The sequence below is a fragment of the Pinus tabuliformis genome, chromosome X (genome assembly GCF_031772625.1).
Source record: "Pinus tabuliformis cultivar Carrire ecotype Pingquan chromosome X, CPIR1, whole genome shotgun sequence".
NCBI classification, from domain to species: domain Eukaryota; kingdom Viridiplantae; phylum Streptophyta; class Pinopsida; order Pinales; family Pinaceae; genus Pinus; species Pinus tabuliformis.
In genome coordinates this window covers 1,356,058,334-1,356,202,512 of record NC_142308.1, presented here as the reverse complement: position 1 = coordinate 1,356,202,512, position 144,179 = coordinate 1,356,058,334, and the positions used below count along the sequence as shown (strand labels likewise).

At 38.2% G+C, this 144,179-nt stretch overlaps 1 pseudogene; it reads left to right on the top strand.

Moving 5' to 3' along the window:
• The first annotated feature begins 40,313 nt into the window (after positions 1–40,313).
• LOC149145120 (ABC transporter G family member 35-like) lies at positions 40,314–131,089 on the top strand (annotated as a pseudogene).
• Positions 131,090–144,179: the final 13,090 nt, after the last annotated feature.

Sequence of the window (144,179 nt, the reverse complement as noted above, 5' to 3'; positions counted from 1 at the left end):
TCATGGATCAACTGATGGTAGTGGTTTCATTTCAGTTTCCCTCATGTCATATACCTGCTGACTTGTTCAAACATCTTTTCAGTCATTCATAGTCATTCCAGTTCATTTCATTTTTAACCAGTCCTAGGGTTTAGTTTCATTAGGTCTTAGGGTTTGTCATCATGGTCATTCAGAATAAATAAAGTGGTCAGCAGACACATGAGGAGGTTAATAACGATCAGAAAAGTCAAAAATTGTTAATTTGTAAGCTTAATGAAGTTCTAACCTCAAAACTTGTTTTGAGGTAAAATAGAGCATTGGTATTTTTCATGTAATTTGATGTAATTTTATGGTTTCTATATGTAATAAATGATCACATGCTGCTCCTGGTCACCTGATGACATTGCCAAGCACCTGCCACTGCAAAAATCAAGTCATCTTGAGCACCAATCTACCTGTAAAAGCAAAAGAGAACAAACCTTAATTTCCTCTCCCACTGAGCTAGGGTTGGCTATGGGATCAGAGATATCTAAGTAGAGGAGGCATAAGGGATATCAGAAGGTATGAGGCCATTTCATATCATCAAACATCAGATCTCCACCATTTGTCGAGAAGTCATTCCAAGGAACAAGCCATTCATCACACATAAGGGACGATTTTTCTTCAAACTATGTTTCTGAGCAAGAAAAGATGAATTTGGAAAAGTGAGAGAGGTTTTTTTCCCTCAGTGACCCAAGAAGAAAAGACTCTTTCAGTTTTTACAAAGCTATCATGGTTTTACAGAAATGTCAAAAATACATTTGCCTTAGGAGAGTTAATGCACCTCTGGAGTGACCTTGGGAAAATCAAGATTTCTCCTAGCCTGGTTGGCCAAATGACTTGTTGGATGAGTAAAATGATAACTAGACACAAATAGCTTTCCAATGAGCTATCATGAGCTCAATTTGGAGTTGAGAAAGAGCTTTAAAATCTGACTGCAACATCACTCTACATTTAGGTAGCCTCATTTTGCACATTTTTACCAGTCTTGGGAGATTGGAATTTTGATAGGGAAAATGACCTCCAAATTGGAAAATTCAAGCTGTTCTGGAAAGTAGACTCGATAAGCTTTCCAACGAACTATTACAAGCCCAATTTGGACACTAGGAAGGTATTCAAAATGGGTCTACAAAAGGGTGTTACGCACGTGTCAGCTGGCACTATGCATGAAATTGGCGTTGTGCACCTGTTGGGTTCTACCAGTGTAAAATTACACTGGCATTGCACACCTGTTGAAAACACCTCAAAATTGCTATAAAACACCTCCAAAGCTATTTAATGCTCGTGCCAAGTAATTTTACCATTCCTCCTTGCTAAGAAAGAAGTGTGCTTGATTTCTTCAGTGTGTTTGGCATCATTTCATAGAAAACCTTATTGGCATTGAAAATTTCTCTCACAAACCCTAAATAAGCTGAAACTGGCTTTCATAAGCCACCAAAGGTCATTTGTTTCTCTTCTCCTTCATTCACACCTAGTTCACCAAGTCTTTTCACAATCCATCAGACATTAAGCCTTATTCCACTAAACCCTACTTTCTACATCAAACCCTAGCCCTAATACACTATTCACTAATCCTAATTCCTAATTCTTACATTCCTACTATCCCCATTCCTTGATCAAACTCTACACCATAATTCCCAAGCACTTTTCGCTCCCCTCATTCCCTCATTCCATAAGAATTCCAAACTCCCACTCCCTCAAGCATTCACACCCTCATCCTACACCTCACTTACCTTATATTTTTAAAATCTCTTCATACTCATCTTGTTATCACTACAAACCTTCATTTCACATCACCTATCACATCACCAAAAAAACCCATGGAGAGAGACTCAAACTATGAGAGGGAGGAGGAAACTTTTAGTGACACTTCTATAGAAGCACATGTGCCAAGAAAGCCACACAAAAGGGGAAAGATCATCTCGGAGGAACTTATCAGTCTCACAAAGTTGCTTGCTTGTCCTCGTGGAACAAGATTTGTAATGCAAGGATAAAGAGGCTAAAAGCCAAGCTAAGGAGAGCTTTGAGGAGCAAGAAAGAGCATGATAAACTAAAAATCTTGGCTGAATCATCATTGGCCCATCAAATCACCTAACAAGGATTATTCATGCCAAATTTCAAGAAATTTGGAGAAAAATTTGTCATTTTTGAATTTTTGAAATGGAAAAACAGGTTTTTCCAATAGGTGTGCAGCGCCATCGGCGCTCCGCTTTTGTTGGGGGCATCCATTTGCAAAACGGCTTATATATTTGGAATCAGAATGGAGAAATAAACAAGCTCAGAAATAGTGAGGAATTTTGGACAAGTTCTAGGTCTCCAAAAGGGCAAAAAACACCCAAAAAGTGCCCTCTCTACCACTTTTTTGCTACACAAGAAGCAGTCTTGTGAGAATCAATTTTTGGAGGGGCAAATGAAATCCAAATTCAGAAGTTCAAGTTTTTCTAGAAAGTAGACTCGTCAAGATTTCCAATGAGCTATCCTGCACCTAATTTGGACTCCAGGAAGGCTTCCAAAATTGGCCTAGAAAAAGTATTGCGCATTAAAATTTTAGCGTTGCGCATTAAATTGATTTTGCCAATTTTGCCTAATTTTCTAGATTTTTCCTAGTTTTCTTGGGAGATCATTTTTTCCTCATTTCTTGGTAAATGTAAGCATAGTAAATGATGAATTCAATGTAAATATGGATGAAAATCACTTCATAGGGTAGATACATCAAGTTCCAAGTGGCTTTGAGCTGTGATGAATTGGTTTCCTTGGTTTTAGAGGCAAGCTGTTCCACTGCCTATATTCCTATTCTTAGTTTAGATATGGTTGAAACCACCCCTCTTCTCATGGATTCGACCCTAATAGCTAGCATGAGTGGTTTCCTTGCCTATATTATGTAATTTATTAGTCATTTGTAAAGGTTGGACTTTGGCAGAAGTGTTGCACTCATTGAACATTTGCATTAGCAGTTTGGCAAGGAATAAAACCAGGTTTCACAGCTATTTTTGTGCGATTCTTGTGACAGTGATTTTATGTATTGTTTCTTCTTTGTAATGAGTTTTTTATGATGTTTTATATGTATCCACATCTCTCTTTCTCTTCTAAACTAAATTAATCAAGGTGAATAGACAGAATACACTAATTTAGAGTGCTTTGTCTTGGGAATGCATTTGGTTTTCAATGTTTTCAACTATTTGAAGAGGATTTATAGTTTCTTTATGCCCTCTTCAACTCCTCAAGTATCTTAATCTACCATCTCAATCCATTGCTAGTACATAAACCCTTGTCTACCTTGCCCCATAAGACGTGACCGTATCCCTGAGTTGATTTCCCGGACCCAATCTGCCTTCTCCAATTGATCCAGCAACCAAAACCTAAAATCAAACAAAATTCTCTGATCTACTATACCTAGCCTAAAATTAGCATTTGTTTTAGTCATCTCAAGCCCTAGTTGCCAATATCCTAATTGAGATTGACCAGGAGAGAACCCTCTCTCGACCGTGTAGGGCTAGCTACCAGGTTAAGTGTGGTTTGATGTTACCGTAGACCTGCCTTCCTTCAACCTGAGGTAGATGGAGACTTTAAATGACACTACTAAAAAATAAATAATTGCTTACCTTTTTTTTTCGTGGAATCAAATCGCTCCACCGTAGTTTTAGAATCCATGCCAAAGACATTGCACCTATTCCAGTGTGGCCCAAAAACCCGTCAGGAACCCTCACAAGCCATCGTAATGCATCTAGCACCCACAGAGGAATCATAATGGAGAAATACTGAGGTCACAGTAACAAGATTCATAAAGAACCTGGATTTTTTGGACAGAAGCCTGCCGGAGCAATGCACCAGGTCACCGTAGTAGAGCCAAGAGCCGAGCCGAATGAGGAACAAATGAACCTACCTCATCGTCGATAAATACATTATACCTCCCCACCAAACCTGAATGATGAAGGCCATAGAACTTAATAGATCCAACGACGAATGGAAAGCCAGGTGCAAAACCTCAAGACCTTTCCAGGAGACTATATTTAAGTGCATTAATGCCGCACAAAATGGCCAGCAAAGAGATGTACAGATATGGCTGGAGAGATCCTCGGGGTGCTCCCGCCTTAATGAGGAGGGCCTACCCGAGGGCAAAAGGCTCGAGATAATTTATTGCAGGTACAACATGGTGGTCTATGTGGAGTTCTAGCGAGGAGGCCAAGCGGAACCACAACCACTTCAAACATAACCATTATTATAAGTCATCAATAAAACGTTGCCATATCATTAATACTTCGTACAAGTTTAATATATGGAGTCTGAATTGTATAAGTTTAATATTGCGTATAAGTTTAATATATAAAAGAGTCTGGTTTGTATAAGGTTAATGTAGGTGTTGTTGGGAAAAGTATCCATTCGGAATGCCCCTATCCCACTCTAAGGTGTGATAGTGCCTTAGCAACAAATAAGGAAAACTATTTTCGTATTCTTCTTTATGAAATGTAAATGGAGAAGAAGGATGTAACTAACCGATGTCTTCCGCTAGCTTGTCGATCCAATCGCTCTCTCTTTTGTTCGCTTCCCGCTGCCTGCTCCTTCACTGGTCCAGCTTCACCAAGTTCCTGCAAGATCACAAGAGAGGAAAACTACACAAAAGATATAGATTTAAATTCATAACTAGTTTAGGATCAGATATAAACTAGATATGCAAATATAACAAAGCATCATTGATATACAAGCATATAGGAGAAACTCAAATAGTTTTGTTGATATGATAAGAAATTCCAAGAGGAGATACAACCAAGTGAGTCCCGATCCAGCATCTACCTCCCAGCAAAGGAATCCCTTCCTCTCCTCCAACAAAGCATAAATCACCCAATGTACTAATCTCAATCTCAAACCAACAACAATTCTCTGCAAAGTACAAAATTCCAGCCTCCTGGACCTCTGGGTGAGAGATCCATATATAGATGTAAGCAGAGATGATGAGTCAGCTTATGTTTTGACTTGTGGCTTCTCTCTGTCAGTTCTTGCTTCCACTTGGAGGTTGAGAGCCTCTTACTCATCACTAGTCAAATTCATTGAGGCAAGTGTCATTGGAGAAGATTTTGGAAGCTTCCAGTGTCTTTCCACCTCGTTGAATGAGCTTGCCATTTGTCATTTCCAGCTCAACGCACCCTGGTAGTGCATCCACCTGCGTTGCAACGCACCTAGCCAGTGTATTTGGGTGCTTTGCAACACAGGAAGCTAGTGGAGCCTCTGAATTGATCCTGATTTGACTAGTTTTGGGCAGTTTCTGGTGGAGAACTTCTGGGAGAAGCTGTCATTTGTTGACCTTGTTTCTTTAGGAGCTGGAACAACATCTTTAGGGACTTAGGATCCCTTGGTTTATGGACATTTCATGCTTATAGCTGTAAGGCACAAAAATGTCTATAACAGTTGCCCCCTAAAGTATGAGGTCGTTTATCGGGTGAAATGCTTTATTAGGAGGATCCGAAGTTCTTCCAATGCTGGGAGGAGATCTGTAATAAGATACAATACAATACATTATTTTTCATACTGTTTTCATGATCTAGCTGAGGCGGGCATTCCCATGCTCAGCTTTATAAATTCATTTTGATGTACATAGGACAGACAATCGTCTGATGGTAGACTGATGATCTTGATGAAATCATCATCCTTTTGGTAGGATGATTATCTGTGCTGTAATGTTGTACATTTCAATGTCTTTATTTTTCCTGAATATATATCGCAGCCCGGATGGATGAGACTAGATCCAGGGTCTTCAATCTCGTCCGATCTTCACTCTAAGTACAAGTCCATCCATGTGAGAAATGTTTTGAAGTCGAACATGGAAAGGCATCGCTTGATTACCAGTCGATGATGTAAACTGTTAACAAGCACGAGAGGAATCATCGATAATGATAATGACCCTCAAGGTACTGCAGTACAATTCACGTGGTGTGAATAAAGGACTTGGCGTCGAACACCACGCAAAATCTTTCGGTCAAAGGTCATTGATGTATACCTGTCGCCGGAAGTGAGAAACTTGCCATTGAGGCATGCAAGCTTCAAAGTACTGAAGGGGTGTTCCTAGATCAACTTCTTGGATAATGAGCTGATGTCGACAAGAAGCGATCCGTCAAGGGAGGGCCTTGATGTATCCCACATCAATGACACGGAACGGAGCAAATGATTTTGATGGAGGTGAAAACGATATGATGATATATGGTTCAGGGTGGCGGTCATGAATGAATGAAGTATAATGTATGGTAGCGGATAGGACACGGGTGACTCCTCTAAATGACTTCTCTTGAACATATCGGCGACACTTATGTGATGGATTGGTAGCATTTACCCCAAAGGTGGATGGTATGGCGATACCATGGTGATGTGACCGATGAATGAAACAACCCAACCCGACTCAGGCATGGAGTGGAAGTGTCATGTTCAAGAGCGACCTGCTACCAATAAAGGTTCTTTGAGTTTCTTCCCAATTTTTCCCCAGTCATTGCTGACCAGTACCTCTTTATTTTTGTCAAGCTTGAGGAGGATAACATATGCTTGTTCTATAATTTTCCCTTCGGGCAAACCCATCGCTATGTTTTAACGAGCCTAGCGATAGTGAAACTCGTTCTCGTCTAAAGACAAGTTTGTCGCTATTAATGTTTTTAACGAGTTTAACGACAAAGATAACTCAGTCCTTTTCATTTTTAGAGAGTCTGAAAAGGTACGTAAAGATAACTCCGGAAGTCCTTTTTCGTCATCTAATCCCTTAAGTCCGAAAAAGTATAAAACAATAGAGAAGGGATGAATTTTCGATAGTTTTAACAAGCCGAACAAAACAAGCACTCGATCTTTTTGTGCAATAATCCCTCAGGTCCAAAAAGATTAAAATCTAGAGGAGGGATAGCACTTCCGGTCGCTTTAACGAGCTAGAAGGCCAAAACTCGGCAATCTTTTCATATTTTACAAGTCAGCTGAAAAGAGCTTAAAGAAGACTCGTCTTTTGAGGAACGAGTGATAAGATGGGTAGCAGCTGATTCCAAGTAAGGGTTGGAATTTTCCAAGCACGGTAGTGTCACAAGGATGGCTAGTGAAATCACTCTTCGCAGCTGTTCCTTAAAATGGGTAAACAATCAAATGGAGGTGAATGATCGGCCAATGGAAAAGTGGAGGTGACGGTGCAAACACGACCAAGGCTTTAATGGCTGATAATGTTACATTCACGGTGGTTATTTACCGGAGGATAGTTCATTTTTTAACGAGCTTAAACGCGGATTGAAACACTTGCTCGGTCTTATGTTTATTTTTTAATGAGCATGAACTATGTGCTAAAACTGCTCGATTTTATGTTTATTTTTTAACGAGCATGAACTATGCGCTAAAACTGCTCAATTAATCCAGTCATATGATAAGAATTTCTCATTTAAGATTCCATTTTTTATGGAGCTTGCGCCTTACAAAGCTTTGCTCCGGAATCCTTTCTTTATGGAAGTTAGGAAACGGCTAACCCAAAAAAACAGATAAATAACCGCTCTTTGCTTGCACTCCAAAAGGTTTGCATGCCCCCAGGTATAAAGTACAATTTCAAGGTTACCCCTACTTCATTTCCGCCAAAACATTTGTTTTACCGAGAGAGGCCTACCTCTTTCAGGTTACCCAAAGATTATTCCATTAATCTTTCAAACAAAACACTTCTTCGGCGATGTCTACCGAGATAAACAAAGGTGAGCGACGATGCCCGCCAACCCACATAACTTTGACAAAAGAATCTTATTCTAGAACAACCCCTGTCTCAATCACGGACGGGGTACAGACTAGTCATATTCTCCCGCGGAAACCTACCCTATACCCAAAGTTTTCCTGCCGAAGCAGACCAGGACGCATGCCCCCTGGGTTCCAGTCATATCCCTCCGAATCACTCGCGCTCATCGGGAGGACGGACCGTGGCTTGAGACATTTCTTGCGTGAAGAGACCATTTAGGGATGGTATATGACTATTTGCGATGTGTGATCCGGGAAATGAAAGCTGGTCCACGAGCTTGACCACTCTTCCTTCGTGCGGAAAACACATTACTCTAAAGAGTGAGGAGACGATGGCTCCCATGCAATAAATATAGTCTCGTCCAAGGAGTAGATTATAATCCAAGGGTCCTTGAACGACCATCACGTTCATTTGAATGGTCTTCCCTTTCAATGTGATAGGCACATTGGGGAGGATCCCTAAAGGTCGACTGGTTCCTTTATCGAAGCCTGATAGATTTCTCATTTCAGGCAAAAGCAATGGCGAACCAAGCAATTTCCAAGCAATAGAGGAAAGGATACTCACAGATGCCCCCTCATCAATGATGGTGCCAGCCATGACCATTCTGTATATTTGAACGATAATTCGGAATGATATACTTGCTGGCAACCGGGGTCTGCCTAGTTGGTTCCAGTCGAAGGATACAACTAGGTTGCTTGGTGGTGGGACCGAGTAGACGACCGGGTATCGCTCTGACGAACTTCCTTCCTGCGATAAAGGAATGGGTGGATTGCCCCCGCGTTCGTCGGAGTCTGTGTTGATGAAGAGAATTTGGATGGTGTCATCCTTATCCTCTTCAGTGACTGTATCATTCGAAGACAAAACCTCTGAAGGCAAGACCGGGTCAACTGCCACCTCGACCTTTTGACTTTCGTCTGGTATGGATTCAGTTGGTTTATCTTCAATGATAGGTGGTTCAGCTGACCACTTGAGCGGGCCAGCTGGATTCTCAACTAATGAAGGACTTGGCAAGAGTTTTTTATATCCAGGAGGAAGTCGTAACGGTGAAACCGGACGATCTTCCAAGACTCTTTTAGCCTCGTCTAAGAAGGGACAACGGTGGAGGGCATGGTCGCCTTCACACAATCTACAGGGAGGTCTAGCTCTCCCTTTTTGTCCTGGAACTTCACTTTCTCTAGTTGACGGTGTGCTTTCAACATGGCTATCAGAGGTTGACGACACCGGATTGTGCAAACGGGGAGACCAGTCCCTTAGTATCCGAGGGATGCAAGGACAATCTCTGTGAAAGTGGTCTCCCTTGCAGATGACACATGGCGATTTAGGCCTGGTCAGTGCTGTGTGTGGATTTTCATCAGACGACACTTGTTTTCCCTTATTTGCCTTTGGCTCCTTCTTCTTTTTCTCTTTCTTCTTCTTTTCCTTCTTCTCCTTAGGAACTTGGTTTTTAGTTTTACCAGTTCCGTCACACGAAGAGGAAGGAAGAGAAGAAGAATTAGAGGAAGTAGAAGGTTGGTGGGAAATTCTGGACTCATCTAACTGCTGATTTGACTGTTCAGGAATGGTGGTGTTCTGAACGACATTGGTTGAGAAGAGCCAGACCGGCAGGCCAATTGTTAGTCCTGGAAGCGACAATGTGGCCATATGGGGCGCACCAACATCTCCCCAAGAGGAGAAGGGACTAGGATTTCCACCAAGGGGAATTCCTTGGTTGGTGGGCTCCATTTTCTCAACCTAAAGATCAACGCAGGAAAAAGGGGGTGATTATTCCATTTAAAATAAATTTTAACGATGCTTAGACACAACTTGCCTTTTCAAATTTAAAGAGTCGAGAAAAAGCAAAAGATGACTCTAGTCTCCTTCGATTTTTAATGAGCCTGAAGTGACAAGTGCTCAGATGGACCTTTTCCGTTAAGGAGTCTGAAAAGGAACGAAAGGGACTGCTCTGGAGTTCTAGGTAGAGGGTGTGCCAAACTTTTCGCAAAACTGCAGAATACTTTTTAAGGTACGGGCGGTCAATCTTCCCGAATGCTGTGTTCAGTGCATTGCGATCAGTAGGGCGGCCGACACGGCTTCCTATGGATAAAGGTTTTATGCCTATAGGGGTCTCCCAATATATACTCGACGGTACGTGGGAGCACAATCCGTACTCGCACTTATCGTCTCTCAGGAGGAATCACCCAACCATCAGTTAGGCGACCAGTGACCAGGTTTTACGACGCCGGAACACGTCTCTAGCCTAGACCTCTATGTTGTGCGTTAAGTTACAAAGCGTTGTTAAGTTCATTCAATTTATTTTAGGTTGATCTTTCTTAGAAGTTTGCCTTTTTGGATCACCACGAGATGTAGATACAATTCCTAAATGCAGTCTAAAGATGATAAGCAAGCTTTTATATCTTTTCAACAATGAAAATCCTCGCTACAAGGGGAAAAGAAAGACACGATCTTTTCTCAAAGAGCATAGAGCACACTGTAAATGCACTTTTTCCTAAATCAACATACAAACTGTCAAAATGCAAATGCACATATGCATGTATTTGTTTTCACTTTCTTAATATTGATGCCTAAAAAGAAAGCTGTTGTACAAATTTGAATTCGATTTCAAGTGAAAAAACACAAACAAGCTTCCTTTCGAAATCAAAAAGACGATTACGACACCTTATGATTTTGAAGTAAATACTTGTTTCAACACTAGAAATTCATAAATTCAAACCAAAAGACAAAAGTAAAAGCGTAATCAACTGTGAACAGCAAACAAACTCGCTCCTAAGATCAAAATGACACTTACGACAGGTCTAGATCTAAGGGCGACAATATGACTAGTTTACTTTTGTAATGGGAAACTGTAAATGATGTAACAAATACACAAAGAACAAATACAGTTTCTTTATACAACTGAGGTGGAATTGAGGCAAAGAAAAGGGGTTTCAGATAGGTACACACACTGATAATAGGCTGCAAAAATCAGAGATAAAACTGAGCAAAAGGAAGCAGGGAACCACAGCTGCACAAGGCAAAGGCTGATCAACGCACCCCTTGCACTGAGAAACTGAATTGCAGTGCAGGTAGCCCTCTCGGGACCTCCGTTGAAATGCAGAGTCTCTTCACAGAGCCTGTGCTAAAGCAGAAACGAGAACTGTCTCTGGGTTCTGGGTCACGGTTTGCAGTTTAATCTATGGTTTTTGGCCGGATAAAAGCTATCAATTAGGTACAATTAGAGGGATGATTTATAAGAGGACTAAGAGCTATCACAAAAGGCTGTTAGAACATTTGTGGATCAGCTGTTCAGATCATAAATAGGCCCAGTGAATGGACTAGAGTAGCAGATCTCTACTTTGCATTTGAAAATGGCAAATGCAGTTCGATTCGGCACTCCTGAGTTTGTGAGATGAACAATAATAGAAACACAAATAAACTAACAAGATACTTTCCCCAGTGGAGTCGCCAATTTGCTGTTGGGAAAAGTATCCATTCGGAATGCCCCTATCCCACTCTAAGGTGTGATAGTGCCTTAGCAACAAACAAGGAAAACTATTTTCGTATTCTTCTTTATGAAATGTAAATGGAGAAGAAGGATGTAACTAACCGATGTCTTCCGCTAGTTTGTCGATCCAATCGCTCTCTCTTTTGTTCGCTTCCCGCTGCCTGCTCCTTCACTGGTCCAGCTTCACTAAGTTCCTGCAAGATCACAAGAGAGGAAAACTACACAAAAGATATAGATTTACATTCATAACTAGTTTAGGATCAGATATAAACTAGATATGCAAATATAACAAAGCATCATTGATATACAAGCATACAGGAGAAACTCAAATAGTTTTATTGATATGATAAGAAAGTCCAAGAGGAGATACAACCAAGTGAGTCCCGATCTAGCATCTACCTCCCAGCAAAGGAATCCCTTCCTCTCCTCCAACAAAGCATAAATCACCCAATGTACTAATCTCAATCTCAAACCAACAGCAATTCTCTGCAAAGTACAAAATTCCAGCCTCCTGGACCTCTGGGTGAGAGATCCATATATAAATGTAAGCAGAGAGGATGAGTCAGCTTATGTTTTGACTTGTGGCTTCTCTCTGTCAGTTCTTGCTTCCACTTGGAGGTTGAGAGCCTCTTACTCATCACTAGTCGAATTCATTGAGGCAAGTGTCATTGGAGAAGATTCTGGAAGCTTCCAGTGTCTTTCCACCTCATTGAATGAGCTTGCCATTTGTCATTTCCTGCTCAACGCACCCTGGTAGTGCATCCACCTGCGTTGCAACGCACCTAGCCAGTGTATTTGGGTGCTTTGCAACGCAGGCAGCTAGTGGAGCCTCTGAATTGATCCTGATTTGACTAGTTTTGGGCAGTTTCTGGTGGAGAACTTCTGGGAGAAGCTGTCATTTGTTGACCTTGTTTCTTTAGGAGCTGGAACAACATCTTTAGGGACTTAGGATCCCTTGGTTTATGGACATTTCATGCTTATAGCTGTAAGGCACAAAAATGTCTATAACAGTAAGATAGAGTCTGGTCCATATTACAGTAATTCATGGTTGATGTACCAAGTAAAAAAAAAATTGTGAGTAAAGTTTGTTACAAATGGTATCAGAGCCCAGGCTCACATACTGAGACTTCTTGGTTATTTTAATAGTCAATTAAGTTATGATACTTTAATATTGATGAAAGAAAAATAAACTGAGTAATGGTTGAATATGAACACAGAGTGAGAGAGTGAGAGATTGAGGTCAGCACCAAGGGTAAGATGCGGAGGAGCCCTAGATCACCAAACCAGTCGGAAGTGCCTTATGTGGAGGCCAACCCAGAATTATGGGTACAACTAGGAGAAGAATCACGACAGGCTAATGCTGCCCTACTCGAAACAATACAACAATTAAGGGAAGAGATGATGAACCTAAGGATAGACAATGAACAGTTAAGGCATGAATAGGAGAAGATCCTTAAAAGTCTATCCGACCAACAAAATCAGCTGGGACTAGACCCCAATATAGAGAATAGGGAAAATACCCCAACTGCCCATAATGGGGAAGATAATGCAGAATCCGTAGAAGGCCATAAAGAGGAAGAAGAAGGGTGTTCAGATAATGTTTTTGATCAAAGCTAGACAAAAAGGAAGAAGACAAAATTACAAGGCGAGTTCAATAAAATCAAATCCTCGTTGTTTGAAGGAGAGTCGAAAGAAGCAACAGAAGCTTGGCTGATAGACATGGGAAAATATTTCCAGATTTATGAATATATTGATAAGCTTAAAGCACAGTTGGCAGTTTACCAATTATAGGGAAAGGCCACCCTCTGGTGGGAGGAAATTAAAACCGTAAGAAAGATTGATGAGGAACAAGTAACGTGGCAAGAATTCCAAAAACATTTTAAAGATAAATATCTAATAGAACGTTACTATGATGAAAAGGCAAAAGAGTTCCATGAGTTAAGGCTGGGAGCCTTGACCATGGATGAGTATGTTAAATGGTTTACTTCCCTACTGTGATACATCCCATATATGCAAGAGGAGAAAGCTAAGATTCAATGGTTTATTAGCAGTTTTCCCAACTTCATGAAGGAGAAACTAGAATTTGATTATCCTAGAACAATGGATGATGCAGTACGAAAAGCCTGCATCTGTTATCAACAGATGAAGTAGAAAAATGAAGGATCTAAAGGAGTTATCGATATGAAATTGAGAAAATTACCACCAAACAGGCAACAAAAAGTCATAAATTGGAGAAATAATTAGCAAAGGAATTTCAGAAAATTTGCAAAAAATCCACCTAGAGCTCAGACATACACCGAAAATAGGAAACCTGAAGGAGTTAGCAGAACTGCTACTGAACAACCACCAAAGCCTCCACTGCAATGTTGGGGATTTCAGGAAGTGAATTATTACAAAAACTTCCCACACAAAGCTCGAATTGAACAACTTTCAACCATGCAAGAAGCTTCTATGTTGGAGATATCGCAAGGAGCATGCCAGAATTAATGCTGCCTTGGACGATCATCAAGCAAAATACCAACCCAGCATGATCGAATGTGAAGGTATGATTGCTGATCGACCTATTTATATTTTGTTTGATCCCATTGCTAGCCTAAGCTACATTAGTCCTAAAGTGGTAGAAAATTGTCAGCTGCAAAGCAGTAAATTTAAGAAATCTTGGCTAGTTCAACTAGCCACCGGAAAAAAAAAGGAAGGTGTCTGCAAAAAAAAAAAAAAACTACCCTATAACAGTTTCAGGACAACCCATCCAGGTTGATCTGAATATCCTTCCCCTGGGTTTATATGATGTATTAATAGGAATGGATTGGCTGGAAGGTTGTTGGTCCCTGGTGGATTGCAAAGAAAAATCTGTAAGTTATCTTACCGAGTCAGGACAATGAAAATAAATTCAAGGAATCAAGAAAAATATCAAATTACGCCCTATTATGGCTAACCAACTCGGAATATGCATAAGGAAAGGCTACCAGATCTATGTTGTCTAGGTAGGGTACAACAATGATAGAAATAAGATGACCTCCTTAGAGAATATTCCTGTAATTTAGGATTTCATAGACGTATTCCCTGAATCCATTCTTGGGTTGCCACCAAGATGAGATATCAACTTTACCATTGAGCTAGTGCCTGGAGTAGCCCCTGTTTTGAAAGCCCCCTACTATATGAGCATTCCTGAGTTAATAGAACTTAAAATGTAGCTTCAGGAGCTTTTAGATAAAGGGTACATTCGCCCTAGTTTGTCCCCTTGGGGAGCCCCTGTGTTATTTGTTCGAAAAAAGGATGGGACCTTAAGATTGTGCATTGATTATCGTTAGCTAAATAAGCTGACCATCAAGAATAAGTACCCTTTACCTCGTATCGATGATTTATTTGATCAACTACAGGGAGCTAGTGTGTTCTCGAAAATCGATTTAAGGTCTGGTTACAACTAGATCAGAATAAAAGATGAAGTTATCTGCAAAACCACATTCCGAACTCGTTATGGACACTATGAGTTCGTGTTACTTCCTTTCGGCCTTACTGATGCTCCAGCCACTTTCATGAGTCTAATGCACGACATTTTCTAGCTATTTCTAGATAATTTTGTATTGATTTTTATCAATGATATACTAATCTATTCAAAAAATCAGGAGGAACATGAAAAACACTTGAGAATAGTATTGCAGATCTTACGAGATAACCAGATGTATGCAAATTTTAGCAAGTGCAATTTTTATGAAAATCAAGTCCAGTACCTAGGCCATGTTATATCAGCAAAAGGAATAACACTGGATCTAGAGAATATCAAAACTATTATGGAATGGACCACACCAAAAAATGTTTGCAACATAAGATCCTTCTTGGGCTTGGTAGGGTATTACCACTGATTTATTAAAGGCTTTTCAAAAATATCCTTTCCAATGATTAAACTTTAGAAAAAGGGGCGTGGATTTCACTGGACAATGGAATGGTAGCAAATATTTGAGTAGCTAAAACAATTTCTTGCAACCACTCCAGTGCTGAAAGTAGCAGATCTAGAAAAATCTTTTGTAGTATGCATGGATGCAAGTAAAGAGGGTGTAGGTGGAGTATTGACTCAAGAAGGAAAGGTCATTGCCTATGAGTCATGCAAACTGAAGGATTATGAACAATGCTACTCTACCTATGATCTAGAGTTGATTGCGGTATTGCATGCACTAAAAATATGGTGATACTAGCTTCTAGGGAAGAAATTTTTGTTATTAACTGACCACAATGGTCTAACCAATTTCTTTAATTAGTCTAGTTTAAATGCACGGCAGGCCAGATGGACTGCATTCTTGAGAAAATTTGACTTTGACATGAATCACCTCAAAGGAAAAGAAAACTAGGTAGCAGATGCTTTGAGCAGAAAAATACATTGCATCTATGAGGTACATTTCAGTCAAGCACAATCTAATCTACCAGAGGTTATTCGAGAGGCATCCCTCAAATATCCAGAATATGCATTCCTATGGAAACAAGCTTCGAAAGCTCAAGCAAAAGGGGAACAATGTGAGTATGCAATTACCCCCGACAAATTGTTAACATTCAGAAATAGATTTTATATTCCTAACCAAAACTCTGTGAAGCAGATGTTATTAGATGAGTTTCACAAGAAGCCTTACACCGCCCACCCAGGATACCAAAAATTGTTTTCGGCTATCAAGAAAAGTTATTTCTGGCCAGGTTTAAGAAAAGACGTGCCTGAGTATTTATCCAAATACTTAGGGTTCCAATTGGTGAAGGTGGAGCATTAACATCCCGTGGGTATGTTGCAACCATTACCCATTCCGTAATGGAAATGGGAGACAATCACTTTAGATTTTGTCACTGGATTACCTCGTAAAAAAAGGAAACGTGACTCAATCATGGTTGTGGTGGACAAGCTGAGCAAGACCACTCATTTCATTCTGGTAAAATCCACCTATAAAATGGTGGAGATTGCAGACATATTTATGAGAGAAATCTTCTGACTACACGGGATACCCCGAGTGGTGATCTCTGACAGAGATGTAAAATTTACATCCGCTTTCTGGAAAACTCTCTTTGCAGGGTTGGGTACACAAATCCATTTCAGCACTGCCTACCATCCTCAGACAGATGGTCAAACAAAGCGAGTGAATCAAGTCTTGGAAGACATGTTGAGAATTTTTGTAATGCAACAACCACAGAAATGGGAGGATTACCTCCACTTGGTAGAATTTTCCTACAATAATGGACATCATGAATCATTGGGTATGAGCCCTTTTGAAGTACTATATGGAAGAAAGTGTTGGGTACCTATGGACTGGAACAGTCCGGATAATAAATTAGCATTGGGCCCTGATATGTTAGTGGAAATGGAGGCCACCATTAAGAAGGTTCGCTAGAACTTAAAGGCGGCATAGGATAGGCAAAAGGTGTATGCATATAAGAAGAGGACTCATAAAGAATTCTAGATGGGGGATCATGTGTATTTGAAGGTTAAACCCCAGAAGAGCACTTTACAATGGAAAGGTTGTGCCAAGTTGGCACCATGGTACTGTGGACCCTTTCAGATTTTAGAATGGATTGGGCTCGTGGCATATAAGCTAGCACTTCCAGGCCACATCTGAGTCCACAATGTCTTTCATGTATCCTTATTAAAAAAATACATTTACGATCCTCGACATATTATTAACTGGGAAAGCATTTAGGTAATGATAAAATAGAAGCAATATGTTAAGAATTGTTGTTATAGGAATTTTTCTGACAGCAGATTATGAATGTGCAGGTAGAACCTGAGGGAGAATTTCTGGCAGAGCCTCTTCGTATCCTCAATCAGAGAGAAACCACCTTGTGGAGGTGAGCCATCATCCAAGTTAAAGTGTAGTGGAAGCACTTTGGCCCGAATGAGGCTACTTGGGAAGAAGAGGAAGCCATGCAAAAAGCTTATCCTGCACTATTTACATAGAGGAAGAACACTAGGGACAGTGTTCCTCTCAAGGGGAGGGAGCTGTAACATACAACGATACATCATAAATTGTTTTACCAAGTTTAATTATTACTGTTAATTTTATTTCTGTTTTTATCTGAATTATTAAAACTATTGGGCTGAAAAGCCAGAACAAATGTTGTTAATTATTAATTAAAAGATTATGGATTAGTTTGTTAAAAGACTAGAGAAATAGTTGAATTAACTTCTGAGAACAGTTACAACTATTCCTTCACCCTTTTCCTTTAAGAGGAAAAAGGGTAGAACCCTGGGGGGGTTGGAGGAACTGGACTGTGTTGAATTCTTCCTTGAGTTGGGCAAAAGAAAGCTAACCAGCGGGAAAGAAAACCGTGATAATAGTTTTGGGGTACAAGACTTGAGGCTGGATAGATTCCTGGCACCCAAGGTGCCCAATTGTTCATCACTATCGGAGGTGGAAGAGCTTGGAGGGGGAATCTGGACGTAATTTCCAGTTCCGAGGCTGGGTGGTGAGACCTTCCAAAAACAAAAGGTTACATGATATAATAATAAAAGAGACAAGTTTTATCACCATATCAATCATTATTAGTAGAAGGGATAGAATTTTAATGTTATAAAAAAAAAAGTACATTGATAGGCTAGCAAAAGTAATTAAAATTTATCGATTTCTGAATAGAGTAGGAAATACTATCTTGATTCTATACTAGCAGATATTTACTCATAATTTAAATATGCTAAGGTAGCGAATATACTAGCTCACTGTTATTTTTAGTAGACAGTTTAATGGTCAATTTATTAAGAACATGCTAAGCTACAATAGTAAACCAATATTCTTTTCCAGTCTGTAGCAAACTTTACTCACTTTTTTTTTTTTTACTTAGTACATTAACCATGAATTACTGGAATATGGACCGGACTTTATTCTACATTAACCTTATACAAACTAGACTCTTTTATATATTAAACTTATACACAATATTAAACTTATACAATCCGGACTCCTTCATATATTAAACTTATACAAAGTATTAATGATATGGCAACATTTGATTGATGATTGATTAAAGAATAATTTTGAAGCAGCTGTGGTTTCGCTTGGCGTCCTCATTGGAACTCCACATAGACTGCCATGCTATACTTGCAATAAATTATCTCGAGCCTTTCACCCTTGGGCAGGCCCCTCCTCATTAAGGCGGGAGCACCCCGAGGATCTCTCCATCCATATCTGTACATCTCCGTGTTGGCCATTTGGTGCAGTGTTAATGCACTTAACTATAGTCTCCTGGAAGGGTCTCGAGGTTTTGCACCTGGCTTTCCATCCGTCGTTGGATCTGTTAAGTTCTATGGCCTCGATCCTTCAGGTTTGGCGGGGAGGTATAATGTCTTTACCGGCGATGAGGGAGGTTCATTTATTCCTCATTCAACTTGACTTTGATATGGTGACCTAGTGCATTGCTCCGGAAGGCTTATGTCTGAAAACTCCAGGTGCTTTGCACCTCTTGTTACTGTGACCTCAGTATTTCTCCATTATGATTCCTCTGTGGGTGCTAGATGCACTGTGGTGGTTTGTGAGGGTGTCTGACGGGTTTTTGGGCCACACTGGAACAGGTGCAATGTCTTTGGCATGGATTCTAAAACCACGGTGGAGCGGGTTGATTCCGTGACAGAAAAAGGTAAGAAATGATTCATTTTTGAGTAGTGTCATTTAAAGTCTTTCTCCATTTTCATTTTTGCTGAGGTTGCCTGATGTATTTGTAGGTTCGATTGCCACTTTGAGGGATGTCTAGCTCCTGCTTAGGTAAACCATCTCGCCATTACAGTTTTCATATAGTAGTCTAGACTTTGCATGATTTCGGTCCTAATCATTGGATTTTCCTGTGTAGGTAAGCCCACTGTTGATCACTCTAAACCCTCATTTGACATGCAGTTTGTGGGATGTGTCCTTCTTATTAAACCATGCTTCATTCTTCATTTTCCCAGGTGGGTCTTGGATTCTAACTTGACTTGTGCCTTGAGCTCCTCGAGCAAGTATTTCCATGACAGAAATTTCAAGGATTGTTGTTAGTTAGGGTTTAAGGCTACGACCAAAAATTGGGTTTTTCGATAAAGAATGTATTAAATTATTTTTGGGACTGTTGGCCTTAGAAATGCCAACACAGTTTTGGAACTGGTTCAATATTTGTTTAAATTATTTCTGCGGAGATCAACCAGACATTTCTTGTATGAATTCAATATATTTATCTATATTTAGACTGATGTATAGAGTCTGTTGCCCTAACTCGACTTCAAATAACTTGGTTTATGAATTACAGTCTTATTTCGTATCAGTTTAAATAAAAAGATTTTAAGGTTTTTGTGTGCTTCTAGCTCGACTGTAATATCATGCTATGGCCTTCAATGCTGGTTTCTGGAACTCATGTTTTCCTTTTTGTATCGTTTCTATTTAAATGTAATCATCATTAATGATTCAGAGGTTTTAGGTTTTAACAACTCCTGGGTACTTGGTTCTTGATGAGTTCCTTCCAGAACTCGTTTGGGAACCGATAAACCCTTGGTTGTGGTTATAAGAAAAGACAACTGTAAGGTAATTATCGTTTATAATTTTTATGAATTTTCCTTTCGGTATATGTAAATAAAGATTACAAGAATGTAGTTTGAGAACTGATATATGTATTTTTTGGGGGTGTAATGTAGGTCTACCCTGCATAAACCCAGAATCTCGCCCCAATAGTGTAAATATAAATGTTTCTCCAAATCTCTGAAATTGAAGATTCCAATCTGGCAATTTCACAACCATCACAATGGTTCAACATAAGCGGAAGCTTGTCAAACATATGGTTCAATAACCACGAACCCAATATATATTGCGTCCAACTCCCAAAAGTTTAACAATTAACATTGGTCCCATTTAGTATGTGCGCCTTACTTTTTTTCTGAACTCGACATTGTTTATTCAACCCAACCTTTCTACAAATCATTTAAAATGACATTGGCCCACACACCATTACACGTTGATTGTTGTATTTAACCATGCAACATTCCTCATTCAGTCAACACAATAAGAAATATGCCACGGGTTTTTTTAATACAAATACGCTTACCTCATGAATGCCTCTGCAAATTCAAGTGCGCCTACTCCAACGCTCTCCCACTTCAATTGTCGTTATGCCGTGTACAGAATTTGATCAAAGTCAAATATCAACTCATTCGATACAACTATTGACTTAACCATGGTCGATTTCACCAACAATGCCAGAGTGTTTCAATTCTCCATTCGACCTTCGCAATTTACAGAACTCAGGCTTAAAAAACAAGTGTTGGGCCCACAGTTAAACGTTCAACTGCATTCAACGCTTTTGCCGAAGTCTTTCACCTTATTCAATGTTGTTAAACAATCTCTGCACATTCATACCAAACATGATTTCATATATGAACAAATTACGGCAATAGAACTGGTTCAACATAAAACGGCAGCCACCATGCGATTTATATTCAATTCCATCCAACAACGTTTTCCATCAATCAAATTCTGTTTCATTTTTCAATTGACAGGACATAAGATTAGATTCAATTATAAACTTCTGCGTACGTTCCAGAAGATGCAAAATGGCGAGTTAGACTTTTTCATAACTGACATCGCTCCAAGGAAATAGAGTTCCTCACGCTTCACCCAATTTGACATACCTTCAGTTCATCACCGCGGCATATAAAACATGAATCCAACAACTCATTCATAAGTCGACATTAAAATCAATTCTTTGCAGAAATACCATTAAATTTCATGCACTCCATACAACGATTCATTCATACCTCTACTTTAAGTAATCACGCTATGCGAATTGAATTCCATTCAACGTGTAGATTGATTTTAATTGAAATCGACCTTCCCTCCTCCTATGCTTTACACAAAAATTCAAGCATCTCATTCACATTCCATGCGCTGAGAACACAAACTCAACTACATTGACCAGTGTTGTAGATTGATTTCCAGCTGCTTCAAGTTATCGCTCCAATTTCACTGTAGTGTAAGAATTTACAAACACTATACACATGCATCTAATGTCAAATTCTAACTGAAGGTTGATCTCAATATTTGCTCCCCACTATCAACTATTCCAGCATCAATTATTCAGAATGATTTTCCATTACTCTGTGAAATTTGACTCATTTCATGGCATTAAACTCAAACAACGATTTCACCACCAGATTATATAAAATGTGCATTCTCAATTTAAACTTAGTTACAGAAAATATACACCACTCCAGAAATCGAACCATACAATTTTGAGAATACTTTTCACATTAATAATAAAAATACTTACAGACTTTGCCTTTGCCAGATATTCAACATTAACGGCCTTACAATTTCCCGGAGGCTTTCAAGCTTTGGCTGTCCAAGCTTCACTTTATCCTCTCTATTCTATCCTATCTACCCTCTTATTTGCCTTTGAGGCTCATAAATTTATACAAATTGAATTGAACCAATTTAGGTTCAAATCCCTTTAATCACTCAACAAAGTCCTCAATTATCTCAACACCCTTACAATCTAGATTTTATCCCTAAAATCTTGAAACTAAATCTAACTTAGGCTCCATCATTAATTCTTAATTATCTCAAGGCTAATTCCTCTCATGTTTTTAGTTGTTTGGAAACATTTACAAATCCTCTAAAAATCTCATAAATATTTACATAAAATTAATAATTTCTCAAAAACATGAGACCCCTTAGTTTTAATAAATACAAGGTATTTTTTCCGAGTCTATGCTCCTGCATCAGACTCCCAAGGTAGAAAATGATCATGATCTCCAGATCATGCGGTTTAATCTTTGTCCGCCTGGATCCCACACTTTATGCTGTCTTGCTCCTCTTGCTGCACTTTCACAATCTGTCTCTATTTTCATTTTGCTGCTACTTCTGCTACTTCTCTTCCTTGCAGATGTCTTCCTCTGAGACACTTTCAACATGATTCTTCTGATTAATTCAATTTCCTTGTCCAATAAATCTTCAAGCTGCTGATTTTTTGCTGCCTGTTGAGCTAAGATGGCTTGCTTAGTTCTTACTCCTATGCTTGTTTCCATTCTTACCTTCTCATTTCTTACTGCCACCCAATCATCCATGCCCTCTTGTCTTCTACAACGGAAAACTTCTTCTCTGCCTTCTCCTATCAACAACTTATTGGACTGATACATGTACTTATTTTTACTATCTTCATCACTCTGCATATGCAATTCCCAATTCTGAAATTGAGATTCTTTCTGCATTGAATTTTGATTGTTCAACATCCTTTCCAGCAGCATAACTTCCTCCTCCCATGGATTAGAAATTTCCATAGAATTCTTGTCTTCCTTCATTTGACTGCTCAACTGAGTCTGAAAAGGAACGAAAAATGGAGTCCACAAACCAAGGAGTTCCCCTTGGAGGAAATCCTAGTCCCTTCTCCTCTTGGGGAGATGTTATTGCACCCCATATGGCCACATTGCCTCTTCCAGGATTGACAATCTGCTTGCCCATATGGCTCTTCTCAACTTCTGTCGTTCAGAACACTGTGATTCCTGAACAATCAAGTTAGTAACTAAATGATACCAAAGTTACCCCCCAACCCTCTACTTCGTCCAATTCCTCCTCTCCTCCTTCCTCTTCGCTTGATGAAGCTGGTAAAGCCCAAAATCAAGTAACTGAGAAGAAGAAGGAGAAGAAGAAGAAAGAGAAGAAGAAGAAGGAGCCAAAGGCGAAAAGGGGCAACCAAGCATCGTCTAGCGAAAATCCACACACTGCACTAACCAGGCCTAAATCGCCATGTGTCATTTGCAAAGGAGACCACTATCATCGAGATTGTCCTTGCATCCCTCGGATCTTAAGGGACTGGTCTCCTCGTTTGCACAATCCGGTGTCATCAACCTCTGATGATCATGTTGAGCATACACCGTCAACTAGTGAAAGTGAAGCCCCTGGACAAAAAGGAAAATATAAATTTCCTTGTAAATTGTGTGAAGGTGATCACGCCATCCACCGTTGTCCCTTCTTAGACGAAGCTAAAAGAGTTTTGGATGACCATCCGGTTTCACCGTTACGGCTTCCTCCTGGATATAAGAAACTCTTGCCGAGTCCATCACTAGTTGAAAATTTGGCTGACACACCCTTGTGGTCGGCTGAAGCGTCTATCATTGAAGATAAACCATCTGAATCCACACCGGACGAAAGTCAAAAGGTCGAGGCGGCAGTTGACCCGGTCTTGCCTTCAAAAGGTCCATCTTTAGATGATACAGTCACTGAAGAGAACAAGAACGACACCGTTCAAATTCTCTTCGTAAACATAGACTCCGCTGAACATGGGCGTAGTCTACCCGTTCCTTTACCGCAGGAAGGAAGTTCGTCAGAGTTGTATCCGGTTGTCTATTCGGTCCCACCTCTAAGCAACCTGGTTGTTTCCTTTAACTGGAATCTACTAGGCAGACCCCATTTACCGGCTAGTGTACCATTTCGAATCATTGCTCAAATATATAGAATGGTCATGGCCAGTACCATCATAGATGAAGGGGCTTCTGTGAGTATCCTTTCCTCAACTGCTTGGAAAGAACTTGGTTCGCCATCGCTTTCGCCTGAGATGAGAAATCTAATAGGCTTTGACAAAGGAACCAGTCGACTATTAGGGATCCTTCTCGATGTGCTGATAACATTGAGAAGGAAAACTGTTCACATGAATGTAATGGTAGTCCAAGGACCCTTGGATTATAATCTACTCCTTGGACGAGACTATATTTATTGCATAGGAGTCGTCGTCTCCTCACTCTTTAGAGTAATGTGTTTTCTGCACGAAGGAAGAGTGGTCAAGCTCGTAGACCAGCTTTCATTCCCCGGTTCACACATAGCAAATAGTCATATACCAACCCTGAATGGTCTTTTCACGCAAGGAATGTCTCATCAATCCCCAGTCCATCCTCTTGATGAGCACGAGTGATTCGGAGGACATGACTGAAACCCAGGGGGCATGCACCCTGGTCTGCTTCGGCAGGAAAACCTTGGGTATAGTGTAGGTTTCCGCGGAGGATATATGACTAGTCTGACACACCCGTCCATTTAGGAAAATGGGATTAGGCTGGAATAAGATTCCCTCGTCAAAGTTATGTGAGTGGAGGCATCTGCGCCACTCACCTTTGTCTATTTCAGTAGACATCGCTGAGGAAGTGTTTTGTCTGTGACACAGATGGAACAATCTTTGGTAACCTAGAAATTTTTCGCTATACCTGGGGGCATGCAAACCTTTTGGCATGCAAGCGAAGAGCGACCATTTATTTTTTAAATTTGTAGGTCCTCTAACCCTTTAAACTCGTAGGATTGGTCGTTTCCTAACTTGCATAAAGAAAGGATGTGGAGCAAAGCTTTGTAAGGTGCAAGCTTCTGAAAAATGGCATCTTAGATGAGACATCCTTATTATACAACTGGATCGAGCAGTTTTAACGTGGAATTCAAGTTCGTTAAAAAATAAACATAAGCAATGAGCAAGTGTTTCCCCCAGTGTTTAAGCTGATTAAAAAATGAACCAATTCCTGGTAAATAACCGTCGTGAATGTATTACTTCAGCCTTTGAAGCCTTGGTCATGTTCTCATCATCACCTCCACTCTGTATTGGCTGATCATTCACCTCCACTTGATTGTTTACCCTTTTGAGGAATAGCTGCGAAGAATGATCCTGTTAGCCATCCTTGTGACACTGCCGTGATTGGGAAATTCCAAACCTTACTTGGAATCAGTTGCTACCTGAATCTATCACTCGTTCCTCAAAAAACGAGTCTCCTTTAAGCTCTTTTCAGCTGACTCGTAGAATATGAAAAGATTGCCGAGCCATTGGCCTCTCCAGCTCATTAAAGGGACCGGAAGTGCTATCCCTCCTTTAGATTTTAATCTTTTTGGACCTGAGGGATTATTACACAAAAAGATCGAGCGCTTGTTTTGCTCGACTCGTTAAAATTACCGAAAATTCATCCCTTTTGTATTATTTTATAATTTTTCGGACTTAAGGGATTAGATGACGAAAAAGGATTTTTGGAGTTTCCTTTACGTCGCTTTTTAGACTCTCTAAAATTGAAAAGGACCGGGTTATCTTTGTCGTTAAACTCGTTAAAACCGAATAGCGACAAACTTGTCCATAACAGACAAGAACAAGTTTCACTATCGCTAGGCTCGTTAAAACATAGCGATGGGTTTGCCCGAAGGGAAAATTCTAGAACAAGCATATGTTATCCTCCTCAAGCTTGACAAAAATAAAGAGGTACTGGTCAGCAATGACTGGGGAAAATTGGGAAGAAAACTTGAAGAAACTTTGTTGGTAGCAAGTCGCTCTTGAACATGACACTTTCACTCCGCATTTGAGTCGGGTTGGGTTGTTCCATTCACTGGACACATCAACATGGTTCCATCAGACCATCCACATTTGGGGTTAATGCTACCAATCCATCATGTCAGTGTCGCCGATATGTTCAAGAGAAGTCGCTCAGAGAATTCACCTGTCTCACCCACTGCAATACATTTACACTCCATTCTTTCATGACCGCCACCCTGAACCTTATATCACCAGATCGTTTTCACCTCTACTAAAATCATTTTCTCCATTCCATGTCATTGATGTGGGATTCACTAAGGCCCTCCTATGACAGATTGCATCTTGTCGACGTCAGCTCATTATCCAAGAAGTTGTTCTAGGAACAACCCTTTCAGTACTTTGAAGCTTGCATGCCTCAATGGCAAGTTTCTCACTTCGGGTGACAGGTTTACATCAATGGCCTTCGACCGAAAGATTTTGCGTGGTGTTCGACGCGAAGTCCCTTATTCACACCACGTGAATTGTACTGTAGTACCTTGAGGGTCATCATCATTATCAGTGATTCCTCTCGCGCCTGTTAACAGCTTAAATCATTGGCTGGTAATCAGGCGATGTCTTTCCATGTTCGACTCCAGAACATCTCTCACATGGATCGACTTGTACTTTGAGTGAAGATCGAACGAGATTGAAGACCCCAGATCTAGTTTGATTCTTCCTGGCTGCGATATATATTCAGGAAAATAAATACATCAAATGTACATCATTGCTACATAGATAATCATCCAATCTAAGGGATGATGGCTCTACCATAATCATCAGTCTACACTCAGACGATTGCCTGTCCTATGTACATGAAAATGAATTTATAAAGCTGAGCATGGGAATGCCCACCTCAGCTAGATCATGAAAATATTATGAAGATAGTGTATTATGTTGTATCTTATTACAGGTCGCCTTCTAGCTTGAAAAAACTTCGGATCCTCATGATAAAGCATTTCACCCGACATCAAAAGATTAACGACCTCATGCTTTAGGGGGCAACTGTTATAGACATTTTTGGGCACTGCAACCCCAATCATAAATGTCCATAAACTAAGGGCTCCTAAGTCCCTAAAGGTGTTGTTCCGACCCCTAAAAGAACAAGGTCAACTGATTACATCATCTCCCAGAAGTTCTCCATGAAAAACTACTCAGAACTGGTCAAAACTGGACCATTTCACCTTCTCCATAGTCAAAGTGCATTGCATCCGACCTGAGTACACACAGTAGGTGCGATGCATGTTGAAAAACCCTTCTATGGGGTGCGATGGGCGAGAGTGGACAAATGGCAGGGTCAATCTGCAAGGTGGAGAAGCATGGAATCTTCCAGAAACTTCTCCTGTGACACTTGCCTCTCTGCATTCGACCAGGGATGAGTAAGAGATCATCAATCTCCAAGTGGAATCAAGAACTATCAGAAAGAGGACACTATCAAATCTCAAAAGCTGACTCATTCCCCTTGCAATCATTTATATATGGATCCCTCATCCTAGAGATCCGGGGGCTGGAATTTTGTATTTTGTAAGGAAGTGCTGTTGGTTTCTTGGTGCAATATCATAGTGTTGGGTGATCTAAGCTTTTCATGAGGTGAAGAAGGGCTTTCTTGCTGAGAGGATGATGCTGGGTCAGAACAATTGGTTGTAATCCTCTTTGTTCTTTCTTGATTATCAATAAAGCTATTCAAGTTTTCCTCCACATTCTTGTATGATTGATGATTTATGCATTTGTGTGGTCAATATACATCTGGTCCTATATTGTTTATGATAATAGATCTACGTTCTTGGATAGTGTTATGCTGCTTTGATTCTACAAGTACTCTTTGAAGCTGGGTAGACAAGGAAGCGAGTGGGAAAGACCTACCAGAAGAGAGAGGAATCAAGCAAGGAACCAAGCGAAAGACAGAGGTTGGTCTCCTTATTCTTCTCTTATCTATTTCTCATAAAGGAAAACGAAAGTATTTTTTAGTTTGTTTGTTTCTGAGGTAGCTACCAACATGAGTGGGACTAGCAGCTCTGCATAGACACTAGTTTTCCGGATAACAATGGCTCACCTCCACAAGGTGATTTTTCTTCGATCGAGGATACGAAGAGGCTCTGCCAGAAATTCTCCCTCGGGTTCTACCTGCACATTCATAATCTGTTGTCAGAAAAATTCCTATAACAACAATTCTTAACATATTTCTTCTATTTTATCATTACTTGGATACTTTCCTAGTTAATAATATGTCGAGGATCGTAAATGTATTTTTTTAATAAGGATACATGAAAGACATTGTGGACTCGGATGTGGCCTGGAAGTGCTAGCTTATATGCCACGGGCCCAATCCGTTCTAAAATCTGAAAGGGTCCACAGTACTGTGGTGCCAACTTGGCACAACCTTTCCATTGTAAAGTGCTCTTTCAGGGTTTAACCTTCAAATACACATGATCCCCCATATGGAATTCTTTATGAGTCCTCTTCTTATCTGTGTACACCTTTTGCCTATCCTACACCGCCTTTAAGTTCTGGCGAACCTTCTTAACATTGGCCTCCAATTCTACTAATATATCAGGACCCAATGCTAATTTATTATCTGGGTTGTTCTAGTCCATATGTACCTGACACTTTCTTCCATATAGTACTTCGAAAGGGCTCATACCCAATGATTCATGATGTCCATTATTGTAGGAAAATTATACCAAGTGGAGGTAATCCTCCCATTTCTATGGTTTTTTCATTACAAACATTGTCAACATGTCTTCCAAGACTTGATTCACTCGCTCTGTCTGACCATCTGTCTGAGGATGTTAGGCAGTGCTGAAATGGATTTGTGTACCCAACCCTACAAAGAGAGTTTTCCAGAAAGCGGATGTAAATCTTACATCTCTGTCAGAGATCACCACTCGAGGTATGCTATGTAGTCGGAAGATTTCTCTCATAAATATGTCTATAATCTCCATTGTTTTATAGGTGGATTTTACTGAAATGAAATGAGATGTCTTGCTCAGCTTGTCCACCACAACCATGATTGAGTCATGTTTCCTTTTTGTACGAGGTAATCCACTGATAAAATCTAAAGTGATTGTCTCCCATTTCCATTCCAGAATGGGTAATGGTTGCAATAGACCTGCATGATGTTGATGCTTAACCTTCACCAATTGGCACTCCAAGCATTTGGATAAATACTCAGGCACATATTTTCTTAATCCTGGCCAGAAATAGCTTTTCTTGATAGTCGAAAATAGTTTTTTGGTATCTTGTGTGGGAGGCATAAGGCTTCTTGTGAAACTCATCTAATAACATATGCTTCATAGATTTTTGGTTAGGAATATAAATTCTATTTCTGATTGTTAAGAATTTGTCAGGGTTAATTGCACACTCACACTATTCCCCTTTTTCTTGAGCTTCCGAAGCTTGCTGCCATAGGAATGCATATTGTGGAGCTTTGAGGGATGCCTCTCAGATAACCTCTGATAGGTTAGATTGTGCTTGAATGAAATGTACCTCATAGATGCAATGTATTTCTCTGCTCAAAGCATATGGTACCCAGTTTTCTTTTCCTTTGACATGCTTCATGTCAAAGTAAAATTCTCTCAAGAATGCAGTCCATCTGGCCTGCCACGCATTTAAACTAAACTTATTAAAGAAATTGATCAGACTGTTGTGGTCAATTAATAACATAAATTTCTTCCCTAGAAGGTAGTGTCACCACATTTTTAATGCATGCACTACCGCGGTCAACTCCAGATCGTAGGCAGAGTAGCATTGTTCATAATCCTTCAGTTTGCGTGACTCATAGGCAATGACCTTTCCTTCCTGAGTTAATACTCCACCTACACCCTCTTTTCTTGCATCCGTGCATACTACAAAATATTTTTCCAGATCTGCTACTTTCAGCACCGGAGCAGTTGTAAGTAGTTGTTTTAGTTGCTCAAAACTTTGTTGGCATTTCGTTGTCCAGTGAAATGCATGCCCCCTTTTCTGAAGTGCAGTCATTGGAAAGACTATTTTTGAAAATCCTTTAATAAATTGGTAGTAATACCCTACCAAGCCCAAGAAGGAACTTATGTCAGCAACGTTTTTCGGTGTGGTTGATTCCATAATAGTTTTGATCTTCTTTGGATCCGCCACTATTCCTTCTGTTGATATAACATGACCTAGGTACTGGATTTGATTTTTATAAAAGTCACACTTGCTAAACTTTGCGTACAACTGGTTATCTTGCAAGATCTACAATACTGTTCTTAAGTGTTGTTCATGTTCCTCTTGATTTTTTGAATATATTAGTATATCATTGATAAAGGTCAGTATAAATTTATCTAGAAATGGATGGAAAATTATGTGCATTAGACTCATGAAAGTGGCTGGAGCATTAGTAAGGCCGAAAGGCAGTACCACGAACTCGTAATGTCCATAATGAGTTCAGAATGTGGTTTTGCAGATATCTTCATCTTTTATTCTGATCTGGTGGTAACCAGATCTTAAATCAATTTTTGAGAACACACTAGCTCCCTGCACTTGATAAAAAAAATCATCAATACGAGGTAAAGGGTACTTATTCTTGATGGTCAGCGTATTTAGATGACGATAATCAATGTAAAATCTTAAGGTCCCATCCTTTTTTCGAACAAATAACACAGGGGCTCCGCAAGGGGACACACTAGGGCGAATGTACCCTTTATCTAAAAGCTCCTGAAGTTGCATTTTAAGTTATGTTAAATCAGGAATATGCATATGGCAGGGGGATTTTGAAACAGGGGTTGCTCCAGTTACTAGCTCAATGGTAAAGATGATATCACATCTTGGTGGAAACCTAGGAATGGATTCAGGGAATACGTCTATGAAATCCTGAACTACATGAATATTCTCTAAGGAGGTCATCTTATTTCTGTCATTGCTATGATCTGGCAGCCTTTCCTTATGCATATTCCTAGTTTGTTAGCCGTAATAGAGTGTAATTTGATATTTTTCTTGATTCCTTGAATTTCTTTTCACTGTCCTAACTTGGTAAGATAACTTATAGGTTTTTCTTTGCAAACCACCAGGGACCAACGAACTTCCAGTTAGTCCATTCCTATTAATACATCATACAAACCTAGGGGAAGGATATTCAGATCAACCTGGATGGGCTATCCTGAAACTATTATAGGAAAGTTTTTTGTTTTTACAGACACCTTCCTTTTTGTTTCGGTGGCTAGTTGAACTAGCAAGGACTTCTTAAATTTAGAGCTTTGCAGCTGACATTTTTCCACCACTTTAGGAATAATGTAGCTTAGGCTAGCACCAGGATCAAACAAAACAGAAATAGGTTGATCAACAATCATACCTTCACATTCAATCATGGTGGGCTGGTATTCCACCTAATGATTCTCCAAGGCAACATTAATTCTCGACATGCTCCTTGCGATATCTCCTACCGTAGAAGCTTCTTGCATGTTCGAAAGTTGTTCAGTTCAAGATTTGTGCAGGTATTTTATGTAATAATGCGCTTCCCCACATCGCCAACATTGCAGTGGCAGATTTGGTGGCTATTCAGTAGTAGTTTTGCTAACTCCTTCAGGTTGTCTATACTCGGTGTATGTCTGAGCTATAGGTGGATTTCTTGCAAATTTTCCTAAAATCCTTTGCTGATTATTTCTGCCATTTATGAATTTCTGCTACCTGTTTCGTGGTAATTTTCTCATTTTATTGTTGATAGCTCCTTTAGATCCTTCATTTTTCTGCTTCATCTACTGATAATAGATGTCAGCTTTTCATACTGCATCATCCATTGTTCTAGGATAATCAAATTCTAGTTCCTCCTTCATGAAGTTGGCAAACTGCTAATAAATCGGTGGATCTTATCTTTCTCCTCTTGCATATATGGGATGTATTGCAGCAAGGAAGTAAACTATTTAACATACTCATCCATGGTCAAGGCTCCCAGCCTTAACTCATGGAACCCTTTTTCCTTTTCATCATAGTAACATTCTGTTAGATATTTATCTTTAAAATGTTTCTGGAATTCTTGCCATGTTACTTGTTCCTCATCAATCTTTCTTACGGTTTTAATTTCCTCCCACCAAAGGGTGGCCTTTCCCCATAATTGGTAAACTGCCAGCCGTGTTTTAACATTATCAGTATATTCATAAATATGGAAATATTTTCCCATGTCTATTAGCCAAGCTTCTGCTATTCCTTCCGACTCTCCTTCAAATAGCGAGGGTTTGATTTTCTTGAACTTGCCTTGTAATTCTGTCTTCTACCTTTTTGTCTTCCTTTAATTAGAAATGTTATCTAAATTCCCTTCTTCTTCTTCTTATGGCCTTCTGTGGATTCTGAATTATCTTCCCCATTATGGGTAGTTGGGGTCTTTTCCCTATTCTCTGTACTAGGTTCTAGTCCCCATTGATTTTGTTGGTCAGACAGACTTTTAAGGATCTTCTCCTGTTCCTGCCTTAACCATTCGTTGTTCGTCCTTAGGTTCATCATCTCTGCCCATAATTGTTGTACTGTTTCGAGCAAGGTAGCATTAGCCTGTCATGATTCTTCTCCCAATTGTACCCATAATTCTGGGTTGGCCTCCACATAAGGCACTTCCAGCTGGTTTGGCGATCTGGGGCTCCTCCACATCTTACCCTCGGTGCTGACCTCAATCTCTCACTCTCTCAATCTGTGTTCATATTCAACCATTACTCAGTTTATTTTTCTTTCATCAATATTAAAGTATCATAACTTAATTGATTGTTAAAATAACCCAGAAGTCTCAGTATGTGAGCTTGGGCTCTGTAATATGGACTAGACTCTATCCTACATTAACCTTATACAAACCAGACTCTTTTATATATTAAACTTATATAATTCAGACTCCTTCATATATTAAACTTATACGAAGTATTAATGATATGACAATGTTTGATTGATGACTGATTAAGGGCTAAGTTTGAAGCGGTTGTGGTTCCGCTTGGCCTCCTCGCTGGAACTCCACATAGACCACCATGTTGTACCTGCAATAAATTATCTCGAGCCTTTTGCCCTCAGGCAGGCCCCTCCTCATTAAGGCGGGAGCACCCTAAGGATCTCTCCAGCCATATCTGTACATCTCCGTGCTGGCCATTTGGTGCGGCATTAATGCACTTAACTCTAGTCTCCTATAAGGGTATCGAGGTTTTTCACCTCGCTTTCCATCCACCATTGGATTTGTTAAGTTATATGGCCTTGATCCTTTAGGTTTGGTGTGGAAGTATAATGTATTTACCAGTGATGAGGGAGGTTCATTCATTCATCATTTGTCTCGGCTCTCGGCTCTCCTACATTGACTTGGTGCATTGATCCGGGAGGCTTCTATTCGAAAACTCCAGGTGCTTTGTGACTCTTGCTACTATGACCTCAATATTTCTCCATTATTATACCTCTGTGGGTGCTAGATGTACTATGGTCATTTGTGAGGGTGCTTGATGGGTTTTTGGGCCACTCTAGAACAGGTGCAATGTCTTCACATGGATTCGAGTAGTGGCATTTAAATCTTTTCTCCATTTTTGTTTTTGCTGAGGCTGCCTGATGTATTTGCAGGTTTGATTTCCACTTCGAGGGATGTCCAGCTCCCGCTTAGGTAAACCATCTCGCCATTACGGTTTTCATATAGTAGTCTAGACTTTGCATGATTTTGGTCCTAATCATTGGCTTTTCCTGTGTAGGTAAGCCCACTGTTGATCGCTCTAAACCCTTGTTCAGCATGAAGTTTGTGGGATGCGGCCTTCTTATTAAACCGTGCTTCGTTCTTCATTTTCCCAGGTGGGTCTTGGATTCTAACTTAACTTGTGCCTTGAGCTCCTCGAGCCAGTATTTCCATGACAAAAATTTCAAGGATTTTTGTTAGTTAGGGTTTAAGGCTATGACCGAAACTGGGTTTTTTGATAAAGAATGTATTAAATTATTTTTGGGACTGTCGGCCTTAGAAATGCCAACACAGTTTTGGACTGGTTCAATATTTGTTTATGTTACTTCTGTGGAGATCAACCAGACATTTCTTGGTATGAATTCAGTATATTTATCTATATTTAGACCGATGTATGGAGTCTATTGCCCTAATTCGACTTTGGATAACTTGGTTTATGAATTACAGTCTTATTTCATATCAGTTTAAATAAAAAGATTTTAAGGGTTTTGTGTGCTTCTAGCTCGATTGTAATATCATGTTATGGCCTTCAATGCTAGTTTCCGGAACTCACTTTTTCCTTTTTGTATTGTTTCTATTTAAACGTAATCATCATTAATGATTCAGAGGTTTCGGGTTTTAGCAACTCCTAGGTATTTGGTTCTTGGTGAGTTCCTTCCGGAACTCATTCGGGAATCGATAAGCCCTTGGCTGTGGTTATAAGTAATGTCAATTGTAAGGTAGTTATTTGGATTTTAGGCATCTGTGGTTCATGTGTTTTGGGCTTAGTCTCAGAGTATCCACAGTAGAAACCATATTTTTGTGAACGTTTCAAATCCCAACAGGGATCCATCATCAGGACCAATTTGAATGAATTTTCCTTCTTGTAAATCTAAAGAAATATTAACAGAATGTAGTCTGAGAACTGATATATGTATTTTGTGGGGATGTTATCTTCATGCACAGACTGCAATTTCAACATTATAGAAATTTACTGAAAGACTAGAAAATAATATTGGTTTACTATTGTAGCTTAGCATGTTCTTCAAAAATTGACCATTAAACTGTCTACTGAAAATAACAGTGAGCTAGTATATTCGCTACCTTAGCATATTTAAATTATGAGTAAATATCTGCTAGTATAGAATCAAGATAGTATTTCCTAGTCTATTCAGAAATCGATAAATGTTAATTACTTTTGCTAGCCTATCAATGTACTTTTCTGCTATAACAGTAAAAGTATATCCCTTCTACTAATAATGATTGATATGGTGATAACACTTATCTGTTTTCTTATTATTGCATGTAACCTTTTGTTTTTGGAAGGTCTCACCACCCAGCCTCAGAACTGGCAATTACGTCCAGATTCCCCCTCCGAGCTCTTCCACCTTTGACAGTGATGAACAGTTGGGCACCTTGGGCGTCAGGACTCTATCCAGCCTCAAGTCTTGTACCCCACAACTATTATCATAGTTTTCTTTCCCACTGGTTAGGTTTCTTTTGCCCAGCTCAAGGAAGAATTCAACACAATCCACTTCCTCCAACCCCAGGGTTCTGCCCTTTTTCCTCTTAAAGGAAAAGGGTGAAGGAATAGTTGTAACTGTTCTTAGAAGTTAATTCAATTGTTTCTACATTCTTTTCACAAACTGATCCATATTCTTTTAATTAATAATTAACAACATTTGTTTTGGCTTTTCAGCCCAATAGTTTTAATAATTCAGATAAAAATAGAAATAAAATTAACAGTTATAATTAAACTTGGTAAAAACAATTATGATGTATCGCTATATGTTACATAGTCTTTCAGTAAATTTCTATAACGCTGAAATTGCAGTCTGTGGACGAAGCTAACACCCCCACAAAATACATATATCAGTTCTCAGACTACATTCTGGTAATCTTTCTTTACATTTACCAGAAGGAAAATTCATAAAAAATATAAACGATAACTACCTTACAGTTGACATTGCTTATAACCACAACCAAGGGTTTATCGGTTCCCAGACGTGTTCCGGAAGGAACTCACTAAGAACCAAGTACCCAGGAGCTGTTAAAACCCGAAACCTCTGAATCATTAATGATGATTACATTTAAATAGAAACGATACAAAAAGGAAAACGTGAGTTCCAGAAACCAACATTGAAGGCCATAACATGATATTACAGTTAAGCTAGAAGCACAAAAAAAACTTAAAATCTTTTTATTTAAACTTATACGAAATAAGACTATAATTCATAAACCAAGTTATCCGAAGTCAAGTTATGGCAACGAACTCCATACATTGGTCTAAATATAGATAAAAATATTGAATTCATACAAGAAATGTCTCGTTTATCTATGCAGAAGTAACGTAAACAAATATTGAACCAGTTCCAAAACTGTGTTGGCATTTCTAAGGCCGATAGTCACAAAAATAATTTAATGCATTCTTTATCGAAAAACCAAGTTTTCGGTTGTAGCATTAAACCCTAACTAACAAAAATCCTTGAAATTTTTGTCATGGAAATATTGGCTTGAGGAGCTCAAGGCACAAGTCAAGTTTGAATCCAAGACCCACATGGGAAAATGAAGAACGAAGCATGATTTAATAAGAAGGACACATCCCACAAACTACATGCCAAACAAGGGTTTAGAGTGATCAATAGTGGGCTTACCTACATAGGAAAAGCCAATGATTAGGACCAAAATCATGCAAATTCTAGACTACTATATGAAAATCGTGATGGTGAGATGGTTTACCTGAGCGAGAGTTGGACATCGCTCGAAGTGGCAATCGAACCTGCAATTACATTAGGCAGCCTCAGCAAAAACGAGAATGGAGAAAGACTTTAAATGACACTACTCGAAAATGAATCATTACTCACCTTTTTCTGCTGCGGAATCGAATCGCTCCACTATGGTTTTAGAATCCATGTCGAAGACATTGCACCTATTCTAGTGTGGCTGAGAAACCCGTCAGGCACCCTCTCAAGCCACCATCGTGCATCTAGCACCCATAGAGGAATCGTAATGGAGAAATGCAGAGGTCATAGTAACAAGAGTCGCAAAGCACCCTATGTTTTTAGACAGAAGCATGCTAGAGGAATGCACCAGGTCACCGTAGCAGAGCCGAGAGTTAAGCCGAATGAGGAACAAATGAACCTCCCTCATCGCCAGTAAAGACATTATACCTCCCCGCCAAACCTGAAGGATCGAGGTCGTAGAACTTAACAGATCCAACAACGGATGGAAAGCCAGGTGCAAAACCTTGAGACCCTTTCAGGAGACTATAATTAAGTGCATTAACACCGCACAAAATGACCAGCACAGAGATGTACATATATGGCTGGAGAGATCCTCGGGGTGCTCCCGCCTTAATGAGGAGGGGCCTTCCTGAGGGAGAAAGGCTCAAGATAATTTATTGCAGGTACAACATGGCAGTCTATGTGGAGTTCCAGTGAGGAGGCCAAGCAGAACCACAACCACTTCAAACTTAACCCTTAATCAGTCATCAATCAAACGTTGCCATATCATTAATACTTCATATAAGTTTAATATATGAAGGAGTTCAGATTGTATAAGTTTAATATTGTGTATAAGTTTAATATATAAAAGAGTCTGGTTTGTATAAGGTTAATGTAGGATAGAGTCCGGTCCATATTATAGTAATTCATGGTTAATGTAGTAAGTAAAAAGAAAAAATGTGAGTAAAGTTTGTTACAAATTTAGTGAAGGAACATAGCAATTTAATCTGTTAAAAAAAACTTTGGTCAAATATAGTTTTTCAAACAAAATAAAATGTATTTGGTCAATTATTTATTATTTATTTTAAATTATGACCATTAATACATAATTCAATAATTTTTTTTGCTATAAACAGACTCTCCAACACTTGTTTACTCACAAAGTTCTCTTTGGTCCCTAATGATGGACTCCCCAACACTTGTTTATTCACAAAGTTCTGTTTGGTGCCTAATGATGGATGGAATCACCATCTGGACAAATCGTACATATTACACAGTGCTCTTCCAGAAATCTCTCTCTCTCTCTCTCTCTCTCTCTCTCTCTCTCTCTCTCTCTCTCTCTCTCTCTCTCTATATATATATATATATATATATATACATACAGTTATGAATTATTAATAAAACAATAAAAGAATTATAAAATATAAATAATAAATAGTTTAAGTATTGTGAGTTTAAGTTTCTGGAAATATATTAACCTTATGACATTTATAAAATATTGGTTTTACCAATTAAAATAGTGACAAGTGTTTCTATAAAATTACTATTATACTTTGTAAAATGTATTGTTATTATTAAGAAATAAAAATAAATTAATTAATTAAGAAATAAATAAATACAAGAAAAAAATTGATTACGAATTGTTTATTATGAAATATGATAAATTATTTTCTTCTTTTGAAAATATAAAAAAATATCAAAACTTCATCAACTTTTTGAAAAGTGCTAAAACTATTGTTAAGATAATTGAAATAATTAAAATTATGACTTAATTTTAAAATATTAAAATTAACATTATAATGGGAATTTTTAATTTTCTAATTCCAACCCTAACAAATTATTAAAAAATGGCCAAATAATAAACAATTTAGTTTGAATATAATAATGAAGAGTTTAATTTAAAAATATTAAAACTACAGTTATTGAATTGATCACATTCACCATACTGTATGTTTTTTCGAATGTTAATCCTGCAATGAGAGGCTTTAACCAACATGTAACTATGATCCATTAATGAGATGATAAACCATAAAACATAATGGGTTGAGAGGTAATGGAGGGCTTTAACCAAGTTGATTACTGGGGTTTGGAAATCCTTTCAGGCTCGACCATGGACAAAATAACTGCAAAATTAAAGGCCTTTAAGAGTCAGTTTCGCATATGGGAGCGCAAGAAAAAGACCGAGTTATTTCAGGAGCTAAAGTCTATGGTTGAGGAAATTCGGATGATTGGTGAGAGTTTGACTATGGCGCCACCCACAACACACACTTTAGAGAGATTGAAATTATTGGAGGGGAGGAAAAAACACATTCTGCTGATACAAGAGAACACTTGGAAGCTTAAGAGTCGGGCGATCTGGATCCATGCGAGGATACATATTTCTCCCATCAATATGCCAGCCACAGGAAGAACACCAATGGCATCTGGGGCATTAAAGGGGAAGATGGGAACTATAAATATTCGGATGTCGAGATCTAGAAAGAAGTTGTATATTATTTTCAAAAACTTTTTTCGGTTAGAAGGGAAGTTCTTATTGAAAATAAACTTTGGGGTGTTGAGGAGTACCCGAGGATGTTCGATCAAGAGGAATTGCACTCTGTAGACATGTCTCAATTGAGGAGATTCACACAGTTTTGAAATCCTTTGCCATGGACAAATGCCTACCTAATGGTTGGACAATTGAAATCTTTTTGCATTTTTTTGAGTTGATGGGACCAGAATTATTAGATTTGGTTGAGGAATCCCGGAACAAGAGGTACATTTCCGGATCTATAAAGTCGACCTTCATTGCTCTTATACTGAAGGTTACCTCTCCGGTCACTTTTGTTGATTTCAGGTCGATCTCCTTATGCAACATTATATACAAAATTATTTCGAGGGACATAGTAGAATGGATCAAAGGAACTCTATCATCCCATATATCTAGTGAACAATTTGGTTTTCTTCATAATTGGTCAATTCACAATGCTATTGCTATTTCTCAGGAATGCATTCATACAATTCACACTAAAAAATTGGAAGCGGTGGTAATGAAGATTGACCTGCGAAGGGCATATGATTGTGTGGACTGGGCATTCCTTAGGTTTATTCTTCTGAAGGTTGGGCTGGAGATCTAGAATGTTGAATGGATTATGGCATGTGTTACTAATAAATGGCTTGTTGTTCTGGTTAATGGTTTACCCACTACTTTTTTAGAGTCGCATAGGGTCTTAGATAGGGATGCTCCTTATCACCACTCCTATTCATTCTTGTTATGGATGGCATCAACAGGAAGATAAACTTGGAAAAAAATATGGGAACGTTCAGGGGTCTGCAAATGGCTCCCGAGGTCAGTATAACACACCTTTTCTTTGTAGATGATATTCTTACATTTGGCATTATTTCAAGATCACAATGGGAGGCTATAAATTATATATTCCATCACTTTGGAGAGGATTGAGACCTCATTACAAATGGGCATAAGTCTATGCTCATTTTTTCATTTGGTCACATGGGTGAGATTCAACACATCACAAACATTTTTAGAGTGGGCATTAAGCGACTACAGGACGAATACATAGGATTCAGATTGAAGTCAATTGGATACCATTTCGAGGACTGGGCGTGGTTATTTTCCAAATTTGATAAAAAGCTCAAGGGATGGACACATCGTTGGCTCTCATTGGGTGGGAGATTCACCTTAATTCAATATGTATTACAACAACTTGCTACATATTGGATGCATGTCTTTGTCATCCCTACTCATATCTTAGCTAAGATCTGATCCATATTGGCACATTTCTTGTGGTCTAGTGTTGTTAAGGAACACAAGTACCATTTAATTGCATGGTCTGCCATATCAAAGCCCAAAGATCTAGGTGGATGGGGGATATTGAACACACAGGTCTTCGACAAGTATTTGTTAATAAAATCTCTCTGGCATGCTCTATTCGGTGAAGGCATTTGGGGACAAATCATTTCAGCTAAATACCATATGCACGGGCTGATTTTTTATTGGATCAAGATGGAAGAGATAGGGATCAGGAGGGGATTGTATGTATAATTGGGATTCTAAAAGGTGAAGACATGGTTCTTGTAGAGGTTGAAGTGGTCATTTGGAAATGGAAATTTGTTAGTTATTGGGTAGGAAAGGATAGTTGGCATTCTAGATTCAACAACCTTGATGACAGACACAATTAAGGCTCTATAATAGAAGAGAATATTAATGATGAATCAGGTTATCAATGGATGGAATGATGTCCATCCAATTTGGAAAATCGTGACACTTCTGGGATTGTCGAGACTGCACGCCTAGTTTTTGAACACCTATGTCACATCTCTGAAAAGCGTCGGCCTATGTCAGAATGAGAGAGGTGATTCCCTCACATGGGATGGGCCTCTTAGAAAAGGGATTTTCGTGGTCGCTGAAAATTATCTCCACTACATGCACTATACACAGGAGTCCACACTGACACAATGGTCTTTGGCTTTATGGAAAATGCATGTACCATTGAAAATTATACTTTTCAACTGGCTGGCATGGAAGAACTGTATATTAACTTGGGACAATCTCTACAGACAGGGTCTTTATGGCCCTGGGCTGTGTTCACTTTGTGGTGGTGATTTAGAAATTGTTATCCATCTTTTTCTCTTTTGCAGGTTTTCTCTCCGGGTATGGGCATATACACTTTCCTACTTCAAAATTGCCTTCAAAAGCTTCATGTCAATGGAACAAGCTCTTCGATGGGGTCTGGAGGGAAATGGTATAATCAGGTACATTCTAATATTTGTTATTTGGGAGATCTGGAAGGCTCGAAATCATCATATATTTAAGGGGCTTCAAAGTAATGCTTATAGGATATGTTCTAAGATTATTGCCTGGTTAGAATATATAGAACCACAGAAGAAGACCTCCAAGGACATGTTGGGGAGATATTTGTGCCCACAAATCATCCTACTGACTCGCTTTTTCAATGGAGCATCTCAAAAGGGGAGATGTGAATGTGGAGCTTGGATTTGCCTTTACTGAAATTTCTTATTACAAACTGTATTGGCTTGGGGGCATGGGCACAAACTCCAAGGCGAAGATGGTGGCATTATGGGGCCTTCTATGGTTTGCAAGAGAAAAACAAGTTCAAAACATTCATGTTTATGGAGACTCCATGGCTATCATTCAGGGCATCTTGGGCAACTCGGCATTCAATCCTCCTGATCTTAGAGGTTGGAGGGAGAGGGCTGTAACTCTTATACAATCCTTTCATAGCTTTGACACTCAGCACATCTTCCGAGAACTAAATGAAGCATTGGATTCTATGTCCAAAAGGGGATTGAATGATATGGAATGACATATTTATTATACTTTTGTTTTTGATGATGTTACAAGGGAAGTAGGATGCATCGATCTCCCATAGCTTTTGCAACAACTGGTTTAGTTCTATCATTGGCTATTGTTACAAAGATTTCACTTTATACTTTAGACTATATTATGTATGAATTTTGAATTTTAAAATTTTCCATGGATAAATAGGCTTGAAATATTCTAGTTTGTAGAAACAAAATGGTTTTTTATTTTGAACTGGAATTGTATCTAGAAACATGATAGATTTTGTTGATCAAACACTGGTTTTTTTAGACTTGATAAAATCCAGTTGTTTTTTCGTCTGACAAAAAAAGACTAACCAACATGTACATTTATGTTGTGACCAGAATGTAATTAAAATTAATATTAAGTTGATTGATATAATTAAATTAATATATTGTTTAGTTTTTAGAATATTACCATTAACATAATAATTGGAATTTTTAATTTTCTAATTCCGACACTAATAAAATATTAAAAATATGAAAACCTCTTAGAATAATGAACACTTTAGTTTGAATATAGTAATATAATAATGAATGGATTAATTTAAAAAATATTAAAACTATAATAATTGAGTTTAGAAAATTTATTATACTGTCGGTTTCTTCGAGTGCCAACGCTGATAAGATATAGGCAATACTAGGCTTTAACCAATATCCAATAATGAGATGATAAACCATAAAACATAAAATGGGTTGAGAGGCAATGTCCATTGTAACTACATAAAGGAGAGTTTTAAGAAAATATTTGAGACAATTTTTGGGTAAGTTGTCATAACTTGAGACAAAAAAAAACATGTGTATTTTCTTAAATATTGTCTTTAAGCGGGTGTCTCAAAAATTGTTGTCTTAAATATTATTATCTTAAAAATTATTGTCTTAAAGATTATTGTCTTAAAAAATCGTCTTTATAAAGACAATATATAACACAAGCATTATTGCCTCTTAGGAGACAATTTAATTTATGTCTCTCTTGAGATAATTTCATTTTTGTCTCTCTAGAGACAATGCTTGGGTTAGAGACAATATTTCTTTAATACTAAATATTGTCTCTCTAGAGACAATAATTTTTTTATTTAAAGATCCATTTTGTCTCTCTAGAGACAACATAAACGATGAATCCAGAAATATCTCACCATTGAAATAAATCGATATAAAAAACATCTAATTAAAAATAAACTACAAAACCGTTGATTAATTCATGTTAGTGCACAATGGAATCGAACTACCAACCTCCTGCTTATAAGGAAAACACTCTTCCATTGAGCTATCACACTATAAAGAATTACGTGAAGAGTTATGGAAATCCTGAAAACTACATTTATAGCCATTGATTTAATATTTGTGATCTCACACATGATCTATAATATTTATAAAAACTATAATCATGCAAATCATATTTTTAACTTACTAAAACTATCAATTTCCCCAAAAGGTGCAAAGAGAGGCAGATTATATCTCTAGCAAAAAAACTCAAAATCTTATATTAGTATACCTAGGAGACAACCCCAATCCCGAGGGAGAAAGAGACAAAGTAAACCTGTACAAACAAAACACAAATGCAATTATACAAAACATCAACATAACAAAGGCATCAATGTAATAATGTGAATTTCAATAAGTTATTTACCAATTGAACACGGAGCTTACCAACAAACTTGTGACCACCAAAATACTGGTGAATGTTACAAGATGTGACTCTTCTGCTAGGTGGCTATGGATGATGTCAGGATACACCAAGAAACCATCTTTAGCATTTCAATCTTCCAAATAATATTATAGAATCTAACGTATGTCAAATCCCATTTTCTAATAAGTTGATGAGAATCTGTTATCATTCTATTCATCATACTAGTAACAGAGAGATAGCATCATGAGATTTTGATTACTTTTAAATAAAAGGCAAGGCCAATCAGGAAAGGAAAAACAACCATCCCTGTAGAGGAGATGTGTTGAAATCATTAAAAATTTATGTGAGATATTTAAACCGAAAAACACTCGTCATATCATAACTAAAAAATTTGAATTGTTTGAGTTAAAAGATCCTCTTCTAAATAGGCTATTTACTCACCATAAGAAGGAGACGTCTACCAGGTTTTTCAATCAACATAGCACTGAAAACAGTCATAACAACTTATACATATACATAACCAGTACATAAACATTCCTGGTATGCATTGCAATTAGTAGGGCCCCAAGATAAGAAAGCAACCTGAACAACACCAAGTCCAAGGGTTGCAACATTACCAGATGAAATTCTTGTTTTAAATGATAAAACATTGAAATCAATACAGATTTTCTTAGCCAAGCATGTGAAATAAAATAATAATTAAAGCCAATAGAAGGGCCATAAAGATCACATGAGATCTGAGTCCTCAGTTAAAAATTAAAACCCTCTAATTATGAAAGGATATAAAGCTACAAAAAGGATTCCCTGTGTTTAACTCCAATCCAAATTAGAACTCCATGATGTGAATATGTTAGGAAACCAACTCACAAAAAGATAAAAAGATAGATCAACACCTTAGAATTCAGCATCTTTGAGGGGGCAACCTCCTTTACATTACACAAATGAACAATTCTTTGATAATTCAAATGACAAAACCTCCTTTCTATATATAGGAATCTGGGGGGACACAATATAACCAAGCCAACCTAACAATAATAATATAAAGGCACATAAATAACAATAGTGGGAATCTATGAGGCACAATAATAAAAATATGGGGACAACAGGGGCACAACAATAACAATAAGGGATACAATGACAATAGTAATGGGGGAATCACTAGTATTATAGGGATCTAACATGCCCCTCTCCTTAAAAAAAGTGTTGTCCTCAATGCTTGAGTAGTTCTGGGTGCTTTTTTATAAAATTCTTATCCTCCCATGTGGAATCTTCAATGGGCAAGTTCTTCCACTAGATGAGATACTTTGAAGTTGATCAATTTCATAGCTGTCGAGTTCTTGTTTCTTTGGCTACTTCATGTTCCAATATGATTTTTCCTTCCTCATCAAGTTCTGGCAATATTGTTTGAACTGGAATCTTGTCACCTATAACCTTCTTTAAGCATGAAACATGGAAAGCTGGGTGCACTCGAGAAGCTATAGGAAGTTCCAATTTGTATGTCATAGTACCTATCTTTTGCAACACCTTGTACGGACCATAATACCTTGGTGATAATTTATTATCCTTCTTAGCTTGCTTGAGGGACATTTGTTTATATGGTTGTAGCCGTAGGAATACCCAATCACCTATATCAAAACTTCTTTTGCTGCGATGTTGATATGCCTGCTGTTTCATTCTATTCTGTGCCAAGGTAAGGTTATCCTTTAAGAGTTGGAGAACTTGTTGCTGATGCTCGATGTGATCTTCCACGACTTGAACCTTCGAATTTTCTCTTAAATATGATGTGCTGGATGGTTGATGATATGCATAAAGTGCCATATATGGGGTCATTTTTGCTGCCGTATGGAAGGAAGTGTTATACCACCATTCAGCCAGAGGCAACCATTTGACCCATTATCTCTGTTTATCAGATACAAAGCAACGAAGATATACTTCCAAACATTTGTTTACTATCTCAACTTTCCCATCAGATTGAGGATGATAAGATGAGCTATGAACTAACTGAGTCCCAGGACAAGAAAATAATTTTTTCCAAAATTTCCAGTGAAAATGGGATCTCTGTCGCTTACAATAATCTTTGGGTTTCCATGTAGCTTTTGAATTGTTTCCATAAATGCAGTAGAAACTATACTCACTTTAAATGGATGAGATAATCCACAAAAGTGTGCATACTTGGTAAGTCTATCAACTACCACCATGATAACACTCTTTCCTTCGGACTTGGGTAAACCTGTGATAAAATCCATTGAAACCTCCTCCCAATGTTGGCTTGGAATGGATAAGGGCTGTAATAGTCCTGGGGTCTTAATTGTTTCAACTTTATTTTGTTGGAAAACCAAGCATTCCGCCACAAACTTTTGAATATTTGATTTAAGCCATCCCAAAAAAAATCCTTCTTAACTCTATGGTAGGTTTTTAGAAATCCTGAGTGCCCTCCTAAGGGAGAGGTGTGCAATTCCCTAAGAATCTTTTGTTTGAGTTGGGAATTCTTACATAGGTATAAAAAATCCTTGTACCATAACGAATCATTTTTCCAGCTAAATGTATCAGATGTACTGGGATCTTGTTGTATATTTTGAATAAGTGCCCACACTTCCTCATCATTCTTCCATTCGTCCCTTGCTTCATTTATCCAATCTGATTGGATAATAGAAATGGCACAAAGAAATGCTTCCACATCCTCATCCTTTCTTGAGAGTGCATCTGCCACAACATTTTGCTTCCCTTTTTGTAGATGATTTCAAAGTCATAGCCAAACATCTTTGTGACCCATTTTTGCTGCTCTTCTGAAGATAATCTTTGCTCCAAAAAGTATTTAAGACCATCATGATCTGTTTTTACCTTGAATTGTCTTCCCATTAGGTAGGGTCGCCATTTCTTAAGTGCATGTAGTATTGCCAGCATTTCCTTCTCATAAATAGCTTTGTGTAAATACTTTCCTTTTATTCGATGACTTTCGAAAGTAATGGGTCTTTGTTCTTGCATTAAAACAACACCAATTCCATTTCTTGAGGCATCACATTCCACAATAAAGGTTTTTGTGAAGTCCAGTGTAGCTAAGACAGGTGCTTGGCACATTGGCTCATTAAGATGTTCAAAGGCCTTCGTTCCTTCTAGACTCCATGAGAATGCATCTTTCTTCAATAATGTTGCTAGAGGTGCTACTATTCTCTGATAATTTTTAACAAACTTGAGATAATACCCTGTCAACTCACGAAATCCTCGCAGATGCTTTATGGATATGGGGATTTTCCATTCCCTAATGGTTTTAATTTTTCTAGGGTCTACCTTAACACCTTCATGAGATACAATATGACCCAAATATTCCACCTCTTGTACTCCAAAGAAACATTTGGACATTTTTGCATATAATTGTTTCTCCTCCAATAGTTTGAGTACCATGTCAACGTGTTGGACATGTTCCTTCCAAGACTTGTTGTAGATTAGTATATCATCAAAAAATACTAACAAAAATTTTATAACTAAGGGTTTGAGAATGGAATTCATCAAACCTTGAAATGTAGAAGGTGCATTAGTAAGGCCAAAAGGCATGACCAAAAATTCATAATGATCCTCATGAGTTCTAAATGTTTTTTTTGGAATGTCTTCAGTCTTCATTATGATTTGATGATATCCTGAAAGAAGATCCAACTTGGTGAAGTAAATTGATCCATGAAATTGATCCAATAATTCATCAATGATAGGAATGGTAAATTTGTCTTTAATAGAGAGCTTGTTGAGCTCCCTATAATCTAGACACATGCGCCATGATCCATCCTTCTTGTGAACCAATACTACTGGAGTAGAGAAAGAACTTTGACTAGATTGAATTATACCATCCTCTAGCATTTCTGCCACCATACGTTCAATTTCACTCTTCTGGACATAGGTATCTCTGTAAGGCCTGATGCTTGGAGGAACACTTCCTGGAATCAAATTAATAGCATGATCATGATCATGGATAGGTGGGAGGCCTTTGGGAGTCTTAAATACCTTGGAATGATTGTCCAAGACATTTTGGAGATCTACAAAAATGGATGATTTCGATGTGGGAACCTCTAGTGAGCATAATTGTGTAAGTATGCCTCTTTGTTCTTTCTTTAGAAGCTTTTTCATTCCATTAGAGCTTATTATCTTTCTCGATTTCCCTGCGATACCCCTTAATTCAATTTCCTTACCTTCTGAAGAGAATTTCATGAAAGGTTCTTGAAAATTAAAAGCTATTATACCCAAGGATTGTAGCCATTGGACTCCTAGTACAACATCAGCACCACCCATTGGAATGGAAAGCATTGGGCTATTCAATACAAATCCTCCCATGCATAGCTTGATATTATGGCACTTTCCTGAACAATTTATGGTTCCTCCACTTGCAACCATCACTTGACACTCTGGTGTTGGATATAGGAAGCAATTCAATTCCTTGGCTATCTTATAATGGATAAAATTATGGGTACTTCCCGAATCAATCAACACTATTACCTTTTTCTTCTTGATATGCCCTTCTATCTTGATAGTTTGAGGAGTGGTAATTCCAGCCAATGCATTACAAGATATGGTCAGATTCATTTCTTCTTTTTCTAGGGATTTTTCCTGGTGTATATCCTCTTCTTTTAACGTCTCTTGTTCCTTTTCTTCCTCCACTTCACAATCTAATATGTAAAATAATTTCTTCTTAGCACACTTATGACCTTTAGTGTATTTGCTATCACAACTGTAACAAAGCCCTTTTGCTCTTCTTTCTTCCAATTGTTGTGGTGTCAACCTTTTAGGTTGTGGATGGCTACGGGTAGCAACACTTCCATATTTATGATTGTGAGTGGTAGGCTTCCTTGTTGCCATAATTTTGCTTTCCATTTTTCTTGCCAGCTTGAATGCCTTCTCCAATGAATCTGGTTTCCAAAGGCGAACCTCATGTTGGATGTTATATTTTAAAGTCTTAATGAACATATCAATCCTATGCTTCTCTGGAATATATTTTACCATTATATTCAATTTTTGGAAGTCCTCAATGTGCTCCGTCATTGAACCCTATTATTTGAGATTCATCAATTGGCTAAAAAAAGTGTTGCTTTTTGTATCCTCATAATGTGCTATCATTTCATCCGTAAAAATAGCCCAAGTGAAAATTTTTTTACGAGAGCAAAGCCATCGATACCATAAAAATTGATTTGGTTCCAAATATAAAGTTGCAATGCGTACCTTTTGTGTGCTTTGCACATTATGGAGATCGAAAAATTGCTCCATCTGTAGTATCCATGTTCCGGGATCCTTGCCGTCAAACTTCCTCATATTGATCTTTGGAACATGGTGGTTCTTAGATCCAACGTTAGAGTCTATGAAATCATGATTAACATTTATTTTTTTCTCATCATGAGTTTCCTTTACTACCCTTTCACCATTAGTAAGCATCTCTTATAGAAACTTTGTCAAATTTGTCTTCAAATCTTCCATGCCTGTCTTCAAATCATCCATCTTAGTTTCCATGCCATCCATATTAGCTTCCACACATTTCTTTAAACCATCCATATTATCTTCTACGTCTTTATTTAAATCATCCATCTTAGCTTCTATTACTTTTTGTGCAAGTGACATTTGTTGTGCTTGGTCTTGTAATTTTGATATATCATGTTGCATTTCTTCCTCTTCTTCATGAGTCATGCTAGAGCTTTCAAGTTGCTTACTAGGTGTTTCTATTTTCTTTCTTTGGGGCATCAATTATCTATAATAATGCTTCACTATGCCCTTTGAATTCCTTCAAACTAATTTTTCAAACTAAGCTTATGCAAAAATTGAAAAAAAAACTACACACCTTTTTTTTTCACTTTGTAGGAGCCTGATATTGAATCTGATGTATTTTTGTGATTTTCATCTCTTCCAGTTCTGAAATCACAACCTATCATAGCCCTCTGTGTCCTCTTTCCAATGACACCAGTATGATCGAAATTGGATTCTCTAAGAAATATTTATGCACAATCTCCCAAGATGACCTGATTATATACCTTTTCAGAAGAGCAAACTTGTATGAAGTGCCACGTGTCACTTTTTGACCTTTGGATCTAAAAAATATGTACAAGAAACTACAATCCATCTTATTTCTATAATTTCTTACAAAATTTCAATCTTATGCTCAGAGAGACAGTTATGACGATTTTCCCACGGTGACCTGTTTGGAATGTAATTTAGGGGTCTACAAAAACCCTAACTTCCTCAAACTATATCTCCAAAAATATAGGTAGAAAGGATCTAAAATTTGGAGCTGAGGTTCAGACCAATTTCTTCTCAAATGGGTTTTTATTTTAGCTTCTGAAACTTTGTAGCGAAAGATTTATAGTGAAAATCCCACGATGGCCTTTTTTAGCTTAAATTCTGGAGCTTGCAAAAACCCTAACTTCCTCAGATCGTATCTCCGAAAATATAGTGAGACAAGCTCTGAAATTCGGACCCTAGGTTCAAAATGATTTCATCTCAAATGGGTTCTTTTTTCGCTTCTGAAATGTCGCAAAAAAAAGTTATAGTGAAAATTCCGCGATGACCTATTTGGAGTAGCGAAACCCTAGAATCCAAAGCTCTGATACCAAATGTTAGGAAACCAGTTCACAAAAAGATAAACAGATAGATCAACGCCTTAGAACTCAGCCTCCTCGAGGGGGAACCTCCTTTACATGACACAAATGAACAATTCTTTGATAATTCAAATGTCAAAACCTCCTTTCTATATATAGGAGTCTAAGGGGACACAATATAACCAAACCGACCTAACAGTAATAATATAAAAGCACAAAAATAACAATAGTGGGACTCTATGGGGTACAATAATAACAATATGGGGACAATAGGGGCACAACAATAATAATAAGGGATACAATGACAATAGTAATGGGGGAATCACTAGTATTATAGGGACCTAACATAATATATATTTTTCAATTACTTCATGTGTTTACCAATAGAACAGTATGAATCCAGATAACAAGTACCATACTTTCTAACAGGAAGTTGGTGGTAAACTCACCACTAGACTTAAAAATGGAACTGCTATAAAACATAATACCATTGATTCCACTCAATTATTGTAAAAGAATTAGCCTAATGCCAATCTGCATATAATAAATACAATGCAAGGATACCTTACTTTTGTAATCATATTCTTGCTAAGTAAACAATAAAATAACAACCCGTTTATGCAAATTCACCAACACACACAAAATCATTTTAGTCCTGGTGATGAGCCACATTGTGTGATTCAAAATGCATCAACCAGAAAATTATCTATGTGGTTTATCCAAAAATAAAAAATTATAAACATTATGAATCGCAGAAGCTTGCACTCAGAAAAATCATATAAGTCTATCATATTCCTAACTATGCAAACATATGACTTACAGTCAGAGGCATTGCATATTTTCGTTCAAAGATCTCGGAAGACTTTATTCTGGGTTGTTGATTTCTTATGTCCACTACAATCTTCAAGGTAAATATATTCAGATTAGTGACAAATATGACCTTGAAGGGAAGTGCATATACATTGTTGGAACTTTGTATGCAAAAAATTGAGACTGCAGACTGAAAAAAACTCAAAACGAAACAAGCTAAAATTCTAATAGAATAGTATCAGATATCCATGACTCAACAACTACATGTGACTGATAAGCAATCAGTTAAGAAGGGAACAATAGAAATATATATGAATTTGACATGGAAAATGATAAAAATGTAGTTGTTCTGAAATTTCATTTGATTTCAATAGCTTCTAGTGTAACATCAACCTGACTGCCTCTAAGAGCTTACAATGAGGCTTCAAAATATTCATTACCAATTTTAGCTTGCGCTGATAAGAAAATTAAATTTGATATTAATATTTCACATAACATGACATATGGTGACATGTTTAACATGGTTAACACCAACTCAGTCAATTGACAAACATAAAGTTCATTATCAAAAACTTACCAGCCATCTTGGAGATTTCGGGATAAAAAATAACCCCAGAACCAAAAGAGCACAAGGAACTACACCTGCACAAACACAAAACAATGGGAAAATAAACATTTCTCCAAAGCCTCAAATCTAATCAACACGGAAAGAGTAGACTCTGGGATAAAAGCAAGGTTCCCACTTGGAAAGAAGATCAGATAGAGAGAAAAAAACATAGAGGAAATATGATTTTAAATAGTTATCAATTAGAATGCAAAGATTGTTGAGAAACTTGGGCAAATGAGAGGCATAATAACATCTGGGAAGCACAACTAAGTGAGGACGGCCAATCACTACTTAAAGTAGTTTATAACGTTCATCTAAATTGGCCCTTCAACTCCAAATTCATATCTATTAAAAAGAAACCTTCCCTTCATTCAAGTAAAAGTAATCTCCAACATCTAACACAACTGAAAATGGAACTTACTTGCAATGGCTAGAGCCCTCCAACCAAAGAACAACCCAAACATTTATGCCAGCATGATACCAATTGCCACAGAAAGAATTTACAAAATAGCCACTTAGTCATTTTTTCTTAAGATCTTTAATTCTCTAGAAACTTGTGTGATTTTAGTGAAGTTATGACAACTGTGTTTTTGTCACCTGTATCATAAAGATATCAGGTCTATTTCATCTTATGGCATCGTTTGACCCTGACGAAAGAAAATCAACGCAGGTAATACATATTTCCATAATTATTCGATCTATGGGCATAAATATCTATAAGAGATAAATTTCACAGTGGAAATTATAGGCTCATTGTACCAAGGTTTTTGTTTGAGCACTTTCATTGCTCATCAATCTTATTGCTTCCTCCCCATCAAGCAAAGCAATGGAGCCATGAAGGACATTGTGTTTTCCTCCGTCATGTTGTACCTTCAAGAAGTGAAAGTATGAAAGCTTTAGATCAGAGTATTTTATTAGCAAAACTGTAATTCTTCTAAAATCACCTCAGTAAACTTAGATCTTGGATCTCTCAAGAAAAAAACATGGTTCTGCTAAAACACTTGGAGCTATCTTGTGCAGTAAAGCTTTTTTTGGATACCTTACATGTGGCACTACTCTAGGTATAACAACTCATCATATATAGCTCAACATCATTCATGACCTTTTACAAGGTGTAGAAGTTTCTGCAAAATTATGACAATATTGCAGTCTTATTCACAATCGAAGTTGTGAACAAGACAGTCAAATAACTTATCCTTCAAAGAATTATCTATTACGAAGAATCTATAGGGATCTTCAGTTATAATGTTTTTATTTGTAGCAATTTGGATAAGAGATGAATCACACCTGAAGATTCCACATTGAAGAACAATTAAGATGAAGAAAGTTCATAAGACTGTGGAACAATCTCTTTTGAGGCAACTCTCACCTTGAAATCAGAGGTGCCTTGAAGAAGTATATACAGGGGAACCTGATTTTGATATCTGGATCTTATGTAGAATAGTGTTATGAACACCTAAATGCAAAAGATCTTTCCTCACTATGGATCAGTTGCCTCATGACTTAAGGCTAGATGATGAACTTAAGATGAAGCTATAAAATATTTAGATTAATAGTAGGTTGCAGATGATTGCATTCTCGATATTCAAAGGGAATTATGAAGTTTGGATACAATTATTGATGTTGTCTATCGAACAAGATGATGATCCTCTCCTTCACCAATCATATGCCTTGATGCAAAGACAATTTATGGATAACTACTCATTAATATAGTATTATCTACACAAATTATCCTCCTCAGTATCTAGCATAATAAATTCCTTTAATTCTACACACAGTGGTACTCGTGATATATCATAAATGCTGAGGGATAGGTGTTACTCTGTCTTCTAGCCCTTTAGTGTGCCCTCTTCTTTTGTAAATCTAGGGAGCATCTAGCCATTGCCATCAAAGGCATATTCCCATTCATTGTTTAGGTGGAAGATAGAACATAGGACTGGGTAGTGGCTTTAAAACCACCTTCATTGATCATTTGATAACTAAACTGCTTGTGCATCAAAGGGGTGTAGTGTACCTCTACTAACAATTTCTATCTGCATAATCTCTGTTCATATATGTCACTTCAGTGTACAGTCTCGATAATATAATTTCTACATTGTTGTATACAGTGATCTCAACTTCATTCATATACAATAATCTCGGTTGATCTCTCCACTTTATGTAAGTATACTCTCGGCATTATTGTATATTTGGAATGATCTCGGAACAACAAACTTTGTGTATAATCTACTTTATAGCTCACAATACCCTTGGTTCGATACTGAACTTTATGACACTTTCTCCTCGCTCTGTGATATTGCACAATCATAGTATATTATATCGTTGTTGCAACAATTTAATGGATGACTCAGTTACATTTTTTCTACAAGGATCTTCGCACATCAACTATGTCTCATTTTTCTCTCTATACTTGTAGGAGAGTATCCCTTGATGAACTTCTTGCTGAGACAGAAACAAAATCGATACAAGCATATTAATATGGCAATACTAAGTATTGATGATGTAACTAAGTAAAGGAGAGGAGTAGGACATTCTATGATGATGCTAAAAATTCAACCTTAGCACAGTTGTGAAACCCTTTGCATCCGTAACCAAATCAGAGAAGGGAATCCTCTCCTACAGTAGTAGTTGTATTCATACAAGGAATCTGGATAAAGACATTACTTCTGACATGACAACCCAGGGGACAATCTCAATCCCGAGGGAGAAAGAGACAATGTAAACCTGTACAAACAAAACACAAATGCAATTATACAAAACTTCAACATAACAAAGACATCAATGTAATATAGTAAATTTAAATAAGTTATTTACCAACTGAATATGGAGCTTACCAGCAAAATTGTGACCACCAAAATACTGGTGAATGTTACAAGATGTGACTCTCTCGCTAGGTGTCTCTGGATGATGCTAGGATACACCAAGAACTCATCTTTAGCATTTCAATATTCCAAAGATTATTATAGAATCTAACGTATGTCAAAGCCCATTTTCTAATAAGTTGATGAGCATCTATTATGATTCTATTCATCATTCTAGTAACAGAGAGATAACATTGTGAGAGTTTGATTACTTTTAAATAAAGGGAAAGGCCAAACAAGAAAAGACAAACAACCATCCCTGTAGAGGATATCTTTTAAATCATATTTATGTGAGATCTTTAAACTGAACAACACTCGTCATGTCATATTAAAAATTTGAATTGACTGAGTTAAGAGATCCTCTTCTAAATAGGTTTTTTACTCACCATAAGAAGGAGGTGTCTACCAGCTTTGTTAATCAACACAGCACTGACAATAGTCATAACAACCTATACATAAATAGTCCAACAACTTTCACATGATTAAGATGAGGAACAATAAACCTTTTATTGTAGTGAAACATTCCTGCCATGCATTGCAATTAGTAGGGCCCCAGGATCAGGAAGCAACCTGAACAACACCAAGTCCAAGGGTTGCAACATTACCAGATGAAATTCTTGTTTTAAATGATAAAACCTTGAAATCAATACATATTTTCCTAGGAAAGCGTGTGATAGACCATAAGAATTAAAATCAATAGAAGGGCCATAAAGATCACATCAATGATCCAAGTCCTCGGTTAAAAGTTAAAACCCTCTAATTATGACATGCTATAAACCTACAAAAAGGATTCCATGTGTTCAAATCCCATCCAAATTAGAATTCCATGATGCCAATATATATTTTGCAATTACTTCATGTCTTTACCAATAGAAAAAAATGAATCTAGATCACAAGTTCCATACTTTCTAACAGGAAGTTGATGGTAAACTTACTAGCAGACTTAAAAATAGAACTATTTTAAAACATAATACCATTGATTCCACTCAACTGTTGTAAAAGAAGCAGCCCAATGCCAATGTGCATATAATAAATACAAATTAAGGATAATTTAATTTTGTAATCATATTCTTGCCATGTAAGAAATAAAATAACAACCAGTTTATGAAAATTCACCAGCACACACAAAATCATCTTAGTCTTGATGATGAACCACATTGTGTGATTCAAAATGCATCAACTAGAAAATTATTTATGTGATTTATCCGAAAAAAAATATATATATATTTATAAAAATTATGAACCACAGAAGCTTGCACTCATAAAAATCATATAAGTCTACCATATTCCTAATTATGCAAACATATGACTTACAGTAAGAGGCATTGCATATTTTCATTCAAAGATCTCGAAAAAGTTTATTCTGGGTTGTTTATTTCCTATTTCCACTACAATCTGAAAGGCAAAAATATTCATATTAGTGAAAAATATGATCTTGATGGGAAATGCATGTACACTATTGGAACTTTGTATGCAAAACATTTAGACTATAGACTGAAAAAAACTCAAAACCAAACAAGCTAAAACTCCATTGGAATAGTATCAGATATATCCATGACTCAGCAACTACACTTGACTGATAAGCAATCAGTCAAGAAGGGTACAATAGAAACAGATATGAATTTATCATGGAATATGATAAAAATGAAGTTGTTTTGAAATGTTACCTTGACTTCAAAAGCTTCTAGGGTAACATCGACCTGACTGCCTCTAAGAGCTTGCAATGAGGCTTCAAAATCTTCATTACCAATTTTAGCCTGCACTCATAAGAACATTGAATTTGATATTAAGATTTCACATAGCATGACATATATTGGTGACAATTTTAACATGTTTAACACCAACTCAGTCAATTGACAAATGTAAAGTTCATTATCAAAACAGCACAAGGAAATACACCTACACAAACACAAAACAATGGGAAAATAAACATTTCTTCAAAGCCTCAAATCTAATCAACACAAAAAGAGTAGACTCTTGGATAAAAGCAAGGCTCCCACTTGGAAAGAAGACAAGATATAGAGAAAAAAACATAGACAAAATATGCTTTTAAATAGTTATCAATTAGAATGTAAATATTGTTGAGAAACTTGGGCAAATGAGAGGCATAATAACATCTGGGAAGCGCAATTGAGTGAGGACGACCAATTGCTACTTAAAGAAGTTTATAGCGTTCATCTAAACTATCTCTTCAACTGAAAATTCATGTCTATTAATAAGAAACCTTCCCTTCATTCAAGTAAAATTAATCTCCAACATCCAACACAACCGAAAATGGAACTTACCTGCAATGGCTAGAGCCCTCCAACCAAGGAACAACCCAAAAAGATATGCCAACATGATACCAATTGTCACAGAAAGCTGTTGCAAAATAACCACTTAGCCATTTTTGCTTAAGATCTTTAATTCTCTAGAAAATTGTGTGATTTTAGTGAAGTTATGACAACTGTGTTTTTGTCGCCTGGATTATGAAGATATCATGTCTATTTCATCTTATGGCATCGTTTGACCCTGACAATAGAAAAGTGACACGGGTAATACATATTTTCATAATTATTGGATCTCTCGGCATAAATATCTACAAGAGAAATAATTTCACAGTGGAAATTATAGGCTCATTGTACCAAGGTTTTTGTTTGAACATGTTCATTGCTCATCAATCCTATTCCTTCCTCCCCATCAAGCAAAGCAAAGGAGACATGAAGGACATTGTATTTTCCTCTGTCATGTTGTACCTTCAAGAAGTGAAAGCGCGAAAGCTTTTGATGAGAGTATTTTATTAGCAAAAATGAGATTCTCCTGAAATCACCTCAGTAAACTTAGATCCTGGATCTGTCAAGAAAAAAATGGTTCTCCTAAAAGACCTGAAGCTATCTTGTGTAGTAATTTTTTTTGGATACCTTACATGTGGCACTACTCTAGGTATAACAACTCATCATATATAGCTCAACATCATTCATGACCTTTTTACAAGGTGTAGAAGCTTCTGCAAAATTATGACAGTATTGCAGTCTTGTTCACAAACGAAGTTGTGAACAAGACAATCAAATAACTTATCCTTTGAAGAATTATCTATTATGAAGAATCTATAGGGATCTTCAGTTATAAACAAATTTTTTGCAGCAATTTGGATAAGAGATGCAGCACACCTGAAGATTCCATGTTGAAGAACAGTTAAGATGAAGAAAGTTCATGGCACTGTGGAACAGTCTCTTTTGAGGCAACTCTCACCTTGAAATCAGAGGTGCCTTGAAGAAGTATCTGCAGGGGACCCTGATTTTGATATCTAGATCTTATGTAGAATAGTGTTATAAACACCTGAATGCAAAAGATATTTCCTCACTATAGATTAGTTGCCTCATGACTTAAGGCTAGATGATAACCTTAAGATGAAGCTATAAAATCCTTGGATTAATAGCAGGTTGCAGATGATTGCATTCTCGATATTCAAAGGGAACTATGAAGTTTGGATATAGATATTGATGTTGTCTATCCAACAAGATGATGATCCTCTCCTTCACCAATCATATGCCTTGATTCGAAGACAATTTATGGATAGCTACTCATTAAGATAGTATTATCTACATAGATTATCCTCCTCAACATCTGGCATAATAAATTCCTTTAATTCTACACACAGTGGTACTCGTGATATATCATAAATGTTGAGGGATAGGTGTTACTCTATCTTTAGGGCCTTTAGTGTTCCCTCCTATTTTGTAAATCTAGGGAGCATCTAGCCCTTGCCATCAAAGGCATATTCCCATTCATTGTTTAGGTGGACGCTAGAATATAGAATCGGGAAGCGGATTTAACACCACCTTCATTGATCATTTGATAATTGAACTTCGTGTGCATAAAAGGGGTGTAGTGTACCTCTGCTAACACTTTCTGTCTGCATAATCTTTGTTCATGTATTTCTCCTCATTGTACAGTCTCGATAATATAATTTCTACACTATTGTATACATTGATCTCAGCTTCGTTCATATACAGTAATCTCGGTTGATCTCTGCACTTTATGTAAATATACTCTCGACATTCTTGTATATATGGAATGATCTTGGCACAACAAACTTGGTGTATAATCTGCTTTATAGCTCACATTACCCTTGGTTTGATACTCAACTTTATGACACCTTCTCGTTGCTCTCTGATATGGCACAATCATAGTATATCATAGAAAATTTTAGGGGCAAATTTTAGCCCAAAGGCGAAATTTAAGGGGTTTTATATTTTGGAAGGGCGAATTTTTTATATTACACCTCTTTTATATAGTTAGCCCAAAATTTATTTAAAAAATAAATAATTATTATATTTTAGCCCTAAAAAATAAAGTGGATAAATAGTCCAAAAAACCTATTCGCCTCATTTCGAAGTTGGATTTGATTGCAATCGCCATGATTTCTAGTTTGGAGAAATTGGATTTGATTGCAATCACCCCGATTTCCAGTTCGGAGGTTGGATCTGCTTGTAATGGCCCTGATGGCCTCGATTTCCTGGTTTGCAAGTTGTATTTGGTTGCAATGGCCCCAATGGCCCTGATTTCCTAGTTTGCAAGTCGTATTTGGTTGCAATGGCGCCAATTTCCTGGTTTGCAAGTCGTATTTGGTTGCAATGGTAGACAAGAGATTGGGTTAGCAGTTAGCGCCTTCCATTGTGGATGATGGGTTACAATAAGTGCTTGCAGAGGTGAGAGGAGCCGAGAAAGATGAACTAGATGTCGATGTGGGCAAGTCAGACAGATTGGGAGATATTGGGACCATTAACATATACATATATGCCGAGTTACTTGATTCCATTGGGAATGAACCGCAAAAATAGTTTATCGGCTTTCATACATCCATCCCCTTCGCTACTCAAATCTTGGAGCCCTAGTTTCTCTTCCTACTCGTCGATTCTTCCACAGATGAATCTTCATAGGTTCTTTTATTTATTCTGAAGATCAACTTTTGAGCAAGTTGGGATTGTCATATGGGGGGGTTGAAAGTTGAAACTGGGAATTTAGGATAAACTTCTGTGAAATTTTTCTTTGAGATGACTCTGAATTATGTTTTGAATATCAAGGGACGTCGTCTTTCAAGAATTACACTTCAAGCTCACAACGTTTGGGAACCAACTGGAGGTTCACTTTGAACATTTACTTGTTTAGAGTTCAAGAGCCGAAGATTTTTATTTGTTTCCCAAAGTCACAATCTACATATACTTTCATGAAATGAGGACACATTTTGGAAATGGTTGTGATCTTTTGATCTGGTAAAATAGCATTGGTCAATTGTCTTTATCTCTGTTCAAGGAGGCTTGCAGAGGCACATATCACTTCATGTTTGGAGACTTTGATCCTATGAAAACAAATTCTCAGAAGCTGAAAAGTAGTATTATATGGCAGATTTGAAAGAGCCCCTTCTTCCTCCTTGACCTTCTGTTTCTGTGGTGCATGAAGCTCCTTGTCAATCAACCATGCCTGGCAGGCCTCTGTTTCAAGGACTAGGCCTTTTGGGAGTTAAAAAGAGAGGGCAGGGGATTCGGTCATGGATAAGGATAGATAAAAATGGGAGTTCTCAAGTTTTGGAGGTAGATAAATTAACAATAATAAAGCGTTGTGACTTGCCAGCTAGGGATCTCCTTCTTTTGGATCCATTATTTGTATATCCTTCCACTATTCTGGGATGAGAGAGAGAAATTGTTGTGAATTTAGAACAGATAAGGTGTATAATCACAGCTGATTTTCCCTTTGAATTTAGGGCACTGGAAGTTACTTTGGAGGCAGCTTGCACATTTCTAAACACCCAGGCATGTAACTAACTTGTTTATATTCTCATATCCTAATTGTTGTACCTCTATTGATTGTGAAATCTGTTTAGTAATACTTTAACTCCTGTCTTGCCTGATTTGTTTTCTGGATCTCTCTCTCTCACACACACACTCTAATACCATATGTTCATACCATGCATGTATTTTCACTTGCCCTACTATGTGCAAAGAGCACGTGGGATTTGGCCAAAAGCTGAAGGTTCAACTGCAGTGAAATTTTGGCAAAAGATATCAAAAAATGTAGTGTAATAGAAGTGTAGGCAAAAGCTATCAAAAAATGTAGTGGAATGGAAGTGTAGAAATGTAGTTGGAAATGTTAAAAGTGTCAATTGAATTTGCAACCAATGCCTACACAGTCAAATGTGTGAAGGCCAATAGTAAAGGATAATGTACTCTTCCCATCTAGGGGCTATTTTATGTTCATACTTCTTGAAGTTATTTTGTTTGACATGTTTAGCCAATTTGTATATGAAATATAAGCCTCAACTTTTGATACACACTCATGCACAGTTGGTGAAAAATTGTATATAATTTTGAGATTACTTCTTATATTGACATAAAAAGTTCTTTTTTCAGATTTTCTTAATAGGTGAAAAAAATCACTGAGTCTACTCCCAAGCCAAACCATACTTGGGCTTGCTGTCAAGCCAAATTAACTCCATCTTGAGTCTGACTCTCTGTCCATGAGTCAAACTTGCTAGAAGTGAGTTGATTTTATGAGTACTCATGGGTTATTTTCTCCCTAATGAGTGAAACTCATGAGTGGATGGAAAAACTTGCTAGGGTATAAAATAAATGCCAAAACTTGAAGGAAATGACATCATTTTTAATTATTTTGCGACAGAGTTTTTGCCAAGTTTGAGTTGAACTCTTAAACTTTTCCCTTGCAAAGCTTAGTTTTCCAACATTAAATTTTCTAAAGTTTGCCAACATTTTATTCTCTTCTTGGTCCAAACTGTTGTATTAACATCAAATTGTGCTTTTATTAAGGTTAACTATGTTCACCAAAGGATGAATTTATGATCTGTATTCCAGTGGACGAGTCAGAATGTATCTCACTATGGATTTCATTGAACTACTATGGGAAGAAAATACCCATGCATGCATGCTTATATGGATCTCTCTGTTCTATGTAACCCAAGCAAAGCTAGATAGATAAATGTGCAACAACACTTACAACATCGCACAATGCATATAATTTTTTTAAGCTGGAGAAACCCTCATAGGAATAAAACCTTGGCATGTTATTAATCTGCAAACCAATGCTTATAATAATTACCCTTAGGCTTCTGAATTTTTGGTGATTTCACGACCTCCCAGACAACCATAGCATTCTTGAATTGGTGGCCTTGGATATTACCTTCTCACACTATCTGTTATTTGGCTTAACTGGGCTACAGATATGATCTTCCCACTGTTTTGTTTGCACCTTCCTCTCTTTCAGTCAGTCAGTCTTAGCTTACATGCAATGGACCCACACTCTCTCAACTCTCTCTTTTTTATGCCTTTTCTCCCAGATTTTATTATAGCCCATGTTGATTTTTTTGGGTTGTTGCAGTCAGTATTCCCAGCTACTCAATTCATGACCCTAAAAGAAAAATTAAGAAGACGAAATTTAATTTAAATTTTCCTCCAAAAAATTTAAATTTGGTCTAGCACAAGGAGATGTGCCCCTTAGGCACCTCATGACCACTATAAATACAAACTCGGCCTCCATTTTTTTGGCATCAATGAAGATCACAGAAAAATCATTTGTTTTTATTTCACACATGCAAAGGAGAGAGAGAAGAAGAAAGAACTTTGACTAGTGTTGACCACTCTTTGAACAAAATTTCTGAGGCATTATTTACCCGAATTTCTAAAGTAGTTGACTAAGCTTTGTCGGTTTGACCAATTTTCCTGGGAAATTGACCGAGTTTCTGGGTAGCTGTAGTAGGCCGAGTTTCGGCCCTATTGACTAAGGTTGACCAAAATTCTTAGCAACAACTTTGCTTGTGCAGATTCTGTAGTCAATTTGACAGAAAAATCAGATTGTACTTTTGCTGAACCGAACAATTTCTCCTAAGAAAAGATTGTAGGGTTTTTCCTGAGTTTGGGTTTTCACAGTGTAAAATTGTGTCTTGTTTGTGCTTTGATTTCTCTTTATGATCCTAATATCATTATTGCATTACTATTGAGATTTTCTATGTATAATTACTTAATGATGTATGTGACATAAGTGAACTTGGTTAAAGAAATCATTGGAAAGTAATTATCAGTTTAGAAGATCATATTCTCTATGAAGGAAGTTGATACCATGTTGAAGAATCTAGGGCAAACATAATAAGGTGATTCTTCTTTACTATGATAACAATTTGTGAAGCATTTATACAATTTATCTTAACTTAATGTTCCATCCATTATTAGTGGGTGTGTTTACTTCATCAAACTGCTACCAAAAACAAAAGAGACAAGAACACAAATATTTGGCTTTCTGCCAGGGCCAAAACCTCTCCCTCTTGGAGAGGAAAACCCACGCAAAATTCTTCTTATAGAGATTCCATTGACGAATACCAAAACCATGACCCTTGACACAATTTTCCTCTCCAAGACCAAGACATCGATCCTCTTCTTCATCGCTGTTGGGATCATCATCCTTGTTGCACCTCTGCCTCACTAAGATCTTCATTATTGTTGACATCATTTCTGCACCATGATTGTGTCTTGAGATTTCCACACATGTGATCTCGGCTTTTTCATTGAGATCATTATCATGACCTTGATTTTCATCCTTGATCAAAGCACAGAGGGCTTCATTGCTGCTACACCATATTTGGATCATCACTGTACCTTAGCTGGAAACATCATCATGCTAACTGTGAGCAATAGAGAATTTACTTTATGAAAAAAGTGCCAAGACAGTGAGGGAAACGATAGGATCAATGTGATGCTTCTTAAGCCGAGACAGTGAGACCGAGGCTATATGAAAACAGTAAGGATTCTGAGATTCTTTCCATCACATATATGCATTGATTGCCATGAATTAGGTTCACCGAAATTGTGATTACTTTCTTTCCTGCACTGAGATCTTACTTTCCATTTAAGTCGAGACTGCAATGATTATTGTTGCTCCTTATCATGTGGAGACTATAATAGTGTGAGATCACCGAGATACATGTTGGAAATATTGAGGGGGGGGTGGGGGTGAATCAGTATTCCTTTTCAATTGTTATTTTTACCAGTTAAATCATTTATATTTAGAACACAAAATGAACAATAGGAATAAATGATTTTATTAATATAATCTTTACAATAAATTAGATACAATATATATAAGGCTCCAACAGGTTTCCAAGCACCAACTTGGACTTTTTGTGAGGCTCCAACCTCGAGGGCACCAACCCTGTCTTGTCAAGGCACCAATGTTGGATTTAGGAGCACCAACTCCAAGGACACTAATACTTCCAATTTTGAGGCACCAACCCCAAGAGATCCAACCCTCTGCTATATATTTCCTGGATAAGTTTGGTATTTATTCTGTGCTTCCAAAATCTTCTTCACTAAATTCTATCAATCTACAACTTCACTGTACTCTCCATGCTACCTCATCAATGACAACCTATCTTCATATGAAGGAGTCGTCATAGCTCTTCATATTTCCCACACAGAGAATGCAAAGTCACCCCATGATGATTTCAAATAACCATCATGATCTAATAATGTCTCCAAGATCTACTGATACTTATCAACGAGATATATGCGCTAGGCCTCAATGTCTTTTAAAAACAAATTTGTTTCGACCTTCTGTTCTTACTGTCACGGGAGTGAGGCTTCAGGAGTAACTGCTTCAAGAATGACTTCTTTAGAGGAGTGACTACCACGGTTTCATATTGTGCATTCAATTAAAAAAAACAACCCTGCCTTGTTCATACTCAGATAATCTTCTTAGATCCGTAGAGCGTCCTTTTGAACTGTTATCTAAAAATCACTTCGAAACACAGGTCTGAGGTTTTCAATAAATAACCCAGTCAACAGAATGTTTGACATTCAGTTTCCTTCTTCTTCTGCTGGACCCTTCAGCTTCCTTCTTCGATCGCTTGATCCTCAGCTTCCTCTACACTCACTCGACCTCCTTCGCTCGCTTGATCTTCGACTTCCTCTGCGCTCACTCAACCTTTTGAATTCCTTCTTCACTCGCTTGATCTTCGAATTCCTCTACGCTCACTCGACCTTTCGGCTTCCTTCTTCACTTGCTTGATCTTCGACTTCCTTTTTTACTCGTTCGACCTTCGGCTTTCCAATCTTCGGCTTCCTCTATCTCTTCGAGTTCACCAATACTCAAAAGACACGTTCATTTGGAAGAGAGGCCGAATTACAATAGATGTTGCATACTAAAATTATATCATAGAGGCCCTTTTTTAATATTCATACAATAGACTCATTATTTACGGAGGATTTCATAGGAGAGACTGTACCCAATGAGGTCCCACATCCACGTCATCAATTTCAATCGCAACTTTCGGAGGTCCCGCAATCGCAACTCTTAACATCACCGATGTAACATGGCTGATATTCATACTACCGATGAAATGGACGCGATATAATATTAAACAGTCGTCAATAGATCCATTGGGTCCATACCTCCATTGCAATCGGCAGTCTGTCGGGTCCACAAGTCTTATCACAATCGCAGTTTACCATCGTAACATTTCTTCAAAACTTGCGATATGCGACGAATGCGATATTTCTTTAGGACGTATTATAATGGTGCAGCGGGTCCGCATACATATCACAATCGACAGATTTCAATGTGGCAAGGCTTTAAAGAGACTGGCGATGTGGCGGATGTGATATCATCTTAAGGTGTATGTAATGGAACTATCAGGTCAGTATTACATATCGCAATCGGAGGTTTTGAGTGGTGGCATAAAATAGAACTGTCGATATGATTTTTATCGATATTATATACTATCGAAAGGGTTCCCATGGTTTATTACTTCCTCTATATTACATATCGCAATCGGAGGATTTCAGTGTAACAACAAGGCTTCAAGACTCGTGATGCGGTGGATGCAATATTTCAATAAACAGTTGTTAATAAATCTGTCGAGTCCAAAACCTTATCACAATCGATGGTTTGCAGGACTTCGACTAGCACATGGATTAAAAATGGCCTTAACCCGCACAGTTGACCATGATCTAAGGGTTGACTATGAGATCAACAACTAGGATTGAGTGCAGGACTTCAGCCACGATCAAGGAAGTCCATACTTTCCTACCCCCGCTCTTCCGATAGTTGTTGCTACTGTGATTTCTCTTCACTCTTCCGATAGTTTTCTTCTTTACTCTTTGGCTTCTTGCTCCTGTTGCTTTACTAGATCTACTACGTCATTTGTTGTTCAATTGTTGTTCAATTGCTGATCAATTGACCTCCTACGTCAATTGTTGTTCAATTGCTATTAAATTATTGTTCAATCGACGTCCTACATCATTTTCTGTTCAATTGACCTCCTACGTCATTTGTTGTTCAATTGTTGTTCAATTGACCTCCTGCTGTTCAATCCACTTGGGTCCTCCATCTCATCATATCATCATATATCAAACTTTCATCACCATGAGAATTATGATGAATGGGCATCAATGGGAAATCATGTATCAAAGAATTTGCCATCACAAACACTGTTATATTGACATCAATGACAACCTAGATTAACAACACATATATATGCCTAGATAAAAACTACAGGGATATATGTGAGGGCTTTACAGTCACTATAACAGCTTACTGTGTCACCCGAAGTCATTGTTGTCCCATCCGAGATTACAGTGATCCAAGAACTGCACCTTACAATCATGCGAAGGGTCTCAGAGATATGCCGAGATCCTATCCTCACCCAGAGCTACAGACTTGTCCGAGATTCCTCCTTCCTACTCCATATACTCGAGATCATGACTGCACCTAAAACCCAAATGAGGTGTAGTCAAACCCTACTGCGGCTCTACTCCTATATGCGAAATTTCAGAGGCATGCGAGATTTTTTCTTCATCTATTTTCACTAACCCTAGATGGGTATTTATAGTGGTTATGTCCATATATGAAAGCCGACATAAACTCATGAACCATCGTGACTATTTTATTGAGCCGACGTTACTTCCATTTATTTAATTTAATTCATTTTCGAGCCGACATGAAGATCTTCATTATTTGTTATGAAACCAGCTCAAGAAAAAGATAGAAAAGATAGATCAATGCCTTAGAATTCAGCCTCTTCGAGGGGGAAACCTCCTTTACATTACATAAATGAACAATTCTTGGATAATACAAATGAAAAGACCTCCTTTCTATATATAGGAGTCTAAGGGGTCATAACATAATCAGAGCCGACATAACAATAATAATGTAAGGGCACAATAATAACAATAGTGGGCTTCTATGGGGCATAATAGTAACAATATGGGCACTACATGGGTACATCAATATAATAAGTGGGTTGTACTAATAACAATAATGGGTTACACTAGTAGTATAGGGGCCTAACATGCCCCTCTCCATCAAAAAGCGTTGTCCTCAATGCTTGAGAAGTTCTTGCTGCTTTTGTATAAAATTCTTGTCCTCCCATGTGGAATCTTCAGTGGGTAAGTTCTTCCACTTGATGAGATACTCTGAAATTGATCGATTTCGTAGCTGTCAGGTTCTTGTTTTTGTGACTGCTCCAGGTTCCAATATGATTTTTCCTTCCTCTTCAATTTCTGGAAATATTGTTTGAATTGGGATCTTTTGCAACTTTTGAATAATTGGCCATACTTCTTTGTACTTCTTCCATTCATCCCTTGCTTCGTTTATCCAATCTGATTGGATAATAGAAATAGCACAAAACAATGCTTCCACATCCTTATCCTTTCTTGAGAGTGCATCTGCCACCACATTTTTCTTCCCTTTTTTATAGATGATTTCAAAGTCATAACCCAACATCTTTGTAACCCACTTTTATTGTTCTTCAGAGGATAATCTTTGTTCTAAAAAGTATTTAAGGCTATCATGATCCGTTTTTACCTTGAAGTGTCTTCCCATTAGGTAGGGTCTCCATTTCTTAAGTGCATGGCATATTGCCAACATTTCCTTCTCATAAATAGCTTTGTGTAAAAACTTTCCCTTGATTTGACGACTTTCAAAAGCAACAGGTCTTTCATCTTGCATTAAAACAACACCAATTCCACTTCCTAAAGCATCACATTCCACAATAAAGGTTTTTGTGAAGTCCGGTGTAGCTAAGACTAGTGCTTGGCACATTGCGTTTTTAAGATGTTCAAATGCCTTTGTTGCTTCTAGAGTCCATGAAAATGCATCTTTCTTCAATAATGTTGTTAGAGGTGCTGCTATTCTCCCATAATTCTTAACAAACTTGCAAAAATACCCTGTCAACCCGAGAAATCTTCGCAGATGCTTTATGGATGTGGGAATTTTCCATTCCTTAATGGCTTTAATTTTGCTAGGGTCTACCTTAGCTCCTTCATGAGATACAATATGACCCAGATATTCCACCTCTTGTACTCCAAAGAAACATTTGGATCTTTTTGCATATAATTGTTTCTCCTCCAGTAGTTGTAGCACCCTGTCAACATGTTCAACATGATCCTTCCAAGACTTGTTGTAGATTAGTATATCATCAAAAAATACTAACACAAATTTTCTAAGGAATGGTTTGAAAATTGAATTCATCAAACCTTGAAATGTTGAAGGTGCATTGGTAAGGCCAAAAGGCATGACCAAAAATTCATAATGACCCTCATGAGTTCTAAATGTTGTTTTCAAAATGTCTTCAATCTTCATTTTTATTTGATGATATCCTGAATGAAGATCCAACTTGGTGAAGTAAATTGATCCATGCAATTCATCCAGTAATTCATCAATGATAGGAATGGGAAACTTATCTTTAATAGTGAGCTTGTTGACCTCCCTATAATCCGGACACATGCGCTATGATCCATCCTTCTTGTGCACCAATACGACTGGAGTAGAGAAAGAACTTTGACTTGGTTGAATTATACCAGCCTCTAGAATTTCTGCAACCATACGTTCAATTTCACTCTTTTGGGCATAGGGATATCTGTACGGCCTGATGTTTGGAGGAACACTTCCTGTAATCAGATGAATAGCATGATCATGATCACGAATAGGTGGGAGACCTTTCGGAGTCTCAAATACCTTGGAATGATTGTACAATACTTTTTGGAGATTTGGAGAAATAGATGATTCCGCTGTGGACACATCTAGCGAACATAATTGTGCAATTACACCTCTTTGCTCCCTTTTTAGAAGCTTTGTCATACCATTAGAACTGATTATCTTTCCCGGTTTCCCTGCAATACCCCTTAATTCAACTTCCTTTCCTTCCACAAAAAGATTCATGAAAAGTTCTTGAAAATTAAAAGCTATTATACCCAAGGATTGTAGCCATTGGACTCCTAGTACAACATCAGCACCTCCCATTGGAATGGAAAGCATTGGGCTAGTCAATACATATTCTCCCATGGATAGCTTGATATTATGGCACTTTCCCGAGCAATTTATTGTTCCTCCATTTACAACCATCACTTGACACTCTAGTGCTGGATATAAGAAACAATTCAATTCTCTTGCTACCTTACAATGAATAAAATTGTGGGTACTTCCTGAATCAATCAACACTATTACCTTTTTCTTCTTGATTTGTCCTTCTATCTTGATGGTTTGAGGAGTGGTAATTCCCGCCAATGCATTACAAGATATGGTCGGATTCATTTCTTCTTTACCTAGGCTTTTTTCCTGGAGTATATCCTCTTCTTTTGACCTTTCTTGCTCCTTTTCTTCTTCCTCTTCACAATCTATGTAGAATAATTTCTTCTCAGCACACTTATGACCATTAGTGTATTTGCTATCACAACTGTAACAAAGCCCTTTTGCTCTTTTTTCTTCCAATTGTTGTGGTGTCAACCTTATAGGTTGCGGAAGACTAGCAGCAACAACACTTCTGTCTTTATAGTTGTGAATGGTATGCTTCCTGGTTGCCATAATTTTGCTTTCCATTTTTCTTGCTAACCTGAATGCCTTCTCTAATGAATCAGGTTCCTGAAGGCGAACATCATGTTGGATATTATCCTTTAAAGACCCTATGAACACATCAATCCTATGCTCCTCTAGAATATCTTTTACCCTTATGTTCAATTTCTGGAACTCCTCAATGTGCTCCATTATTGAACCCTTTTGTTTGAGACTTATCAATTGGCTAAAAAAAGTGTTGCTTTTTGTATCCTCATAATGTGCTATTAATTATTCCGTAAAAATTGCCCAAGTGATAAATTGTTTACAAGAGCAAAGTCATTGATACCATACAAACTGATTTGGTTCCAAATATAAAGTTGCAATACGTACCTGTACTGTGTTTTGCACATTATTGAGATCGAAAAATTGCTCCATCTGTAATATCCATGTTGCGGGATCCTTGCCATCAAACTTCCTCATATCAATTTTTGGAATATGGTGGGTCTTTGATCCAACATTAGAGTCTATGGAATCATGATCAACATTTCTTTTGTTCTCATCATGAGTTTCCTTTACTACCCTTTCACCATTAGTGACCCTTTCTTGTAGCAACTTATTCATATTTATGTTCAATTCTTCCATGCCTGTCTTCAAATCTATCTTCAAATCATCCATCTTAGCTTCCACGTCATTCATATTAGCTTCTACACCTTTCTTTAAACAATCCATCTTAGCTTCTATGCCTTTCTTTAAACCATCCATCTTAGATTCTGTTCCTTTTTGTGCAAGGGACAGTTGTTGCACTTGGTCTTGTAATTTTGATATATCATGTTGCATTTCTTCCTCTTCTTCATGAGTCATGCTAGAGCTTTCAGGTTCCTTACTAGGTGTTTGCATTTTCTTTCCTCGGGGCATCAGTTACTGATAATAATGCTCTAATATGCCCTTTGAATTTCTTCAAAATAATTTTCAAACCAAGCTTAAGCAAAAATTTTAGAAAATCTACACACCTTTTTTCACTTTGTAGGAGCTCGATATTGCCTTTGATGTATCTCTATACTTTCCAATCATCTAGATCTAAATTTGTGACCTGCAGTAGCCCTCTGTGTCCTCTTTCCAATGCCACAAGTCTGACCCAAATTGGATTCCGCAAGGAATATTTATGCGAAATCGCCCACAGTGACTTGATTATAGACTAGTTCAGTAGAGAAAACTTGTACGACGTGCCACGAGTCACTATTTCGACCTTTGGATCTGAAAAGTGCATACATGACACTATAGTCTATCATCATTCTGTACCTTCTTACAAAATTTCAATCCGATCCCCAGAGAGAAAGTTATGACTCTTTTCCCCAGGTCACCTGTTTGGAATGTAATTCAGGAGTCTGCAAAAAGACCAACTTCCTCAGATCATTTCTCTGCAAATATAGTGCGAAAAACTCTGAAATTTGGACATGAGGTTCAACACGATTTCTTCTCAAATGGGTTTTTCTTGAAACTTCTGAAACCTCGCAGAAAAAAAGTTATAGCGAAAATGCCACAATGACCTGTTTGGAGCAACGAAACCCTAGAATCCAAAGCTTTGATACCAAATGTTATGAAACCAGCTCAAGAAAAAGATAGAAAAGATAGATCAACGCCTTAGAATTCAGCCTCTTTGAGGGGGAAACCTCCTTTACATTACATAAATGAACAATTCTTGGATGATACAAATGAAAAGACCTCCTTTCCATATATAGGAGTCTAAGGGGTCATAACATAATCAGAGCCGACATAACAATAATAATGTAAGGGCACAATAATAACAATAGTGGGCTTCTATGGGGCACAATAGTAACAATATGGGCACTACATGGGTACATCAATATAATAAGTGGGTTGTACTAATAACAATAAGGGGTTACACTAGTAGTATAGGGGCCTAACATTATTCTTCTTGCAGACTTCAATGTTCTTGCATTTGGAGAAGCGTTCTTTCATTTGGAGGATCATTCTTGGTCTTGGAGGGCTATTATATTTAGTTGAATATTTGTATACATTTGAATGACATAGAATGTGAGTTCTATGTCACTTAAAGAAAATGTAAGTTGGATATTTTTAATCATTTTTTCTTTGAAATGACTTCATGAATGCAAGGAGATCTATAGGATAGATGGGTTATCTTGCATGGAATAAAAGGGATTGATAGAATCTCTGACATGCAGTAAAGAAGAAATATCTTCATGAGATCTCATTTGGGAGATCTAAGAAAGATGATATGAAAATAATCATCTACCAATCGATATGGAAAACTACCTACTACCTAGTTTTGCATCAATACCTAACTACCAGGCAATACCATAGCAGGTATTTCAATCGAAAACTTTGGGAGCAGATGAGATGTGGTTGATAAAGTGATGTTACCAACTTCCTTCTCTTGATCATAGATTCATATTCTTAAATGAGATTGATAAAACCAAATTATTGTATGCCAAGTTTCTCAGTGCTCTTAGCCGAGTCCTGGCTGGGTATTCAGGTGCATCAGAGGAACAAAACCAAAAGGAATAGTTGAAGAATACTGCCATGATTTCCTGGTCAAGTTTAAAACAATGTAAGTGCTTCTTAAAATTTTACTATTTTACATATAGTTTAAGGTGTATTTTTCTTATAATAGGTATTATAGTTTTGGGCTTGTTTTATCCTGTGAAGTTTGAGAAACATTTTTCTTCCTTGCTACTAAATAGTTTAGTATGTCTAATCTATAAATGCTAATTTTATTAGTTTTGTGGGATGGTAGTGGCACACCAAATTGGGTTTTTCTCACAGACACCAGCAGAGGGAGAATGTAATGATGAGCAGGAAAATCACTATTGCTAGAGCATTTGCACATCATAGATATAAGAAGATACAATTGGTCCAACAATTGAAACAACAACAATCAACATCCAAGAGAAAGATGGTCACCGAGAGAGAGAGAGTAGAATCCATTATGCTGAACACCAACATTATGAACCCTAGGCTAGAGGAGCATCATAATGGATTTGTTATGATTTTCCCGCACAAGGTTGTTCCAGCTTCAATTCTAGTCACAATCATCATTGTCAGCAACAGTTGCATCGTCCTACTCTGCCATCATCTGGTTCTAGGATTTTTCCCCTAATTGTGTCTATTTTTCTACAGAGGAATATATTGGTCTCTCTTTATGATTCACCTTCATCCTCCTCTCTCTCAAGGGACGTTATTACAGCTAATAGATTTCTTATTGGTGATTGTGTTGGGAGCTCTCTGCAAGAGCCATTTCCATTGCCATTAGCACTATCTAGGGAAGTTATTGTAGCAAACAAAGTTGATGCAAATGATAGAACTGTACATAGAATAGAATCTCAGCAAGTGCCCACCCCCTTTAAAGAAATTGAGAGAGGTGTAGAGGAATGGATTAAAGGTGATATCCCAAGGGATAACAACATTCCTACATTAGGAATTTCTAATGTATCAGAGTGGGTTGCAACATTTTCTTCTAACAATTTATTACCCTAGTCTAATTCAATGAAATCTTGGGGTTTGCATAAGTAGCAGTAGCAGCAGAGGCAACAATAATGGATGCCACAAACTATTCCTCAACCTGGGTCATCCTTTTTAGCACCTAGATACTGTGGGTCTACTTCATCAATGGTTGGACCTGTGACAATAAGGACATCAATACTAGTTTTCTTAGCCCCTCCCTGTTGAAGGCCTCATTCGGATTTCCTAAGAAATGACACCAATTTGGTGCCTTTTCCACTCCAAACTGCACAGGTAGTTAAAATTCGATCTGTTATCCCAGTTTTCTCTAGTCCACCTATTCGGAGGACTTTACCACAAAACCTAGACCCAAGTTCCTTAGATAATGAAGACTGGAACTTCAATTTCTCAATCAGCTTAGGCTTTGAAATTTGTCTAAAACAATTTGATCTATTGATATTCTTCACATTTAACTCTGAAATTTTCCTCTCTTCCAGGCTACTATTGATATGAGATGGCAGTATCTATTACATATTCTGACTCTGCTTTTCCCTTCCTGTGTTTTATGAGGTTACAGAGTTTAATGTTTATGCCATCTAAGCCCAAATATCTTAGCCCATCTAATGTTTCCAGGTCAACTTCCAATATAAATTTATCTCCCTAAATTTGGTCCTTTTGAGGCTAGAGAAAAAAACTAGGGCTTGGAACAAAATTTTAGGGAGGAGGATTTTTGGTAGTTTGAGAGCCTAAACATCAAGAGGTGGGCCTTGGATACATGACCTATCATTTTGGTGGGTATCCACTCAAATTTTCCCTAGGAAGGAAACACTAGTTTCTTCTCCCTCAACTTGAGTACTTTGTTAAGGGTTTCATGAGCCTTGGAATAACTTATTATCTTTGCAAGGAACCCTTTCTCTTTGTTCTTGACCTTGTGAACACCTATCACCATTGAAAAATAGCAAAACCCTAGGTCTTGAACCTTGATTTCTAAGGCTTTTCTTAGAGAGTGTTTTGCTTCCTTGAAGCTCTGAAACATTATTGAGTCTCTCTCTTGAATGAGTTGTAGCTTGATCACCTTGTACCTTATACCTAGCATATCCATTTTAAGTGATCTCCCTCATACCAGGACTCCTCCCATTAGTGAAAGTTTGTAAAGAGCAGGGGTTTTGGCTGAGGTGACATTAGGCCTCCACCCCATTGTTAGCACGTAGTCTAGCTTTTAGTCTTGTAGGATGTCTCTCTCCAAAGCCTACTAGATTTTGAAGTAACATTTCCATCTACTACATGCTAGATCTTGTAGATCTATTTGGAAATCTCCACTAACTTCCCTTCGACATGATCAAGGTATACTTCATATTTGTGGATTTTCCTCCTCCCTCTAAGCTCAAGAACACATCTAGTATAATATCTATGAACACATCACCAATTATAGGAATATCCTCTTGTCACAAGCTTTACTTTGTTCTTCCACTTCTTCCATATGTTGCGAGAGCCTTGGAAACCTTCGCTATGTACCTGCAATCCTCACTAGGAGGTCACGGAAGAATGATTATAACCCAACAAAGAGAAGCAAAGACAAGAGGCTAGCTAACAACAATAATCAAGGAAGAGAGATATAAGTTACTTATCTTTTGAGGATCATAGGAAATGTTAGCTCCCTCTTGATCTTAGCCTTCTTGCATCCATCTTTCAATTTTATCATCCTTGTCCTCATCATCAACATGGTGCCATTCCTTCCTTGCATAGGCTAGGGTTTCTTCTTTCAGTAAAAATGTTAATCTAGATCTAGGGTTTTATCTACAAACCCTAGGATTTTTACATTCAAGACTTCTAGCCTTCTAGGATAAATCCTAGTTACATTTTACACCCCTTGCAAGTCCAATCAGACTTTGTAATGTGCCAATTTTCCTTTTCATAACCAAATGCCCAAAAAATCATAGAGTCCTAATGCCTCAGAAAACAATCAAAGGATATTTCATCTTGATATCAGACTAAGTGAATGAGTCAAGATCATGTATCTTCCAATGAGATGTCTTCATCAAGAGATAAATATTATAGACCCATAGCATACTTGGTTACTGCTTCAGTAGTACTAGTAAGGATATTCCTGCAACTCTGTATTTTTAGCTGAACATTGATTTTGACCTTTTCAATCCAAGTAGCTCATCCTTTATCATATTAGTTAGTAATAATTTAGTTTTGCAAATGACTCATCTTTCTTGAGAGTACTTTTGTCTCCAAACTTGAAAGAGGACTCAGCCTTTTTCTTCATTATAAGCTTGTTATGTCAAACAGTGAACTTGCTCCATCACAATGTGCTTTGACAATGATCTTTGTCCTTATTTCAAATTCTTAACTTTCAAGATTGAACAAAAATAGGTTCCATCCTTCAAATGCCCTTGACACCAGCAATAACAAAATGCACTGCATCTTCCAGGTCCTTTACTTAACAATGTAATATTCATGACAACAAATGGCATGATACTTTCATGAGCTTTTCAACATCCTTCTTCTGAACACAATGCAATATTTTCAAGGAAAAACACAGGTTTGTTATCTCACACTTCAACTTTCAGCATTGACCTTATATTTCTTTGAGCCATAACCCAAATTATGATGCTGTCATTTGAAATATCAAGATGAATTTCCTAGATTAGAAGGTGTATCAATATTTTTGTATGATTGAAGATCATATTGTGAGTTTCATCACTGAAATTGTAGGTGACATGGCTCCTTCAATAGCCATCATAATTATCCTTTGATACATTCCTGTGATCTGACTAAGGAGTGGATCACAACTTTGATACAAGGATTTTCAACCAAGCATTTAAGTAGTCATTTCTTCTAGCTGAGGTCTATAAGAATGTTTCAAAAAAAACCATTGATCCCAAATGAGATTGTATGAAAATTGGTAGAATATATCTTACATCCAAGCATCAAACTTCTGACTTTGGAAAACTTTTGCTGGTCTCTTTATAGGGTTGTATTTCCAAACCTCATACTCATCTTAGAACAACTCATCATTATAATGTGCTTTCCATGGAATCTGTTTTTTTATTTTTATTTTTAAATGAATAATACATTCAACACACAACACTTAATTATATATCTTGACACCATGCTATGATGAGTAATGCATTTAACACACAACACTATCTTAACACCATCTTGATGTGTATATTCTAGCAAATATACACTGACGTTAAATGGGTAAAAAAACAGACATCGCTGGCAAAGATTTTGAGCACACAGAAGCATATGGCTGATGTAACGAGGTAATAATTTTGTGATATATCATGATTGAGATTCTTACAACTCATCAACCAGAATAAGAGATTACAGATAGTACACTATCAAGGGAAGAAATTTTAAATGGATTGAGATTAAGGCCTAGATGTAATTATTTCCCATCCATTCAATAACAATGAATACCACCTAATTTGGTTTACAATCTGCCATTTAAGAGAGAAGGAACTGATTTATTTTTCTGATTTTGCAAATGTGGTCGATTTGATTTCATTACAATAAGTCTGCCATCTAAGTGAGTCAATGCAATCTGAAGAAACAAAACACTAATAATATTCATTTTAGTTTATTATCTTGCAAATCTTGTCAGCTGGTTTTCATCATAATAATTGGATTGACTTCCTCACATTCAATGGTTACTTGATCTAAAGATCTGATCTCAATTGACATGAAGATCCTATTGTATTATATTCTAGATATACATAACGAGTCCCTTTTAAAAAAAAATTACCAACACAGAAAACATTTTGTGAGCATATTGATAGAAAAATCCTTTATTATATCAGAGGTCTTATGGCTATATTTACCTCACAGTAAATTATCTAGTACATGCACCAAATATGGTTGTTTGACTAGCAGTATCCATGCTAGATTTAGTCTATTCATACCAACTACGCAACCACTGATAAGGCGTGTTAAATTATGAAACAATTAGGGATAAGTGCAACAAAAATAGTAGGTTTGTGATCTTTGTGCATGAGATAGTGAGGTCAATCGTAAGCCACATTATTGTTTCATTAGGCTTGAATTAAGGACTCAAATGCCTTTTACCAATAATGCTGGATATAATACACTGATGTTAAGTGGCATACTGGTGCTTAGCCTTATTTCAATACCTCTAAGAGTACCACTATCCATGCAGCCTATACTTGCAATTCATGGGGTAACCAATGATGCCTAGTGAGAATCACCAGTAGCATCACATGAATTAGCTTCCGATGAGTCTAATAATAGACTATGACATTGCTGACTGCATATTGTAATGCTACCTTATGCTTCTATGGTAAAACAAGGCAGTGAACCAATGACCTCACATGTACCATCCACGCTGAAAGAAATCAATTTATTTACTGTGATGATATGTCATCTAAGGGTATTGTATTGTTGGATGATAGGTCCCATTTTAGACAATAGGGTGCATACTAAGGTTGCCTACAAAGGTTCTGTCCTATCAGTACTTATCCATACAATGGGGTGGCATACAACCAAATGGTTGAGAAGATTACCAGATACTGTTTAATGTGGCAGAGTGTTAAGCAGCTCACAACAGGAGAGTAAATCCCTTGTTATGACTCCCGGGGATTACAAAATGATGCACAAACTAGCCACTAAAATACCTGATAGTTAAACCAATGTAGGAAATAGGGCACGTAGCTAATCTTATATGTCTAGGCACTATACATACCTTGAGACTCCCGTACCTCAGGCTAATATCCAGGGAAACTATGTGTTTTCATTCTTGAAGCCACTCCTTTAACCATGCCTAAGCATGCAATCTTGAAGTTTTGTAAGTGACCCAAGGCCTCAGGTTACTCAACAGTGTGTGATCTGGGAAGGGCAATGGGACTAGACTCACAACTCTTTGCCCATCTGTTGTCAACTGCCCAACTAATGTTTCCAGGTCAACTTCCAAGATAAATTTATCTCCTTAAATTTGGTCCTTTTGAGGCTAGAGAAAAAAACTAGGGCTTGGAACAAAATTTTAGGGAGGAGGCTTTTTGGTGGTTTGAGAGCCTAAAAATCAAGAGGTGGGTCTTGGATACATGACCTATCTTGGAAGTTGGCCTAGAAACATTTTTTCTATAGTGTTTTTGATCCTTCGTATCCTCTACTCCACCTTGATTTTGTTGTTGGGATTACACTTAAGGATGGTCTAAAGGATACTAGTCCAGTGAAAGTGTAGGATGTCACCATTTTTACCTCCTCTTCTTTATAGGTGATAGTAGTATTAGATGCCTCATTCTCGGACATGTTGAAAGCCTAAATATTTTATTTTTCAAGGTTGACCTAAAATCCACAAGCATCTTTGGATTCCCAAGAAGCAAGAAACACTTGCTCGCATTTTAGGATACTGTGAACAAAATGACATCCACTCTCCAAATGTCACAATCTTTGAATCACTCACGTATTATGCATGGCTCCGTATTCCTTGTGAGGATGACGAGAAAACTACAATGGTTGGTCTAGATTTCTCCTTTGCATGTAGTATTCGCGTGAAATATTCCCTTGTTAATGAGATCATGCAAACAGCTTGTGCTCGCAGATTTTTGTTGAAGAAGTCATGGAGCTTGTGGAGCTCACTCCTTTGAGAGATTCTCTTGTAGGGTTGCCTAGAGTGACAGGTATTTCTACAAAGCAAAGTAAGAGAAGCCATAAAAATAGAACTAGTTACCAATCCTTCTATAATCTTCATGGATGAGCCAACTTCCAGACTAGATGCCCGTGCTGCAGCAATAGTTATGCGTACTATTTGCAACACAATCAATACAGGTCAAACAGTTGTTTGTACCATCCACCAACCCAACATTGATATCTTTGAAGATTTTGATGAGATCAATTCAAAAACTTTCATGATCAATCTATGCAATGTGAAACCAACGGAATTTTTTTATGTTTCTTTGCTTGGCTTAACAAAAGGAAAGGGGTGAAAAGGGCTAGAATAAAGCAGTGTTCCACAGAACCAATAATTGTTAAATCTTCAGTTTTATTGGTTTCTTGAACTGCAACTCTTGCTCCTGAAAAGGGGTGGCCAAATCATCTACACAGGTCCTTTGGGTTGTCATTCTCATAAACTCATTAAGTATTTTGAGGTAAGGGTGATTTTTTTATTGTATTTTATAATCTATTTAGTAAATGGTTGTGCTTACCATTATCAATCCGTGGTAGAAAATAGTGATCTTGTCTGATTCTTGTTTGGTTGGTTAGGTCGTTCTAGAAGTACCGTAGATTATAGAAGGATACAATCTAGTGACATGGGAACTATAAGTAAGTTCCATAGTTGTTGAGGAAAGGCTTGGTGTGGACTTTGTTGAAATCTACATAAAATCAACACTTTATGAGTATGTCTAGACGTAATTGTAGGAACTTGTTTGAGAAAGAGATTTTTCATTGTGCATATCTAATTTTGCTATTTTTTTTGTCACTTGCAGCCCCGAAGAATAGACTGCAATTTTTTTAAACCTTTTTTGACTGATGTGTTGTTCTGCTTTCAGATGGAATCAAGCTCTTATTAAAGACCTAAGCACCCCTGCTCCTGGCTTGCAGGATTTGAATTTTCCAACACAGTATGCACAATCCTTCAAAGTTTAGTGCCTAGCATGCCTTTGGAAGCAACATTGGTCATATTGGAGGAATCCAGACTATAATGTTTTGTAGTTTTTCTTCACTACAGTGGTTGTCCTACTATTTGGAACCATCTTTTGGGACCTTGGAACAAAGAGGTTGGACACTCTCTTGATAGGCATAATAGAATTATTTACAAAATTGACCCGACCTTAATTTGACATTTTGTTTTCTCTATCATTGATTAGTTTATTGTCTATTACATATTTGAGTCAATAGAGTCACTTATCATATTTAGAAATTAGTCTGACGTATGTCTTCCAAGTGAACTTGTAGTCTTTACTTCTTCCCTTGAAAACTATTATGTTGTTCTTTATAAGCAGAGTAAATTGTGGTTCTCTTAACGTCTTTTGCTTCAACTGCTCAATGTTGTCTAAGTATTCTTCAGTGTCCTTTTATAGAGGAAAACAACAAGATCTAATGAATATTATGGGATCGATGTATTGTGTTGTACTTTTTCTGGGTGTTAGCAATTCATTGAGTGTCCAGCCAATTATCGAGGTTGAGCGAACTGTCTTTTACAGAGAAAAAGTTGCTGGAATGTATTCAACACTTCCTTATGCCCTTGGACAGGTAATCTAAATGTGAATAGCTAGTCAATTATAGTTTTGTTATGAAGATCAATTTCATCGTATGACCCTCCTTGTTATTTGTACCAGTGGCAATTGAAGTGACCTATGTTTTGATACAGTCTGTAGTCTATGCCATCTTGGTCTATTCTATGATTTCATTCGAGTGGACAACTCCCAAGTTCTTATGGTTCCTCTTCGTTATGTTCTTCACTTTTCTATACTATACATATTATGGAATGATGACAGTAGCCTTGACTCCAAGTTACCATATTGTTGCAATCATTTCATCAGCCTTTTATTCTGCATGGAATCTCTTTTGTGGTTTCATTATACCTCGACCTGTAAGGCCATATTCTCAACTCTTGATCCCTTCATCAATTTTTTCATCCAGCAATGACTTGAATTGCAATGCTAATTGCAGTTGGAAATCCCCCTATTAAGTGATCCTAACTAGGTAAATTCTCTGGTTGATTTTTGAAAATAGAAAATACCTGTCTGGTGGAGATGGTACTACTGTGCAACCACTATTTCTTGGATACACTATGGTATGATTGCTTCACAGTTGGGTGATGTAGAAACTGAGATGGAGATAGCAGATGGGAAACTGAAGGTGGGCATGGTTTTGTGCACAATCATATAGGCTCTACAATCTCTACCTTAGGTTTTCAATCATGCTACTATGATCCTCAAGTCCGACCACAAGGGAAATCAAGTTATTTGTGGCTTCAAAAAGGTAGGCTGTAGGAAAAAACTACTTAGTTGGAGCAGACTGCAAGTGGATTGACTTATAATGATGTGACTTACAATGTGCTTATAAGTGGGAAATTGGATAAAGTCAAGTAGTTGATGCAAGAAATGAAGAATACAAGCTTGAGTGTTTTAGATTTCACTTACAATCCTTTGATGAATGGACATAGCAAGAAAGGAAACATTATTGAAGCTTTTTGCTTCAAGAATGAGATTGCAGAAAAGGGTAATTTTCCTACTATCTCAACATATAATATGTTAATTCATGGGTTGTGAAAAATGGGCAAGGCGAAGAAATCATAGGATCAGTTTGATGAAATGTGGAATAGGGGTCTAATCCCAGATGTTATTTCATGCAATATAATGATTTATGGATACTGCAAGGATGGAAATATGATCAAGGCTCTGAAGTTGCACAATGACATGTTCGCTGGAAGTCTTGTGCCCATTGCAGTAAATTAGAATATGCTCAATGATGGGTAGTATGGAAAGAAAAAACATGGAAGAAGCTCATAAGATCATGATTGAAAATATTAGTACTATTTATGCTCCAATTGCTATCAAATTGTTGCTAAGTTCTTTGCACGGTGAAAAGTGGAAGAACATATGCTTGGACAACAAGTTTCTTTTAGTAGAGTCTCTAACTGTACCATTAATGTAAATGCTCAAGACGGTTGCTTGGAAAACTTTGTAGAACGTGTATATAATTCTTCTAATCCCATATGGAGAATGGATGAAGAAGATTCAAAACTTTTGGAGGCTCCTAATGTAGAGGTTGGAACAGAGGCTAGACACTTTGAACTGTCTTGTAATATCCAAAATGAAGTTAGTAATATTCAATGCACACTAGAAGATGATTTAATATAGGGTTGATCTTTTTCAGATGACAATGAATGAGGAAAGCTTCTAGAGAAAATCTATGGTCTGTTTTAGACTTTAATAAGGCACAAATTCATTACATACAGCCAGCTCTCTAAATTAGTTCAGTATGCAATTGATGAGATTCAAAGTCTTCTACTAGAATCACCAGTGGATTATGTAATAAACAATCACCTATATGCATTTGATTCTTACACTCTCATGAACCTCGAAATGTGATAAAATATGTGAACTTGTACATTCTTGTGGACTAGACAAATAATTAGCTCATAAAAAATGACACAAAATATTCTTAGGAAATGGAAATCCAGGAAAACCTTATTCTTAATGATAATTTCACAAGCCTTGTTTTGGATGAGACATTATTGAGGGATAAAAAAGACTAAATAAATTCATAAAACAAAAGCAACGTTGTAATTTTCTCACCACTCAAGCTTCACCCTAAATGAATGGCAAAACAAAATGTCACAGGTCAATTTACAGCTGGTCTCTATTTTTGACACTTTATCTTATGAATGACAACCATAGGGATGGATGCAACACAGAGAAGAAACGTCACAACATGGCATGGAAGATAATATAACGCTTGAGAAATAGTTCTACTTATTGCAAAGCGTTTATGAAAAGAAAATGTGAGAATCTGAGTTATGAGGAGCTTTTAAATATTGCAGAGTTTTTTCCTTGAAGAACTAAAGAGGTTTCATCCATTCTATCTAAAGGATCAACCGACAATATTAAAGAACAACAAAAGGCATCATCTACAAATTTCTCAGGTGCTCTTCTTTAGCAAAGTTTAAAATACATTCTGGCACGGGTTGTAGAGAAAGTGATCTTGATAATACTCCACAACTATTAAGAAACTCATATAAAACCAAAATACTTTTTCCAAAGTGAAGCAATAATTTTTTACAAAAACATTCCACTATGCATGCTAATACTTAAATGAATAAGGATTGGAGGTTCAACCTCAGGGGGAGTAGATGATAGGGGAGCACCCCTTGTGTCATTGATGTTAAAGGGAGAGAAAGAGAGAAGAGAAGCACAAATATGTGGGGAGCATTATGACAGGCATGTTGCCATCAATGACAAAGGGGGGAGATTGTTGAGGTGTTGTCATTTATGGCAAAGCAAGGGCTAGCCATGATCAAAACCTTGCAAGTGAGAGGCCAACATGTTTGGATTTTTGGTGAAAAAGAAAGTGGAAAGCAACAACAGCTAAAATACAAGAAGATTTGATTTTTCACACAAGAAGTGAGGCAACATTTGTGGGCTAGTCACTTATATCCACTACCAACAAAGAGTTATGTTATTCATTAGTAAACATTTATGACTAAAATTAATATGTTTCATTGGTTAATGGACCTATTTATACAATGAGGATGTTTTCTTCACTAGATATTGATTTTTTTTCATATGGCATACCCTAAAAACAAATTTAATAAAAACCAAAATTGATGCATAGGTCATCCTACCTTGAGATCAAGTCAACCCTCTAAGAGACATGATAGTTCAGTAAGGTATTGACCAATGGTCGGACTTGAGGATCATAGCAGCATGATTGAAAACCTAAGGTAGAGATTGTAGAGCCTATAGGATTGTGGACCGAGCAATGACAACCTATAAGGAAAGAGAGGAACCAGAGGATGCCAGACCAGCTGAGCCAAGCATGAAGGATCTGCAAAGGGAGATCCAATCTGTCCAAATGCAACTGTACTGAAAAAACCTCACAGTAAACAGGATTGAATAGAGCATTCAGGATATGAAGAGAAGCGAAATCCCGGGCTCCAGTGCGAAAGCCCCAGCCCCGCTGGACTCATCAGATGAATGAAACAGGTCTTTAAGTAGAATTTGGTTAATATGATGGTTAGCATTTACTATTTTAATATGAATTTTTTAGTAGATAAAGTTGCTAATGTAGCTTGGATGGTAATGAAAACTCTTTTTAAATTTTGGACAACATTCGATGCAGACAGGTGGCCAACAGACCTGGTTTCCTGCAGGCAGGTTGAGGCCACCTGCAATTTTTGTTAAAGATATACTTATTTTCAGGAAATATAAATAGAAAAAGGAACCACAACAAAAAAATATATATGGTTTTATACTTTATCAAAAATTCGCCAAGACTTCACAATGTTTTATAACTTAGTAAAAGAATCACTAAGACTTACAATTTTTTATTATTCAGTGAAGGATTCGCTAAGATCTTACAAGATTTTATAGTTCGGTGAAAGATTCACCATGATTTTACAAGATAATATAATTTGGTGAGAGATTCGCCAAATTTTTTATATATACATATTATATTATTGATAAAATTGCCTTCCATTTTTCCTATGTATCATGGGGATTTGCCCATTTATTATACATATAAATTTAGGGGGGTTCTTAAAAACTTCCTTGTACTCTACTGTAGTAATGAAGAAAACAACATGTAATGCTAAATCACACCATATCCTAGTTAACCATTTAAACAGCTATGCTAAGAAAAATTGCTAAATCAACACTAAACAAATTCTACTATATAAGCTATAGAAGTAAAGATCATCAAACCATACTAGTGTGTAAGAAAAAAACTAAACTGAATCCGTTTTCACTTTTTTCTTTCTTTTTTTTGGAAAAATCAAGTATGCAATTTAATTGTTCATGTGGATGTGACAAGTGAATGAAAGGTGATTGAGGATGGCTAGAAGGTTTATGGAGTGGTTGGATGGTGTGGGATGGTCCTAGGAGGCTTTTTGTGACATCCTAGAGGTTCCCCATCAGTTCGGCCTCAAAATGGGTCGTTTCAGGAAAACCTACAGGATGTACTAGAAACCTACAGGATGATCCTATAGGAATTACAGGAAACCTACACGATACAACCGAGAGCTAATTGTGAGGTGTTGGAGGTGTTGGGAAGCTTGGGAAGGGTGTATGATGAGTGGAGTGGGGTGTTAAAAGGTCTAGAAGCACTCAAGAGTCAATATCCAAGATAAGAGATGGCTAGATTCACTCAATGTAGCTAGGGGAATTTCAATGAAAAATGATAAAAAAAACTTGTGAGGGTGATGGTGGAACAAGAGATGGCTAAGGTGGATGAAGTGGAAGGTGGTTACTGGTGATGAAGCCTGGGTCTCCTCCCGAAGTACCTTATTTTCTTAAAACATGTGTGTCTTGCAATAATTATGCAACAAGATACATTTTCATAAGATAGAAAAGCATGAATAAATTTCCTATATTATGCATGAAGAAAGTTTCTAAAGGGAATGAAAGCATGAGTGAGATCTTATTGCAGAAATGGAGATGGAAAATGATGCCAATGAAATCTTCCTTGCAACATGAACCAAATACTGAATCAAAGACAACAAACTCCAAAGCTCATGAAAGAACTAGAAATTTGTGTTTTTTGGGCTGCTAAAGGGTCCCTTCCTCAAGTCATGGTCCCAGAGGGAGGAAGTGAGGCCGAGACACCTGCTGACAACCTTATGGTGATCCTTTTTCTCCTTACTAACCTGCTACTTGAAAGAAGTCAGAAATGGAAGCAAACTATCACACAGCCAATCTAATATACATTGTTGTAATGGAAATGCATATACTAAGAAAATGAACAATTAAGCTATGAATCTATACTAGAATGTACATGTACAATAAAGAGGAGCCTTGGCTACTAGGGTTGGGCCCTAACCCAAGAGCTTCAGCCCTCCTAGTTAACTCAGTGCTAGCTCAAAACAAAACTCATTCTTATTACCAAAACAATCGATTACATCAAAAACTGTCACAAGTCTCGCAACTCGAAAATAGAGTAGAGTTTTACAATAAAAAATCTAAATCCTACTGAGGTCCTAGGCCTCTCTATCTGAAGTCTCCAACGACTTCTTTAAAATTAGGGAGGCTTGGCTCCCAAACTCAAGATAAACTGGTGCTTTGTCTCTCACTTGCTCGGCTGCCTTCTGGTCCTCATGATTTGGCTGTTTGCACTCCGAGCTAATGGAGGAATATTCGAAAGGAGGGGTAGTAAATGAGGAGGATTTACCCCCTATAATCCCTCTCCCTTGTCCCGTTCGAGTTTTGACCATCGTCTTTGCCAAAATTCCTTGCTTTTATCCTTTCATCCTAATTTAAATGCACATTAGACCACAAAGAAGAATATCCAACTCTAACTCATCTCATAAACAAAATATAATCAAAAGTATGCAATAAGTTATGAGAATAGTTGGTTTTACTAAGCGAGGAGGTGAATTAAGGCCCATATAATTACCCAATGATGAGGCTCGTGATCACCCCCGTACTGAAAGTGTTGCTCATCCTCTGAGCAACTTAGTCAATATCCATATCCTTCATGGCTCTAGTAGCCTCTCTGACATCCCATGCCTCTGCTTTGATCTCTTATTCTTGTTCATAGAACCCTGATTTCTCTTCTACTTCTTCCCACTACCTCTTTTCTTCTTCTTCATTTCTCCCTTCTAGCATCCATAAAAGTAGTGGTGGACTGAGTTTTAGGCCTATCCAATTAACCTTCAACTTTTGCATAGATTTCTTATACATAGGTGTCCTGTTGAGTGCCTCTCTCAACCTTTGAGGAGAGTGATATTCTCTTATCTTCAAGCTGTGTGGCAGTGTGTTCCATCTCCTTAGGCAAGCATGTATACTATCATCTCCTAGCAGTCTAAACATATCCTCAAAATGTGAAATTTCTTGCTCTTGGGTAGCAAGATATCTAGGTGCCTGTTAAGGATAATTTGCAATCAAATTATGGGTACTGATGAGGGCCATGAGACTTGATTGTTCAGCTCTGATCAAAATAGAATCAATCTTCTCTCTGGCAAATATTATTTTCATCTCTATAGATCTTGAATCCTTATGGTTCATCCATGAAGCCAAAGCCATTAATTGTAGGTCTCCTATCTTGGCATTAGGGTCCCAAACATTCATGTCTATGAGGGCCATGTTGAGAAAATAAAACTCAACCATTTTTTCCTTATCCTCTAGTGTACTTTGATCACAAACATCAATAAACTGCCTATAGTCTTGAAATGGCATGGTTCCCCTCTATGTTAGTGTCTTAATCTGAAACTGCGGACATTGTTCTTGAAGGAAAAGAGCATAGGATTTAGCTGGCATCCTACACTAGATTGCCTCCAAGCATAGGTTGACCATACATGCTAGTTGGTTCTCTCTTTCCTGCAATTGTCCCCTCAGCCATGCATTTTCTCTCTCAAGTTGAATTCTCATTATAGCTTCTCTGTCCCTTAAGCCACTTAGCTCTTTGCCCATTTCCTTGAGTTTCTCTTCCATGTGCCCAATGTCTTCCACCCCCTTTGATTTAGTGATCTGCATCCATTGGTGGGTTCTGGCCCTCTCCTTCTCAAGCTTGAAGAATAGTGGGATGGCAAATTTTGAGTTATTACATTGCCTCCTTCAATAAACTAGTAATAGGAGTCCAGGTTAGGTTTGCGGTTGGGTTCCTTTGTCTCTGGGTCTTCCTCTTTAGCTTCTTGCTATTCCCCTACCTTTCTTTCTAATTTTTGTGCCTCTTGTAGTTTCAGCAGAGTATCCTGTAGGACTGGTTTTGCTTCTTGTAGGTTTTGATGTGGATCCTGTAGGATTGCCTTACCCTTTGAGGAAGTTGATCTAGTAGTAGGCCTCCTTACATAGGTGATAGGTGACTTATGGGAAGGAATTTTATCTTTTTGTGTAGGGGAATCTTCAATCTCAATAGGAATTTTTGTTGATGCTTGCAGCTTCCCCTGTTTTATTCTTATGCTCTTTCTTGTTTTGAAATATAGTGGGGTTTGCCTCCTCCTTTTTCCTTTTTGCTTGACTGGGGTGCTCAGAGCAGTTAGGGCAGCTCCTACCTCTCTCTCAGTGGCCATTGGAGACACCCTAGGTGACTCTTCCTTGTGTTCTTTCCCCTTCATTTTATTGTCTTCTTCTTCTCTGTTTTTCTTGTCTTATTCCTCTTGTGGATCTTCATCATCTCTATTAGTTTCCTCCTTAATTTCCTCCTCTTTTTCTTCATCATCCTCATTCTCTTCTCCCTCTTCTTCTTCAGCTTCATTATGTTCCTCTGTGTCAACTTCTTCTTCATCCATCTCATCCTTATCTTGCTCTGTATCTTCCTCTTCCTGTTTTGCCTCCTCTTCACTGACAGTAGAAATGGCATCATAAGTTAGGGCTTTAATTTCATCCTCTACTGGCAAATCTCTGAAGACTGACCATGTTATAGGGGTTCTGAGGTTTTGGAGGGCATCTGTTATGCTCTTAACCTGCAAAGTAATACCCAAACACAAAATATGCGAAGAAAAGATACTCAGAACAGAATATGCGAAGAAAAGATACCCAGAACATAGAATAGCAATGATTTTATTATTCAGAGAGAAATGTTCACAGGCCTCTTCGAGGGGGCAACCTCCAATAGAGCAGAGCTCGATTAAAAAAACAAGACATGATGCTCCTCGTAGGGAGTCTCTATCCTTTATATATGACTCATACATGCAATACCACGGGCCAATACCGTGGGTTTTATTAATACCATCTATCTAATACTACCGCCCATTTGCAACTAACTGTGGTCCCGTCATTAATTGCGGGTTAACCACTTACAAATATTAATATGGGCTTTATTGACTCTTGACTATGACGTGATCTCATGACATAAATAAGGGGGTTAGGGTGGGACCCTAACATGCCCTCCCCCTTAAGACTAGCCTTGTCCTCAAGGCTGAAGCTGCGGAAACTGCTGAAGAATAGTGGCTGGTTCCCAAGTTGCATCTTCCAGAGAGGTGTCTTTCCATTTGACGAGGACCTCCTTAATCATGCGGCCGCGCAGGTGCTTGTCTCATGTGTCTAGAACCTGTTCGGGTTGAAGCTAGATTGACCCTTCTTCGTCTAATTCAGGTAGACTGGTTTGAACTCGGCAATTGTTCCCAATCACTTTCTTGAGGCACGATACATGGAAAACTGGATGGATTTTTGCCGTAGGTGGCAAAGCCAACTTGTAAGCCACTTCTCCAATGCGCTGAAGTACTTGGTATGGTCCGTAGAATTTTGGAGAGAGCTTTTGACAACCCTTATCTTTGAGTGATGTTTGCTTATATGGTTGCAGCCTCAAAAAGACCTGATCCCCTTCTTGAAATTGGCGCTCTGAGCGATGTTGGTTGGCCTGTTGCTTCATGCGGTTCTGAGCTTGATGAAGATTCTCGCGAAGATGGGCGAGCATGGTTGCGCGGTGTTGTAGGAGTTGATCCACTGCTTGTACTTTGGAGCATCCCTTGAGATAAGAAGTAGGGGAAGGCAGAAGTTGACCATAGACTGCTTCATAGGGAGTCATTTTGGTGGTGGCATGATAGTTGGTGTTATACCACCATTCAGCCAGAGGTAACCACTGTGCCCAAAGGTGTTGCTTTTCTGAAGTGAAACACCTAAGGTAGGTTTCGAGACATTTGTTGACGGCTTCGGTTTGACCATCTGTTTATGGATGATATGAAGTACTGAGTTTGAGTTGAGTGCCTTGTATTCTGAAGAGTTCCTGCCAAAAATTGCTGGTGAAGATCGGGTCGCGGTCGAACACTATAGAAGTGGGCATGCCATGTAATTTGAAGATCTGATCCATGAAAGTTTGAGCAACCAAGGTTGGTGTAAATGGGTGGGGTAGGGCGCAGAAATGAGCATACTTCGACAGTCGGTCCACAACCACCATGATGACTGACTTGTTCCCTGACTTTGGAAGACCTGTAATGAAATCCATAGAAACCTCCGTCCAAATTGAGGCCGGAATGGGCAATGGTTGTAAGGTGCCTGGTGTGTTGACGGTTTCCCCTTTGTGGCATTGACAGACATCACATTCTGCTACGAAAGTAAGGACGTCCTTTTTTATGCCTGTCCAAAAGAATGATCTTCTGGTGCGATCATATGTCTTCTGAAAGCCTGAATGTCCTGCAATGGGAGATGAGTGCAATTCTGCCAAAAGGCGACTTTTGAGGGTAGATGTTGGTGATATTATGACTCTGTCCTTGTAGCGAAGAATATCATTCTGCCACGAGTAGCCCTTGCTGGAATTAGGATCTACCTGCAATTAAGAAATGAGTTGGGAGAGCCCTGGGTGTGAAAACCATTCCCTGCGAGCCTCTTCAATCCAGTCTGGAATGGGAAGGAAAATTGCGAGCAGAGTACTTTCCTCCTCAAATTGGCGCGATAATGCATCTGCTACACTGTTGTCTTTCCCTTTCTTGTAAATGATCTCATAATCATATCCCAGCATTTTGGCTAACCATTTATTTTGTTGTGGGGAGGATAGGCATTGCTGCAAAAAATATTTAAGACTATGATGATCTGTGCGGATTTGGAAACATCGCCCCAATAAGTAAGGTCGCTAGGTCTCGACTGCATGTAAGATGGCCATCATCTCCTTCTCGTAGGTAGATTGGCCCAGATTCCTCCCACTGAGTTGTTGGCTTGTGAAGGCCAATGGTCACCCTTCCTGCATTAAGACCACCCCAATACCTGTACCCGAAGCATCACATTCAATGACAAAGGATTTGGTGAAGTCAGGTAGTGCTAAGACTGGAGTGGTACACATGGCGTTTTTTAGAGCGGTAAATGCCTGTTGTGCTTCCTCAGTCCAGAAGAAGGAATTTTTCTTTAGGAGTTGAGTGAGGGGCTTCGCTATGCGGCCATAGTTGTGGACAAATTTACGATAATAGCCTGTGAGACCCAAAAATCCTCTCAAGCTCTTCAAAGTCTTAGGTTGAGGCCATTCTTGCATTGCCTGGATCTTTTTGGGGTCCACCTTGACACCTTCACGCCCCACAATGTGGCCCAAATACTCAACTTCTTCCATGCCAAACGAAAACTTAGACATCTTGACAAATAATTTGTGCTTGCAGAGCAGTTGCAAGAGTAGATCTACATGCTGAAGATGTGTCGTCCAAGTGCCACTATAGATGAGAATGTCATCGAAGAAGACAAGGACAAATTTTCTGAGATATGGTTTGAGGATGTGATTCATAAGACTCTGAAAAGTAGAAGGGGCATTACAGAGACCAAATGGCATGACCAGGAACTCATAATGGCCTTCATCAGTTCTGAAATCCGTCTTGGGAATGTCGACTTCCTTCATGCGAATTTGGTGGTAGCCGGAGCGAAGATCCAACTTAGTAAAGAATTGAGCCCCATTGAGTTCGTCCAGCAAATCGTCAACCACTGGAATGGGAAATTTATCTTTGATTGTCAACTTGTTGAGGGCCCTGAAGTCGGGACACATCTGCCACTCCCCATCTTTCTTGAGGACCATGACCACTGGGGATGAACAAGGACTAATGCTGGGACGAATGACACCTGCTTCCAACAATTCCTTGATGATTTTTTCTATTTCATTCTTTTGAGTGAACGGATATCTGTATGGCCGCACATTTGCGGGTTGGGCCCCTGGAACCAAGGTGATGCTATGATCATGTTCCCCTCGTGAGGGTGGAAGCTCATGAGGCTTGTCAAAGACCGTCTGATGGTTATTTAAAATCTGCTGCATCTGAGGATGAATTGGCAGAGACCTGGTTTCGACTACCTGGATGGCATTAAATTGAGCTACCACTCCATGATGGCCCTTTTTTAACAATTTTTCCATCCGATGCAAGCTGATGACAGAGGGGGCTCCCGCCTGGAGGCCACGGAGGGTATGTGTGGAGTTGTTCTGCTTAAAACTCATATATAACTCTTGGAAATCCATTGTGATTGGCCCAAGGGTGCGGAGCCATTCAGCGCCTAGGACAATGTCGCATCCCCCCATGTGTATGGCAAACATGTGGGTTTTCAACTAATAATCCCCCATTTGAAGTTTGACATTTTCACAGCGGCCTTCACATTTCATTGTGCCCCCATCTGCAATTTGGACTTGGAAGTTAGAAACTGCTCGTACAAAACAATGCACGGCTTCGACGATTTTTTGATGGATGAAATTATGGGTACTTCCACTGTCAATCAAGACTATTACGGGGCGATGTTTAAGAAAACCCCTGATTTTGAGAGTTTGAGGGGAAGAGATTCTGGCCAACGCATTGAGCGAAATAACTGGTTCGTCAAATACAATCTCCTTTTGGTTGTCTTCTTCGATCGCCTCCGGTTCCTCAAGAGGTGGATCTTCCTCGGTGGAGCTGTAGTCAGTGGCATCTATTTGAAAAAACTTGGGCTCCTTGCATTTATGACCAGGGGAATATTTTTCATCTTAGTAGTAACATAGTCCTTGCTTGCTTCTTTCGGCCATTTCCTGAGGTGACACCTTTTGGACCTTAAGTGTCTGAGTCATGCTGTGAGCTTGTGGGGGACGACCTTTAGTGGGGAAATTAGGGCAGCTGTATTGGGCTGTTATGGCACGTTCCACCTTACGGGCTACCTGGCAAGCCTCCGTCCATGTGGGAGGGTGGTGGAGTAGAACTTGAGCTTTGATGGCTTCTTTAAGACCACTAATAAAACATTCCCTGTAGAACTCATCTGAGAGATGCTGAGTGCGGAAGGCTAAGGCTTCAAAAGCGGTGATATATTCATCCACTGTACCCGTCTGTTGGAGCTTAGTGAGATGGCCCAAAAAGGAGTCTCCCTGTTCAAAGCGATCTCGAAGAGCTTTAGCAAATTGGGCCCAACTCGGAAAAGGTCCATTGCGACGTTGATGCCATTCCGCCCATTGCCATCGTTCATTGTCCAAGTACATGGTCCCCACTCCAAGCTTAGTCCAATCATCTTGGAGACGATTTAATTTGAAATACTGGTCCATTTGTGCTAGCCATGTGGACGGGTGAGAACCGTCAAATTTCTGCATATCCAACTTGGGAGGTCGCTGATTGGGTGGTGAATGGGTGTGCCAAACGTGAGGAGAGTGGCTAGACTCACCCTCATGGTGTTCATGGTCATTATACGGTTCCTCGAGAGCTGGCTCCTTGCCCTTATCGAGTGCTTGCCGTACCTGGCTAGTTAGTCTGCTAATCATAGTTTTGAGCTCGTTCATATCTGTTTCAAGTTTGTCTAGCCTTTCATTGGCCATTGCTTGAGCTCTAGTTTCTACCATACACCAACTTGATGAAAAATTGGGACCGCCAAATTTTTTTTTCTAATAAATTGAATGGTACCACCGTGCTCAGCTCGTCGTCCTGATGCTAATGGGCTAGATCACAAATAAGCGGTTCGGAAGATATCAGACTTTTTTTTTTTTTTTTTGGAAAACTCCTAACGGAGTTTTACTCCTTCTTCATCAATAATGTAGTCGCCAAATCCTCAAAATATCAATGCCACCAAAAGTCCTACGAAAATTATATCCAGGTACAGGAACCCTTCACAACTACTCCGATCTGGTGGATCTGAGAGATCTGAATGGTGGAACAACTACTGCTGCTGATCTAATGGAGCTACGTGACTGATGTCTGCTGCTGCTGCACTTGCTGATCTAGAATAGATGATGTGTGATCCCCCGATAGAAAGGGAACTATGGTCTTGAGGAGTGTCAGGTGCTACAGATCGCAATATACATAAGGGTCTGACAGTAGTACACGGCCCAATGTTTCAGGGCTCTAACTAAGGAGGATCGACCGTACCCTTAGCCGTACAACTCGACTACCCTATCGTACGGGCGAGTAATCTCTCCGAGTGCTGTTCTTGGTGTACTGTAGCCACAAGACGGCCGAAGGTTTATCTATGGTGAGGTTTGAAGGGAGCTAGGGGGCTTCCTATATACCCAGAGGGTACGTGGAAGATAGTCCGTGCGCGGTTCTGTCTAATGCGCTACTACTCGAAGGGGTACCCACAGGGGTTACAAGGGAGTCCAACAGACGTGACCACCTCTTGTATTTCCTGCGTGCATGCCTCCCCAAATCCACAGGTTTATGCGCTTAACGACAGATCCCGTGGTTTAAAGACGCCGGAACACATCTCTAGCCAAAAAAATTTTTTGCTAAAAATTGGAGATCCCACCGAGCCCTGGAAAGTGCTCTGATACCACTTGTTATGCTCTTAACCTGCAAAGTAATACCCAAACATAGAATATGTGAAGAAAAGATACCCAGAACAGAATATGCGAAGAAAAGATACCCAGAACACAGAATAGCAATGATTTTATTATTCAGAGAGAAATGTTCACAGGCCTCTTCGAGGGGGCAACCTCCAATAGAGCGGAGCTTGATTACAAAAACAAGACACGATGCTCCTCGCAGGGAGTCTCTATCCTTTATATATGACTCATACATGCAATACCACGGGCCAATATCGTGGGTTTTATTAATACCATCTATCTAATACTACCGCCCATTTGCAACTAACTGTGGTCCCGTCATTAATTGCGGGTTAACCACTTACAAATATTAATATGGGCTTTATTGACTCTTGACTATGACGTGATCCCATGACATAAATAAGGGGGTTAGGGTGGGACCCTAACAGCATCTTCAATGAGGATCCTAATCAACTCATGGTGATCCAATTGTGGGGAATTCCCTTCCTTCACTTTGTTGCTTGAGTCTATGAGTGATTGCAACAAGAAATAGGGTATGTTAAGTCTTTGGTGAGGTGGTGTTTCTATCGAAAATATTAATTCCTCAAGGATCCATAAACAACCCTATATCTACCCTCACATGAGATGTATTTGATGAGTTGGTAGCCTACCTCACTCCATGGGTGTGGCAGATTGTCCCTCCTTTCTCCATTTTTGTCCTTAGTGGGTTCTTCGCCTTCTAAAAAGAATTTCCTTTTCGCCACATGGATGTCTCCATTGTCTTCTTTTCTCCATGGAATTCCTAGGGGGAGTGTGGTGACCCTGCTGATGAGCTATGGGGTGAGATCTATAATGAGGCCCCTTACTACAACAAGGTCATGGATTCTGTTATGTGGAGTGAGGGATTGAACAATTTCTTGAGCTACCTCATCATCATACCCTGTGAATTTTTCGAAAAAACCCATCCAATTGTGTCTTTTGAAGATTTCAACCACCTTGGGATGTTGTTGGATTATCATAGTGTTTGTGGGATCTCTCCTATTAGACCCTCCTGCCATCTTGCTGGTGATGCTTGAGGAGAAAATGAGAGGGTTGACACAATTTTTCAAATGCAGGAGCAAGACAGAGTCGACTGTGTATGTAATTTACTTCTCACAGTTTCTAAATTCACTAGATTTTAGAGCATCCCTGGTGTATTTGCTTGCAAAGGGCGATGAAATTTTAGAGCCTACCTCTTTAGAATGGTTGCGGTGCCAAATTCCCGTGATATTCTCTCTTGAACTCTTCTCTACCTATCCTGTAGATTGTCTTTGTCTATCCTGTAGATAGTCTCTATGTATCCTATAGACTGTATCCTGTAGGAATTCCTATGCATGCTCCTATAGGAATTCCTATGCAAAACAATGGATCTTTTCTTCCAGTGGGTGGCTTGGGTTATGAGAGCAACTTGAGTGAGGGAGTTTCGAGGAGGTGAAATGCATGAATGCATGGGAACGATGTTTTGTTTCCCTTTATGGTGTTTCGGGGGGAGGTGGTGTGATCGTAGCAAAGTTACACTGCCATTTTTGGACCATTGGTCCCCACTACCACCTCATCATTTTCCACTCCTCGTAATCAACTCCCACCTCGTATATTAGTACTTTAACTACTTTTTGTCCTACTACTTCTCTATCTTTGAGTTGACTATAGCCACGTGTGAGAGGACACTCGATTTTGCATGTGTTGACTGAATGAAGGTGGCCAAGTTAAATGGCCACCTTTTCACCTGTAAACCAACTATCTCATAACCCTTACAAATTTTGAATACATGATGCATATGAGTGAGCGAGTGAGATACCTACTTGTGGTTTGGGTGCCATGCTGCAGTTGTCGAAGACGAGAGGTGCTGTGTTTTTTATTTGTTGCATGCCATTCTTCTTCCTCCTCCTGTTGTCTGCTAATGGTTCCATTGCTTTTGCAGGTATGTGTGGCTGAAGATCTGATGCTGCTATTACTGTGGAGCTCCTGGATCATCCTAGTGAAGAATTCTTGTTGGTGTGCTTGGCATTCTGTGGGATAGGTTGCTACACGATTTCCTACATGATGTCTTGTAGCTGCTTCTCCCTCAGAATTCTTTAATCATGTTGCTGGCTAAGGGTGTGAGGATGGTGTAATGAATGGAAAGAAGGAGTAGAAGTGTGTAGATAAAAGAATACTCAGGTAATGCTGTTACTCCTCTCTGTTTTCCCCCTTTTTTTTAGACTAGCAGAAACTGTTGAAACTGATTTTTTTGTTTTGAATGGTGAGTGTAGGGATGATGATGGTGGACAAGATGAGGTGCTAGATCATGCATAGGTTTAATTTTAGGGACCTAACAAACCTATCATGTGCCTTATGATTTCTTCTTGTAGGTTTTTTGGGTCCCTGTAATTCCTATAGGATCATCCTGTAGGTTTTCAGGGGATCCTATAGGAATACAAGGGATCCTGTAGAAAACACAGCCTTCGCATAAATCAAAGCAATGGAGTGGAAAAATGATAGAAATGATGGAGGGATGCATGGTAGGGAGTGGAGGAGATGAATATGTGAGAGATAGGGATCCTTTTGGATCCTCTTTTGCTCCTTGAATGTCTTTCTCGCCCACCTGCAAATGACAATTATATATTTTTCTCTCTCCTCTTTTTTGCTTTTTGAAAAAAAACTAGGCTGTTTTAGAGAGGCTTTCACCCTAGTTGTTTGCCCTGAGCGCCTCAAGGGAGGTTTTCACCTAGGGATATTCTTATTTTTTTGTATTTTTTGTCTTTTTTCATTTTTTTCCTTCATCATTGGGTCGCCTCACGAGGTTTCCAATCCAAAGATGGGACTCAGGCACCTCATGGAGGTTTTCACCTTAGTCCTTATTATTTTTTCTCTTTTTTCTTTTTCATTGACTTGATGAGGGATGAGCTGGAATTTGCTCCAACATCATCATTGTTTTATTGATATTGTCAATGAAATATTGTTTTGATAAAGGTCTCTTGTACATTTTTAATCGGTGCCCATTAACAAGCAAAGGAATGGATTCTTCATCTATAGTTCTGATTTGCGCTGAACCATTATCATGGCATCTTTCCACAACATAAGGTCTGATCCATATTGTCCTTAACTTGCCCTTGAAGTCTTTATACCTAGAATCATATAACAATGCCCAATCACCATCCTGAAATTGCTTCTCCTTAATATGTTTATCGTGCCAGATCTTCCTCTGAAGTTAAACTATCTCTGTTTGTAGGAGGGCCTACATTCTGAATTCATCCAAGCCATTCAATTGGAACAATCTCTCTTTTTGTGCATTGTTGAGATCTATATCTAGTTGGGCTACCATCCTTAATGTGTTATATTAAAACTCAATGGATAGGAAGGCCTTTTTCCCATAGACCAACTCATACGGTGTAAATCCAGTGGTGGTCTTCCATGTGGTATTATAGGCCCAAGTGGCCTCAACTAGTCTTTATGCCCAATCCTTCCTACTGCTGCTCACTACCTCGGTTAAGATGTCCTCTAGTGCCCTTTGGTCACCTCCACTTGCCCATTAGCTTGTGGATGATAGGGAATGGAGGTCCTATGCTTGATCTTGTGACAGCTGAGCAGGTCTTCAATCATGTTGGAGGTAAATTGGCTACCTTGGTCTGTGACTAGCTCTCTAGGGTACCCAAATTTGTAGAATACATTCTCCCTTAGGAAATCAGCCACCTTCTCTTCTGTTTCTACCTTAATTTCTTTGGTTTTAGCCCACTTAGTCAAATAATCAGTGCACACAATAATGTACTATTTTTTCTTTGAAGGAGGGTTGATAGGCCCAATGAAGTCCATGCCCCATTTGTCAAATGGCTTGAAAGTAACTTGAGGCTGCAGGGGCATTTCATCTCTTAGAGTAGGCCTTCCCATCCTCTGGCACTGACCACACTGACTAGTGTACTTTTTCACATCTTGATGAAGAGTGGGCCAATAATAGCCTGCTTGTAACACTTTGAATGTTGTCCTCTTTGCTGCAAAGTGACCTCCACAAGGCCCATCATGACAAGTCAGAAGGATGTCAAAAACTTCCTCTTCCCTGACACATCTTCTCAAGATTTGATCTGGGCCAAGTTTGAAAAGATTGCCCCCAATCCAGGTGAAGGGGGCGCTTTTCCAGACCATCTTGCTCTTTTCTTTGGAGGGAAAGTTTGGTGGGAACTATGTTGATACCAAATAGTTTTCTATATCAACAAACCATGGAGAGAGAACTGAAATAGAAAACAAATTCTCATCTGGTAATTGAGCATCCAGCATTCCTTCTTCACCTGCAAGCACATTTACCCTAGATAAAAAGTCCGCAACAACATTTTCCTTACCAGGCTTATCAACAATGGTTAGATCAAACTGTTGTAATAAAAGCAACCATCTTATAATTTGAGCATTCACATCTAGTTTGTTCATTAAATATTTGATTGCAGCATTGTCAGTATGCACAAATGTTTGATATCATGTAACGTAATGCCTGAATTTGTTTAACGAATCCACAATAGCTAGGAGTTCCTTTTCAGTCACTGTATAATTTAGCTCAGCCTTTGACAAGTTCTTACTGATAAAATAGATGGCATAAGGAATTTTTTCCTCTACCTGACCTAGGACTGCTCCTATGGCATTGTGTGAGGCATCAACATGAATATGAAATCAAAGGGACTAGTTTGGGCCTCGGAGAATTGGTGCAGTGGTTAACTTACCCTTTAGAATGTCTAAGGCCTCTTGATAGCTTTTTGACCATATAAACTCAAAATCTTTGGACAACAAACCAAATAAAGGAGAGGCCAATTTGTTGAAGTCCTTTATGAATCTTCGGTAGTATCCAACAATCCCTAAGAAACTTCTGACATCTCTCTACTTTTGAGGAGGTGGGACCCTTTGGATGATGGCTATTTTGTCCGGGTCCACCTGCAGTCCTTGCTGAGATATTGAATGACCTAGCACGGTCCCTTCAGTAATTAAGAATTCACATTTTTCAGGACTAAGTGACAGGTTCATTTCAATGCATTTGTGTAGTAATTTGCCTAGGTTAGTTAGGGTTTCTTGAAAATCACAACCATAAGGTGTAAAATAATCCATATAAATTTCCACCACATCATGGACTAATTTGGCAAAAATACTAAAGACTGCTCTCTGGAAAGTGCCAGGAGCATTGCATAGGCCAAAAGGAAGGACCCTATACGCAAAACTACCCCAAGGATAGGTGAATGTGGTCTTATCCTAGTCCTTTGGGAAGATTTGGATTTGGTTGTACCCATTGAATCCATCTAGGAAAGAAAAAAACTTTTTCCCTACCAGGTTATCTAGCACTTTGTCAATGAAGGGTAGAGGAAAATTATCCTTCTATGTTGCTTTGTTCAACTCCCTATAATCGACACAAATCCTCCACTTACCATTTTTCTTGGGAACTAACACTAAATGGGAGATCCACTCACTGTCAGAGATATGGTAAATGAATCATGCATCTAGTAGTTTTTGCAGCTCTTCTTTGACTATATATTTAAGAGTTAGATTCATCCTCCTTTGTGGTTGCTGGATCGGCTTGCAACCTTCTTTGATGTATATGTGGTGAGTACACACTGAGGGGTGTACTCCCTTCATTTCCTTGTAACTCCAAGTGAAGGCTTCTAGGTTTTCCTTTAACATGTTGCATAGCTTCTCCTCTTCAAGAGAAGAAAGAGATGGATTAATTTTCAAGGTTTTCTCTGGGCTGAATTCTATGGTTTTGACATGGAGTGGGTTGGAATCGGCCAAGCATAAGTCAATTGGATGATTGTTCTGGGTTTCCCTTACTTCTTCTTCTAATGGTAATGAACCATGAGTCAGACCATGGAGCAGGTGTTCAATCAAGTGATCCTCATCTTGATGTCCTCCTCCCATGGTCGCTTCCAAAACATAAAGTTGGATGGAATAAACCTCATCTTCTTCCTCCTCCGCCAACCATAAAGGTAAATCATGCTCTAGAGACGGTTGAGCGGGAGGGTATAGGACTAACTACTTGGACATATGCCCATTCTTGATGGTCATATTACCAGCTCTACAACTGATGTAAGCATTGGTTGTGGCCAACCATGGCCTCCCAAGGATGAGAGGATAACTAGTAAGCTTAGCCTTAGGCTGGAGAACTAGAAAATCTGCAGGGTACTCCCAGGTGTCAATGGAGACCATCACATCCTCGACAATTCCCTCAGGGGTTACTGTCGAACGATTTGTAAGTTGTAGAACTATTGTGGTCTTCCTCAATGATCCTTGGAGGTTGAGCTTGAGCATGTTGTCCTTGGTCATCACATTAATGGCAGCCCCAAGATAGGTAAGGGTGTGTGGGAAAATGGTGCCATTGATGTGCACATCTACTATAGGGCTTCCAGGGTCCAAATATTTTGGACATATTACCTACCCCAGCATTAAGTGGACAACTGCCCAATTACATTCATAGTAGGGGCATCCCTTTTTTGCCTTCCTATATGCTTGAATCATTTCTCCTTAATCAACTTATTGTAAATGGGAACATATTTTATTTCCTGGAGAAGGGGGATCTTTACACATAGATTTTTCAATTCTCCCAAGAGTTTGGTTTCTTCTGGGGTAGGCTGGACTAGTTGGGCTAATCTCTCAGGAAAGGGTGGATTTACTTTAAGATTGCTTTCCTCTCTTTCTTCCTCAACCTCCCTAAGTAGATGGGGATGTTGGTTATCCGGGAGAACTCTCCCAGATCTCAAGTTAATCTCCTAGATTTCCACAGCATAAGCTGGATATGATGTCTCTCCACTATATACTTGTTGAGCCTGCCTATTGTTCAGGTTCGGATTTAGTTGGGTAGGCATCTCGGGTCTCTTGGGTGGAGCAGAGTGTAGGAATTGTGGTTGGGTAGGTGGTAGAGGCAATAGAGCTGGGGCATTGTTGTATTGGGGCCTCTACCCTTGGAGTGGTGTATTCCACTGAGGTTGTGGCAGAGTGTAAGGTTGAAATGACTCGCTGGCTAGCTGGGAATGATAATGAGATGCATAGGACCAAGGAAGGGGTGTAGACTAGGAAGGATGAGCAGGGGGTCCCCAAGAAGGTATATTTGTGGTTTGGTTGGGGTTTTAATATGCATGGGATGGCCCTTGCATGCCCTGCTAGTGTGGTCTAGGCCCAGGAGGTTGCCTTTGGTTAATGTAGCAAAGTTTCTCAATGACCCCTTCAGCTCCTTGATATACAACTCTGAGTCCAGGTAAAGAAGGGCACTTATTTGTGGAGTGGTTTTCTTCACAGACCGAGAAAATTTCAATATAGTTCAATGGACATTTGTTCCTAGGATGCCTCCTAGTGCATCTAGGAAAAAAGATGGCCAAGGCTTTCTCTGCTTCCTCTTGCTTCCTTTTAATGTTCATGGTGTCCATTTGCAAGGCAATGGTTTACAGCATCTCACTTTTGAAATCTTCCAGCATATTTCAATTTCACCCTTGATGGATCAGTTGGAAGATGATGTATTAGCCATAGGTTGACTACCCCTACCCTTTTTCCTAGCCGCCCTATAATGGTTTCTAAAGACAGTCTTGATATCCTCATAGGGTAATTTGTATATATCTCCTCTTGCTAACAAATGTAAGTTATCCAAAATATCTTCTCTTACTCCCGTGAGAAGGACTAGCTTTAGTGACTCAGGGTCAAGTGTGCACCTGGCCCTTTTGTAACTGAGCTGGAATCTTCCTTTGTAGTCTTCTAAGGATTCATCCTGACCTATGGTCATCCTGAAAATTTCTTCTTTAGTATCCTTTGACCTACAGTAGTCCCGATATTTGTTGTTAAAGGCCTACTGCATATGAACCCAAGTTGTGATGTTATCTCCAGGTAAGCCCATGAACCAGCGGAATGTTGCATCCTTGAGGGTATATGGAAATAGTTTTAACTTTTTCTCATCATCTGTGTAGTCATAGGTCTGGCATATAACAAAAAACTCAAATAGGAAAGTGTCGGGGTCCTCTGTGGTACGACCATGGAAATGAGGTAGGGCAGAGGGGCTTATATTTTTCATCTTAGTGTCCCTGTTTGTTTCCCTAATAGGGAAGGCACCCTCAACTCTCTCTCTCTATTCCCTCTGTCATTTCGGTTTTTAGCCATTGGTAAAGTAGGAATGGGTTCCTCTTCTTCTTCTTCCCCTATAGGTTCTTCAAATATGTCAGGTTTCTCACCTAAAGGTTCCTCCAATTCATAGCCAACAAAGAAGAGAGAAGGTTGACTGTTGGATGCAGTGGGGGTATTTGGAAAAAAATTTCCTAGGTTGTCCCTATTCCTACAAGGCATGAAAGGAAATGTTTTTTGGTTGGTTTTGTATTTTTTTTTCAAACTGGAAAGTACTTGCAGAAATGAAACTATTGACTGAATGAAAATCACTGAAAAAATGAAAAAGCTATTTGCTGAATTGAAATCCTACTTGCAGAATGGAAAGGAAAGCAGATAATGGACAACGAAAGAAAATAAGCAACTAGATTACTTTTGCAGAAATAAACTAACAACATAATATTGAAGACAAGAAATAGAATAAAAGAAAGCAGTAATCACATTCTACTTAGACACCTCCCCAGAAACGGCACCAAAAAGTGATGAACGCCAGTATTGCAACAAAGATGCCGCAACTCTTGGGCTACCAGATTTACTTATCAACTTGGGGTTCGTACAAACTTGGAGGTGACAGTGTTGTATGCACAAATAAAGATGAAGGTCTTACCTGTTGTCATTGTTCGTCTGGTAAGAGACCCCAGGGGTTCCAAGACAGACTTCTATAGAGTTAGAAGAAGCTTGATTCTTTGATGGAAGAAGAGAAAACCTACTCTAAGAGAGCTACTCGACTGCAGTAATGAAGAAAACAACATGTAATTCTAAATCACACCATATCCTAGTTAACCATTTAAACAACTATGCTAAGCAGAATTGCTAAATCAACACTAAAAAAATGCTACTATCTAAGCTGCAGAAGTAAAGAGCATAAAACCATACTAGTGTGTAAGAAAAAAACTAAACTAAATCTGTTTTGACTTTTTTCTTTTTTTTGGGCAAAATCAAGTATGCAATTTAATTGTTCTTGTGGATGTGACAAGTGAATGAAAGGTGATTGAGGATGGATAGAAGGTTTATGGATTGGTTGGATGGTGTGGGAGGGTCCTAGGAGGATTTTTTTGTAGTCCTAGAGGTTCCCCATGAATTAGGCCTCAAAACAGGTCATTTCAGGAAAACCTACAGGATGATCCTGTAGGAATTATAGGAAACCTATAGGATACAACCAAGAGCTAATTGTGAGGTGTTGGAGGTTTTGGAAAGATTAGGAAAGGTGTATGATGAGTGGAATGGGGTGTTAGAAGGTCTAGGAGCACTCAGGAGTCAATATCCAAGATAAGAGATGGCTAGATTCACTCAATGTAACTAGGGGAATTTCAATGAAAAATGATTAAAAAAACTAGTGAGGGTGATGGTGGAAGAAGAGATGGCTAAGGTGGATAAAGTGGAAGGTGGATGCTGGTGATGAAGTATGGGTCTCCTCCTAAAGTACCTTCTTTGCTTAAAACATGTGTGTCTTCCAAGAATTATGAAACAAGATACATTTTCATAAACTAGAAAAGCATGAATCAATTTCCTATATTATGCATGAAGAAAGTTGCTAAAAGGAATGAAAGAATGAGTGAGATATTATTGCAGAAATGGATATGTAAAAATATGACAATGAAATCTACCTTGCAACATGAACCAAATACTGAATCAAAGACAACAAACTCCAAAGCTCATGCAAGAACTAGAAATCTGTGTTTTTGGGGCTGCTGAAGGGTCCTTTCCTCAAGTCATGGTCCCAGAGGGAGGAAGTGAGGCTGAGAGACCTGCTGACAACCTTATGGTGATCATTTTTCTCCTTGCTAGCCTGCTACTTGAAAGAAGGCACAAATGGAAGCAAACTATCACACAACCAATCTAATCTACACTGTTTTAATGGAAATTCATCTACTAAGCAGATGAACAATTAAACTATGAATCTATAGTAGCATACATTTACAATAAAGAGGAGCCTTGGCCGCAAGGGTTGGGCCCTAAACTAAGATCTTCATCCCTCTAATTTCACTAAGTGCTGGCTCAAAAAAAACTCATTCTTATTACCAAAACGATGGATTACATCAAAAGCTATCACAAGTCTTACAGCTCAAAAATAGAGAAGACTTTTACAATAAAAAAATCTGAATCCTACTGAGGTCCTAGGCCTCTCTACTTATACATCTGAAGTCTCCAACGAATTCATTAAAATTAGGGAGGCTCGACTCCCAAACTCGAGATAAATTGGTGCTTTGTCTTTCACTTGCTCGGTTGTGTTCTAGTCCAAATGATTTAGTTGTTTACACTCCGAGCTGATGGAGGAATATTCGAATGGAGGGGTAGTAAATGAGGAGGATTTACCTCCTATAATCCCTCTCCCTTGTCCCATTCGAGTTTTGACCATGGTCTTTGCCAAAATTCTTTGCTTTTATCCTTTAATCCTGCATTAAATGCACATTAGACCGCAAAGCAAAATATCAAACTCTAACTCATCTCAAAAGCAAAATATAATCAAAAGTATGTAATTAATTATGAGAATAGTTGGTTTGACTAAGCTAGGAGGTGAATTAAGGCCCATATATTCACCCAATGATGAGGCTCATCACGGCACATCCCTGACAATCACCTTCATGTTCTACTTCAAATTTGGGCATATTGGTCACCATCTTCCTCACATCGGGTAGAGCCCTATAATGTAGATGAACGAATCTCCAATTCCATACTTCGGATTCAAGTGATGTGTCACCAAACATATCTCCCAACGAGCTTCCTCCTACTTGATATGGCTTATCAACCTTGAATCCACGAGTAAATTCTTATTTGAAATTTCTTTTCCAAAAACATACATTTCCATCAATGAATGCCACCTTAAATCCTTTATCCTCCATCATCAAGATAGATACCAGGTTATTCTTTAGATCAGGTACATATAGTACTTCTTGTAGATGAACGGTGTTACCTTGATTCAATTGAAGGGTAACATTCCCAACTTCCTGCATGGGATAGGTGGAATTGTCTCCAAGAATTATTTCCAAATTTGTATCCTTTTCTATCAGATTTGAAAGAGATTCCTTATATCGGGTGAAGTGCCTTGAGGCACCACTACCAATCAACCAATTTCCCAAAGTATGTAGAGGAGAAGCAGTAGAGAGGGAAAATATAAGATAAAATTATTTTGGCTTGTTATCAACAACATTAGATTCATCATAGCTAGAGTTTCTTAATCTTATGGGAGGACGACCATTTCCATATTGAGTAGCGGGAGAAATAGTTTTTCCTTTGTTTTTGAACCTACCATTCCTTTGATTGTTGTTGTGGTTGTTATCATCATGAGGTGTATCCCTTCTATTAGGAAACTCCCTAGTATAGTGGCCAAACTTGTTACAAATGAAGCATCTTCCCTTTCTTCTATTTTTGAATCGCAACCTTCCTTGAGATTGCTTATTTGAACCTTCATTGTTCTTCTTTTTAGAATGAGCGTAGAATGTAGTAGGATCATTCCTATTTGAAGGCATATCCATTTCCATCATCCTTGTCTCTTCTTGAGAACATCTAGTCAACAATTCTTTAAAATATGGAATCCTTGTATTGTTGAGAATAGTAGTGTTGAACACATGCCATTCATAAGGGAGTCCTCCAAGGGAAATGAGAGTGAGCTCCCTATCAACAATAGCCTCTCCAATCAAAAGAATATTATTTTTATCTCGATAATCCTCATGAACTAGGATTGAATATCTTCACCTCTTCCATTCTTTATTTCCTTCAATTTGTTCTTGAGAAAGAGAACTTGGTTTGCATTTCTACCTTTGAACATGCCAACCAACCTGTCATACATTTCCTTAGATGTGTTCAAATCAGAGATGTATGCAACCAAATGCTTGCTAATAGAATCCTTGATAATCTTATTTTCGTTGACTTCACCCTTCTTGTACTTTTTCTTCGTGGCAACCAGTGCATTTGAAGGAGGTTTAGAAATCTTTCCTTTCACATAGTCCATAACATCCTGCTCTTCCAAAGTCAAATCAAGAGACATATTCCATGCATGATAATTATACTTATCATTAAGCCTGTCATCAGGCTTGGAATAATATGTGGAGGTCATTGACTCTTCTCCTTGTCCAACATATCTCAGTGATTCCTCTTCTCAATGATTTCTCTTTTTACTCTTACTTGGGTTTTGTCTTCACCTCAGCTTTGATCCCATGTTAATTTTAGATAAAAATAGTATGTTCTATTCTTAAGATAAAGTTACTTCAATTTTCTTACTAGCCCAATATCAATTTCCAAATTAGCAATCACATTGACATGACAATAAATGCAGATAGAAAATAAATAAAAATAGTAGAAGACAAGCCAAGATAATAGGACACAAGATGTGGCGCATGCCAGGGACAAACCCAATGTGGGGAAACCCTTTGATCAATTCTTCTTATTATTCTTCAAATGTTCAGTGGACAGAGAGAGAACAATATGAAATCAAAGTCAAATTTGTCTAGTCAAATAGCAGCCACAGGAATCCCTAACCAGAAAGTCAACACTGGTCAACAGGGCATAATTTCTACTTCAAATCATCTCAGTCAAACCTAGTCAACTCAGCATCCAATAGTCATCGAAATCAGCCCAAAATAGTCCCAAAAATGACATTCAAACTTGGTCAACGTAGAGGTCAAACCTGTGGTCAGCGTTGGTCAAACAACTATGTTTTCCTCGATTTCTATGCCCAAAAATGAGACCTGCCCAAACAAAAATTTCCTCCATAAAAACACAATCAAACTCAGTCAACTGCAACTTAGTTAATGGTCATCAAACCCTTCCTGCAATTCAGTCAATGCACAAAATAGAAAATGCAGTCTGTCCTTCACACATGTGGAGAGAGAGAGAAGGTTGCCTTGAAGTTATATGACCCAATCAGATGAGGAGAGAGAGAGATGTGTGAGAATGAATGATTTCCAAATGAGGTAGATGCACCTTCTATTTATATGCAACACTGAGGATGAATAGACATGTCTTTTGGCCTTTTGAGCCTACATTAGATTGTTGGCCGACCTTGAAAATTTGTCCATAAACAAAATAAATTCGTAATTCCATTTGTACATGTCAGAATGAGATGCTCTTTAGATCAATCCTACACCTCTCAGAAAGAGGAATCCAATGAAAATATCAACTGCATCATATGATCTATCCAAGGTGGAGTTTGGCCCTAGTTGCAAAATTTAACAAAGACAAAGTGCACTATCTTCCCTTGGTCTTCAACAAAGAACACACAATTGATAACCATTTCTTCTAAATGAGACTAGTATGATATGGAGGATATCTTAGCGACTAACTCACTATTCACCTAAAAATTATTTTTAGGAACTTCTTTTAACTAGTTTTTATCTTATTTTGTACATTGTTTGGCCAATTTAATGTCTTTAAATTGTCAATATAAATTGTCAACCAATGTGCATGGACTGAGGAAGTACAGGTGCACTATATGTGTTAAAAGTTATTCCTTATGTCATTATGTTCCTGTTAGGGTCTAAACTTAAGATTAGTATGGAGATGGCGTCATTGATTGTATTAATGTCTCAATCCCTAAAGTTATCAGTTGATTTCTTAATAAATATCCTTTATTGGATTAGTTTATGGATGATATGGGAGTAATTCTAACTTCTACTTGTCTTAGATTATTTTGCGATTTTTATCTAGAGTCTTTAGGCTGTAGCTCTAATTCACTAAGTGCAAGAGAAACATATTCTATCAAATGAAAAAGAATCGTTTGAATTCAATTATTAAGCAGAAGGCTCTCTCACTTTTAGTTATTCAATTTTATTCAAACAAGATATTCTAAATAACATCTATACTTATGAAGTAAACACAATTAGACTATTCTAGATAAAAAGCAAATGAAAGAACCATGCTGTACCAGGTAGAAAGCAATTCAAATAGAAAATTAATCTAGGTATAAAGCAGATGAAAGTACTCATGCATACAACGATTCACTAGTGAACTCATCATACTACATTTCTCACACAAAAACAGAGTATTCAAAGGAATGAAAAGAAATCTAATTGCATTTGGTTAAATACCTATCACTATCGTAGGGGCCCTCCATAGATCAGTCCATAATCTCCAATAAATGCAACGCATACACACACAAAACTAGTTCTATTGCTTGCAAATGAAATTTAACCAACTATCTCAAAATTACATCATCCAACGTGCACCAAATCACAGTGCGGCCATAGTTTTTATAAAAATTCTTTGGCATAACAGTCATGAGTAATTAAGCCTAAATATCTTTATTCTAACTAACTATATCGCTAAACCTTCGATTTTATATTACGAAAGAAAATCAATAAGGTTTTGATGAAACTCGGATTTCTTTCGGGCAACAATCCTTTGGTTGACTTGGGGTTTGACCGTGATATCCTGCGCTTATCTTGATGAACTGGTTCAGAGGGATAGGAACGGATCCATGAGGGGACCATTCCTTATCCATCTGTATACTTCGTGACTGACCTGGAGCTTTTGAACCTTGCAAACAATGGAGACAGCTATATAAATCTATATTAGTTGCGAAAATGGACCAATTCTGTAGCCAATTGCATTCTTTAAAAAAACAATAGGGTATATAGTCAAACATGAAGAAGAAGACATATTATTGCTTACCTTTATCAAAAGCTGGTGGATATGGCATTATTTAGGTGGAAAATGTAGGAAAAGAGAGGAAACATATGAAAAGAGGGGTGTCATGGTAAGACAATCTTTGGACTCTACATTCCCCTAGGTTGGAGGTTTTGTATGTCCTCATACACTTCATCCTTGTTAGTCACTTGCTTTTTTTGTTCATGACCTCCAACTTTCACTGTTTTCTTCTTTTTGGAAGCTACTGGCATCCTAGGTTTTCTCATGGGAATTTTGTGTTTTAAGTTGATAATCTCTCTTTGCATTATCATGTTTTCCTTCTTCGAATTTTTGTTCTTTTTATACCACAAGCTCAAATGAAGGTTCAGATTGTCACTTTTTGCAATCTAGATCTCAATTTGTGCCTTCAATGCTTGATTCTCATTCTTGAAATACCTGTTCAATGTTTCTAATTCAAAAATCTCCTGCTTTAAGATGTTTGTCACTGAGTGTTCCTGTGGTTGATTTAAATGGTTTCTCCCTTCTCCAGGACTCTGAATTGTTTCCTTGGTTTATGTGTCTTTTCTTTCCAATGACTCTATATAGTCATATGTCTCCTACTGGACAGGGTCAATACCCGGACTATGCATTGGGCTTCTCAGAGGTGAGCTGCAAGGTGGTGGTGATACCCTCGGTGATGATTTTGGTGACACTTTTGGAGGACTTTCAGGGTTCTCAGTTGGCTTGTTCTTAGTTGGCTCATTCTCAATTGGATCATCCTAAGTTGGCTCGTTTTCCTTGAGATCAATGTACTTTGTAGCTTTTAGGATTTTCTATTGGACTGTGCTCAACCTTGTGCTCCTCCTTAGTCCTAAGGTTTGTAATCCCTGAACCTTCTTTCTTTTAGTTTCTGAGTTTTCCTCTTGAGGAAGGGTCTTGGTTTGTGGTATTTCCTTTGATCTTTTGCTAATTTTCTTCCTTTTCAGATTCCCCTTCTTCATTCTCTGTAATATGTCTACTATGTGTAGCTCTTCTTTTGATAATTCTGGGTGAGTCTAGGGTTCCTACTCTTCTACCCTTTCTATGGTTCTCTTCCTTCCTCTGAGGGTGCTACTGCTGCTAGCTTTTTCTAGGGATCTTTCTTCAAAATGGTTCCTAACCAGGAAACTCTCTGAATTATCCCCAATACTTCGAAGATGGAACTCAACTAATATCCTTATCAGGCCATGATGATACATGATGTTTTCTATACACTGAATTTACTTTTGAACATTTGTAGACATTTTCTTGAGACTATTTAAGAGAAAGTAAGGAAGGTTCATATGGTGATCTTCAAGAAAATGGATCATCATCCTAACATGGTAAAAATATATATGCCCAAACCTACCCTCATAGGTGACAAATTTTTGAAGTATAAACAATAAATATCTCCCTTTTCTCTTAAGGATTGTTCTTCGAATACTTTTCTTGAAGACAGTGGTGTCCATATTTGTATTTTTGACGAAGCCCTTCCAATCCTCCCCATTAATTCCCCTATTCTTGAACCATTTTTCACCGCTCCTTGGTAATTTCGTAGCCTCTTCTATCATGGATTTTGTTATGGTGATCTTAATGTCTCCTATTTCGGCTTCAGTTCCATCAAACGAGCGTGAAAATGTCTTGGTCACTTCCCTATGAAAACCGTTGAATTTTTCAATGAACTACAACCATTGTTTCTTTTGTAGTAGCTCCTTGGTCTGAGGGTATCCCTCCAGGAATTTCTTCCCTACTAGCTCAATTCAAACAATTATCCCCATTATGGAGGATGCTTTGCCTCAAAGACTGGTTACCTTGACAGGAGAATTGTGTTGGTAGGGTTTTGCTAAGTGGCAAAAGGATGGAGTGGCTATGAAAATTCATAGGAGTGTAAGAACATGTGGATTATAATAAGGGTTATAGGAATGAATCAGACCACTAGGTGCATTTAAAATGATGATTCGGTATTTACTTTGGCGGATTTGGAATGAGGAAGTGACATGAACTTTTAAGTGGTGGCTTATGCTATTTTGTTAGACGACCATCACCCTTAAGTTATAATGATTTTGTTTTAATCTTATGTAGTACTATGTCTTCTTAGTCATATATGCAATATATGAATCCCTATCGCTAAATTAAAGTAGCACATACCTTTGATCCACTTTTTATAACCTTGTTTGTTTTTCTGAGATCTCCTACAGGTACTTTTCCTTGTTAGTTGTCCTCTAATTCAATTCACCAAGTGTCCTTGTAGGTTGAAAAATTATTAGGCTGCAGAAACTTGTTATAGCTAAAGAAACTTGTCCAAGCTATGGAAAGTTGTTGATTTTGCAGCTGAGAAAGAAAAAAAATTTAATAAAGGAACTTTATTATTTTCTTTTTGAAAGGAAAATTTGAAGTGCCAACAAAAATTGGTTTTCACTCTAAATTTGATGTATAAACCTGCCAATAGCATGTTGGTTTTCATGTTTATACTTTATTATTATTACTATTATTATTATATGTATATGTATATGTATATATATATATATATATCTATATATATATACATATATATATACATATAATTTACATATTATTAATTTTTTTTTAATTTGTCTTTAGAGAGTAAACTAATTAAAAATTTCTAAGGTGGAAAAGAAGAAGAATTCCTCTTAATTATTTTTAGTTCTGAATTATCCTGGAACATTTTAACAAACTCCTCTTTTGTCAATGGCTTCTGGTACAATTTGAGTCGATTTCCATTTACTAATAGAGGAATTTTCTCTTCATCAATAGTCCTAATTCTAGCTACACCATTGTCAAAAACACTTTCAATTTCATAAGGTCCAAGCGAGTGGGTTTGAAATTTCCTTTGAAAATTCTTGAACTTTGAATCAAAGAGTAATTCCCAATCTCCTGGATGAAATTTCCTTTCCTTAATAACTTATCATGCCATCTAGATCTTTGTTGTTGAACTAGGCTAGTTCTTTGGAAGGCTTCTTATCTGATTTCATCAAGTTCATTTAGTTGTGTCATCCTTTGATTTTGTGATTCTAATAAGTCAACATCTAACTAGACTTTTGTCTTGTAGGTCTGGATCTGCAACTCTATCAGAAGTAATACTTGCTTCCCATAAACAAGTTCATAGGGAGTATGTCACATAGTATTTTTCCATGTAGCTCTATAGGCCCATAAAGCTTCTGGAAGTTTTTCCACCCAATCCTTCCTATGTAGATGTACAATCTTGGTAAGGATAGCTTCAATCGCCTTATTTGTGGACTCAACTTGTCCATTGGCTTGTGAATGGTATGGAGTGGACTTCTGATGTTTGATTTGGTGTTGATCCATAAGCTTTTGCACTAATTTGGATGTGAACTGTGTTCTTTGATCTGTTACAATTTCTCTTGGAACACCAGAATGAGTAAAAATATCCTCAAAAAGAAATGAAACTAGAACATTTTCAGTAGAAAAAGGAAGTGCTTTAGCTTCTACCCATTTAGTGACATAATCAGTACATACCAGAATATACTTCTTTTGCTTTGAAGGTGGGCTGATTGGTCCAACAAAATCTAGTGCCCACTTCTCAAATGGTTCGATGAGTACTTGTGGTTGCAGTGGAATTTCATTTGAAAGAGTGGGTTTGCCCATTCTTTGACAACTGTCGCATCTTTTAACATATTCTTTGGTGTCCCTGAAAATGGAAGGCTAATAATATCCTAAAAGAAAGATTTTGTAAGAAGTCCTTCTGTCAGAAAAATGTCACCCACATGGCTCATCGTGACAAGCTTTAAGTATTTCTGGTGTTTCGTCTTCTCGAACACATCTTCTGATGATGAGATCTGGTCTTGTCTTATATAACTATTCATTTATCCGTGAATAATATGTGCTATTGCGGGCTATTCTTGTCTTTTCTCTAGGAGATAAATGAAATGGAATTTTTCCTGTGGCTGAATAGTTAGCAATATCTGCATACCAAGGTGATTAGTAGATACTACAACAAGATATTCATCAGGAAATTTATCCTCTACGGGTTGATCATCATTTTCATTTTGTATTCTAGATAAAAAGTTGGCAATTGTATTATGTTTTCCTGGCCTATCTCGAATGGTTATGTTGAATTCTTGTAACAGTAAGATCCATCTGGTTATTCTTCCATTAGTGACTAGTTTATTCATTAGGTATCTAATGGCAGAATAGTCTGTGTGAACAAAAGTTTCATATCCAGTTATGTAATGTTTGAAATTGGTAATGGCATGAACTATATCTAAAAACTCCTTTTTAGTTACAATATAATTTAACTTTGCAGGAGTTAAATTTTTACTGGTATAATAGATTGCATGAGTAAGATATTTTTTTCCTAACACGGCAACTAAGGCTGAATCTGAAGCATCTGTTGAGATATAGAAAGGAAATTTCCAGTTAGGTCCTTTTAAGATAGGTGCTTTAGAAATTCTCTTTTTCAAAGTTTCAAAGGAAGCTTGACATTCAAAATCCCAATTGAATTCATAGTCCTTGGTGAGAAATTTAAAGAGTGGGGATGAAATTTTTGTGAAGTTTTCTATGAATCTTCTATTAATATCTAGTAAAATCGAGAAAACATCTAACATATTTTTGATAACTTGGCACTAATAATTGAGAAATGACCTCAACTTTAGATGAGTCTACCTTGATTTCATCTCCTGAAATATGATGACCTAAAACAATTCCTTCATTAAACATCATGAAACATTTTTCATGGCTTAACCAGAGATTTGTTTCTTTACATCTTATTAATCCTTTTTCCAAATTTTCAAGTTCTTCATTGAAAGAATCTCCATAAACTATGAAATCATCTGTGTACACTTCCAAACAATCATGAATAAGATGAGAGAAAATTCTGCGGACTATTCTTTGAAATGTTGCTAGAGAATTGCATAATCCAAACGGAATTACTTGGTAAGCATAAGTTCCCCAGGGGCAAGTGAATGTGGTTTTCTCCTGATTTTCAGGGGCTACCTGAATCTGGTTATATCCACTAAACCCATCCAAGAAGGAAAAATATTTTTTTCCTGCTAATATATCTAAGACTTGATCTATAAAAGGTAGTGGAAAGTGGTATTTTAATGTTGCTTTATTTAGTTCCCTGTAATTGATGCATACTCTCCATTTTCTCTTTTTCTTAGGAACAATTACTAGGGGTGAAACCCATTGAATGCCAAATATTGGATAGATGAAATTCACATTTGACAATTTCTGCAACTCCTCCTTAATAATTTATTTTAAATTTGGGTTCATTCTCCTTTGAGGTTGTCTAATAGGTCTTGCATTTTGTTAAATGTAGATATGATGTATGCAAGTTTTAGGATCAATTCCTCTCATTTCATTGTATTCCCATGCAAAAGCAGAAGAATGTTTCTGTAAAATTTCTATCAACTGATTCTTTTGAAATTCTGCCAGGTTTCATTGACGTTCATGGTTTTTCCTGGAAAAATTTCTATCGAGGAATTCCCAATTTTTTCCATGGAGAGAAATGATACCTGTTTAGATGAGAGATACTCATTGTGACTACAATCATAATGTGAGGAAAACTCATTATTTTCCAGTAAATTTAGAATTTGGTCTTCCTCTTTTACTTGTTCAGTAGTAAAAATAGGTTGTATATCTTCTTCATATTCTATCCATTCTTCAGTTTCTATATCTATTGTTGTTCTCGCGGGAGGATATAATGTAAATTTCTTCATAGAATTTCCATCTGAGATAAACATGTCACTTGATCTACAATCGATGAAAGCATAAACTGTAGCTAACCAAGGTCTTCCTAGAATTAAGGGATGTCCTCCTAAATTATTCTTGGGTTTTAAGACCATGAAATCAACAAGATATTCCCAAGAATCTAAGGATACACAAACATCTTCCAACACACCATCAGGTTTAATCGTAGACCTATCTACTAATTGCAATAAGGTTGGTGTGTATTGAAGGTTAGGAAGCCTAAGTGTGTCAATTAGTTGTTTACTCATTATGTTTATGGTTGTTCCTAGATCAATCAATGTGTTTGGTATTTCAGTTCCATTGAGGTGAATTTTTACAATGGGGCTTCCTGGATCTAAGTGTTTTTGAATTTTCATCTTCCCCATCATAATATCTACAATTTTTCCAACTAACTGAATTCTTTTTATATCTTTTCTTTTTCTCCCTAATCTTTGTGTACTCAATTCCTTAATTGTTTTTGCAAAAATTGGTATTTCTTTTATGGCTTGTAATAAAGGAATATTAATACAAACATTTCTCAATTCATCCATCATATTGTAATCAGACAAGATAATTTGTTTTTCTACTCCTTCATCAATTTTCAACCGTTCAAGAAAAGGTGGTCTAATTGATACCGAGGGTTGTTTATTGGAACTCCTTCTGTTTGTTTATTTTCCTTATGAGGGAGAGAGAACTCCCCTTCTTCTGTTTGGTTTTTATGTTTTTGAGGATCAGATCTTGTTTCCTTAATGACAACACAGGGTTTTCTTGGTAATATTTTTTGAGACCTTAATTAGACATTAGTTAGGTCTAGTGGAGTTATTACATAAGTTTGAGGATTCTGCCCCTCCATGTTGTATACCGGTTGTTGTGGTATTTTATTATTAGGATTCGGAAGTGGTTGAGTGGGTAATTGATTTGGTTTTTGTGGAAATGGTAGGGAGAGTTGTGGGTTTTGATTTTGAATTGGAATTTGTGGTAATTGGTTAGCTTGGGGAATTTGATTAGATGGTGGTAGAAATTGTGGTGGAAGGTAAGATGGTGAGTATTGTTGATATTGAGCATAGGCTCCATAAGGATTTTTCCATCCTTGATTCCAAGGCTGTGACTGTGGCTGAGCCCAAGGTTGCCAGGCTGAATTCCAATTATTTTGTGAAGACTGGGTGAATTGTTGTGGTCTAAATCCTTGTGATTGATTTGGTTGGGGATTTTGCCATGGTATTTTGGCTATAAAGTAGAGAGGGTCTACTGGTTCTAATATACCTTGATCATTAAATACAACCTTAAGACCTAGTAAGGATAGACATTCCTTCGTATCATAATTATCTACACATATGACATAGGTTTCTATGGCTTTTGAATCTAAGGGACACTCTCTTAGAGCATGTTTCTTCTGACATTTGGGACAGAAGATAGATAATGCAACATTTTCAGAATTTTTCTTGTTTTGTATTTTAAGGGTGTCTATCTGTTCACTTAGGCTCCCTAAAATATCTGTTTTGAAGGTATCAAGCAAATTTCCTAATTCTGCCCTGCTGATTGTCCCAGATAAAGATTTGTTAATTCTTGACAAGAGAGGGTCTCTAGGACTCCTTCCAACTCGTGTTTTACCCCTTGATATATGTACACATAAATCACAAATATCTACAAATGGTAGTTGGGAAATATCTCCTTTCCCATTTAGGTTAAGGAGATCAATCCATTTATCTTTAATAGCTCTGAGTAAGATGGCTTTTAAGGTTTCTACATCCAAATTATCCATTTTTTCTCTTTTAATGTTGTAAACAAACCTTTCTACTAAGTCTTCAAGATTTTCATCTTCTTTTTGTGTCATTTTGAAGACTTCATCTTTAAGGTTACCAGGCATACGATAATCTCTATATTTGCCTAAGAAATCCTCTTTCATTTGTCCTGAGGTTGTTATAGAATGCACTCCTATACTCATGAACCATTTTAATGTTGAGACTTTTAATATGGTAGGGAACAATTTTAACTTTTGAGCATCATACAGATAGTCATATGATCTGCATAATACTTCAAATTCGAAGAGAAATGTCTTTAGATATTCGTTTCTTTTTCAGTGGAAATTAGGAAGAATTGACGGTGATATATTTTTCATTGTGAGGGTTGTATCTTCATTAAGAATAGGGAAACCATAAGGATCTTGCTTTCCTTTGCCTCTACCTCATCCTCTATTCCTATCTCCAACTCTACCTCTACCTCTTCCTCCAATCTTATTTTTTTCGCCACGGACATTGTGTACTTCTCCTTCCCATTCTTCAGCCATGATAGATTCTTCAGAACTAATATAGTGTTTTGCTAACCTTTCTAGTTCCTCTATCAATGGTTACTCAAAATAAGTTTATGATTCCTCTTCTTAACTAGGAACTTCTAATTTCTCCCAAAATTTTCTCACCATTGGAGGATAGAAAAATTACTCCTATAGTTGGGGATGTAGGATTTTCTTCAATTATAGCTTTAGTAGAGGAAGTGAGTGAAGTTATGGATTGGATTTCTAATCTTGAGATTTCAGGAAGCCTTTGTCGACCACTAAAAGGAATTCCGGTTTGAGTAGGTGGTGTGGATTCTCGAAGTCTAGGTGAAGTGAGTGGATTTGTGAGAATTAAACTTCTTCTTCGCCCTACAAATCTACCTGTAGAGTCTCTATCCCTATGCATATCATGTTTTGATTTTTTTAACTTCTATTCGTACTTCCCCAGCGATGGCGCCAAAATGTTTGGCCAATTTAATGTCTTTAAATTGTCAATCATAAATTGTTGACCAGGGTGCGTGGACTAATGAAGTACAGGTGCACTGTATGTGCTAGAAGTTATTCCTTATGTCATTATGTTCCTGTTAGGATCTAAACTTAAAATTAGTATGGATGTGGTGTCGTTGATTATATTAATGTCTCAATCCCTAAAGTTATCAGTTGATTTCTTAAGAGTTATCCTTTATTGGATTAGTTTATGGATGATATGAGAGTGATTCTAACTTCTACTTATGTTAGATTATTTTGTGATTTTTGTCTTGAGTATTTAGGCTGCAGGTCTAATTCACTAAGTGCAAGAAAAATCTATTCTATCAAATGGAAAAGAAGTACTGTCTGAATTCAATTGTTAAGCAGAAGGCTCTCTCACTTTTACTTATTCAATTTTTTTCAAACAAGATATTCTAAATAACATCTATACTTATGAAGTAAACACAATTAGACTATTCTATATAAAAAGCAAATGAAAGAACCATGATGTACCAGGTAGAATGCAATTCAAATAGAAAATTAATCTAGGTATAAAGCAGATGGAAGTAATCATGCATACAACGATTCACTAGTGAACTCATCATACTATATTTCTCACACAAAAACATAGTATTCAAAGGAATGAAAAGAAATCTAATTACATTTGGTTAAAGACATGTCACTATATAGGGAACCTCCATAGATCAGTCCATAATCTCCCATCAATGCAACACATACACACACAAAACTAGTTCTATTGCTTGCAAATGAAATTTAACAAACTATCTCAAAATTACATCATCCAGCACACACCAAATCACAATGCAGCCATAATTTTTATAACAAGTATTTGGAATAAAAGTCATGAGCAATTCAAGCCTAAATATCTCTATTATGAATAACTATATCGCTAAACCTTTGATTTGCTATTACGAAGTAAAATCGATAAGGTTTTGATGAAACTTGAATTTCGTTCCAGCGACAATCCTTTGGTTGACTTGGGGTTTGACCGTGATGTCATGCTATTATCTTGATAAGATGGTTGAATGGAATAGGAGGAGATACATGAGGGGACCATTCCTTATCCATTTGTATACTTCATCACTGACCTGAAGCTTTTGAACCTTGCAAAAAATGGAGACAGCTGTAGAAATCTGGATTAGCTGTGGAAATGGACCAATTATGTATCCAATTGAATTCTTTAAAAAAACAATAGGGTATATAATCAAACATGAAGAATAAGACATATTATTGCTTACCTTTATCAAAATTTGGTGGATATGGCATTATTTAGGTGGAAAATGTAGGAAAAGAAAGGAAACATAGGCAAAAAGGAGTGTCCTGGTAAGACAATCTTTGGACTCTACATACATAATGACTTGGTCATAGCCATGATTTGTAATGCAATAATGTATACATATTACAAGCCATGAGAGAAACTAGGTTACCAATGCTATGAGATGATGCACTATTATGTTTGAACTCTATAACGCTCAGATCATTTTGGAGTTGGACTATTGAGCTCAAGATGTATTAAGGACTGAGATTTTCTTAATAAAATGATTCAATACAAGGTTATCCTTCTATTGCTGCCATATCCTAGTAATGACTTTTGTTGCTCTATAGTTTAACTTATTTTTAGGGAGTGTACAAGCTAGTAGGTTTGGGCCCAACCAGTCCAGCTTGTTACTCCTCTATTAGATAGTAATGTGTGGCTTATTTCTGAAATAGATCATAGTGGTGTGTGTGTCTATTGTTTAAATCAATGCATTCTTATGTGATTTGTTTGGTACTTGCCCATTTCTTCTCAAGTACTCTGTCTCATCTGAGGGTATAGATTGTGCATGTGGTGTTGCATGTTCATAGCACAAATATGGGAAAGAATCATTGCATACACTTGATACCTTTTATTCTATTCATATTTGAGTGATTTGTGTGCATATATATTGTCTAAACCATTTATTCACCTTGTCAATATTTTATGATTAAGTTCTTTCAAATCAGGGCTCATGCTTAGTTTTTGGTAGCACTGAGTTTCAAAGGGTTTTGAAAAAAAGTAGATTTAACATTGGTTTATGAAATATTTTTTTGCTAAGATATTGTTCCACCAATATATCCATATTTTGGGTTGTACGAGATCTATTATGAAATAGTTAATATCATTTATATATGACTTGGTGACTGTAGAACTTTCATTTGAAATCATTTTTTTGGGTATTGGTGTCTTTGGTCTAAAGGATTTGACAAACTAATCTTAATGATATATCCCTTTGAAATATTCCAATCATTCCATATCTAAAACACCGAGGGTATCTTGATTATTTCATGAATATTATGTTATACAAAGTATTCATACAACAATACTGAAGCTTCTAAATCCTAAAGTTTCTTGCAATTATTCAAATCATATTCAAAAGAAGATTTGAACCCATTCCTCTTTCATACCTAAGAATTTCCTATTGTTATGATATTGTTCTCTTCGGTTAAGTTACAAAGTTACATTGAGGGTAAATCCTTATATAACCTAGCTATCAATAATTAGTTGGGTTCCAACAAGATTCTTTTACATACAGTATGAAAAGTCAGTGAGTGAAACTAATTACATTATGTGATTAAATTGTTTAGTTGGAACATGTTTGGAGCAGGTGTTTTTTTATGTTTAAATAGGCCGGTGTGAAAATGGTTTGATTGAGAACTAATGCATTGTTTTTATCATTGATATTTTAGGATTTGGTTCAATTTCTCAGGACTAGTTTTATTTTCTTCCTTTTGTAAATATTCTTCTTAGGCACAACTTCAGATCTTTGGTTTGAAGAAATTTTTTGGGTTTGAGAAAATAGAATAAAGCTAGATCTCTTTTTTTTATCCAACTTTATGCATTTGATCAACACACCAGGGTTGCCACATTTTAATTTTAAATGTCCAGGAAATGAGAAGCTATAGTAGTGCAAGAATCAGAAGCACGAGTAGAGTGTGAGTTGAGATAGTGCAGGAATAGTCTAGAGATCTATGTAGATTTCTTTAAGAATTCTTTTGGAATTATTGCATTGAGGCCTATGTTCCTTTTAAAATTTCTTTATCATTCATTCAATTTGAAACTAATTTTTCTTAACAAATGGGTGGGTAAAGTAGCCAATGTTCAAATTGATTAGCGTGTTTTTATTTTAATAAATTTTCCATAGCAATAGTGTGGGAATTGGGGACAGAATTTTACCTTTTGATTTCAAAACTTAGAAGATTGGTTATGTTGGTTTGGAAATAGGAGTACTTTTTGTAGGGTTTCTGGAGTCCTTTGGCATTACCTATCCTATGCCTCAAAGATTATGATCTTTGGATTGAATAATAAGTTTTAAGTCATTTATATGAACATTTTGTGACACCCAACATTTTAGCGTCATTGTCGAGGATGTGTTTGTAGAAATTTTGGTAAATTCTTACCAAATTCTTTCAGTAGTAGATGTGAGTTCTGCATTATTTTTGTTAGCAGTGTGATTTTACTGTTGTGTGTTGGTAGAGGAATGATTTATTTTTAATTACAAAACTATTGTAGGTATATATTTTTTTTAGATAGTTGCAACATTGAAATTTAGCTTGATTTTGGCCAACAAGTGTTTTTATGGGTTTCAAATTTTCTGATTTGATTCTCCCTTTTTTTTCTCTTTTAAACATGAATGACTAGGGGTAAAGGATAGAGAGATAGGAGAGGTAGGCAGAAAGGTAATTTGAAAATCTCTTATTCTAGGATTAGGTATTTTGGAGGTCAACACTCTAACTCTACTCAAACCAATCAAGCTAGTACATTACAATTGGATTATGAAAGCAGTAGTTCAAGTATTTCGTAGTGAACACTAGGGAAGAAGGTAATTTTTTCATCTGAATTTGAAATTATTATACCTTCATCAAACATAAGGTTTAGTTTATTTGGACGAGGAGGCACGGACCACTATGAGAGTGGCACTGGTGAAGGGACTAGTGAGCATAATCCATGAATGGTAGATGGAGGAGCTAGAAGGAATAATCAAGGGGAACTCACTTTTGAATTCCTAGTTGTCTACACTAATGCTAATGTGAAGATGAAAAACATTCCAACTTCATTTCTCCTCGACATTCATGGTAAGGTGCTTGAAGATCTTGATGCCTTTTGTTTGATTTTAAGTCTTTGTGCAGATGTTCCAATTATTCCATAGATGCCTTGAAATTAAAACTCTTTTCCATAACCCTTAATGATTTTGCTTTGCATTGTTTTATGGGGTTGGGGGGAAGCACTATAGATACTTCAAATCAAATGAGGAGATATTTTCTAGGGAAATATAAAGAGTAATGTAAAACACTTGAAATACAAGATGAGATTTTAACAATTGTGTTGTACGAAAAGAAAGTTTAGAGGATTATCTCGAGATATTTTTAGATATTATCCAAAGGTACAAGCATAAATTGGATCCTAGTACTACTAGGACTTTGTTTTTAAGAGGAATTTTGGATGAATTTATGAATATTTTAAATTTGTTAGCACAGGGAGATATTTCTCAATTAACGTTTGATGACATTTGTGATCTTTGCAGAAAATATTCACGTAATCATTCTAGAACTGGTAGGGGATTAAGAAGTGGTTTGAATAATGTTTATTCAAGAAAACATGTTGTTAGAATGCAACTTGAACATAAAATGGATGATATGAAAATTAAATTAATGAATACTTCTAGTAGGTAGATAGATTATGTAAAATTTCAAAGAAAATTAGAAGATGAACAAGTTGCCTTGTCCATTTTTTGTCCAAAATGTAGGAAAAAACACCCTTTACATGAATGTATTGTAGATGTCCATGTTATCAAAAGCTATGTTGTGTGTTTAGGTAAAAACCAAACTATAGAAGAATTCTCTTAGTATACCAATATTGAAAGCATTATTTGAAGGGGAGAATTCAGTACGTGAATCGTTGCATGCCATCGGAATGAAGAAGAATTGGAAACATGTAGGTATAGGTACGCATTAGGAACATGAACCTTATTTTCCTAATTTTCATTATCAGTTACAACACCCATATCAATATTGGAACTTTTCTCATCAATGGAAACTAGGGTACTCACAATAGTTTTGTCAATCTCCCCCTTGACAACAAGGGTGGAGGGGGCATTTATAGCCTCAATTTTCACCCAGTGGCATCGTATCCATCATATTATACACCATATTAATATTTTTCATGGGCTCAAATTTATGGAATTATGACATAGGTTTGGCTCGATGGCATAAGTGTTGTCCTTGATGGCAACTCGCTCAAAATTGCAGATCACAAGTTCAGGATCTCAAAATAGAAGAAAATGAGATACCCGCAGGTTCCTATTTATGAAGCCATGGATGTACGCAAGCTTGTCGAACAAAAGATGCAGACATATCCACAAGTGTACTAAACAAAAAGTGTGGTCGTAAAGTACATGCACTTTCATGCAGAGAAAAACATGCACATGTGGGAAATCTTATGGTTGGTTCATGGTATTTAGTCCGACATTTTGATCCTATGGTTTTGGTCCGTGGTTTTTCTTCTAAAGTATTGAACCCAGGTTTTGGGTCCCTAGTATTGGATCTCTATGGTTTTGGACCATGGTTTGAGTAAGGCCTAGTCTATAAAAAGGAAGGAGATCATTTAGCTATGCACTCATGTGTTGAATATCTTAAGAAGAGAAAGATTTGAAGTACTGGTGATCAGTTGGTGAGTTATAGTTGGACTTGAATCAAGGAGAAACCTGAGCATTAGAAGACAGATCTACTGATGGGTCGAGATCTCTGTGGCGCATGATCAGATCTATAAATTTGATGGTCTGGGGTATACTTGAAGTCTGATAAAGTATCTATACTCACAGGACCGCAGGTGCGACACATCAGAGGTGCGGAGACCCGCATAGCAGAAATGGTGCAGAAGCGGAGAACCGCAGGCTAGACAGGACACAATTGCGAAGAACCACAAGACAGAAAAGGTGTAGGTGTGGAGAACCGCAGGCCAGACACGGTGCAGGAGTGGAGATCTGCAGGCTTGGCACGGCGGAGGTGCGAAGATCCACAGGTTTCACACAGAGAGGTTGTGGATATCCGTAGGTTTCTATTGGTGAAGTTGCAGACTTTTCTTGAAATATGTTTTAGCTGTTTTTGTCTATTACTACTGTGTTCAGGGTTCTGAATTGGTGTCTAGTTGCTTTTTGTTGAGTAGTTATTGATTTAGTATTTGTACAAGGAAGTTGATTGATTGCAGATCTATTTGATGTTTGATTGATATTCATGGATCCAGTCTGAAAATTTATGAAACGTGGTCCCTGGAAGAAAACAGAAGGTTGCAGCCTTCTGTAGGTTGAAGCCTGCGTGCTGGTATAAGACTGCACCAGTACAGAATCATTGCAAAAAGAAGTTTCTAATTGAAAGAAGATATAGACATATTGCAGCAGGTGGTTTTCAGCCACATTGGGTTTCCACCTTATATCTTGTGTTCTTTGGTGTGACTATCTATTTTTCTTGTTCTTGTTTATTATTATATGGTTCTGACTAACAGATTAATGATCAACATCTGAAGAATATATTAAATTATAATTCTGGAAGGTATACGCAAGTTTCATTAGTTAGATCTGCAAATATTTGTATAAATTGAAAAGAATTTGATAATACTGATTCACCCCCCCCTCCTCTCAGTATTATTTCCAACAATTGGTATTGGAGGAGGTCCTTCAAGAAAAACTTGATCACTTGAAGGAAGATCTATCATCATTAGAAACTACGAAAAGGAAGCATCTATCAGGCCACCGATTTTTGATGGAAGCAACTTCGTCTATTGGAAGGTAAGAATCACTACCTGTCTTCAATCTCTTGGTACAAAAGTTTGGGATATTGTGGAAATAGGATACACATTTCCATCAACAACTCCTACAGATGCAGCTGGTAAGAAGCAGTATGAAACAAATGCAAAAGCTATCAATGCTCTATTAGGAAGTCTATCTCAATCAAAAGTCGTCAAAGTTATGCAGCTCAAAAGCGCAAAAGAAATATGGAACAAGATCGTTCTGAGCTATGAAGGAGATGAACAAGTAAAACGAGAAGAATTACAAACCCTTAGAATTCAATATGAAAGTCTCAGAATGCATAATGATGAAAGTGTGGCTAGCTATTTCCTACATATAGATGAGATCGTAAATTGTATGAAAAACTTGGGTGAAGAAATTAAAGAAGTTGTTTTGGTTGAAAAGGTTATAAGATATTTGTCTCCTAAGTTTGATTCAAAATTTTCTGCCATAGACAAAAAGCAGAATCTACATAGCCTTACCATGTCATAGCTGCACGGAATTCTAACTACTTACGAAATGAGAAAAGGAGGACCATCAGATAGGAGAGAAGCTATATTCAAGGCTTCAGGAAAAGGAGATTACTATGAGTCAGGACATATGACAAAATATGAGGAAGAATCAAATTTTGTCAAGAACCTTCAACAAGGATTTGGAAGATTCAGAGGTAAGCTACCTTTCAAATGCTTTACTTGTGGAAGATTCGGTCATTATGCTGAAAAATGTCGTCATAAAGATAAAATGGACAAAGGTAAGGAACCTGTTAGATGGAATAGAAAACAGAAGGTAAAAAAGAAAAGCTATTACACGCATGAAGACAATGATGGATTATCAAAGAGTGATGAAGATGAATAAGGTAATGATGATAGACTTTTGATGGCTTTTGAAGATGATGATTTCTTCGATGCTACAAATGAAGAAGGTCTTTATGAAGAAATTTCTAAACTTAAAGTTTGTTTAGAAGAAAAAAATATGATTATAGATACTCTAACATTCCAACTTGCCGAAAAGGATAAACACGATGAAAAGTTAGAATGTGAAATTGCAGGACTTAGAAAAGAAATTGAGAAAACAAAAGCCCTTAATCTCATATTTGCTAAAGGATCTGAAACTCTAGATGAGATTATCAATGTGCAGTGTTCTCCTCTAATCAAGACAGGTCTCGGGTATTCCGAAAAAGCATCTCAAGCTCATAAGCAAGTGCAGAAGCCATCCACCTCCAAAAGTTATCTTAATGCAGCAAGGAGAAGTGAACAAGCTAACAATCGACATCAAAATCATAATGCATATCATCAGGTAAATTAGGGACAATTTTCTCGGGGGAAATCTACTTCAAGGATGAACAAAAGCTTCAAACAACCACAGGTAACTCATTCTCAATTTGGCTCAAGAATGGATGGAAACTACAATCATATGGTTGGTAGATTTGATAATCGCAGGAATTTCTTCAATGGCCAATGTTTCTCACATCATAACTTTGGCCATAAAGCTGCTCATTGTGTTGCCTACAAGACCATCATGACTAGGGAAACTCAAAAACAAAGGAGTATGAAAAGAACCTACAATAACTTCTCATCTCTTGAAAATGAAATAGAATGTTCTATTTGTAACAACTTCAGTCATGAAGATTCTGAATGCAGAAGCAGTTTTCAGCAAACAACTCAGAAATAACAAGCTTCATTGAATTCCAAAATATGGAAAAAGAAAGAAACATAACCAGAAAGATGTGGGATAGCCTTATATGTGGAAGGACAGGAAAATTAATGGTACATCGATAGTGGATGCTCGAAACATATGACAGGTAACAAAGAAAAACTTCAGTCATATAGTGCCTTAGAAAAAGAAAAGAAGGTCTCATTTGGAAATGACACCCCTACATTCATAAAAGGTAAAGGTTCTGTTTGTTTGAAAGAAAAGGTCAAGGCTGGAAATGTTATGTATGTTGATGGCTTAAAGCATAATCTATTGAGTGTTAGTCAGATGTGTGATCAAGGAATTGAGGTAATATTTTGATCAAATGGTTGTGTTGCTCATGAGCTTGATACAAGAAAGACAATGATCAGAGGCATAAGAACTCCTAATAACTTATATATACTCAAGGGAGAACAACAACAATGCTATTTAAGCAAGAATGATGAACACTGGCTATGGCACAGAAGACTGGGGCATATTAGCTTCTCTCAGATAAGGGAAGCATGAAAATATCAAGCAGTTCGTGATCTTCTTGACATCATAATTCCAGACAATACAATATGCAAATCATGTCAATTTCATAAGCAAACCAGAACTAATTTCCCTGAGAAGGAAGCATCAACCAACAGGCCACTTGAACTTGTCCACACCGATATATGTGGTCCAACTAGGAAGAGGTCACCTCGAGGAGAAGAGTATTTCATATTGTTCATTAACGACTTTTCAAGGATGTGTTGGATAAGACTCATGAAGTATAAAGATGAAGCTTTCGCAAAGTTCAAGTCATTCAAAACTTTGGTTGAAAACCAATCAGATTGCAGAATCAAATGCCTCAAATCTGATAGAGGAGGGGAATTTACCTCAGATGAATTTTTCGATTTTTGTGAGGAACATGGAATAAGAAGGGAATTTTCTGCTACAAGGACTCCTCAGCAGAATGGAGTTGTGGAAAGGATGAACAAAATAGTTCAACAAATGGCTCGTGCTATGATTGATGAGTCTGGAACTCCTGCAACCTTCTGGGGTGAAGTCGCATTTTCCGCTGTTACTATTCTCAACAAGACAAATGTTTGAGTAAACAACACTTAGACTACTCATGAACTTTGGTATGGTAATACTCCCATGGTAAAATACTTCAAAATTTTTGGAAGCAAATGCTACATTAAAAGCACTGATGAAAATCTTGGCATGTTTGAACCTAGAGCAGATGAAGGCATCTTACTTGGCTACTATCCCCACAGCAAAGCTTACAAATGTTATAATAAAATACTTGGTAAAATTGTTGAAAGCATTGATGTGGTGGTTGATGAAGAAGGAAACACTCCTAGGCAGGTAAAATCTGAAGATTTCGAAGATGGCGAAGACTATCCGTCAGCATCAAATTAGATTCATGATGAAGAGAAAACCCATGAGGCACCAGAAGAATAGATAAGGATAGAAGAAAAGACTCCATCCAGATACGTTTAAGAGAATCATTGGGAATCTCAAATTTTGGGGCAGAAAGAGGTAGGTGTACAAAGAAGGAGAACCATTTCAGAAGCTTCAAGTTATCTAGCATTGCTCTCCTCCAGTGAACCACAGAATGTAAGAGAGGCTTGCAAAGATGAATGTTGGGTCAAGGCCATGGAGGAAGAACTCGAGCAGATTGAAAAGAATAATACTTGGGAGTTGGTTCCTAGACCAAAAGATAAGAATGTCATAGGGACAAAATGGATCTTAAAAAATAAGCTGAATGAAAATGGGTATGTGGTTTGAAACAAGGCAAGACTTGTTTGTAAAGGGTATGTGCAACAAGAAGGCATAGACTTTGAAGAAAAATTTGCACCAGTTGCCAGACTTGAGGCTATAAGGATGTTCCTTGCTCTGTCTAGCTTTCAGAAGTTCAAAGTATTTCAAATGGACGTGAAGTCTGCTTTCCTGAATGGAGACTTGGAGGAAGAAGTATATATTGAACAACCAGATGGGTTTATTCTTGGAAATGATCCAAAACTTGTATGCAGACTCAAAAAGGCTCTCTATGGTCTTAAACAGGCTCCTAGGGCATGGTATTATCAGTTGGATAAGTACCTCCATCAACAAGGCTTTATAAAAGGATCAAATGATAGCAATCTATATATAAAGGTTGACAATGAAAAGTTGCCAATACTTGTTGTGTATGTTGATGATATCATCTTTGGCAGCAATGAAGAAGACATGAGTCAAAATTTTCCCTAAGTGATGCAAAAGGAGTTTGAAATGTCCATGATGGTGAGCTCACATATTTTCTTGGTTTACAAGTCCAACAAAATAAAGACGATATTTTTCTATCACAAACCAAGTATCTCAAGCAGATCTTGAAGAAATTTGGGATAGAGGATTTGAAACCAGTGTGTACCCCTATGGTGACAGGATGCAGCCTCATCGCAAATGACGAATCGACAGCAGTACATCAACCAACCTATAGATCCATGATTGGTAGTCTGCTCTATCTAATAGGTACCTGACCAGACATTATGCATGCAGCGAGAATAATTAGAAGGTTTCAGGCAAATCCAAAAGAAACTCATCTTCAGGCAGTTAAGAGAATTTTCAAGTATCTTCAAGGAACTCAAAACTATGGCTTATGGTATCCTAGAGGTAAAGATCTCACACTTCATGCATACACAGATGCAGATTGGGCAGGAAGCATGGATGACAGGAAAAGCACTAGTGGTGGTGCATTCTTCATGGGTCCTAGATTAGTATCTTGGTTCAGCAAGAAATAAAGCTCTATTGCATTATCTACAGCTAAAGTAGAATATGTAGCTGCTGCATCTTGCTGCACACAACTCCTTTGGATGATGCAAACATTGCAAGATCTTCAAATCACCTGCACTCCACCTATCTCTATTTTCTGTGACAATACAAGTGCAATCAGTATTTCAAAGAATCCTGTCATGCATTCAAAGTTTAAGCACATACCAATCGAGTATCACTTTCTCCGAGAACAAGTGCTTGAACAAAAGGTCAAATTGGAGTATGTTCCCTCCAAGGAACAAGTTGCTGATATTCTCACCAAACCACTACCTAGGGAGACCTTTGAATACCTCAGACAAAAGCTGGGGGTATTTGATGCATCATCTTGTTGTTGAATCTTGTCTGTTTCAGAGATTGTTGGTTGTACACGAGTTTCATATGGGGTATACGCGTACATATGCTGGTTTATGTGGGTACATTCGACTTGAATAAAAGCATGGATGAAGAGTCTGATATGGGTCTGTCAGAGACAATCTGGCACATGTTCAGGGGGAGCATATATTCTTCTAATAATGCCTTTTTGGCATTATCATAGAAGATCTTGGTTCAATTCTTCGGTTGTCTTGATTTCAGGAGGAGCAAGTGAAGAAGGAGAACATGGATACTGATTTGAATAGTGCTTGACAGATGTTGCTGATATTTTGTCTCTATCTTTCTTTTGTCAAGGTCATGTAACGACCTATCTTGGTTGCCCCACTATGCCTGGGATGGATAATGTCATATGCCTATGGGAGTCGTATGTATGAGTCTTTGGTGATAGGAAGGTCAGTTATGATGTATAAAGTCATATTTCTTTTGTAGATCATCTTCTTGCAGATCTTGCCTATATGTCAGGGGGAGCTTGGACAGCACAGCCGAGCAGAGATTTCAGCATGTACTCAGAGGGAGCATAGCCCTTTGCCCTTGATGTCAAAGGGGGAGAAAAGACTTTGAGTGACTTTGGGTTGCCATCAAGTCCAAAGGGGGAGATTGTTGGCATTATGACATAGGTTTGGCTCGATGGCATAAGTGTTGTCCTTGATGGCAACTCACTCAAAATTGCAAATCACAAGTTTAGGATCTCAAAATATAAGAAAATGAGATACCCGTAGGTTCCTGTTATGAAGCCATGGATGTACGTAGGCGCATTGAACAAAAGATGCGGACATATCCGCAGGTGTACCGAACAAAAAGTGTGGTCGTAAAGTACATGCACTTTCGTGCAAAGAAAAACGCGCACAAGTGGGAAATCTTATGGTTGGTCCATGGTATTTAGTCCAAAATTTTGATCTGGTTTTGGTCCGTGGTTTTGCTTCTAAAGTATTGAACCCAGGTTTTGGGTCCCTAGTATTGGATCTCTATGGTTTTCGACCATAGTTTGAGTAAGACCTAGCCTATAAAAAGGAAAGGAGATCATTTGGCTGTGCACTCATGTGTTGAATATCTTAAGAAGAGCAAGATCTGAAGTACTGGTGATCAGTTGGTGAGTTATAGTTGGACCTGAATCAAGGAGAAACTTGAGCATTAGAAGATAGATCTACTGATGGGTCAAGATCTCTGTGGCGCATGATCAGATTTGTAAATCTGATGGTCTGGGGTATACTTGAAGTTTGATAAAGTATCTATACTCACAGGACGGCAGGTGCGACACAGCCCAGGTGCGGAGACCTGCATAGCAGAAACGGTGCAGGAGCGAAGAACTACAGGCCAGATAGGACGCAGGTGCGGAGAACCGCAGGACAGACAAGGTGCAGGTGTGGAGAACCGCAGGCCAGACACGGCGCAGGAGCGGAGATCAGCAGGCTTGGCATGGCGCAGGTGTGAAGATCCATAGGTTTCACACAGAGAGGGTGCGAATACCCGAAGGTTTCTATTGGTGAAGTTGCAGACTTTTCTTGAAATATGTTTTAGCTGTTTCTATCTATTACTATTGTGTTCAGGGTTCTAAATTGGTGTCTGGTTGCTGTGTGTTGAGAAGTTATTGATTCAGTATTTGTACAAGGAAGTTGATTGATTGCAGATCTATTTGATGTTTGATTGATATTCATGGATCCAATCCAAAAATTTATGAAACGTGGTCCCTGGAAGAAAAGAGAAGGTTGTAGCCTTCCGCAGGTTGAAGCTTGCGTGCTAGTATGAGACTGCACCAGTACAAAATCATTGTAAAAAGAAGTTTCTAATTGAAAGAAGATAGAGACATATTGCAGCAGGTGGTTTTCAGCCACATTGGGTTTCCACCTTATATCTTGTGTTCTTTGGTGTGCCTATCTATTTTTCTTGTTCATGTTTACTATTATATGGTTCTGGCTCACAGATTAATGATCAACATCTGAATAATATATTAAATTATAAGTCTGGAAGGTATACACAAGTTTCATTAGTTAGATCTGCAAATATTTGTATAAATTGAAAAGAATTTGATAACACTGATTCACCCCCCCCCTCTCAGTATTATTTCGAACACAAACTTTATTACCAGCTTCCCTTCCACAACAGGTGCAACCTATGCTACCTCCATTGCCATTACCACCACCTTTTAGGCCACCTCAGTTGCCCACACAACTGATACCCAATCCAAATAATAAGGTGGTACAATAGATTCATTCTCCTGAGCCACACCCTTTCCCCACTTATCATATCACACCATTTTGGGTTTATGACCTTCAACTGAGATCGAGAAAGGTGATTGAACCACAAAAGAAAAAACCCCCATCTGTTGTCATCAAGGAGAGACATGAGGAGGAGGAAACTCCTAATCATACAAAATATGACACTAGGGTAAAACCTATTCCCATAAACTTAGATTCCCTACCATGTTCTTCAAACCCACCTCCATATCCAAAGGGGTTGGTTTTGGAGAAATTCATTCCTCCCTCTGATTTTGACATGTCTACTGAGATGAGGAATATTTGTATTAAGATTCTTCTCCTTAAGGCTTTAAAAGAGATCTCCATTTATGTGAAAATTATTAAGGATATATGTATTAGAAGGCAAAAAATGAAGAGAGAAGAACCCCATACTATCTAGTTTATCAGTAAGGCAGTGAATTTGATGACGTGACATTCTTTTGTAGATAAATACATTGATCCTATAAATCCAGTTGTCTCTGTACAAATTGGTGGCACCCTAGTCCCCAACGTTTTGATTGACCTTGGAGTGGTAATCCATGTGATGACCAGGCATACTATGGAGTAGCTTAGGCTAACTCAAATACATTCAAATCCCACTGGGTTAAAATTAGTTGACTGATAAAAGATTAAACAATAGGGGGTAGTAAATGACGTGATGATCTCGATAGATTCATGGGAATAATGTGCATACTCTTTTGTCCTACAACCCAAAATTTATTGTGGGGGAGATCCATTGATTCTGGGATGGCCATGGATTGCCAAGGCTAATGCTTACATTGGTTGTCACTCTGGTGACATGTTTATTATGCATGGGGACTTTATGAAGAAGGTCACCTTGTATCCTCCCACCATATCTATCGAGGAGATTTGTGATACTTTGTGCTTAGATGTTGATAATAGTGACAAGGAAACTCAAGATCTCTCTATGATAAACTAGATCCATCAGTATGATGAGTGTATTGAGGGGAGTTAGACTGATGACTATTTAGTATGTTGGATACTATGTAGGACTTTGAACTGCTTCATCAGATATTCAGTCCAAGTTTCCCAGAACGTTGTGGTCCACAATCCTTGCCACTTCTACAAAACTTGATATTTACCACAGAAATTCATGAGCCTAACACTGCACTTATTGAGGTGATTTTAGGAAAATACTTACATATTAGTTCAGAGCTTGACCCATCTCAGCAAGATCAACTTGCAAAATTATTGCAAGATCACCTTAATGCATTTTCTTGGAGCTATGCGGACATGAAGGGCATTCCTCCTTAAACTTGTATTCATCACATTTATATTTAGGAGGGTTCCCAACCTGTTCGATAGCCCCAAAGGTGAATAAACCATATGCTCTAAGATATTGTTAAATAAGAGCTTCAAACACTCTTGGACACTGACTTCATGTATCCTATATCTCACATACAATTGGTCTCCCTATTGGTAGTGGTCCCAAAAAGGGATGGGAGGTGGTAGATTTGTATTAATTATCGAGAATGGAATAAATCCACACTCAAAGACTACTTTACACTTCCCTTCATTGACCAAGTACTAGATACCCTCGTGAGTAAAAAGTACTTTTTTTCCATGGTTTCAGTAGTTATAACCAAATACAAATCACATTAGAGGATGAGGAAAATACCACTTTCACTTATCCATAGGGGACATTAGCTTATCAAGTGCTCCCCTTTGGACTATGTCATGCCCCTCACTGACCTGGAGTGCATGGAAATTTATATGGGCAATTTTTCTGTATTTGGTGATTGGTTTTAGGAAGCCATCCAAAATTTAGAGAAAGTGTTGACTAGGTTCCAAGAGGCCCACCTTGATTTGAGTGAGAAGAAGTGTAGATTAATGTGCAAAGTAGGTGTGGTCCTTTATCATCTTATTTCCAACAAGGGTATATAGGTAGATCCAACTAAAATAAAATTTATCGCACACCTACCAGTACCTAAAACACAAAGGTAAGTGAGGGGTTTTTCTAAGTCATGCGGGATACTACTTAAGGTTCATTGATAACTTCTCTAGGATAACCTATCCTCTCTTTTTTTTTTGATAGATAAGGACATTGATTTCTCCTTGATTGAATCTTGCCAACGATCCTTTGAGGACTTGAACGGGAAATTAGTAAGGACACTAGTCCTAAGGTGACATGATTGCTCCCTTCCATTCCATATCTCCTTCAATGCCTCGAAGACTACTATTGGTGTGGCTTTGGGCCAAGAAGAAAATCAAGCATCCTATGCCATCTATTTTTTTAGTAAAAACTTATGCCCTGCTGAGTTGAATTATACGGTAATGTAAAAATAATTTCTAGTTGTAGTCTTCACCATTAATAAATTCAGACAATAGATTACTAGATATGAAGTTTTCTTTCACACTAATCATTCTGCAATTAAACAATCAATGAATAAACCTTTGACTAGTGGGCGAATTACTAGGTGTTTATTATTGATCCAGGAATTTAACATTACCTTAACTTATAGGCCTGGTAAATAGAATATTGTAGCTGATTTTTTAACTAGGCTTAATAATCTAGGTAAAATTGTTCCTACTAATGATTCATTTCCAAATTAGAATTTGTTTGTTATGTCTACTAATTCTCCATGGTTTGCAGACATAGCTTATTATTTGTTCAGAGGAAAAACATGACGGAAGACATGTTTAACATCCCCAAGGAAGCCCATGATGAACCATGTTGGGGCCACTTTGGTGACAAGAGAAAAACATACAAAGTACCTCATGCAGGATACTTTTGGAAATCCCTTTTTAACAATGCCAAAATAAATGTTAGCAACTGTGAGAGATATCATCAGATGGGAAACCCCGTGCAAGCTGCTGAAATCCCCTTATGTCTAGAAGTGAATATTGAACCTTTAGAAAAATGGGAAATTGATTTTATAGGACCAATTTCACCTCCATCTTTAAATAAAATGTATATTCTTGTTTGCACTAATTTTGTTACCAAGTAGATAGAGGCTCAAGTTTCTTTATATGCTACTCAAAACTCTATCATTAATTTTCTATTTGAAGATATTTTTGTGAGATTTGGTGTGCCTAGGGAACTAGTATTGATAATGCAACATAGTTTACTTCTAACCTTGTGAAGGGAATTATGGAGTAGTATAGGATTCACCACAACAAATCACCTCCTTATAATACGCAGGCCAATGGCTAAGTGGAGTCCACAAGCAAAGTGATTGGAATGATCCTTACCAAAATGGTCAATATGAACAAAAAGGATTGTGAAAAATGTTACCAAAGGCTTTATGGGCATATATGACTACCTAGAGGAACAACACCATTCATATACCATATGAACTAGTTGATGGGAATCAAGTCTTATTACTAATCAAGTTCCAGATCAAGACTTATAGGATTGTGGTTCATTTGGGTCTAGACCTTTCTAAGGAAAAAAAAATGTCTCTTGCAGCTAAATGAATTGGATGAGATGAGAAGAGATGAAATTAAGTAGAATACTTTGATCCAATAGCAACACAACAAGTGGCATGACAAAATGATGAAGAGAAATAAATTTCAGCCAGTTGATTAGGTACTTCTCTTTTACTAAAAATTTAAGATTTTTAAAGATATGTTTCACACCCACTAGTTGGGACCATATGAGGTGGTCAGATCCTTCAACAATGGAGTTGTTGAAATCAAAATAATTGACGATAATGGGACTAATTTCATGGTAAATGGTCATAGAGTCAGGTTGTATTAGCATCCCCATTACCAGGGAAGAATTCATTAAGTACATTGATAAACAAGAAGACTTGAAAATAGTATGCAAATTTGATACTCAACCTAATGTGAGTATTTTATGATATATTTTCCCTTATAATAAAATAATAAAATAAAAGTAAATATAAATATAAGAGAAAAAAGGGGAAAAAACAGAAAAATAAAAAGAAAGAAAAAATAATAATTGCATAACCGTGAAAACTAGCTTGTTGGCATAGTTATGCAAGGGGTCTGCTTGAAAACTAGGTTAGTTGTAGGCCTATTCCCTCCTTTTTTATAAAAATGGAATGTTGGTTGAACTAGTATGCAATTATAATCTGTCTCTAGTGGTAGAGGGAAAAACTCCCCTAGGGCTTTTTGGGTGAAACCCTAGCAGACTGAAAGTTGTCTATTCAAAGAAACATGCATTCATACAGCCATTATGTTATTATAAGCAAATTCTATGATAAGGGCACGTACCTTTAGCCCTATGTTTGAGAAGGCCTTTAGGGTCCAAACCCTTCTTGGAGTTCCCTTCTTCTCTTTTGTCCTACAAAACAAACAATTCAAAGAACACAGCAGTACATGGACAAAAAATTATAAAGAAACCATCTTCATGTTACAAAGAAAGGTAGTTAGTTATGAAATCCAAACAACCATTTAAACCTGAATTCAAAACATGAATATCATTGACATAAAGATGATTCAATTCGGGAACCAAGACATGTGTTTCTTTTATTATAGACAAATAAAGTACATAAAAAGGAATATGTTCACCTGAGTCACCTTCAGCAGGCTCCAAGCAAAGCTTCCTTCCGGATCCATTCCAGCCTCAAGCCTCTAACAAAACTCCTTCCATGACTCTCTCCATGATGTCATAAATGGTGGATGAACATCAACACACAAGGAAACAAAGGTTTCCTGTACAAAATGGGGGAAGTGCAGAAGGCACAAGGGACTTCAGACCTGGTCAATGGGAAAATCTCAGCATAATAACCTTTCTCTCTATTCTCTCCTCCCTTAGGCCTTCCCTTTGAGGTCTTTTTATACCATCTCCAAAGTAGTTTTTTAGTTAGGAGTTGGTTGGGAACAGTTGGGCCACGGGCACTAACAGGTGATCAGCAGGTAAAACCTGTAATCTCCACCCGAAAAGAAGGAATTTTATATTTTTTTAAGTGTTTTAATACATACACGCGGGTTGGATATACACAAACCCGTGTATACATGCGTTTAACTCAGGGCAATGTCGCGTATAAGGAATAAAACACTGTTTTTTAAATTTTAGGACCAGGTCTGGAAGGAGGGGTTGCCCTAGGCCATAAGTATAGCATCACAAATCATAAGAGTGAGATTTGGAGCTATAACAGATGCCCCCTAATATATGAGGTCAGAAGAGGTACATGATGGCCGAAATATATTATGCGAGTACATGGAAAGGAAGTCTGTCAAAAACTGAGGAGGACTTCACCAGAATTCAGCCTGGCAAGCCACCAAAGGAGATCAGAAAGAAACACTGTCTGAGGCGGGCATACCCATGCTCAGAAAAAGTAAAGCATGTCCGCATATCAAGTATAAGCGGATCCACTAAGTATACAAGTATAAATGACTGAAAGATACATAATGGATCATCTGATCATAATGAGCAAGTACATGTCTAAATATCACATATAAGACTGTCAATGATGCTAAAAGATGCAACGGATCACTGATATCAAAGACTGATCCTACAAGGTACCAACTGAACATGATGGAATAGGATGGTACTACACTGCAAACTCAGGTGCCAGCATATAGAATGTCGCCATGACTGACTGCAACATATAAAGTGGAGTGGTATCAACTAGCAGCAACAGGAGCAACTGACAAGTGAACCAATAAATGCTGATACAACCTGAGGTCTTCACCGACCGCCGTGGTACATTTCTACACCATGGGAATAAATGATCTGAAGTTGACCATGTGAGAAATCGTTTGATTACCGGTCATTGATGTATACCGTTAACAAACGCGAGACTACTCACCGATAATGATAATGAGCATCAAGGTACCCAGTACAATCTAACAAGTGTGAATAGATGAGCTAGAGTCGAACACCTGTAAGAATCTATCGATGAGGAGACAATGATGGTTTCCCACTGTCGATAGCGAAGGATCTGCCACTAATGACTGCAAACCCCAAGGTACTGCCAAATGGACTCTAGATCTTTGCCCCAGAGCAATGAGTCGAAGTCGATAGGGAAAGATCCGCTAGAAGGAAGGCATTAAGGCATCCTCCATCAATCTAGCGTGAGTGTAACCCGTAGGCCAATAATGTGGAAGGAATCGGACGAAAAAGATGTAGTAACCAAACAGAAGTACGTTTCCGGCGTACACAAGATGTGGCTAGCGCATGGCAGAAACCCTCTGAACCAACCAATAATGAAAGCCGACATAGAGGTGAGGTATCCACCAATAGGGTCAAATGGAAACCAAGGTACTGCACGAATCCCAATGTGTGATAATGTAAGTTGATGTCGAACACAAGGGAAACCACTCAGTCAAAGACCCATGATACTGATCGATGTTGAGCACAAGGTGACCTATCAATAATGAAAATAGGGCCAGGGTGTGGCTCTAGGCCTGTCCTCAGAGCAAGGTGTCGTCGTCGATAAGGACAAGACCCTCCAGCAAGAAGTCAATGGGGACCTTCTCAAACTGGCACGAGTAAAGGACCAATATAACTGATGTGATGATAGACATGACACTGACAACCAGGGATGGCCGACTGAAAAATGAGTCAAGAGACACCACAGAGAGGCCGACTCAGGCTAACTTCCCTTGAACAAAAGCACGACTCAGTGTGACTATATGGCAGCATATGATGACTCTGTATAAGTTCGCCATGCAGGAGGCACGAACGAACCCTCCATATGATTGGAAGAGATAACCAATCGGGGGAGAACTGACTCAATAACAAGGTTATGGCATACCTAAGTCAAACTAAATCCCACCCATGTGGAGGAGACTTTGTTTTGAGTGCTTTGTTCAAGGGCGACATGACTGACTCTAGCTGCCAACAATAAATGGAAATAATGTCCCTGTTCCCGCTCTTTTTTGGAATATTTAATTTTTTTTGTCTTTTTCGGTTAAGCCTGAAAAAGAATAAAAGAATGCTATGGTACAGTGGAAAGAGCGAGTGTCGGTGAAACAGATGATCTAGTTCCCGAGACAGGAACGTTCCTATGCTCAATGCAGGGAGGTGAACACTAGTCAGTGACACTCAAAGGTATGCTCCTTCCACGGGTCAAGGTGTGTCAAGCTGCAGAAGTCAAAGGTATGCAAGGTTGATTTTACAGACGTCATGGTCAAAAGTTTGCTTAAACACGAGTCCAAGTGAAGCCGGCTCTAGGCCAAAAGGTGCAAGTGGTCAATATGCAATGCAGTAGTACAACTCAACACAAAGGAGCCTCTAGGGTATAAGGCCAGAACAAAGTGGAGAAGCTAAGAGGAATGAGTCTTCAACGCATAAGTCATGGCGGGACTACAGAGGACTCCCGAGCCTACTCAAATCGGAGCAGCATGGGCAACAAATGTTAGTGAGGTGCTAAATAGGATGCCCATGTAAAGGATGGCTCTACCATCGTGTCATGATTTAAAGAATTGGCGAGTGAAAATGGCTTACGAACCATAACACGATGGGATCGACCCTATGGCAGATGCATCGGTCAAATGGAGGCTAGTATGCATAATGCAACGGAAAAATAGTGTCCCTAACCCATATGCCAGTGAAAACACGATACCTGCCATGACGGGTCAGCAGTCATGGAACCGTCTCTAACTGTCGAAAAACGTCCAAAATGTCCTGAAAAACAAACCAATCTCGACATTCCAAGCTCCCAAGTTAAAAGTCACATGAGGCCAAACAAAATAAAATTTTGAAAAAAAATTGCATTTTCAAAACTTATAAAAATCATTTTGGACTCACCATTTTTACCATTTGAGTGTGAGAGCAAAAGATTTGGAGCAAAAGGAGCAATCTTCCCACAGCCAGATTCAACTGTTCAAATTCGTCGAATACCTCCAGGTAACCCTTATACTTAGCTTGCAATTGATTGTGATAGTTTTTAAGATTTATGATTGAGGTTTCACCGTTGAACTTTTGTCAAAAATTCGCTCGTGGCATATACGCAGGTTGGTAATATTGAACCCGCGTATACGCGAGCCCTACATGCGACTGTGTGCAAAGGGACCCGCGTATACGCCGCGAATCATTTTAAACAAAAACTAATGGTTTAAACTCAATTTTTTCTCAGGATGCCTATCACGTGGCGTGAAAGAGAACATGCAGTGGTAGACAATGAAGTTATGAACAGTCCAGAAGCATTGGATGCACTCCGGGGATGCGGTTTGCTTAAATTTTTCAAATTGCCAAATATGAAAGCGAACACGCGATTGCTTGAGATGCTCATTGATTATTGGGATGTCGATGAGGAAGCTTTTATGATCGATCAGATGCCGCTCAGGGTAGAAGTGGAGGACATCTATTTTATCACGGGGCTTTCCCGAAGGGGAGAGGTAGTACAGTTCCGGGGCAGGTCACGGAGTGCCCTCTCTATAGAGGACTATGTACAGATATACTGCCCTGGACATCCCAAGAAGGTTGGGAGCCAGATTTCCATTACACATGTGGCAAGTTTGTCACTTAGGATAATCCTGTTTACCATGGCTCGGGTGAACGGATCATCCTCTCTGCATCAAGCGTCACGGCAAAACATGAGCGTGGCAGTTGACTGTCTTACTACGGTTTTTGACTGGTGTACTCCTCTTCTAGCCAACATGAAGAGCCAGCTCACTTCTATCAGGAGGGGTCAGACTAAAAACTTTGGCTATGGAAGCATCTTGTGCACTTTCTTTTTCGAGAAGGTTCCCGCACTCTGTCCCAGGGAGCAGTTTCCATCAGCACCCCACGTGATCCACGCATGGGCCGGTGGGCTGATCTGATGAAACGTCTGGGGGGTGGGGAGGTCCCAAGGATTGCATTTGACGATGACTTCTTCACCTGGTGGGATCAGCAGATCATCGTCGTGGACGACTACCCCTATGCTGGACTGGATTTCCGAGGAGATCCTGATTTAGCGTTGCCACCAAATGCAGCATGGGGCGAGATCGGTAAGATTTTTTGATTTTATGATTTTTTTTGGATTTTTCAAATATAATGATGAATTTTGAAAAATATTTTTGGATGAGATTCAAATGACTGATATGATGATCATGTTCCAGACATTGGGCCTGTACGACCAGATGGATTCCCGCGGCATGGACGGCGTGGCCGAGGAGCCGAAGAGGCGGCTGCTGATACAGAACGGACTCTAAACAACGTCCAGCGACACTTGGCAAGACTGAGCTGCCGAGTACCGATGGCCGTCATAGAGGACCTTCCTCTGGATATGCAGCGTCATGTGGTTGGCATGCCACGTGACTGCATTCGCATCTTTCGGCGCGTGGCCACTGCGATAGTGACATACTTAGACGCTCATCCTCAGCCGAGGCATTAGATATGCCGGACATGATTATGGGCATTTGAGTCCCAATTTTGTATATTTTTTGGACACACAGATGTACACTCGAGACGCTTTACGATATATATATATATATATATATATATATATATATATAGTTTGACTTTTTGATGCGTGATTTTATTGTGATGAATGATTAATATGCTAGTCTAATGCTTGATTAGCGATAGAATCAGCTAACCAATTATGAGATCTTGGAATATGCAAATAATTAATATAAGTAAATGATCTTTGCAACAACCTCACCCTTAAATACTGGCGATATAAAGATGGATCCCGTACCCGATAAATGTTATTTAATTGAGACACTATCAATTGAGAATCAAGATAAACTACCAACGAGTCGATCCCATGAGAGATTGCCTCGGATAATAAATTAATAACAGCAGTATACTCGGCCATATTGTTTGAAGCAGGACCGATGCACACGCCTCTTGATGCCATCAATTGACCAGTTGGATAATAGAGTACCCAAGCTACGGAAGCAAGATTCCGAGTGTGCCGACTAGCACCATTGGCAAACCCAAAATAAACCAAATCATCCATCAACACCTGCCAAAGTAGACCAAAAAGTGCTGATATCAGAAAACTCTCGATGATATATGTACAAATATACATAAAATACAAAGAAGCCATTGCCTGGTAAAACTAAGCAAAGTACTTCTTTAGGTAGAGCCCATTTCGGGGCTCTGCCAACTTGTTTCCTTCGAAATCAATTAACTCATATGATCCTTTTTCTAAAACTCATTTAATGATGAAAGGATTGTACCACATAGGCTTAAATTTGCCTGCCCCCAAGGCGTCCTTATCTTGGTCATAGACCAGGACAAGGTCACCTTCAGAAAAGACTCGAGGATGGACAAACTTATCATACTGAGTTTTAACCCTTTTCGTATGGGCCTCATTCATCGTGGTAGCATCTCGACGCTACTCACCGAGATGTTCCAAGTGAACTAGGTGCTCTTCGAGACTCGAAGTCTCAGGAAGAAGCTCAACAGCCAACTTAAGAGATGGAATTTCACATCTGACCGGAAACATAGATTCCATCCCATAAACCAACTGAAAAGGAGTAAAACCAGTAGCTGTTTTGACGGAGGTTCGATATGCCCAAAGAGCCGAATACAACATAATGTGCCAATTGGACCGATTTTTATCGATTGTCCGTTGGAGTATCGTCTTAAGAGTTTTATTGACTGCCTCGACCTGTCCATTGGCCTGAGGATAATAAGGGGACGAATGCTCCTGACGGAAACCTAATTTAAGAGCCAATTCGGACATTAATTGATTCTGAAAATGACTGCCATGGTCAGTGACAATCTCTCTTGGGATACCGAATCTTGAGATAACCTGATTGAAAAGAAACAAAGCTGCCGTGTCACTATCGTTCTTATAAGTAGGCATGGCCTCAGCCCACTTCGTAAAGTAGTCTACAGCCACGATAATGTACTTGTGATTCACCGCTGAAGACGGATTACAAGTTGTAAAATCAATACCCCACTTAGTAAAGGGACTGACGGTGACTACGGGAAAAAGGGGAGCTGGATGGGCGCGCATCTTGCGAGTGAAAATTTGACACGGGTGACAGCATTTTACCGCTTCCACACAGTCCTTAAAAAGTGAAGGCCAAAAATAGCCGGCACGTAAGATGCGCTAGGCTGTAGCAAGCCCTGATAGATGACCGCGACAAGCTCCACTATGGCAATCATTAAGCACAGACTCTGCTTCCTCTAAGGTTAAACAGCGCCGAAGGATTGAATCAACCCCTCGACGGTATAACGTGTCACCAATGATAACATAGTTTTTAGCCAGGTGACGTAATTTGCGACGTTCATCCTTGGAGAAAGTAGAGGGAAACTTCGAAGTCTGGAGATAAACAATGATATCTCCATACCAAGGGTTGAGTGAAGAGATGAGGAATAAATGTTCGTCGGGAAAACTTTCCTCATAAACAGTATCCTCTCCACAAGGAAGCTCAGAGATTAGCTCCGCGAAAACCATAGATTTCTTGGACTTGGCTGACAAGAACTCGAGATCGAATTCTTGCAAAATGACTATCCATCTATTATATTTGCCCCCAATCACTCGCCTACTGAGGACAAATTGAAATGGATTGACCGCCGCTAAGACAAAAGTTTTGCGAAGCAAGATATAATGACGAAGCCTCTGGACAACGTGGACAGCTGCCAAGGCCAACTTCTCAACCGGAGAATAGCGGAGTTCAGGACCTATTAAGCCTCGGCTCAAATAATAAACCACGTGCTTGGCAAGAGCATCATCTTCCTGAACTAGAACCATACCAATGGTTGATTCTGCTGCAGTGAGATATAAAAGGAAGTCTCTACCATAATCCGGTGGACTCAAAAGCGGGGCAGAGACTAATGCCTTTTTCAAAGCATCAAACAACCGCTGCGCAAAGTTGTCCCACACAAATGGAACTCCTTTTCGTAGCAAACGCATGAACCCTTTAGTGATCTCGGCATAGTTTGCTATAAACCGTCTTAAGAAATTAGCCTTCCCTTGAAGACTTTGAAGTTGACGAATTGAGGACGGGGGAGGCAACTGAACTATTGCCTCAACCTTGAAAGGATCAACTCGAATCCCTTCATTGGACACTATGAACCCTAACAACCGACCGGATGTAACCGCAAAAACGCACTTGTTGGGATTCAACTGGATTTTATAAAAACGACAACGTTCAAAAACCAATCGAAGATGACTAGGATGATCAGTTCTCTTTCGAGAACGAGCAGCGAGATCATCCAAGTATGCCTCGATGACATGTTTGATGTTGTGGAAAGCGTATGACATGGCCCGCTGAAAAGTGGCTCTAGCATTTTTGAGACCAAAAGGCATCTTTCTATATGCAAAGGTACCCCAGGGACATATAAAAGCTGTCTTATGTTGATCTTCAGGATGGATAGAGATTTGATTATAACCCGAAAAACCATCCATGAAGGAAAAAATTTCATTACCCGCACACTCGTCGATAATCTGATCAATGAATGGCGTGGGGTAATTGTCTTTCGGACAAGCCTTATTTAGGTCCCTAAAATTGATGCATACTCGGATTGTTCCTTGCTTTTTGTCCACAGGGACTAGATTAGAAACCCAATCAGTAAGAGGAACAGGGTATATAAAACCCACCCTTAGCAGCTTCTCAACCTCAGCTTTGATAGCCGTTGCTTTCCTAGGGTTGACCGGCTGAAGCCTTTGACAAACTGGTTTTGCGTTTTCGTACATCTTGATCTCATGTTGAACTATAGAAGGATCAATGCCAGGCATTTCCTCATAAGACCAAGCAAATACATCACGATATTCTTTGAATAGGTCGGTGTAAATTTGAATTTCTTCAGGGGAACACTCAATTCCGATGAAGATATTTTCGATGACGTTAGGGTCCCTAGAGATGTTTATAGGTATCGTTTTTGAAATTACCGACATATTACCTTCGGCATGAACGCGTGCTGGAGCCAAAGGGTTAGACACCGTACAAACATCGCTAGCGAGGAGCTCGGAGAATCTAGATTCTACTTCCTGCAATGGAGGAAGAAAGTATGAACGATGGTGTAAGTATTCCCAAGGTCGATCTATACCCATCATGACTTCGAGGATTGCTTCTTCAGAAGGCAGAACCGAATCTAAGCAGTCCAAGGCAGAGGTAGAATCAAGGTTCCAAGCCAGGGCCACATGACCATCTAACTCCTCTTCGGAAAAAGGAGTAGAATGGTTGTCTGTAGAGTCTACGATAGACTGATATCTAAGCTCAGCTGCAGATATAGGGAATGCCATTCCATTTACTTGTCCTTCAACTAATGTGGTCGTAGGTGAAGGCAAGGTCCAAGGGTCTGAAAAATAATGAGTTTGGAAGAACTCTTCTCGAGGAGACTCCTTAGATGATGAAATAGCATTAATTTTAGCGAAAGGAGAGGGAAGATCAAATGTACCCATCAATGAGGAATACATCCCTACTCCTAAATTCTCAGTCGGCGGGTGAGGGTTATCCACTAAAGGGACAGTAGGGTCAGAGCTTGCTTGAGGATCAACTGGACAATAGTCCAATTGATCAACCTTAACGATTTTCCCCTCATGAGGAAAGCAAATTACACGAAATAGAGTCGAAACAACGGCATCCATCTCGTATACCCAGTTCCTTCCTAATAGGAGATTATAGTCTAGGTTAGCGTCTGTGGCCTCTACTTCAATATTGACGACCTTTCCCCCAACACATATAGGAAAGGCTGGGATAATCCCATGCGGCTTGTGAGAATGACCGTCAAATGCAGTCAAGACGGTGGGTGAAGGAACAGCCGAAGGTGATCCAATAGCCTTCCAGCATGACATCGACATAATGCATGTGGAAGCTCCTTCATCTACTATGGTGCGAAAAATATTGATTTTCCGGTATGTAGACTTTATTTGAAAAGCCATATGATGAGGGAGTCGCTTTTTGACATTTAACATGTCAAAAGTGAGCACTAAAGAGTTAGCTGGATCGACTGCTCCAATTGCGGAGAGTAAAGCGCTTCTCTGAGCTGGACACGACTGGAGAACCTCTAAAGCAGACATGGCGCACAGACTCTGAGCCAGATCCTCCACAATGGAGTAATTCTGGGCGGCCCTAGCATTAGGATTAATCGTCGCGCGTTTAGCGGAACCTTTCGGTATCCGTGGTATAGTCTCGACAGAGGGTCGCTCGATATGAAGGTCAGTACTTCCGGGAACAGTCTTGTCCTTGGAAGTTTCGGCTTCACCATAATCACGTGACCGAGTAGCCACATGGACGTTAGAACCCATCATGAAAACATTTGACAATTTTTCCCCTTCCTGGTTGCCCCCTGCGGAGGTTCCAGGGTTCGAACTTGCGCCAGCAAGAAGTTGCTGCCCTTGGGGAAATGGGTTGGTTAACACAGCTTGAGAACTAGAAGTCCCTTGCTGTCCTAACAAGCGCTGAGCGTCTTCAATCTTAGGGCAGAGATGAGTTAGATGGTCTCCACTGCACAACTTGCATGGAAACTTGACTTTCTTTCTCGACTCATTTCTACCACCACCAGCATTGTTGCCGGATTTATTTGCATCAGGCTTCCCAT